The sequence below is a fragment of the Phodopus roborovskii genome, unplaced genomic scaffold (genome assembly GCF_943737965.1).
Source record: "Phodopus roborovskii unplaced genomic scaffold, PHOROB, whole genome shotgun sequence".
NCBI lineage: Eukaryota > Metazoa > Chordata > Mammalia > Rodentia > Cricetidae > Phodopus > Phodopus roborovskii.
In genome coordinates, this window is record NW_026126461.1 from 9,593,904 (window position 1) to 9,707,370 (window position 113,467).

Genomic DNA, 113,467 nt, shown 5'->3' on the forward strand with positions numbered 1-113,467 from the left:
AGATTATACCTATTGAAAAGAAATAATTAACAAATAAATCAAGAGCTATATACAATAGCTTACATAATTATCTATATATAACCGTATGTATAGTATAATACTTTCCTCAGACAGAAAAATTATGAATACTAGCACTGCCGGGTAAGATTTACTGACTGAAGTAGGTAAGATGAGTTTCCAAAGCCAAGCGAGCTGGAGAAAGGACTGGGGAAAAGGATAAGGCATACATTTCAGGTATGAGTATGGACAGGAATATAAAGGAAAGTGAAGTCGCTCTTGGATGACTGATAAAAAGAGTAAAATACGTTGGAAAACTGTGAGTCACTGTTAGGTAGGCTCAGAAATAGGTGGACGTTGAGAAGGGGTGTATTCAGTTTATTTGAATAGGGATAAGATCTTATTTTTTTTTTTTCTGAAAAGATAGTGACACCCAAAATATTGATGTAGGAGATGAATGAACAAATAGAAAGAGCTGAATTTAGTAGGGAAGTCAGTCCAAGATGCAAAAATATAATTCAATGAAGAGATAGACTTGCTGAAGAAAAACCAACTGGGATGATATTGAAATGGAAATCCCACTAAGCCAAATTAAAGCTCAGTGGAAAGCGTCATCAACAGAATGGGTCATGGGACAAATAGAGACTCAGGACTGAAAGGAAGGATAGGTGAATTGGATGCTACAGTGAAGTCCAATGAGAAGAATGCAAGAGAGCTCTCAGATGCCGTGAAAAGACCAAAGCTTTACATTGTGGGCATAGACATAGAATAATACCACACCAAAGGAATATAAAATATTTTCAATGAAGACATCTACGAAACTTCCCAAACGGAGAAAAAAAGATACGCATCCAGGTACAAAAAGGCTACAGAACACCAAACAGGACAAAAAAGAAACTCCCCACGACCTATTAATAACATAAAATCACAGACTAAAGAAAGAGTACTCAAATCTGCAATAGAGAAGGGTCAAGTCACTTATGAAGGCAGACAAATCAGAACAACACCTGATAGTCCAATAGAAACATTTAAAGCAAAAGGGCCTGGAAAGATGTTTTCCTAATCCGTGAAAGAGCGCAGATGCCAAATATATGGTATCAGTCCTAGAAATCATCTACTAAAATTGAACGAGAGATAAGCTTCCCATGATAAAAATAACCTAGCAGAATTTTTTACCACTAAATGAGCTCTGAAAGAGGATACTGGAAGGAATATTTTGTCCTAAAGAGAAGAATAAACACACTGAAGATACCACAGAGGATAAGTAAACAGTACCAGGAAAATTAATTTTAAAAAGGCTCAAAAATAAACACCACACACCCACAGGCATAACAAAATAAAAGGCATTAATATACATCTTTCAAAAAACCAATCTGAACATTAACAGTTTTAATTAACTAGCAGATGTGATTAGAAAATCCATCTTATTGTTTGCCTCAAAGAAGCAAACATTGTCATAAAGGGTAGCCACTGCCTAGGGTAAATGAAAAAGGTATTCCCAGTAAAACTAAGAAACAGGTAGGAATAGCTAATCTCTGATCTACAGTGGGACTTCAAACCAAAATTACAAGACAATAAAGATCACTTTATACTCATCAATGGAAGAACTCATACCCCATAGGGGACAAATACCCCTATATGTAACATCACAGAATCAACACAACACAGTGATGGTGGGTGACTTCAATACCCTATTCTTACCAATAGACTGGTCGTTTGGACAAAAGCTCAACAAAGAAATATTTGGGTTAAGTAAAATCATAAATCAAATAGGACTAACAAATATCTACAGAACATTCCACATGAATATTAAATACATATTCTATTCTGTAGTCCATGAAACTTTCACCAAAATTGATCAGATATCCATATATCTGATCTCAAAAACTAGAGGAAGAGATCCTTAATGCAAAAAAGTCTTAAGGGGGATAGGAATGGAGGGAACGTACCTTAATATAATGAAAGTTATCTCCAGTAAGCCTGTAGCAAACATCATGATAGATGAAGAAAACGCCAAAGCATTGTCCCTAAGTTCAAGTAATAAGACAAAGGTGTCCACTGTCTCCACTACTAGACAATAGAGTTATTGAAGTCTATGGAATATAAAAGAAGCAATTAAATGCAAATGTGAAAAGAAAAAAGACCCCTTGCGGATTATACAACTCGATACATGAGACCCCAAAGAGCATCAAAAACACTTTTAACTGATAAACACATTTAGCAATTGGAAGAAAGCAAAATCAACACATAAAAATCACTAGGCTTCTTATATACCAATGACAAACATACTGAAAAAGGCCAAGTAATAATTAAATACTTGTATCTGATGACATTCACTTAATCTTTGCCTCATCCACATCAACTAGAATCTTGCACAAAACTATTAGTTCTCCCTAAATAATAAATGTTTGTAGAAAAAAGATCCTTGAAAGTAGATTTTTGTTTAGAGAAAAACAAACAAACAAATAAAAAACCTCATTGCAGGTTTTGCTTCTTAATTATAATGCACAGAAATTCCAAAAGTAGAAGGGAACCAGTCATTTTTTGACATTAAAAATTACTCTTTTACAGTTTATGACAGGTGAGAAAGTAAGCATAATAGAATTAGTTTTTTTTTTCAAGATTTCAGCCAAGAGATCCAATAAGATGTGTATACAAAAGGCAGTGAGAGGAATTTTTAAATTGGCTCTTGTAAAGAAATGTAAACATAAATACTGCCCACTGTTTCACTATCCTGGAATATAAACTCTAGAGAGACAAGGATTTCTGGCCAAAACAATACCTGGAACAAAAACACATTTCATATATAGGCTTTTTGAGTGCATAGATGAATTTCATAGCTGCAGGGCTATTCCGTTATATCATAAATATAGTAACTAAGTAGATTACAGATGGTGGTATAACAAAAGTATACTTGAAATATTAATTACATACAAAATAGATTTTCTAGTTTCTTCTAGATCATGGCTTTACATATTCACGAAAACTCCACAAGGTGGCATACACAGCTTTGTATTTCTGAATTCTTTTGCTCAACTTTAACTCACTTTTAACATAAACTATATTAGCCTAAATACTGTCAAGAGATGCCTATTGCTTGAGGAGTAAGCTGTATCCAGCACTACTTTAGGCTACTCATGGTAGAATAAAACCCAAGGGCCCAAGTTATTTATTTGTTTTCATGTATGTATGTATGTATGTATGTATGTATGTATGTATGTATGTATTTTTACCTGAGGGGCATCTTTTCGGGTCTCCCTGATTTTTCCCTACTTGGACAAATGATCCTAAGGCTTGGGCTGGGTTTTGAGTGCCTCTACAGAGTTGGGGTCAGTTGTCCTTGGTAAAGAACAAGAATGGTAGGATGGGTACCTGTGAGATTTCATTTTCCATGAGTTGTCACTCTGAGGTGTGGTCTATATGGAGGCACCACTATGGACTATAAAAGGGTGTGTTGGTTTATCACCAATTTTGAAATATTTAGATATGTGGCATGTAGACTTCTATTTCCACTCTTAGCACCATGCACATCTTGAAGCTAAAACTGTGGATACCAAAATCAGAATGTTCTCTGCACATATTTGCTTACTTAAAAAACATATTTGTAGAATCTACATTATAATCCTGGCATCTCAGCCATAATATCATCAATTGATTAGGATAGTTCATATTAGCTATTAGTTTATTAAGAAATGAAAAGGTCATAGAATATTATTTTCAGGTGTGTTACTTTTATTTACACTCTGGATCATTTGTTTAATGATGCAAAGATGTGTTTGATTAAATAAAATTCATCTGCGATCAGGAGGCTGGGTCAGCAACTAGATGATAGGCAGTTGTAGGGAGGAGCCAGGTGGAGAAGGGTTTATAAGGAGGGGTTAGAAAAAAATGCACGAGGACTTCTTGGGAGATGTAAAGAGGTGAACTAGGAGAGCTGTTTGCTATTCACCCTCTCTGGGAAGCAGCCTTCTACTTCAACCTTCGCAATTTTGAGTTCTTTTTTTATTATTATTTTATATAATCAAGTCCATGTAAATGAAAACAAACATTTATAGTCAATATTTGGGAATTTGGGCGTCGTTCTTTCCAAACTACTTCCTGCTGGTAAGGGGCGCTGTCATGGGAATTTGAAGAAGATGCAGAAATCCTGGCTGTAGTCTGTAAGGCTGCTTTGTCCAGCTGTTTTGAATGTAGGATCACCTTATACTCTGTTTCAGGCGGTCTGGCCTGATCAAACCACATTAGTCTGGAAGGAATCCACATCTTTTCATTTTCTGTGGAAACAAAAATAGAAAACCTTTTCCCCAGTAACTTGTCCTTGAACTTAAATATTGGAGTCAAAGCATTTTTTTAATTTAATTTATTATTTTACATGTCGATCCCAGTTCCCCCTCCCTCGCTCCCTTTTTCCCTTCCTCCCTTTCACCCTCTCTGCCCTCTCACATGCACCCTAATCCCCTCCCCTCCCATCCCCCACCCCAATTCCATATGTAGGGGAATGCCATCCAGGTGGGGTCATGTAGATCTGACAGGTCATGTGAAGTAGGGACTAGGGCTTCTCTCCTGTCTCTAGGTTAAGGCAGTTATCCCTCCATGGGGGATGTGTTCGCAAAGTCCTTTTGTGCACCAGGGATACATCCTGGCTCCACTGTCTGAGGTCCCTTAGACTGCTCAGTCATTCTGGCTGAGACCCATATTCAGGGGGTCTGAGTCAGTCCCATGCTGGCTTCCCAGCTATCAGTCTGGGGGCCCGTTAGCTCCTCCTTGTTCAGGTCAGCTGTCTCTATGTGTTTCTGCAGCCTGGTCTTGTCTACGGCCATACCATCCTGAATGCGCCCGATCTCGTCTCGTCTCAGAAGCAATTTTGAGTTCTTTAGCTGGACAGAGATTTCAGTAAGTTTCTTTAGTAGTTTTGAAAGAGTCGGCGCCTGAGGGAATTCCCTCAGGCTTCTGCTAATTTGGCCTAGCTGCTGCTGGTAGAGGCTGAGTAGTTGCTGAATAGGACAGCTGCAGCTTAAAAGGCAACAATTAAAAAAGAAAAACAACATGAGAATTACTTTTATTGTTATCCACTAATATTCTAGTTTGTCTCTTTCTGGGATTATGATAAGATTCACCTATCCTTTATTACTAAATGGGCTGATTTGGCTTTTTACATCTATGGTTTGGATTTGCTGTTAGCTATTGTTGTTACAAGTCTAGATCAAAGTGGGGCCCTGTTTATGATAAGCAAACATTCCACACTGAATCACATTCAAGCTTTGTTGCTTACTATTATTGGTGCTGTTTTAATGAAAGGTGTCACTATATTGCCTAGGCTGGGTTTGCCATGAACGCATGGTCCCACAGCCTCAGATCCCTTAGTTCCGAGGATTAACAGGTCTGGCTTGTGGGAAAGATAAGAACAGGTTTAATGAGATGTAAAATGGCAGAAATGTATTCAGAAGCCGTGAGAATGAACTTCACCCAGCATATTCTGGGACAAAGAGTGCTGGAGACACCTTTGATTCCGTAGCTGCTCTTGGGTCCTGGTTCGGACTGTTATTGAGTCAAGAATCATTGAATTCCTCTTCTTTCTCTACTTGTTTGCTAAAATTTAGGTATGATTGATATAATGTATGGATATTATCATACATAATGCGATGTTTTCATATGCATATACATTATGAAACAATTATGTGGTGACATTTTTGTTTATGATCTAGCAAATAAAGTTCCTTTAGCTATATAACTAGCAGCGGGATTGCCAGGTGTTGCTAAAATTCCTTCTTGGGGGAAACATAAGCAATGTCTATCCCTTCTTCTAAAACTAAGTTCCCAATGACAAAGTGAGGAATAATCCCACCAAAGTTCACTCTGGGGAAGCAGTGAGTTTCCTGGGCTTCCTCGCAGGACACAGGTGAAGCGCTGTCTACAGGTTGTGGGTACTTCTCTAGGCTGTACCTGGAAAGTCTTCACCCCGCAGGGAGGAGAGCTTCCCCATAGTCACATAGATCTAGTCCCCCTTCCCTCGACTTCCCTGGCTTATACACCCTCGCCCCTCCCCAAGGCCATGTACAAGTAAGGCAGAGTCGCACACATAGGTTGGGTTAATTCTTTTGCAAGGGGGCTCTGCTGAACTCACCAAGATGGTGGTTCTTGGACGAGAGAATAGTCGCTAATAAAACTGGATCACATTTAGTTTCTATTTTGGTTTCTTACAATGGTTGCATCAATATACTTACTCTCACCCAGTGCATACGGCTTCTAACCACTTGTTATTTTAGTCAGAGTTCTCTAAAGAAACAGAATTTAAGAACGAATCTTTGTATGTATATAGAGAAAGGGGATTTAGTATAAGGACTCTCAGGCTGTGCTCCAGCTAATCCAACAATGGCTGTCTATGAACGGAAAAGTCCGTGAATGCAGTAGTTTCTCAGTCCACAAGGCTGCATGTCTCAGCTTGTCTTCAGTGTATGTTGGAATCCCAAAGAAGTAGGCTCTAATATCAGTGACAAAATGGCCTTTGTAGCAAGCCAGAGGAAGCAGACCCAGTGCAAAAGCTTCTTCCTTCCCTATCTTTATGTAGGGTTCCACAGGGAGTGGACCAGAGTAGATGTGTGTCTTTTCATATGAAAAGATCTGGATTGAAGGTGTGTCTCCCTACCTCAAAGATCCAGATCAGAAGCTGATCTTCCCACTCCAAATAAAGCAAAAGTCCCTCACTGCCAATTCAGGTCCCGGTGGAGCCAGCATTTCCTAGTTGATTGTGTCCTAGTTTTCTTTTGGTAGCTTTAGATGTTACATTTCAGTCTTTAATTTACTCTGACTTGAATCTTTTTATTGTATGATAGTTTTATATGTAATTTCCCAAAGATAATTCACCGAAGACTACTTTCAGCATTTTGTGTTCTTGGCAACTATCAATGCTCACTTAACTGGGAAGATGAGGTGGCCCAGCGGGTAAAAGACTTGTTATGCAAGTCCAATTGACCTGAGCTCAATATCCAGAACTCACCAAGTTGATCTCTGACATACTCTTTCCCCTCTCCCCGCCTTTGCTCTTCCAGTCCTACCTAATGAATAAATGCAAAAATAAAATTCTATAAAACTTAACAAAAAGTGCATAGAGATTTGCTTTAGGGGTTCTTTTGCTCTATGAAACACCATGACCATAAGCAACTTGGGGAAGAAAGTGTTTATTTGTCTTACATTTCTCCATCACAGTTCGCCACCAAAGGAAGTCAGGACAAAAACTCAAACAGGGTAGGAACTCAGAGGCAGGAGCTGATGCTAGGGTCAGGGAGGGTTGTTCTTTGTTGGCCTGATGTCTTACAGCACCCAAGACTACCAACCCAGGGGTGGCATCACCCACAATAAGCTGTGCACTCCCACAGCAATCATCAATCAAGAAAATTCACGTCTGGACAATACCACCACTAAGCTCTGCAAAAAAGACAGATGTTGACTAGGCTACTTTAACTCCAGCACTGTACTAATGTAACCCTCCTCCCCCAACACTGATGTAATTGTAGGTTTTAGCTGTAAAAACACTGTGTCCCTGAGCTCTGGCACCCAATGCGATTTCCAAGGAATTGCCCTACTCTTGTTCTGGCCATTATTAAAGGACTCATAATTTTAATGTCTTAATTAGCATGGTTGCTGGTAATTGTCCCCCATGGATTGCTTCATGAATTGAAACATTCCCACAGGGCAAGAGTGGGAGGCTTGTGAGAGCTGGGAACCGAATGAACTTCACATGGATGAAAAGAATGAAACTTAGAGCTTTTATGAGGGCCCCTTCCCGAAGTGTGGAAAGAGAAAACAGATGCTGGAAGCATAGTTGAATTAATCAGCTTAGCTACCGAGAGGAGGTGCTCCATCCTGTCTCTCTGCCTAGGGGTCATGCAGAGAGCTATGAGGTTTTTGCTTTATGTCCCTCATGTCGGGGTAGACTTTGTTGATGCAGCTATTTTGAGTCATTTCTGCTCCAGTAAGTAACCCCAGTAAAAAGTCATTGGCTCATTGGGGGCAGGGATTCACCACAGCCCTGCTCACAGGCCAGCCTGGTGGGGGCATTTCCTTAATTGAGGTTCCCTCCTCTAAAAGGCCTCTACTTTATATCAAGTTGACATAAACCAGCACGGTATGGCTCTGGCTTACCCTCTCGTGCGTCTGGTCTCTTGCTATACCAGTGCCACGCTGCTTACCCTGCTGATGTAGGGTTGCTCTTTTCTTGATTTCCTTTGGTTTTTGAGAACTTGATTGTCAGGATAAAGTCATTTTTACATTTAATGTAAGTAGGATTCAGGAACTTGCATACTGATTTTTCACTTTTGATATGGTAAAGTTCTGACATTATTTCTCAAACAATTGCTCAACTTTTCAGAGAGAAAAACAAATATCCAGATGCAAGAGCCCTGACTACACTATATGCAAAGATCTGAAGCAAGGGGAATGTAATAGTTGTTCTGTTCTTATTTTGTAAGAACAGAAAATTCCTCAGTTTTTTTTTTTTTTTTTTTCTTTCATCAAGTTGCAAGCTTAACTGGGTGGGGTTTTGCCCTAAGGGTTCCCCTCCATTTATCCCAGTGCAGTTCACTGTGCAAACAGAGTCGCCTCCCGCACAACTGTACCACACATAGTGAACGAGTATTCCCATTTCAAACAATACAATCAAGACAGTCTTTCACAGACATGCCTACAGGCCAAGCTAATCTACACAATCCCTCATTTAAATGTTCTTCCCAGGTGATCCCAGACTGTGCCTGGGATATAATTAACACTATTACCTTTTTACTAAATTATTCATTCCTTTTTCCATGTATGGGTGTAGATTTCTTTCTTTCTTTCTTTCTTTCTTTTTTTTTTTTTTTTTTTTAGTTATCTATGATCACCTGTAGAATATTTGAAGTTCTTTCAGACTATTATTTGGGATTTTTTCCAAGGCACATAACAAAAATCTGATGAGGGCCAGCTATTGGTGATTATTCTGAAATGTTAGTTATGGAATGTTTTTGATTATTCATGATTTTCACAGTCTTAAGTGGGTGTTTACACACCTGAAAAAGTAGCTACCTCTTCAAATATTTCTAGACTATTTCAGCAGGGAAAGCCCTTTACTAGTCTGACCAGAGTCTGTGGGTTTATCTGCTAATAACCTCAGAAGGTCTGTTCCACGGAGTCATTCGGGTGCCATTATTAATTGAGGAGAATATGAAGAGGAGGCAAAGAAGCACCTCGGTAGATGGTAAAATTCAGTGAATTTTTATGAAGTCACATAGTAAAAATTCTCCTTGATTTTAAAACAAAAGAAATTCTGTACCCACACATGGTACATGGCAAGCACAGGAGTAATGTGCTCAATGCCTTGGTAAGTTCCCTTTGACCTAGTAGTGCTCAGTCCAACATGCTGCTCCTCCCCCCCCCCCCCACGATGACACGATGTATAGTGCCATCTCAGGGACCAAGTGTCATCACTCTACATTTCTGAGGACGAAACTACAATCAGTCACGGATGACCAACAAGGACATGTGGGTGGCTAAGAAAGAAACTTTATTGTTTTAAGCCACTAAGATTTGGGGATAATTTGCACAGATATGACTCATACGCACATAACAAAAATCTGATGAGAAATTACTCAGGAAAGGAAAACTTTATTTTTAGCTGTTCAGAATCTTCAGCTCAGAAATTGATCTGAATGCTAACTGGCCTCCTTAAATAGAACAAGTAAAATAGGCCAATTTCAAGTCAGATGATCTCCAAAAGCAACAGAAGAAAGTGACTTCATTGAGATGAGAAAGGACATGATATCTATCATGTAGGCATTGCAGTAAGATCCCTTCATGAACTCTGCTCTTCTGCTCTGCTGAGGAGAGCAGGAGAAGGCTAGGCTACAATAACTATACCCCTTCCTTCCTTCCTTCCTTTCTCTCTCTTTCTCCCCCCTCTCTCTTTCCCTCTCTCTCTCCCTTCCTTCCTTTCTTCTTCTTCTTACAGTTTCTTTCTAGGATTCTATTTGCAGTCTCTTTGGTCTGTACTGTGAGGTCAGAGGATTAACTCTTCCCCTGATAGTCTCTTGCCTTTAGCTACAGTATATCCTGCTGATGCAGCAGATCCAAGTGTGGCTCCCCGTTCTCACAGTGGTTGGCTCACAACCATCTGTAATGTCAGCTTCAGGGTATCCAGCGCCTTCTTCCACCCTTTGCAGGCACTGTACTTGCATACACAAAGTCACAGTCAGACACACACACACACACACACACACACACACACACACACACACACACAGAAATACACAAATACAAATTTAAAAAGTTCTAATGTCACAGAAAAAAGTTTCATTCATGTTATTGTTCATTCAACATTTATTAACTAAACCATAAGCAGTTTAAATTTATTTCTAAGTGAGATATTACCAAAAAATTTAGAATAGAAAATGCAGTATTAATATTAGAAGAAGGTTTGAGAATTTTCTACTAGAATTTATTTACAAAGAAGCAACTGGATTTTTTCTGTTCTCTGAGAGATTCCTGAATTCTCAGCATTGTATACGTCTGTTAGGTATATTAGTTTGTTTTCAAATGTGTCACAACTTTACATAGGTTTAAAATAAGCCTTCAGAATTTATTTAATAATATTGTACTAAGATATTTCTTCTATACAGCATATTTTAATAAAGTGCTTACAATCTAGGAGTATATACATTCTAAGCAAGCATTTGAAAAATAATTTTGGTATTTACTAACTTAAGTATTCAAGGACTTGATTTGAAGAATCCAGAAGACTGAAAGTTTGTTTCTCAAGAGAACTCTGATCCTCTACCAATGCAGAGATCTTGGAATTTCTATATTCCAAGAGTTCATGATCCTTGCCTGATGCCAATAATTCATTATCAGCAACACCAATAGTTGCATCTTCTACCAGAATATTTGCCTGGTATGCTCCAACTGGGATTTCAGGTAATCCAATATAGTCGTGATCTGCTACTACTGAGCCTTGCAAGAGATAAAGACTGTCTGAAAGAGAGATCAAATTTTCAACTTAGAATTGAAGGCAAACACCGAGGAATGAAACTCAAAGCAATAAACATTAGTTACAAATATTAACTTCTGAAAAGCTCTCTTATCAAGCTGGGCATGGTAGCACATGTCTTTAATCCTAGCACTTGGGAGGCAGAGGCAAGCAGAAATCTCAGTTTGGGCTATACAGAGAAACTGTGTCTCAAAAAACAACAACAACAACAACAACAAAAAACCCTAAAACAAAAACAAACCTCTCATCTAATAAATATACACAAAAGTGAACAAAATTATGCGTGCGTACACACACACACACACACACACACACCACATATAAAGGATGTATAAAGAATTAAAGATACTGAAACAAAGCTTTCTATTTCCTTGAGTGGAAAGGACAAAGAGCAGGTGTGGTATAGGTTGAAACAAAGTTACAGAAGATATTGATGATATCCTTAATATGCATCCACAGAGCATTTCTCTGTGAATAATAATGATCTTTTAGCCAAATGAATTGCTAAATATTTATATTTCTTATTTCAGATGCCCTCCTATTTGTACAGAATTCACAGTAGTGCAATTATATCAGTGAGTTATAAAGCCATAAACTAGATGAAGATAAAGTAGCCAAATTCTGACTCATGTGACAGGAATGTGTAGGAGGGAAAGCTCCAATGAAGCAGCAAAACTTTTATTAAGTTGAATCTAAGTTGAATCTAAGTCTACCTAATCTACACTCTACAGGGAACTTTTCCCGGTCAGTATTTTGTTATACTTTAGCAAACTTCATCATTAACTCCCTGGAAAGCAAGTTTAAAATAAGTCATTAAATTAATAATAATAAGTCATTAAATTAATAACAAAATGCCTCCTGAGTGCTGGGATTAAAGGCGTGTGCCACCAACGCCCGGCTAGGAATTCTTTCTTAAATTTGTGTAGAGTGGCTACATTATGATGGAAAGCGTTCAGAATTAAAATCTTTCCACCACCAAAATAAATAAACAAATAAATAATAACAAAACACCAGTCTCCTTCAATATAGAGAATAGAATAGAAAAAAATTCTCCCAGGCCCATTCTCCAAAGAAGGATACTCTCTCAGCCTAGACACACAGGGAGGGCCTAGGCCCTGCCCCAAATGATGTGACAGACTTTGTTGATCCCCAATGGAAGGCTTCACCCTTTCTATGGAGCAGAAGAGGGATGGGATGGGGATTGTGGGGGTCATGGGAGAATGGGAGGGAGAGGGAACTGAGACTGATGTATTAAATAAGAATTTTTCAAATTTAAATAAAATAAAATTTAAAAAAATTCTTCCAGGTCTGATACTCTCATTCATTACAAATAGGAACTTATCCACCACAGCTGATTTATGGCATCCTGTATTCTCTTTCTGAATCTTCTCCCAAATATTAACAGATTCTCTTGAAGATGTCAATCCTTTATAGGAACCTCCAATCTAAGTGTAAGAAGACTTGCCCAGTTAGATCAGACATCAGTGGGTAGTATGTTTGGGAAAAATCAACCCTCTATAGAAGTTCAAACATTTAAAAACTTAAAATGAATAAACTTTAGTAGCTCATAGAAATCCACATTATAAACAGCTGGCATAAATGGACTTGCGTGGGAGTCTCTGTAAACACTTTGACCAAGATCCAAGAGAGGCAAGAGGAAATCTGGTTCAGCACGGCAGCCTGGCTGATTCAAACTTCTAGAGTCTGACACCAGGGAGTTTATTGTAACCATACTTAAGCATGGCACATGTTTGGAAAGGTGTTTCCTGATAATTAACTCAATCCCATGTGAACAACAGAGCATAAGGCATGTTGATACTGAAATCTTTGCAAAGTAGATATGCTTTCTTACATAAAGATGGGTACTGTAGATTCAGAAACGATTCTCAAGATCAGGGTCTAGGGAAAATTACTGAGGAGGTAAACAAAATATCCTGTAGTAGTCGGTGTTGCTCTGGCATTAAGACAAACTTAGAAGGTACCTAGGCTGTTCTAAAGCACACTGACTGAGAGGCAATGCTCAGGATGTAAGAAGAAACATCTGGGATAAACAAATAGAGTAGTCTGGTTTAGAGGGAGGCCTAGTCCTACCGATAGCAAAACATCCCCAGCTAATAAACTACATCTATTTCCAGCGTTCTGGGTGGGAAACAGGTAAACATCTCCTTCTTTGGAAGAGACAAGCCTGAGTGTTTAACTTTCCTGTTTTCCTTATTGCTTATCTATGTAGGATTTCACACCCTGTACAAGCTTGGGCTTGTACAGTCATTTAGTTCATTATGCCAAGTATGTTTAGGCATTAAGTGTAGAGAAGTTTTCCAAGTTACACTTTACAAATTCTTATGAAAGAGTATGTGGTGATCAGACTGAAAAAAGTTGAGAAGATAAATTATTTATGGGGGAATTAACAGGACACAGAGTTGCAAGGAGAAAGAAAATAATGGGTTGTATGATAGTGTGGGAGAATTGCCATACAAAAGGAACAAATTTGAAGGACAAACTACAAATCATTCAATCAGTGAGAACTGTTTTTAATAAAAGCACCAAGAAGATGGGAGATAGTCAATGAATTTGAAAGAGGAAGTATTATTAGAAACCTAACATGGCAGCTTGCTTATTAGCTTATGCTTAATACAAAAGGCCAGATGGTTCATACGCCCAATTAAAAGTCTAGTTATGGTAGAAAGTGTTGTTGAATTAAAACTATTCATGAAAAATCCTGTAAGATCAATGTCTATATGTTAAATGATATCATCACTGATGGGAGACACCATAGCACCTAGGTATGCTAGATGAGGTCATTACTGACGGTGGACATCATAGCTCTAGGGTATGTTAGACAGGGTCATCACTGACAGCAGACACCACAGCACCTAAGGAATGTTAGACTAGGCATAGACTAGGCAGACACCATAGTTCTTAGGTATTAGATGAGGTCATTACTGATGAAGGACATCATTGCACCTACAGTATGTTAGATGAAGTCATCATTGACGGCAGACACCATAGCACTTAGGGAATTTCCAAGGTGTTTTTCAGAGATAGTTGATGAAGGAATTTTCTGTGATTTTTTTTTCTGTATAGATGAGTGAGTTTATTGTAACTCTAGACAAACAGCCAACACCACAGTGATCTAGTCTGGCTTAATTTAGAAAAATATGCTCAGTAAATATGTATCAGTGAGGAAAATGTCTAGATGCAGAGTTCTTAGAAGTTGATTTCTTAATCTATGCTCAGGAACTTTATGTTTAAGCTTCTTTCATTTACTTGCACTTAGAAAATAAATCTCACCATATATACATATATATGTGTGTATGTATATATGCATGTATGTATGATATACAAACACATGCATTTTTCCTTTCCACAAAAGATGGTTTTTAAAGTATCTTATTATAATAAAACTATGAAAAATATGGATCATATTGTAAGAATTACTGTGAAAATGCCAAGGCCAGTTTATATATTAAAGAAAAAACTCATTCATCTATAAGGACCAAATAAGTTTCAATTTTAACTATAGTCTAACTGGACCTACTTCAAATATAATTCAATTTCAAAAAAAGATAAACAAAAGACAGACTCTTTGGGACCTCCCAAGTATGTAGATCCAATATTTTGCATATACTGTTAAATAAGAGACACCATTTTCATCTTTTTCTACTTAAAATGTGCTGGTAGAAAGTTTAAGACTACACATCACATAGCTTTTGTGTCATGGTCAATACTGATGTGGGTCTATAAGAATCCTGAGGAAAGGATACAGGAAAAAAAAAAAAACCAAAAAAAACTAAAAAAGCTAACATTCTTACTTTTAAGGCAGAGGCACAGACCATATTAAAAAATTTTTCTTTTCCCATTCTATTACTCAGTTGTGATTATGATGAATCCACATTCAACAAAGGTCATCATTTCAACTTTCAAGAGCCTGAATGTCTTCAGGGTTTTTTGAAACTAGACATTTTCAAGATGTTTTTTTCTGGGGGTGTTCTGAGACAGGGTTACTCTGCAGCTTTGGGGGCTGTCCTGGAACTTGCTCAGTAGACCCAAGGTGGTCTTGAACTCACAGAGATACAACTGTTTCTGCTTCCAAAGTGCTGGGATTAAAGGCATGCACTATCACTGCCTGGCCATCTTATGTGGTTTTAAGAAATAAAACATTTAAATTTAGGAAATAGATATTTAATTTTTTAAGAAGGAACCTACAATTAAATATCACAAAATTTGAGTATTTGGGTAAATTAGGTTTCTCATGACTTAGTTTTCTTAATCTTATGTGAGGTGTCAAAATCATTAAATTGATAATTTTCAAACTTTTATACTATATTGTTCTTGTAATGTATCATTTCTATGATAAAACAACAATAATTTAGTACTACATTATTATTATTGTTATACTATTAATAGTATCTACTAGTAATGAACTGTATGGAGTCTGGGTCTGGAGAGTATGTAGCTACAAAGAGACAACATTACTAACGATGTGAAGATCCCGGCTATAGTGTCATAAAGCACTATGACATTATGACGCGTTGCTTATCGAGACTGTTAACTGTCATCAGCGCAGTAACAGCCTCCCAAACTGGACACCCATTAACTCCGGAGTCAGTGAATATGTGGCTTTACATGGCACAAACAAATTTGAGTAGTCATGAAAACGAAGCTGCCAATCATCTGACCTTAAAATTAGTGAGACTATTCTGAAATATTTGGGTGCATCAAAAGAGAAAGGTTCCCAAGTGGAGAAGAGGGAGACAAGAGAAGTTTAGGGCACTGATGGCTTTGAGAACAGAAGAAACAGACTCTAAGCTAGGAACACAGGAAGCATCAAGAACAGTGGTTCTCAAGCGGTGGGTTGCAGGGAAGGTGAACAACCCTTTCACGGGAGTCCCATGTCAGATACCCTGAACATCAGACATTTACATTACAATCATAAGAGTAGCAAAATTACAGTTATGAAGCAGCAACAAAAAAAATTTTGTGGTTGGGGGTCACCACGACATAAGGAACTGTATTAAAGGGTGGTGGCATTAGAAAGGTTGAGAATCACTAATCTAGAAGCTAGAAAGGACAAAGAAATTCATTCTCTTTTCTTCTAGATATTCTAGAAACTTGACACTGCCAATGCCTTAATTTCAGCACAATAACACCCAAGTAGGAATTCTAAACATGTGTTGTTTGAAGTACTAAATCTGTTGCAAATTGTTATGGCAGCAACATGAATCTTTCATAACGAAAATTATTTCATAAATGGGTTCTTAATCATTAAGGAAAGGACGAGACTAAAACTTTAGTGAGGTAGACCAAAATCTATCATCAATAAAGCAAATAAAAGAAAAATCAGACTGTGCTGCATGGGACAGTAGGTAAACAACAAAACTATCAATTTTAAACGAGATTATGATTACAAGGGGACGCTAATATATTTTTAAAAACTCTTATCAAAAGAAGGAACTTAAAAGTGCTCAGCATCAAGTTAGAGCAAATAGCAAACAGGCCTGCTCGAAATAGCAAGGACAAATACTGTTAACCTAGTACAGAATGTGTTAGCTCAGTGTTAGGTTCCAGATAAGCACGACAGGAACTTGGCAATATAAGTCCACTTGTTTTAGACTGTGACTCTTTGACACAGCCAAGAAATCAACAGTAGTAAAGAGAAATGACAGACAGAAACAGATACGTAAACTCCTTTTGGCTATTGAATGTTTAAATTTGTGTCAAATACAAATGTTTGATGGTTAAAGAGACTGTTTTCATTAAATTTACTTCGGGGACTCATCAAGGTCAGCTGCTGAGTGAAAGGTTTTTAGGAAAATACATGATGCTGAGGAAAAGGATAGAGTAAACCACATTAACCTTGTATTTCTGCCAATGAAACACCACACACACACACACACACACACACACACACACACACACACACACACAAGGATCAAATACTATTGAAGCACTTGTTTGTAGCATGACTGATAGGAAATTTTAAAATAAACCCACTTATCAACTTCAAATGTCTATGCTCATACCAATAGTAACACTACAATTTTCTTACATTGCTTCTGTTTAGACACTTATGTTCTCAACTTGTTTCTGAAATACTAGGAAGGAAAATAATTGACTTCCTTTGTTAAGAGAAAACTGAAGAATGCTGAACAAGATCCTGGCACATCAACATTTTACCTGAAAATTTTGTATGAATGAATATCAAACCATGAGAAGGGAACACATTCTAAAGGCGAACGAGGAAATCTTGGCAGGACTAAAGAACTCAAAACAACCCCTTTGTCCCTACTTAGCTTGTAGAAGGGAGAGTCTATAAACGGCTCTGAAGTAAGAAAACACACAAGAATGAATGTACTGTCCTCTTACAGGGAGGATGAAATTACCCCTGTGTTCAGGGTTAGAACAGTCTGAGGTAAAGTTTGCGACCAGAGCCACTGGTTCCGTACAAGAAAGGAAAGCACGGACAGTTCTAACAGAAGCGCTGAGGCGCAGATTAGAAGTCAGAACTACCATACTGAAAAGAACCACAGGGCTTCATATCTCAACAAAGGGATAGGATAAACACAGGTCATTGCTTATTGCTTGCTATTTACTTGTATCTGTTAAGTAACTTATTATAAAAATATATTGTATCACCATTTGATGTGTGTCGCATTCTAAAAGGATTAGTGCACCATTTTCCTTTTGTCCCTACATTACTATCTAGCATATATTCAATATATGAGCAAAATATATGATATGTATGCATGAAAATGGTGTAATGTATTATGTCCTTTACAGAAAAAGCAAAATTAGAAAGTGAGTACCAAGTAACTTCCTCTCATTTACTTACCTCAGAGAAGCTCGAAGGAACAAATACAGTAGGAATAAAAAAAAAAATAATAATCATCTTGAAGAAGTAAGGGACTTAGTCTAAAACTATGTCAAAATGTTATTCAAGTCCTATAAAGGAAAACGTTAGAGATCGAAATGCTCATTGGCATTGTTTGGGGCATTATAGCATTTCCATAATTATAATTGTTATAATTATGGGACTGTGATAATTCTACAGTCTGACAGCATTCTCGGAACTCCCTATCTTCCATCATTACCTATCTCAAAGCCATGACCTAATTATGCAAGCACATAAAAGGAAATACATTTTTAAAGTTCCCCCATTTATCTCACAATTAGATTCTGGACAATATGTCTGTCTTTGGCACTAAATGATCATAGCTGCTGTTTTCCACATAAAAATGAGGCAGGAAGTAGTAGGATTTAAAGCGAAACTGGAGATGGAACCTTTCCTTTTTTGAAACAGGTTCAGCATTTTTATAGCAGTTATGAAAAGTACAATAAAATTCCAAACAAAAATCCTGGCTTATCTGCTTTTATATACCACTACTACTTCTACTACTACTACTACCATTACTGCTTCTTTCAAATAAGAGAGAAAGAGTGGATTTGGGTGGGTGAGAAATGGGGAGGATCTGGGAGGAGTTGGAGAAAGGGGAAAGGTAACCAGAAAATATTCCAAAGAAAATATCCATTTTCAACAACAACAACAAAAAAGTATAAAAAAGGTGAGTTTGTAAAAGCATATCCTATTCAGATTACTGCGGAGATCAAAGACTCTATCAAGCACTATAAAATGTAGAGGGGAACTAGAACTCTATCACACATTATAAAATTTGGAGGGGGAAGCCGTTTAACCAGAGAAGGAAACAAAGTCTGCTTCAAGTTCTCATCTCTCTTCTCGAGGAGAAACGCGGTAGAGAAGTTACAGATACGCACCTTGCTCGGTGGACTCTCTCACATAAGGCCTGAGGTGGGACATTTTGATCGGCCTTTTAAGTCGGGCCCCGGTATTGTCTCTCAGGACAGCACACCCACTTTCTGTGATGTAGTCTATGACACAAGGACCAACCCACTCAGACTGGAAACGGCCATCTTTCCACCAGTTCTTCCTCTGTCTTAAAACTTCATGACCCACTTTCAAGTGAAATGGATTTAACTGCTTTGCTTTCTTTTTAACAGTCTTGCTTTTGCTTGGCTCTTCCATATTGCTGTTCTCCATCTGTAAATGAAACAAACAAACAAAAAAACAAACCCAATCATGACAGGAGTTAGATGTAAATACACAGGCTGGTAAGATTAGTGGCAGTGGGTATTTACCGAGTTGCTACTGAAATGAAGGACTGAATCCTAATCAGTCCTTTATTTAAAGTCAGTATCAATACTCTCTCTTTTTATAGACGGTAAAATAAAGCAGGCTGACTAGTTCAGGTACGGAGTATGAAATTCTACAGCCACTAACAAGAATGCAGGTTAGAAGCTACATCTACCCAGTCCTGCCCGAGTCATAGCTCCCCCAGCAGCCTCTTAGAATGGCATGGCTTATAAGTAGACTACTGAGGGATCGGGTAACCTGTTAGTGGTAAATGCCTGACACACACACTCATGAGGATCTGAGTTCAGATTCCTAGCACCTCCTGGACATCATAGCAAACATCTGTAACCCCAGCAACTGAGGGACATGGGTGAGACTAACTCATCCAGGTGCACCCCAGTTTTAGTGAGGGACCTTGGCTCAGAAACTACGAGTGAGGAAGACAGTGTATGTCTATTGCCAGCCTCCACACACAGCTCACACATGTACACATATACCTGCACACATACATACATCATCTACATAAAGCACATACACACAAAACCAGTAAACAAGCATATTACTCAACCAAAATAAGCAGAACTTGGTAGATAAAACCTTTTTACTTTATTTATTTATGTATTTATTTGCTTAAGGGTATATCATGCCCACATACATGAACACATGCACGTGCTGAGATTTTAAACATAATCCCTCTTTTGCAGAACTTCACAGAGACCGGATTACCTGGCCAGCTGACGGTGTCTTGTTCTCCAACCCTGCATCCGCCTCTCTAATGGCAGCTAGGATTCTGGCAAACATGCTTGTATTTTCCCCACCCACTTCATGAAGGCACTCCACCATGAGAGGGCTCCGGTTGAACATCTGGAAGTACGGCGTGTTTTTGGTCGGCTCAGAGTGAGTGACATTGAAGGCAAAGGAAAGTGCGGGCAGATGCTCATCCCAGGTGTTGGGGTGGTCGGCGCAGTGTTTGCAGAGAAAGGCTTTGATTGTGTTAGGTGTACTTTCAGAGGGACTGACACTTCCAGAAGCATGAGAAATCACCATCTGTTTTGTACCAAACAACCTATACAGTTCTGTATTTATCTGAAAAATATGGAAAACAAGGCTGTTTAAAGTTCATATTTTTCCTCTGGCTTAAAAAAAGGCTCAAGAAACCCAAGTGTCACCTTTCATTGACCTCGGGCTTTCAGATCAAGTGTGTAAGCACTTTGGGTGAAATTCTACTGACTGTGTCCTTACTAAGTGCTGGTCATCACCTTAAAGGTGATTTTTTTGTCACTGAATGTCAGGGTGACTTCATGATGTATTAATAACTAATAACTCCAATCTAAAGACACAAGCTTAAGCTTTGGGAGTCTAAGGGCTTAATATACATACACAACAAGGAAATGGAAGGACAGAGTTCAAAACTAACCTTGTGGTCAAGTAACTTTTTAATTCAATATACTGTTGTTGTTTTTTTTTTTTTTTTTTGTTTTGTTTTTTGTTTTGTTTTTTTCAAGGAACCACTGGGTCACATGACACCATGTTTCATGACACTAGTTCACATGACACAGTCACTGAGCCTCCATACTTAGTCTCTTCACTTGTAAATGGAGAAAAATCCTACCCACAGCAGCCTAGGCACATATACAAAGTTGTAAGAAATCCAACAGCCTTCAGCAAGGAGTAAGGGATTCATAGAATTTAACCGCAACTACTGTCTTCGTTACAAAACAGATCATTTTTATGGCCAGCACTTTACAGATTTCAGGATGAGTTTAGGACACTTACAAAAAGTCTCTCAAAATGTAAAACAACTACTTCCCTGCTTTGATATTCTCCTATTTTCTGTTATTTTAATTAGTTTACCCTCAGCTGAAAAAAAAAATCTCTTTGAAAGAATATTTTCTACAAATAACTGTCAGAATAATTTAGAAGGAAGGAAAAGCTCTATAAATATTATGGCATGGGCTCCAGCAGCCACATTGTCAGCACAAGACCAACAGCTACACTCCAGAGACAGGAAGACAGAAGCTGAAAGCTTGAGTTCCCACTGATGCTCATGGCTTTCCCTCCAATCTTATGCAGCTTACACTTCCTTTGCTTGAGTACAAAATAAGTTTCTATTTCAATTTTGGTTCCAGGGAGTGGGATTCTCTGTTGCTTGTGCCTGAGCATGACCCATTGTTATGTGGGAGAAGACTATGCCGTACGTAAGTCATGTGACCACTCACTCTATAATGACTAGCTTGGTAAAACTCAGATTTTGTATTTGTTAATTTAATTAACAGCTGACATGAAAGACTGAATGAGGAATCTACGTCTATATGCTGTTTTCCACTTTGGTCTTCCTGTATGACTATTGAATGACTTAGTTATTATCAATCTGTAGCATTACTAAAAGAGACTTTCAGTTTGTATGCCCATTGTCATAGTTACCTATACAAATATATAATATGCACATAGGAAACTGTTCTTGATATTTTTAACATGATATAAATGTTACATAATTATTCCACTCTAGTTAATATTATTTCATTACATTTTCATTTTTGGTTGTTCTTAAGCTAGAAATAAATAAATATTATTTGGTTCAATCATTTCAATTTGAAGACATCAAAAGACAGATTTACAATTTCTTAGTGGTAAGGTAATAATAAAAATCCTGCTCTCTTAATCTCAAGTTCAACAAATCTAACAGCATATATTGTATACCTCCATATCTACAGCAATTTATTTGGATTATTAAATATCCTACAAAGCACAAAGAACTGTGTGCCAGATACTGAGAATGGTACCTGCTCCCAGATGTGCACACTCTGACCTACCTGTTCAATGAATTCATCTCTTTGATCCATTACTATTTTCTGAGGAGGTCCATATAAGAAAAATATATTGATAATAGCTTTAGAAATTTCCAACGCTGAAACATCGCATAAAGGCAAAATCATAACCCATTTTGTGAACAAATCCGTCACGATTATGGCATACACATGACTTCTGTCGCTTGTATGAAAAGGTCCCATCAGGTCAACGGTCACCACACTCCACGGGCTTCCCACTGTGAGGAGCTGCTGTTGAGGCACCACCAGAAGTGTATTTTTCGCTACTTGGCAATGCTGACAGGCATATACCTACAGAAGGGCACACAAGGAAAGCACACATGAATGTGATAACATTCACTATAACAGAAAGCAGTTTTATAAAGCAGAATCTTAACTAGTCAACAGGTACTCTGTGTTTGAAAGGAAGTTGACAGGCTGAAAACAGCCCATTGAATGAAGCCTTTTAATCAGAACAACAAGCAAATACTGGTCACTACACCAGTGTGGCTAGGAAGCCAAAGAGCTAAACCACAGGGCTTCCTTATCACCACCCCGATTAAAAGACAATCCCAATGGGTCCTATTTGGATGGAACATAATCTGGGTTCACACTCACATATCTATTAAATCAACAGATTTAGAATAAGTTTTTTTTATTATTTTATTTATAATTGATGTCAAACATTTCTACAGCTAGCTGTGCTGCATTTATGTAATCCTTTGATTTAGGATGCTGAAGCCTGTGGGTTTCCGTAGTCAGAGAGTCTAGGCAACACGGTAAATTCAAATCCAGTTGGATTATGTAAGAACTCTATGGGGGGGGGGGCGTAAGGGGAGAGAAGGAAAAACATTAAAAAAAAAAAATCTAATGAGCTACCATAAAATATTCCATTTTCTGTAAGTTTCAAGTCAGCACATGGCCATGCAATGAATTATACATACAAATGATATTTCTTCCTACAGTTTTTATTCTAAAGTTCTTTCATTCTTCTATGTTAGTAATATTTGCTGAACTGTAATCTTAATCAAACAATATCCAATGATGCTGGAAAATTCCCTATGTCCTGGGGGGAAAAATAGGTCTCATGAAGTTTTAAGTAAATTGTTTCCTAACCTGTGGGTTCTGATTCCCCCCCGGGGGAGGGGGGGGAGGTCACATATCAGTTATCCAGCACATCAGATATTTACATTATGATTCAAAATTTACAAAATTTTTGATTATGAATCAAAAATTACAGGTATGAACTAGAAATTAAATAATGTTATGGCTGGGGGTCACCACATCATGAGGAAAGATGTTAAAGGGTGACAGGTGTCAGGAAGGTTGAGAACCACTGAGAAGTGGTTTAAGAAGAGATATTTGAGTTTTCATTTTGGAACTTATTTTCAAACCAAATTCTAAAAATATAATTAAAAACAAAAAGTAAAAACACAAACCCTCATTATGCTCAAAGTCATTCTTTTTAATGGAAATAGACAGAGACAGTGTTTTAAGAAACAGATCAGCACTCCTGAAATGGGAGTGGCCAGGGCGCTGGGAAAGGCCTCATCGTAATTGTTCTCGATGATAATGCTCATTCTCAAACTTAAATGCATTCACCAGCTATAAATAGTGTTTAAAAAATGATATCTTTTCTCAAATTGTAACCACTTGCTATTTATTTCACTGAATGTTGTAAAAGAGTGCATTGAACACTTACAATTCAGGTGTAGTTCCTGCCATTGACATCTGACATTTTCCTATCTTCGGAATAGACCCAAGAGCTGAGAATTCACACTGGGATTGATTTATTATGAACATTATTTATTTTGAGCATATAAGAAGTCATTCATGTTGCCATTAAGGATCTAATAATTAGCAAAAGAATTTCAACCTTAATTGAATTTGGCCTGCAAAATGGAGCTCAATGTTCCAATTCTCAATAATTTCCTCTTAAATATTGTATTTCCTTAGCTAAATTTACACTCTACTGGTTTAAAATAATTATAAGGAGAAATAAATTTATCTTTAATTTAAATGTTTTCTTCATACAAGAACACATAAAGTACTTATGGCAGAGGTGATATTCACAGTACATTTTAACCGACACTGACCTTTGTATTTATTAGACAGACAATAAAGACAATTTGTAAACAAACAAACCATACCCACTGCTTGACATCATTGGTCACAGAAGTCCAGTAGTAACTGGACTCCACTAGAGTGAGAGTTCTGGATATGCCGTGATGGATACCAGTGCCGTTTTCATGGCATTCTCTTAGGACTTTCTTCTTCTCCTCTTCTGAAACAACTACCAAACGATTTTGTTTTCTGTCTTTTCCAACGTAAAACAGCTTCTTTTCTGAAATGAATGACATAAAAAAAAAAAAGCATGTAATTTTCCAAGCTCCACAGTGTTTAGACCCCTATAGCCTTAACTTAAAACCATGAAGATATTTATTTATTTATTTATTGCCATGCGTTCTGAAGACCCAGAAGGGCCCCCATCTGCCATAATTCCCTGGGTGTCAGTGGAAATGGAGTAAGCTTGTGATAACTGAGAATATGAAATAGCCTTTCTATGGGAGGACTCCAATGAGGGAAATACTTGCAGGCGCCATTACCAATGGCGTAGGTTATAAAATGAAGTCCTCGATGTTGTCTCGCCCCTCATTATCAACCCCTCTCCACCTGGCTCCCCCCTACACTTTCCTGCCTGCTAGTTGCTGACCCAGGCTCCTGACAGCAGGTGAATTTTATTTAATGAAACACATCTTTGCCTCATTAAACAAATGTTCCCGAGCATAAACAAAAGTAACACTTTAAGTTACTATTCTAAGGCACTCATGGTACAAAATCATTATAACTGGGTTTTTTTGTTTGTTTGTTTGTTTGTTTGGTGTGAGCACCCCCTGCCCCCTTATTTCCCTTAGTTCTGACTTGAGCAAAGGGGAGGGGAGGAAAGGCATGGTGGCAATAACACACAACTCTCGGTTCTCCTTTCCTTGCAGGGTACCCAAGCAGAGGGACAAGCAGGGAGCAGGGACAATCATTCTCTCTCCAGTCCATAAGGGGTGGCTAAGCAGACTCCAGACAACACCGTAGGATACCAGGTGACTACTAATAAGCACAGAGGTATTTGTAGGTAGGCAACCAGAAAACTGAATCCCTGTCTACCCGTTAGTATATGCCAGGGCCTAGGATGCGACTGTACACCACAGAAATTCAATAAACACTTCAACAAATGACGAATGGATGAGCGCATCTCCACCTTAGTGTAGGAGCTCTGCCTGTTGCTAAGAATAGGAGTTACGGACAGGACTCTGTATAGGGAGACATGAACAGGCATTTATTTATATCTTTAGAATTTATGACCTTATATTCTGACCTGATCTGCAAAAAGCCCAATGCTGTATCTCTAGGCAAAACTGCCACTACCAGTACTAACATTTACTTAGTTGTCTGTTGACTGTGCCTTTGATTATCTCGTGCTCAGTTTGCTTTCTCTGCTGCAGGAGGGGAAGAGGAGGGAAAGCTGTCATAGGCTTTCATAATTACCCCCACTGCTTCTCAAATACTTGATGTACGGATGGAGTGTCAGGCAAGAAAACAAACCTAACCCTGAGAATAACTTATGGTGCCCTGCCGGGGGAGGTCGGGTGTGTGGGTACAGTCCGCTATGAACAGTTAGATTCTTCCACTCTGTCACCTTAGTAAGCGAAAGAGTTAACTGTTAGCATTCTCATCCTGAGCATCAATCAATTAGCTCCCTCAACTCTGGGCACCAGTGCCTGCAGGGGAATCAGACCAGGGCCAGTAGGTGGCAAAAGCAAGAGAAATGATTTGGGTAATGTTCACGGTTATTTCTTTTGAGCTACAATTTAGTCATTTTCTTTCCTTTTCCACATTTATTTTTTAAATTATGTGTGTGTGTGTGTGTGACTATGTGCATTTGTGAGTGCTGAAACAAACCAAGACCAGAGGCCCAGGTTCCCTTGGGGCTACAGTTGGAGAGGGCTGTGAGCTGCCCACGGGTGCTGGAAGCTGACTTGCTTTTTGCTGTTGAGTCATCTCTCCAGCCCCCTAGAGGGTCTTCTTTCATGCATACCGGCCTTCTCTTAGCTTGACTGTGATTTTTATGTTACTTTCGACTATGATCTTCAATTCAGCCGATAACGCTTAGCAATCGTCAACTACTAGACAATTTCCCAGGATTCTACGGACACTCATGGGAAATAATCTGTAACTTAAGGTTTAGACATTAATTTCACCTTTGAAGACAAATTTCTTGGCTGCTCGTCTTATGCCACTTCTCTCGCTTGACAGTGTAGTGGGATGATATTCGCCTGTCCGTTTATAATATGCAATCTGTTTGAGATGAAGGTCACCATTCTTCCCACTACGGACCATCGTGAACCTAGGGAAGATTATTTAGAGACATTGCTGAAATGGCAGGCTAATTCCTTTGCTATTTCAGTGCAGGCTTCTGTCACATTTCTGCTTATGCACGGAATGAGCACTCCCAGAATATTATCTGTGAGGGAGATAATTGCAGCACAGAACAGGGCGGAGTGCCGTCTACAAACTAAACATCTGAGTGCCACTTTTCAGATCCATCACGACAAATTATCTTGTCTCTTTCCATGTGATATATGAAATGCTGAAAACTTCTGGAAGACTAGGAAGAAGAAGGAAATGAGTCAGTGTACTTCAGAAGCTTGACTGGAGTCTCTTGTCAGCATCCAAAGAAATGTTATTCACAGAGGTTGATTTTGCAATGTAGTCTTTAAGGAGCTAAACATAATCACGCATTACCTTAAAATGCGTGCACATTCAAGATTATTGCAAAGTAAAAACAGAACTCTACTCAAATCACATTTGATGTCTTTTATAAATGATAAATGATAGTCATTTAGCAACCAGATTCCATATGCTCTGAACCGTATATAAACCTAGCTTTCTTTTAAGAAAGTGGCAAGAACAAAAAAAGCAATGCCCTTTTCCATTATGGACCATCATTAATAAATATGAGGACTTTTTTTAAAGGAAAAGGAAAAACAATTTTTCCACATTTTCAGTGACAAAACTATGGCAGTTACCTAGTTGGTGATCAACTCAACCATCCAGACTAATCAGACTAATTTTTGGTCTTTTATTCCTGACTGCCAAGCTCTATGAGACCATTTTTGTTTGTTGTTTTCCAATAGGCAATGACTTAAGGCTAGGACAAGGGGAATCAGAATGCAGAAGTCATGGCATTTAGGTGCTTTTTTTGTTTGTCTGTTATTTTTTTTTTCTTTTTAACTTAACTTCATGTACATTGGTATGAGGGTGTCTTAATTCCTGGAACTGGAGTTACAGGCAGTTGTGAGGTTCCATGAGTGCTGGGAATTGAACCAGGGTCCTCTTAAAGTGCAGTCAGTGCTCTTAACCACGAGTCATCTCTCCAGCTAGGTCTGAGCTCATTAGGAAAAGCTCAGCTCTCCAGAGTCCTGCTGAGAGCCCCACCCCCCAACCCCACCCTTTCTTTCGCCTCCTCCCTAGAAACTTCAGTCTCAGAGCAGCCATTTTGATCCATGCTGCTAATCCTCTTGGGTTTACTTCTCTCCACACCTCTGAAAACAGAAGCACCACTACAGTTCTTTCAAGAATCCTGAGAATGTATTTTCTGCTTCCTGCTCGAACTCTGATCCCAATTTCAAAATTCTAAAGACAGTTTGGATGTTTACTGATCTAATTAAAGTTCCTAGGGATTGTAACAACTAATCTTGGTTGTCAACTTGACTTACCAGGGAAAAGGGAGACTCAACTGAGAAATTGCCTCCATCAAATTGGACGCCACTATAATGTAAAAATTCCGCAATGCTAAGATAGTCCCATCAGAACCTACAAATAGGTTAATTCAGCTATAAAGTATTATCACCAAACAATGAGTTTTAATTTACCTTTTTGGAGGAAAGGTTTTGATGAAGCTCAGGTTTGCCCTGGGACTTGTTATCCTTCTCCTAGCCCTAAGTCTTAGAAATAGAGGCACACATTGCAGACCCTTGCATGAGCCACTTTCAACTAAAGACACTAGTCATTTTACAGTAGATGGCTATACTTCAAACAAATGGCGAATGCAGCTCTCATGGTTTCTAAATCATCTGTAAAAGAATGAAGCACAACAGGGCATGTAGCTCAGTAGTGCAGTGTAAAAGGCCCTGGGTTTTAAACCTGAGTCCCACTATACGCACAGTGTACATACAAAGACAGGCAGACAGACAGAAACACATACACACTCTACCAAGTATCTTGCACATGGCACATGGCAGACACAAACTAGAGCAACAATAATGATAATTCTCATGAAGTTCACTTTATAGTGGGGTTAGTGATTACTTTGAAAGCTAAGCTCAAACTACATTATTCATAGTAGTTGGAAAATGGAAAGGATCAAAGTGCCCCTTGACAGACAAGTCCAAAAAACAAATAAATAATAAAATAAGATGGCATGTACACACCACTGTGTGTGCTATTATTCTGCCTTTAAAAAAAAAGATGGTATGCTAAGTGGAATTTTAAAAAAGACAAATACTGTCAAATTCATAGAAGCGGAAATTACAATGGGGGTTTCCAGGAAACGAGGCTATGGGTGGCAGATAGATAAATTAAGTTCCATAGCTCCTTCTCTTAACTCAGAAACGTGCTTGGCAGAGGCAGTAACAGGCTGAGGCCATCACACTGGAGCGTTCCCTTGGGGCCTGCTGTATGCAGGAACATAGTTCCTTCTCTAAAGTCTGGGATATGTGCAAGGGCAAGATCTGGAGGAGCTGTGGCCTTAGATCTTCAAAACCCAACTCTTCCTACTGTATAGAGCCATGGCTATCAGTGCCGAGGTCTCTGTGTGCTCAGCCTGTGATGCTCTTGAGATACCTGGTGTTCCCTTTGTGCAACACTGCTCGATTAGCTTCCTGCTTTGTCCCTTTGTGTGACAGCTTTCCACTGACCATGTCCCATTTCTCCCCTAAAATCTGTATACAAACGCCCTGCTTCTTAATAATCTTGCTCGGCATGAAGCAGCAGCTTACGCAAGAGCCCCTGATCCTGGTTTCCTACCTTTGTTATCTTGTCATCCTCTCCCACTCCACCACTGAAGAACCTGTTGGTCCAGGTCAATAAGACGAGTACTTTACTACAATCAATTTTGTTTTTTAAATTTTATGCTTTAAGTAGCTTACAATGTAGTAGGTTTCATTATGGGTTTTTCTTTCATACTTAGTTCCTGTTAGTCCTACTCTTTACCTAGTTCTCTCCCACGTCTCCCTATTCCTCGTAACCCTCTCTGTTGTCACTATTCTCTTTCCAACTCTCATATCACCTGTGTTTGACTGCTCTCCATCACCGTCCCATAGAGCCTCCTCCCCTCTCACGGACTCCTTTCTACTTTCTTGGTCTCTACACATAATCAATCCTACATTAACACACTTCTGTCTTAGAATTAGAAGCTGGGAAGAAAAGGTTCAAACACGGGAGAACATATATGTCAGCCTAAACTAACTTAAGACAATGTTTTCCAGTAACATTTCTTATGTTTGTCTTTGAAAATTTTGTAACTTCAAGTCTCTTATGGCTGAACAAAAATTCCATGGCATGTATGTGTTGGGCTTTGAAGGAAAATGGCCCCCAAAAGTAGTGGCACTATTAGGAGCTGTGGCCTTGTTAGAAGAAGTGTGTCACTGTAGAGGCAGGTTGTGAGGTCTCATATATGCTCAAGCCAGTTTCTCAGACTGATCACTTCTTGTTGCCTGTGTGACAAGATGTAAGAACGCATCACTTTCTCCAGCACCATGTCTGCCTGCACATTGCCATGCCCCTCCATGATGGTAAGGGGTTAAACCTCTGAGCTGTAGAGTGCACCACCACAGATAAATCTTTTCCATGAGAGCTGCTCATGGGGTCTCTTCACAGCAATAGAAACCCCAAGACAGCATGTTCTAGATAATCAGTACCCACACGTTCCACAATGGACATCTGTACTCATTCGATTTCCTTACTATTATGAGAAGATACAGAGACCCTTGGTATACACCCAAAAATTATGTAGCTAGGTAATATAAGAATTCTATGTTTGGTTTTGTGAGAAGTTCCCTAGCTTATTTCCGTAGTGTCTGTACTAGTTTACACTGCCACTAAAACTGAGTAAGAGTACCCTTTGCTCACATCCTTGGCCTGCTTTTGCTGTCACTTGATTTCTTGATGATGGCCACTCTTACTGGTCAAAGATGGAATTTCAAATTTGTTTTAACTTGCAATTACTTGGTGGCTAAAGCCATGAGACAATTTTTTAAAAATTAGCTATATCTATTTGTGTTTCTATTTTGAGAATTTTCTGCTCCATCCATAACCCATTTATAAAACTGGATTGCTTATTTATTTTTGTGTTTTGATTTCTTTGTAGTAATTCTCTACCAGAGGTATACCTTGGCATTATTTTCCCTGTTGTGCAGGCTGCCTCTCCACTCCACAGTTCCCTTTGCTGGACAGAAGCTTTTGATTCTGTGAGGTGCCGGTATTGACTACTTTTGTCACTGCTGCTACAAAATACTTGGCGAGAGCACTGGAGGGAACACTCGCTTGTTCTGGTTCACAGGTGGAAAGCACAGTGACCATGACAGGGAGTCAGCCAGCGGGAGTGAGGCAGCTGGGGGCCCTGCACTCTCCTAGCAGGCTGAGTACCAGGAACTTTAGGGCTTAGATGCCATTACACTAGGTCTTTCCACCTCAATTGATGTCATCTAGTTATTTCCCCAGAGGCTTTCTGAGACACTTGTCCATCAGGCAATTCTCCATCTCAACTATTCCAGTGTCACTTTTGATTGTTGGCCTTATTTCCTGAATAACTGGAGTCCTATTCAGGAAGTCCTCACATAAGCCTATGCATATCTTGATGTATTTTCCCTACTTTTCCATCTAGCAATTTCAGAGTTTCAGGTTTGATGTTAAAGTCTTTGTTTAACACACCCAAAGTTTTATGCAAGGTAAGAGATAAGGATCGAGGTTTCATTCTTCTGCAGGTAGATTTCCAGTTTTCTAAGGAAATCTCCGCTTGCTAAGGAAGTTGTCTTTACTACAAGAATTTTTGGCATCTCTGTCAAAAATCACTTGGCCATAGCTGCATAGGTTCAGATCTGGAACTTTTAAGTTTGTGCCAGTACCATGCTGGCTTTGTTACTATGGTTCTGTGATGTAACTAGAAATCAGACATGGTGATACTTTCCACCCTTCTTAACTTTTGCCCAGGATTGGTTGGACTACTTTGAGGGCTTTTGCGTTTTTAAATGAGTTTTGACTTAAGTATTTCTGTGAAGAATGGCATTGGGTCACATTGCTTTTGGTAAATGTCATTTCATAGCACAGATTCTTGTAATCCAAGAGCATAGCAATGCATGGGATTCTTCTAGGTTGCTTTTTGCTTTTGTTTTGCTTTTTAGACAGGGTCTCACTGTGAAACCATGCATGGTCTAGAACTCTCTATGTACTGTACACCAGGCTGGCCTTGAATTCACACAAATCTGCTTACCTCTGCTTCCCAAGCACTGGGATTAAAGGCACAAGCACACCAGGCCTTATTCTAAGGTCTGTGTTACAGAGGCCTGTCACCTCGTTGTTGAAGTTTATTCCAAGGTTGTGTTGTTGAGATTTAGAGGACTATGAGTGGAAACCTTTCCCATTCTCTTTCTCGACATGTCTCTTCATCATACAGGAAGGCTACAGATTTCTGCGTGTTAAGTTTTTACCCTGTCATTTGCTCAAAGTGTTTTAACCAACCCACGAGTTTTCTGATGAGAGTCATTAGGGTCTTTTATGTATAGAATATATAGAATCATTATATATGTGTAGAATAGATAGAATCATTATACTTTGATTTCTTCCTTTCCTATTTGTATACTTTTTATTTGCTGTGCTTTGCTTTGCTTATCTTATAGCTCAAGAAAATAAGTAGGTAAATAAATAAAAAGAGATTTGGCTTTCATGAAGGGTATAATAGAAAAAGGTTACTTCTAATAAAAGGGCTACTACAGGCCATTGGAAACAGAGGGATGAAAACTCATGACTGAAGGCATGATGTTCTTTAGAAGGTAGGGACAACATTTAACACAAAGAAGACAAGATTGAAAATTAGATAATTCCTTAACACTCCAATTCCCTTCAAATCCATTTACAGATGCAATGCAATCCCAATTTGAGGAGAATTGACAAGTTGAAGCAGTTATCTAGTTTTTTCTTCTTTGTTAGGAAGGGTGTGACTTACAGTATTTCATACTCTAGACTTTTTATAGACAGTTCAGAATGAAGTACCCTATCTTTTGAAAAACCCAGTTAAGTTAAAGCTAAATTGTTAAGTAAAATCAAAAGGCTTAGAAGGGTTAAAATGACTGCGAAAAAGATCTACGTAAAAATTTTCACACTGGATCTTAAGACCGTGGGACTAGTAAAATGACAACTGTGGATCCGATCCATCAGACAGAACAATATCTAGAAATAGTCACTCGCATATGGTAAAATGATATTCGACAAAAGTACCAAAGAAATGACAGCTTTCAAGAAATGTTAGACCAACTAAACATCTGTATATAAAAAAAAGTGAACTTCAATTCATATCTCACAGTACATGTAAAACGTAGCTCAAAACTGGCCACAGACCCATACTTATGAGCTAAAATGACAGACAGTAGTTCCAGAAAAGAAAAACGCATAACATAAAATGAATGTCAGTTAGACTAAGCAGTAAGCATTGCTTCTGAAGGATGGGGTTAAAAGTTTTCAAAAAGACACTGCTAAGAAAAATAATTGAGGGAATAATATTTGCGGCCCCAAGTTGAGGAGGGACCCTCAAAGCTTGTCAAGAAAGCGAACATCGGGAAAAAAAGATACCGGTAATAGGCATGTGAGAAATACTCAGCATCATGAGATAGGGGAAAATGTCAAGTACAGCCACATGAGGACATGAATACACAAACACAGACAACAAAACCAGAGACGTTTGCACTGCTGGTGAGAATATACAATCATACATGTAGGGCACGTTTGGAAGACATGAATGGACTGGGAGTCAGCATTCCAGGTGTAGGACATGTACCTAGCTCTCAGTGATTGTGTTGAGTGTGTGTGTAGGGGAAGGGGAGGAAGGGGAGAGACATAATTGTTCTTCCTTTTCCAAAAACAAAAAGATCAATGAAATAATGGGTTTAAAAGTCTTCTGCAAATGGTAAAATGATATATAATCATCGTTATATTTGTATGTTTTCAATCAAGTTGTTTAAATAGAACTTTCTCAAAGTCTTTCTACCAAAAGAGACTTTTAAAATCTTTTTATTAATGTAATTAATATGTTAGAAAAATATCTACGTCTTACTGTTAATAGTGAAATTCAGATGACCTGGCAAGAGGAATTACTTACTTTGTTCTTTTGTATTTTTATGTTTTTAAGGGTATCTGTAACCAATGCTATCCTGGAATTTGCTAGGTAGATGGAGCTGGCTCCAAACTCATGGTGATCATCCTGCCTCAGCCTCCTGGTTGTATATAATGTATAATGATTTATATTACTATTTATAATGTAGTCCATCAACTGCTGGCTCTGAAGATAGAGACAGATGAAAAGGAAAAACAGTAACTGCATAAAATGGGGGGGGGGGAATCACACACATAAAGAATCTTTTAGGACTTTTAGAAAAGGTATTGAAGATGGCCCATCACAACTTTCAGTGTTTCAAGATGAGCAGGATATGTGGTTACTTTTTTTTTCCACACCATGCTTCTTGTATGTTAAATAATACTGAGACATATTGCTTAGCTTCTTGAATAATTTTATCTTATGTATCAAATAAAGTTAAAGCTATTAAATAGCCCTTTGAGTGAGGATTTGTTTCCCCATACCATACCTACTAACCACGAAGCTACCGTTGAACTCGAGGAGAGCCTACAGCACGTTTGCATTAAAAACACAAAACGTGTAATGTCCTAACACAGTAATTCGGGATTAGAATTCTGACTTCTTAATTATTCTAGTTTAACCTCTGAAAACGGAACCGCCAGCATTATATACATTATAAGTGGGACAAGGCTTGGGAGGCAATACTCCAGCACATTCTGTAACCTGTCTCACTTAAGCGCTTACATTTGTTTAACAAGAAATCCCTTTACTTCCATCTGCCTTACAGGACAAATTCACGAGCGCTTTGAAAACTCACGGAAGAACTTCAGTGAGACGTTAAAAGTGCATTTTTTTTTTTTCCTTCAAAGCTACGTGTTCAGACTCCCCCTCGAGCTCACTGCTTTCCTCCTGTGTAGGTTTGCACACTGCCTGTGACTGTAATGCTGGGCGAGCATCAGCCAAGCCGCCCGGGCGCAGTTGAGAATGGAGCCGGGCATTGGCCGCCGCCAGCGAGGGAGCGCTCCGCAGGCATCTGACAGCTCGTTAACTGACTCCTGGGGGCAAGGTTCGGCTAATCCTTGCATAAGCAAGGACACGACCGTTGACAGCTCAATCCCAGAGAGTCGCCAACTCCCTGAGCCCAACAGCCCTCGCTCGCCTTGCAGCCAGCAGCCAGGTCCCGCTGCAAAGCTCCAGGCCCTCCCGCCCCAACGGCGCCTGCGCGAAACCTCCGCCTAGCCAAACCCTTTCCTGAGAGCGGTCCAGGGGGTCCGTTTTAAAGTTTTTATCAGGCTACGCCTCACTTCTAAAAAAAAAAAAAAACAAAAAAAAAAAAAGGAAGGAAAAAAAAAAAGTCTGACACAGCACACTAGAACGACCACTCACCGAAGTGGTCCTAAATGCAAACGGCAGGCTTTAACTCTCCTCTCGCGACTTATCTGGTGCTGCCGGAAGCGGAACTACGGGGGTGTGGGAGGGGTGGCGGACGGGGGTTGCTGTGCTGTGCAACAGGAAAGCTCAGGCGGAGCGTTGGTCCGGCGGAAACTGTCCCGGCCGGGGCAGTTTCCGTGTGAGACCGGCGGAGGGCGGGCGGGGGAAGGGGCGTGGCGGCCGTTCGGCTGTGGCGGCCGAGGAGGGGACATCCAGGTCCACGCCTCCGCCCCAGCACCTCCGTCCCTCCCTCCCGCCCCCTTGCCCCCGCAGTTACAGGGAGGAACGGAAACCCGGATGGGCTCGAGCATCCCACGGGCCGCTCGGTGACCGCAGCCGAGGCAGGTGAGGACCGGGAGGGAGCTCGGTGGAGAGCCCGCGGGGTGGCCCGGGGGGGTGGCCCGGTGGCCCGGGGGGGGGTGGCCCGGGGGTCGCGGGGCGGCCCGGGGGGATGGCCCGGTGGCCCGGGGGAGTGGCCCGGGGGGGTGGCCCGGTGGCCGCGGGGTGGCCCGGGGGGATGGCCCGGTGGCCCGGGGGAGTGGCCCGGGGGTCGCGGGGTGGCCCGGGGGAGTGGCCCGGTGGCCCACCGCCGTCGCTAGGTGTTTGCTGTGTCTCGGCGCCCTGCTCCGCGTTCACGTGCTGCGTGCTAGAGGCGCCGGCAGGAGCGAGAGGCCAGCACACACGCAGCTCGAGGCTCCCCTTCGGGCTCGGTTCCTCTTCTGCTTCCCGCCTCGCTTCCTCCCTTTTCCATGGCTCGGGTTTGAAAAAGCCAGGCAGGCAGGCAGGCAGGGCATTGCAGCCCAGCGGGAAGGGAGCTGCCCGACTTCTGTCTGAACCTCCTTCCACCGGGCTGTGCAGCGTTGTTCGGGCTCGGCGGGGCGGAGGACAGCTGGCTGTTCGATTCCTTGGTCTCCATCACCCTGCTCCTCTTCGCTTTCCACACCCACTTTCAAGGAACAAAAAAAAAAAAAAAAAAAAAGCACCGTGCCTGCCTGCTTCGCGCCGTGTGGTACGAGGTTGCAGGTCAATGCCGCACCCGCCGCACCTTACCGACCGCACGGCCTCGAGTTCTCCCACGTAGGTAGTGACCTTTGGATCTCATCCTCGAGGTTGTGGACAACTTCCCGAGACTTACCGTTCTTGGAGTTTTGTGGTAATAGTTGTCTTGTTTCGGCGTCCTAGAAGACACAGCTGTGCAAGTAGGAAGCATGGCTGACTCCAGCTTTAGGTAGCGTCCTAGCCTACCCCGGGTTTTGTTTCGCTATTACAGATTTTTTTTTTTTTAAACTGAAATATGTGGTTTTAGGTATGATGGTAGCTGCTATTAATGGGTAACTACCAAAAGCTTTGCAAACATATTTTCATTCCGTCTTTCAAGAGTTCCATGAAGGTTATTCGGTTATTCTATTTTTCAGCTGGAAAATGGGAAGTTGGTGAGGTCAGGTAAAATTTGCCCTAGTAATATTTTGCTGCGGGTAAACCTTTGAATCTTTACTAGAAAGTAGATGTGAATCTAACGTCTGCATTCTGTTGCCCTGCCATTATTCTTGTTATTCCAATTTCTTGCCTAACGTTTTCAGTGGTTAAAAGTTGTATCTACCCATCTAAGAGAGCACATAGTGTGCTCTTCCTGTCCCAACAAACGACAGTCATGATCTCTGCACAACTTCTCTATGTGATGTAGAATTACATATTTCAGAACCTCAAATATTCTTGCAGTGTAGGCTATTGAAAAAAAAAGTCCTGAAACTGATGAATAGAAGGGTACAGTAATTTTACAGTCAAAGCTTGCTATTTAAGTTTTAAATGAATGTGGTTTCTAGAGTAAGGGTATGCATTGAACATTATGAGGGTGTTATGAGGGCGTTAAAGTGAGCAATTGATAGAATATTGAATCGAATGCTAGCTATCTGAGCAGTTCATTGGAAAGAGGGTCTTTATGGAACAGGAAGGATGGGGAAAGGTTAAGCGATGTGTTTGGGTTGGTAGATGCATGAGAATAGTCTGGAAAACATTCTTTGCAAGGCTCTTTGGAGCCTTCCAGTTTATTCCAAGAAGAGTAGGAACTTACTCTGAAATAGCAGTGAATTCCAGACCAAAGAGCTGACTCAGCAGAAAGGTGAAGTCCAGACACAAGAGCTGACTCAGTAGAAAGATGTACACCTTTTGAAGAGGGGAGGGAGGGGAATCAATACCAAAGTTGTATGGAACTTGGAACAGACTTGGTTTATATAACAATAATAATAATAAAAAAATTATTCTAGCTCACCTTTCGTAGCCGGAAGAAAGCCCGAAGAAGCCAACTTTTAACACTTTTTTTTTTTTTTTTTTTTGTGCAGCTTCTTCCTAGTGTGTTGGAATTTAGCTACCGTGTGTAGCAATATGTAGCAATATTTCCACTGGGAAATGTTTTGGGTATCTCAGGAAACTCAGTTATGTATTTTTTGTGTTCTGGTTGAACAGCTCCAGTTTCCTCTGATTGCTTTTTTTTTTTTTTTTTTTTTTTTTTTTTTTTGAGTGGAAATTTACTACTTCGTGGCTGGACTTCAGTGGAATCTATGGGATAGCATGAAGGATGTTTGTACAGGAGCTGTAAATGCTGTGTGGGACTGGTGGCTTGTCCAGGGTGTTATTTTAAAGGACTAGCTCTAGCCAGTGTGAGAGAAAGGACTGTTTATCGGGGCAATAGGTAGTCTGGAGCATCACAGTCAGGAGAGGACCTGAGCTGGCATCCTTTGCTGGAAAGTGCATTCTAAACTTAGCTGCTTATATTTGTTCTTTTGTCAGTTAAAGTCAGAAACTTCTTATCTATACCCTTAGTTAGCCAGTTATAGAAACAGCTAATGTTTGCTGACTCCTTAACGTAGGCTAATTGTTGTAGCACATGCATTCTCGTTTAATCTTCAAAACTCGTATAAGGTTAATAACCTTTTCATCTGGTGGCTAGAGCTGGACAAAACGTGAGGACTGCTGAGCCAGTTTCAGGGGGGAAAGTTGAAGTTCATTTTGCTAGAGTAGAGCCGTTCTCAAAAGTGAGACTCCAAGCAATGTCAGCATTGCCTTGGAGTTTTAGCGTGGTGGAATACTGGTGGTCTCAACCCTAAACTTTCCTGATTAGTATTTGAGTCCACCAAGTGGCTCTGATAGATGTTAAAGTTTCCTGGTTGCAGCTTGGTGTGTGGGGGAACTAGTAAGTGGAACACATTTCAAATTTCTAAGCCAGTGTTAAGTCATTTTTACTTTTTGCACTCATCTCAAACCTAGCTGCTTGTCTGTTCATTAAAATGCAAATTATCTACTTAAGAATTCCTGCTCAAAACTTTTTGTGGTAGGCCAATAACGTATATTGTTACCATATAACCAGTCCATTTGGGAACCATTGCTACAAAAAGGATCTTAAAACTATTCAATTCTGATATTTGAGTAATTTATAGCTCTTCCAGTCTAGGCAGTTACTATCACTTTGGAATTTATGAATGAACAATGATCAAATTGTTGAGTATTGCGTTATGCTATGATCACAGTCAATCCAAGTTGTAGATTTCATTGAGAAGACTTTAGATCTCCTCAAATTCTCATTAAATTTCATTCTGTGAGAGACGGTATACCACTTGAGAGGAAAAAAAATGTATTCCATATTTTCTGAGTACTCATTAAACATTTACAATAATGTAACAAAGAGCTATGAATTTTCTCTTGTTTTGGCTTATGTTAGTGACCTTAGTTTTTTTTTAAATTGATTATGTGATCATTGATTGATTTAATATAATTAAATTATTGGAATACTTATGTTCAGTACTACTGAAATTCTAGGCATTTATCTACGTATCTCAAATATTTATAAAATGAGAACATCCATAATCAAAGATGATTGTGAGAATGTTCATTCACAAAGCAGTAATTGCTTCCTGACTTATTTTTCACATCAAGACATTCATTGAAAGTGTTACTGTCTCTGCTGAAACTGAACTTAGTGCTGCTCAAGTTATTTGTGTAAGGCTCACAGATGTCTGAATGTCTCAGACAATTTTTGAACATGCCTAGTTTTGCATTCATGGCTGAGCAGCATGTTAGGAAGCCCCGCATTTATTAAAAAACTTAAGTCTTTAGTATGTAAAAATGTTTAGTAATTTCATTCCCTTGAGGTTTATATTTTGCAGAACTGTATTCAGCCTAAGTTGTTAAATAATTACTGTAGGTGGCCAAGGTCAAATGAATGATACAGGGAAGAAATCTTGGATGTTGGTAAGCTTTGTGGAGGAGTATTTATATTGAGATAAGCCAAGTATCAGGAGGACAGAGATTCTACGTCATTAGTTTTATGTCTTTTTTTACTATAGAAGATAACCTGATTTCCTATAATAACGAAGAGTGCACAGTCATGCAAGTGGTGAACATATGTTTTACTTCCTGTGTACTTCCGTTCTTTTATTCTATTCTCCCTCTTTTTGGGGGAAACGGGGAGGGAGTGGTTAGTACCTGACTAAACTTGGTTACTTGTTGGAACTGCTTGGAAAACCCTAAAAAATACCCAATTCCTATTCAAACATTCTAATTGGTATGGAGTTGGCCCAGAATTTGGGGCACAGAAATCTTTAATGTATGTAAGTATATTTAACCCTTACTTGGGCTGTGAGACAAGTACCATTTACATATAAAGAAAGGAGGGCCCAAGAGATCAAATACAATTATAAAGGACAAGAATCCAACTTGGGTATTTTGACTCCTAAGTCCACACTTTAAAGCATTGAGTGGTTCAGCTCTTTAATATAGTGAACTAGAATTACAGACAAATAAATAGAATTATTACCCATCTTTATATTCTATTGAGAGCTAATGGTTCTGACCAACATTATAACAAATTTCTTTACTGTCTAACTAACCTGTCTCTTCTTCCTCATCTACTTTCTCAAATGAAGTTCAGAAAATGATTTTTAGCCCTCAGTCCCCTGGATGCCCCTCCATTTCATCTCTGACATTATTTTCTCCTTTACTTTCCTGTTTTACTCCATCCTCCTCAGCCATTCTTTAAACACAGGAAATACACCACACCTACTTCTGCTTCAGTCTTTCATGTTTCTTGCCTAAAATGGTCCCAACATACACCTCCCACCCCCACCCCATCACGCCCGTCATGGTTTTGGAGAAGACCTCCTAGCATTCACTTCTTTGTTGGGAGCTGTCTTTGTGGGGCTGCAGTGGGAGCCAGCTGAGCGGCCCCAAGTCCATACCTGAGGGGGGGAGTGTGGAGAGGGAAAGCTATAGACAAGACAGAGACAGAATAAAGGTCAGGAGGGCAGATCGGGCAATACTGAAATGCCAGGAGTTTAGTTCTCACCATTCTTATGTATCTTAACCAAAAAGGGGAACACAGTATCATGTGTATGGAACAAAGAAACTTTTCTTCCTACTTACACTGAGGGTTCAGTAACCACACCTTAGCTCTAAATTTCTTTTCCCTAGCCCTGAGGTCAGGAGTAGCCATACCTCAAATTCAACTTCTCCTTCCCTAGCCTTGACTGTCAGGAGTAGCCACACCTCAGATTCAGGTCTGTTATTATTTAGACCAAGACAGCCAAAACATCCTGTAGCCACACCTTTAACCTTTAGGTCTTATGACTTGCTGACAGCTTTGAACTCTCTACCCTTGTGCCAAGATGGAGTGCAGCCATCTTTATGGGCACCCACATTACACATTCTTATATTCACCTGGCGAATATATAAGGCTTGGTTTTGGGTGTAAGCTTACAGTTGTTTGGAGGACAGGAACTCTTGTCCTCGGGGCAGCATTAAAAAGACTCAGCTGAAATCCATAAGTGGTGTGTGTGTTTTAGGTGGAGGAGGCGGATCACTTATTATTTCATATGTTTGGGGAAAAGGAAAGGAGATACATACCTTCTTATCCCATCCTCAGGATGATTTCTCTTTCCCATGTGGATTATTCATTGAAAAGACTAGTAGGAAATATAAACGGCAGTTCTGTTTGTTTATTTGTTTTTTACGTATGTGCTTTATATATATGGGTGTTTGTCTGCACAGCAGAAGAGGGCATCAGATCCCGTGGTGCTACAGTAGATCCGCCATGTAGATTTAATTGAAATCTCTGGAAGAACACCCTGTGCTCTTACTACCTAGCCATCTCTCCAACCCCACAAATAAGTAATTTTACAATCAACAATAGCAATCATATTTTTGTCACTGGTCATTGGATTCTTGACTGAGTTTTTCAAAATTCTCTGTTTATGTGTTCGAATTTTTATTTAAATATTTAAATTAAAAGCAAACAAACATCAGAAACAGCCTCTAAAATGAGGTGGTAGTTGTTTTATCATTTTTGTTACAATATTTAAGCTAGAGATATGGTTGTTTGTGTTTAATGAAGCTTGTGTCTATAAGAAGTAAATAGTATTTATTTAATAAATATGTTCATTCCAACAAATAACCAGCAGTTCTCTTAGGTTTCCATGTTATGTTGGTAGGAAGTTTAATTTATAGCAGTTCATACAGAAATGTAGGTTTATTAAGTGTTCAGTATGTGTGAAACACTATGTTACCTCAGTCTTTACAGATACAAGCTGTTGGCATTCTCTCTCTCTCTCTCTCTCTCTCTCTCTCTCTCTCTCTCTCTCACACACACACACACACACACACACACACACATCTGGGGTGGGGGGAGCTGCAGGCGGTGGAGGGGGAGGAGAGGGAAACTGTGATTCAGAAATGCTTGCATAAGTTGTTAGTTGTTTAGTAACAGATTGGTATACTTGTCTCCAAGCACATACCCTTTCTGCTACTAAAATATTTGGAAATGCTTAAGTGTAAACAAGATAAAAAAGCACACAGAGTCCCCAAGGATGTATGCCATTTAGTAGCAACAAAGCTGAGCTGAAATTATCTCACTGTGAAGCTTGTGGGTTTTTTTCTTAGTTATCAAACACTTTAATATTAAATAGTATATAAAGAATAAAAACAAAAAGCTTTTTAAATACATAAATTATTTTTTCAGTTTAGTCCCAAATAATTTTAACTTTTGTAACAATTTTGTAAAGTCAAGGCTTAGTGAGTAAAAGCAAACTGATTGTAATATTTCATAGAAAGCCATCCGTTAAACTGGAGTCAGACCTCTAGAAATAGGAATTTTGGATTGTGCTTTGTCAATTTATCTAGTATATGGATCAATATTTTTTAAACATCACTTGATTAAGCAGGCTTATTTTTATATACCACCAGTTATCAAATGAAGTATTTGATACACAGTTTCATCTTGTTCAAAAACTAATTTTAATATCACCAGTGTTCAAATACATGTAAACGGCTTTGTAAGAGATAGATTGATATTATATCATTAGCATATGGTAGTTAATTGGTAGATTTTCATGAAGGGTTTTTAATAGGTTGTGTCATTGAATCATATGCAGTTTATTGATGAACACATTTTATTGGGAGGCTGTATCAATTGTGTTGGATTTGCTAAATAGTTTAAAACTATCAGTTTGAGAGCTTCTATTAAATGAAGTTTGGTTTTCACTCTACTAATTAATACAGAAAAGTTGTGTTCACTAAAAAAAACTGTTTTTAACTGAACTTTTACAGTTGCTGTAATGCTGTCTCAGATCAATGTTCATTTTTCAGTTATTATCAAACCTACATTACGTTTTACCTGTCCCTGTCTACTCTGTCAGATACTTCTGGATCAAGGATTTAACTTTTAGCAAAATTTTATGTTATAATTTGCATTACTTTCTCATTTTCAGGTACTTTTAAGGTTTGAATTGAGTGTAATCTTTTTGTTATGTTGTGTCATCTCATCCACTTGCTTTGATGTGTTTTACTAGAATGTAATCTTCATTACTTAATTTTATGGGGGAAAACATTTTCATTTTGGTAGCATTTGTTGGGTTATGGTTCTGATTTTTCTAATATCATTTAAAGTTTTTTTTTGTGTGTGTGCTTTTGAAGTATACTCTTCAAATTAATTGTTTGCATTGTATTTTAGGTAGAAGGATTGCTGTTTCAACTCAGGGAAGCAGTAGCCTCGTTAGCTTTGTATTTATACTGCAGCAGCAACTTGGAGATGAACAATGCAGCCATGATATCTGAGAACAAAGGAGCACTTGCCAGCTAAATGTCAGCACATTTCATGTGATTGTATAAACTGCAGCAGACCTCTGTGTCAGCTAGCACAGCGAGAATGCTTCTTCCCCACACTGTTTACTTGCAGTTTTAATACAGATTCTGGAAATCTCATGTACATCAAGTGAAACAAAAATGAGTGAAGCCCCCAGATTCTTTGTTGGGCCTGAAGATGCAGAAATAAACCCTGGAAATTATCGTCGTTTCTTCCACCATGCAGATGAAGAGGATGAGGATGAGGATGACTCTGTGAGTTTGCTTCTTTTGTGATAAACCAGTATAGTACAGAACTTTCTGTTAATGCAGACGGATGCTATGATTTTAAATTAATACTGCTAAAAAGTCTTCAGTCGTAAAAGCATTAGTGATATTGAGTAGACGGGCCATTACAAAAGTGTAATAAATGTAGCAAGGGGTAAAATATTGAAGTAGTTAGTGACAGTTCCGTGTTGTTAGATACCAAGAAACTCCTTAAGTAAATGAAGTTCAGCAAGATACCTCAGAGGCCTGCTGTTGTGTTTGTGATAAGACGGTGTATCTGGATGCCATGTCCATGTTGTGCCTTAGAAGTGGAGCGTGTCCCTTACACTCATTTCCTTCACTGGCATGCTTCTTATTCGTCACTGCTCTCGTTCGCAGGCAGAAATTATTTTATTTTGGGAACTGATTTAAAATACAGACATAAAATGTGATGATTGTCTTATGTTTCAAATTAAAAGTAGAATCGGACTTTAAAAGGAAAAACTGTCAAACTTAGTAAAAGTAGTGAGATCAGGCTGCAGGAGTGATTATACTCCTGCAGAAGAGTGGTTTTCATGGAGAAGTCACTGGGGTGTGCCGTGGAGGGCTAGCCTGGAGGCACACTCTTGCATATTTTTTTATGGCCTCCTATTTCTGCTGCATTGATGTTCTGGCTAAGCAACTGTGGGCTGAACCTTCAGAAACCTTTAATGATTTTTGTCCCTTTGTCATAGCAGTGAGAAATAACTGGTAGTGGCGGCCCTTGAAATCTGCTTTAGAAAGATTGCAATGAACTATTTCAAAATTTTTGATGAGGAATAAAATGTATAGCGAAGCCGTAAGGTAGAAATGAGGGGAAGGAGAGAGATCATGCACCCCAAGACAGTTTTTGTTTATAATCTGTTTGATTTATAATCAAATCCAGTACTCATTTGAATTGCAGTTTTCATGTTAATGTAGAATTATTTTTTTCTAGATGTAAAAAGAACAATTTAACCCTCATATTTTCTTGCTACATTAAAGAGGAAGTTTAGTGAACCCCCTTTGAGCAGCTTTATATAGTGTTATATAAAATATATAAAGTCAGGGAAGAGAGGAAAGCTAAATACTTTATGATTGATAGACCTCTAAGCTCCTGAATGCAAAGAATCAAGAATGAATATTAAGGATTTCTGTGAGTGTGTGAAGTGCTCATTGCTGTTTATATAATGTACATACTCAAATTTGAATGTTGATTTAGTTTAAAAAAAAAAGTGCAAAACCATTAAGTAGGAATACCAAGTCTGAATACTGGAGTGAGTATCAAAGGTCCTTGGCATCCTCTCTTATAGCAGTGAGCCTTTCTCTTAAGTTCAAACAGCTGTCTGTAACCAGCTAATGTCCCAGCTCAGTCCACAAGACTTACTGCTGTGTTGCTTTGTAGTTGGAAAAGCATTTGATTTTAGATGGGCAAATTCTTTATCTAACTCTTTAGTAGACTTTTTAATTGGAGTAGATGGATTTTTAGTCATTTGTTTTTTTCTGCCTGGAGATAGTTAAAGAAAGTATTGTAATTGATAGGATTATGTCAGTTCTATTGATTTCTATTTTTGAATGCTTATTAACTCATCCTGTTGGTTTCTGTTTGTTTCTGTTTTAGCCACCAGAAAGGCAGATTGTGGTTGGAATATGTTCCATGGCAAAAAAGTCCAAATCCAAACCCATGAAGGAAATTTTAGAACGGATCTCCTTGTTTAAATACATTACAGTAGTAGTTTTTGAAGAGGAAGTTATTTTGAATGAACCCGTGGAAAACTGGCCTTTATGTGATTGTCTTATTTCTTTCCATTCTAAAGGTATTAAATGGTGAACAGGGGCTTTTTTATCTGCTATGACTGTAAAAATAATGCATATTAATTGTAGAGTATTGAATAAAGCAGAATGAAGCTAACTCACAGATAAGGGAAGTTAACATTTTGGTTTATTTCTTTCTAATCTTTTTCTTTATATGGTTTTTAAAAATTTTTGCCATAGTTCCATGTAACTCTACATTTAGCTTTTCTTAGATTTTATCAAGTTTCCCATTCCATATTTTCATGGTTTGTAGTGTGTAAATGTATAACATAATTAACTAATAACCAAACGTTTGGATGACTCTTAGTCTTCACTATTGAAATAAGATTGTGATCACCTTGTTCACACTACTGGATATTTTTTGTTTGTTTGTGTTGTGGGGTTTTATTGTTTTATTTATTTAATTTTTTGAGACAGCATTTTTCTGTATTGCTTGGGAGGTTGTCATGGAACTTGCTCTGTAGACCAGGCTGGCCTCAAACTCACAGAGAACCCCCCTGCCTCTGCCTCCCTGTGCTAGGATTAAAGGCATGAGCCACCAGTGCCCGGCAAATTATTGGATATTTTAAGCTCTATATTTCTACCACACAGACAGCAACCTGTTGTTCTTATATTTGTTAAAGTCTTCTTTACCATGTTTAATTGAATGGCAGTATTAGTTATATTTAAGTATTACATTATAGTAAAATCCAATAATCAGAATTATTGCTAAGTCTATTTCTGAAAACTTTAAATTTTGTGAATTACTTGATTTCCCCATTAATAAGTATGTAAGATTTAGAGTTTGTGCCTGTATTAATCATTATCTGTTATTAAGAAAATAGCTTTGAACTTTGTTGGGGTTTTTTTGTATACTGATAATGGAAATTGGTATTCATTTTCAGTAAGCCCAATAAGCTCCAATCTCGCTTGGCTGAGGCTTTTTCTTTAGGAAAGTGTTAAATTTCCTTCCTATGAGCGTGCTCTTATGTGAAAGCTATTAGCTCCCAAAAGCTCCCTGCCTGCCACGTCTAAGACATATTCTGTCTGTTATTCATTGCCAAAAAAAGAATTTTCACGTTGACACAAACCAAAGCAGGGAGCTGATGGCAGGTGTTTTCTCCACTTGCTTACTTCTGGTGGGAAGCTTACAGTCATGACTTGGAGACATTTGCAAGTGCAGAATTCTGATACGTTATGGACTTGTTAAGATCTGTAGTTTGAATACGGCTACTGCTTAATGCATTATTAAAAAAATAAAACCTAAGGGTAATTTAGGAATAAATTTTCTTTAACTGAACATGGCTTTTTGATTTGAATTTTAGTGCCTTTTGATATTTAATATTTGTAAAATTTCTTGTAGTGTAGCAAAAATGTAATATCCTCACAAGCAGTTAATGTTCATAATTAAGTCATATAATGTCATCCTGACTTATTTTTATCCTCCATAGATAAGATAGGTATTTATTGAAGAATAAGAATAATAAAAGATATCATTCTTAGGAACATTATGCCAAGTCTTCTAAGTATCTTACCTACATTAGAAATGTTTTAATTCCACAAGAATCCTATTGGCTAGATGGCTGTCATATTCATTTGCAGCTGGACTGGAGTTAGAGGAGATGGATGTGTTTGCTCAACCTTACATAGCTAGACAGAGGCAGGGTTTGAGTACTGATTTTTGTTCTCATCTGCTAGGATACATTGGAGAATTGTAGTGGAAATACAGCGAGTGAAATATAATCTCTGAAGTTCTTTATGGTTTTTTTCCAGGTCTATTCTAACCATAGTTACATTTGACTCATTTGCATTATTATCAATCATTACTAGTCTAGACATTTTAGCTGATTAATTTCTGTGTCCTAATGGTGACCCATCAGCAGCATTTTTCTGTTCATGTTTTTATGTTTTGTGCATTTTATTGTGTAAAAGCGCATTTCTGCTTTTGCTTCTATATTTATTTACTTATTTATTTGTGGTTTTTTGAGACAGCGTTTATCTGTATTGCTTTGGAGTCTGCCCTGGAACTCACTCTGTATACCAGGCTGGCTTCAAACTCACATAGATCCTCCTGCCTCTGCCTTCCGAGTGCTAGGATTAAAGGCGTGTGCCACCAACACCCATCTTTGCTTCTGTTTTTAAAGGTACTGTTAGCAAGTTCATACTTGGACATAAAATAACAAAAGGGAGTTGTATGTTGAGGATAATTTTAAAAATTAAGTAATATGAAACATGTTATTTATTCATGTATATCCTTTAATATATGAAATAATCTTACCTTCTATAAGGTGTCCTTAAGTAGTCATATACAAGATGACATGTCATAACCAGGGACTTGGTGTACCATATCAATGATAATAACTAAGAAGATATTATTTTAACAGTATAAGTTAAATAAAAATATACATACTTATTATATCTTTTATAGAAGGCAGTTATATACATAATGAAATTGTTATTTAGGGGAGATGGCATAATTCAAGTTGATAAATTTATAGATGTCAGCTGTTCTTGAAACTGTAAAGAATATGATAATAATATGTGTTCTTAGGATTTCCACTGGACAAAGCAGTTGCCTATGCAAAACTCAGGAATCCATTTGTAATCAATGACTTGAATATGCAGTATCTCATACAAGATAGGTGAGTGGTGAAGTCGCTGAATTAAGGGGAAAAGAAATCAGCACTTACTTGGTAATGAGTGTGTGCCGACACAGCACCAGATGCTTTCACATACGTTAATTCACTACATCCTTAAAGTAATACTCAGAAGTAGATATTTACTAGCAAGCTTTACAGATGAGGAGCCCTGAGAATTGAGGGAATCGGTTCACCTACACAAAGTCATGGGTAGTCTCCCAAGTAGTGGGACAGGGAATTGGACCACATTTGCTTGATTCCTAAAGCCTACTAAACCCATCAAGATTATCCTATGGCTGATAATTACATTAGAATTCATTCTCAAGTGATGATTTTCATGGTAAAGTGTACTCATTAGAAAAATTTTGTACTGTATATATTAGCCTCCACTGAACATAGGCTTCTAGTTGAAATCATGAGAGGGTATGTATTTGTCAGCTTCATTTAATTGGTGTTTTGTTTTGGTAGCTACATATAATTCTATTTTTCATTGTCATTCTACTTTCTTTTGTGTTTTAACGTGAGATTACTTATATTACTTACATGGAAATATATACTAATTTTGTATGAAGGTAGAATCACCTTTCTCCTAGTATACTCTGAATATTTTCCTGTAGTGTTGAATATTATTGTAAGGTTTTTAGTGGTTAGGCCATATTCTGTTCTTGTGATGTATTAGTCTTACTTGACTATTTCTCTTCATGCATGTATATTCTTGTTTTAAAGTGTGGTCTTTTTGATATGCTACAAAAGTTTTTTATGCATTTTGGTGACTTGTTAGGAACAGTGATATTTGAAATATTCAGAAAAACAAAGAAGATTGATATTTGTACCTCTTATGGTAGTAAAGAGCAATAATTTATTCATGTGGGAAGATAATATATTGTGAAATAGAGAGCCAAACAAAGCATGTTTCTCTGTTTCTGTAGAAGAGACGTTTATAGCATTCTTCAAGCTGAAGGCATCTTGCTTCCTCGATATGCAATCCTGAACCGTGATCCAAATAACCCGAAAGGTCAGAGAACTCAACAGACTTCCTTTTGTTCTTGATGTACTTCCCTACAATAAGTAGAAATAATTTAAGCATTCATTGTCGCCTGTTTAATAGTCCTTCTTAATGAATTGAATAAATGGGCACTGTATCTGATTAACATGTGACATTGTGGGCTGTGGTGGCGGTGCACGCCTGTATTACCAGGGCTCAGAAAGTTGAAGCAGGGTGATAGGGAACTCAAGGTCAGAATCCGCAGGTAGTTAGTTCTGGGCCAGGCTTCATACTGTGAGATCCTGTCGGCACTGAGCTAACCGGCTTACTGGTTCTCCTGTGTACAGTTGTGAGCCTGTGATTTGAGGGCTGACCATTTGGCACTGGATGAACATTTTAGGGCGCTGGTCCTTGGGGCACACTGACTCGTCGTCTCTCAGCAGGCATCCATTGCCTGTAGTTCTTGTCTCAGGGTAGGCTGTTGCCCCTGAGGCGCTGAGGGTTGGACCCAGGGCCTTGCACAAAGTAGCCAGGGTATTAATGTTGATGCTGCTGCAGCTGCTGCCGCCCCAGCTTCACCGATTGTGTCTGCTGAAAGTTAGCATCGTTTTACTAGAAGCTTGGAAAGTAAATTTTACTTTTGCTCTTGTAAAGATGTTATCTGAGTGATGTAACAATTTGTGACTTCTTCCTATTCTGCTTTGTGTATAGAATGCAATCTGATTGAAGGAGAAGATCATGTTGAAGTGAACGGGGAAGTTTTCCAGAAGCCATTTGTAGAAAAGCCAGTTAGTGCGGAAGACCACAATGTTTACATTTATTATCCAACATCTGCCGGTGGTGGAAGTCAAAGACTTTTCAGAAAGGTAAGCCTTTGTAACCTTGTGTGAGTAATCTTCACTCTGCCATTGCTCTGTCATCATCTAGGGGAAAATTCATGAAACTGTTGCTGAAATGTACTGTCACTTTTCTGTCACCGAGGTAAAACTTCACGAGGACAAACAGCTTATAGAAGGAAGGGGGCAGAGGGGAGTTGTGGCTGCAGAGAAATAGGACTCCATTGCTGCAGGGAAGCCTAATCACAAGCTGCAGGTCTGGTAGCAACAGGAGCCGAGAGCCGAGAGCTCTGTCTTTGAGAGCAAGCACGAAGTAGAGAGAGTTAGCCAGAAATGGCTTTCAGCATTTTCCTCTCAAAACCCACCCTGAGGGAGGCCTCCAGCAAGGCCACACCACTTAATCCTCCCAACAGTGACACCAATGGGCAGCAAGTGTCTGTGGGGGACATTCCCCATCCAGTCACCACAGACAGTGTAGTTACATCATGTTGTTGACAAAATTCTTGTCCTCAGAATGCAAAGGAAGTTACCTGATGTTTCTTCAACCTCCCAACCTCTAGTCTACCAGACTAGAAATTGACTTAAAGATAAACACTTTTTTTTTTTTTTTTGGGAAAAATTATATGGGAAAAAATGCCAGTTTATACAAAAGGTAATATTGGTAATTTTTGCACATGGAAGTATATGTTTAAGTGTCCCCATAATATAATAAATGCAAATCGGTTTTGAAGTATGATGATATCATCTTGCCTTTTGGAGTGACAAGGATTTTTTTTTTAATTGAGTAGTTGGGAAATAAGCCTAGTTCAAAATGTGTTAGCTGGAATGCAGTAATATAATCATAAATAGTCATGGATTTGTGCGTTAAGGATGCAGTGAGAGACTAGAAAGATGACTCAGAGGTTCATAACTTGTGTGGCAGCTCACAACCATCTGCAACAGCAGTTCCGGAGGATGTGATACCCTCCTCTAGCCCCCATAAGCACTGTGCACATTTGGTGTACCTACATACATGCAGGCAAAACACTAATGTGCATAAAGTCACAACAAATCTTAAGCAGAGTACAATGCGCCATTTAATATCCATTATAGTGGCAAATGTTGAAGGTCAACCAGAACTTACATTGTGAGACTCAGATAATGTAGTTGCTGAAAGGTTTTGGCAGTGTCTGTGTAAGTACAGCTATGAGTGAACATGAACCTTCTAGCAGTTTCCTAGAAACATTACTGTATTTAGGGCATGGTTGCATTTGGAGAATGTTAAAACAGCAATGCTGTGTTATTACAAGAGGCTTGGCAAACAACCTAAACATGTATGTATAAAGTAAAATGTTACACAGGAGAGGCCTGGTAGCAAAAGTAAGCAGACTCAATTCTCTCTGTGTCTCTGTCTCTCTCTGTCTCTCTCTCTCTCTCTATTTCTCTCTCTCTCTCTCTCTCTCTCTCTCTCTCTCTCTCTCTCTCTCTCTCTCTCTCTCTCTCTCTCTCTCTCTCGCGCGCGCGCATGTGCACCGCATCTATGTGGCAGAGCCAGAAGAGGGCATCAGATTCTCTGGAACTGGGGGTAGGGGTGGTTGTGAGCTGCTTGCTGTGAGTGCTGTGAGTGTGGATCCTCTGGAAGAGCAACCAGTGCTCTTACACACTGGGGCTTTTTCTCAGCTCCAAGACACATGATCTGTTCATTATATTTTATGCTCTTTATGTTAGATTTGAGTTAAAAAAAATGTACCAGAGAATATATACTGCCATATATATAATAAATACAGTTAAATATTCATAAATTACTTTTTGTTCATTATATTTAATGTTCTCTGTTATATTTAAGTAACAAAATACACCAGGGAATATATACTGCCAAATATATAATAAGTTGTTACTAAATCTTTGTGAATTAGCTACTTAATAATTAAGAATGTCTACTATAGTACATAGTACATAAAGGTCACATTTTAGATGAATTATAAAAATGAGGACACGACCTTGACTTTTATGTTGATGGACATCTTTTCTCTCTAGATTGGCAGCAGAAGTAGTGTATATTCTCCAGAAAGCAATGTGCGTAAAACGGGATCATATATATATGAAGAGTTTATGCCTACAGATGGTACCGATGTTAAGGTAAGATTGATCCGATTTTAATCTTGTATTTAGAATAGGGCTGACTAAGGCATGGTGGGTTACAGTACAGATGCTGCTTGGTTAATTAACATTGAGTCCTGTCCCCGATAAATTCAGTGTTAACTTCAAAACACTATGTTAGCTGGCTATGATAGTGTGCCCTACAATCACAGCACTCAATTGTGAGACAGGAGGATCTTGAATTTGAGACAAGGCTTGGTTCCATATCCAGGTCCATGCCAGAAGATCTAATAGTGAGAATCTTTTCTTTAAAAAAAAAAAAGGAAGGGAAAATGACTAAATTAAAAATACATTTAATAACCCTAATCTCATAAACATCAAAAAGTGGTGCACGGCATGCAGAACATGATTATTTTTCGCTTGTAATTGCACAACTGGCAAAAGCTGCATTGAAATGCTGCTGTGCCGCATCACGAGAGAGTATGATACTGTATTGTCACTGAACCAGAAAGAAGCCAAAAGTCACAAGTTCAATATCATAAGAGGCCATGTGAGTTTCAGTTTATATTTTGAACTTACCAGTTATTTTAGAGAAGGTTAATTATTTAACTTCTAATTATTTTTATTTTTAGTGTTACTGTTATTGGTGTTAGGGATGAGACCTAGGCCCTTATGTGAGGTAGGCGAGCATTCTAGCACTAAGCTCACCTTAGTCCAGACTTTTTATTCAGTTTTGTATGGTGGACATCATTGACAGTTGGAAGCCCAAGAACTCCTTTTAAGGAATAGTGTTCTTAAATGCTTAAAATAAAACATACAGTATTACAAAGATGACAGATTTTAGTGAAACTTGTGAAAATGTTTAGGTAAAGTTTTAACCACGTATGATTCTTTCCAGGCTAATGTGTAATACAATATCAGGGTGAGCATTCTAGTAGCTACCAGTTTCTGAGCAGTGACTGATGAATAGCAGTGATGTTTGGTTCTGAGACAACCATACTGTGATATAAAAATGCCAATGCACTTGGAAACCAGTGAAGCTTCCTTTTCCCAGCCAGCCTTTCTCTGACAAGGCTGCTGTTCTTAAACTTATAAATCTGGTCTTGAACCTGCCTTTTAAATTTTGCTGGTAAATTCGCATTGACTACAGGATAACCCACGTTCATAAGACTGTCGTATGAGCTCTTTGCTAACCTTTCTTCTGACAAATGCCATTTCTTAACTGCTGAACCATCTCTCCAGCCCCCTAACAAATTCCTTCTCTTATAGTGTGTATATATGATAGTCAAATTTATTTCCCTTCCCAGAATACCTTGTGCTGCTTCATTTCTCTGCCCTCGTTATTACCTTTCCTTTGTCTACATTTATATTAATCTCCCCACCCTTTAAAAAATTCTTGTGGTCTATTTTTTTTATTCCTATTTAAGAGTTGTATCTTTCTGTTATTAGACATAGACAATCTCTGCATCATGGTGATCAGTTTAGTAGTTTAGTACAGAGAATAAAGCCTTGTGCAGTGTGAATAATTATATGTAACCCTTTCTAATATATTGAAAATCCTGGCATATAAAATAGGTGTCTTTTAATAGCCTGGAGTCTGAACTACTTTAAATAGACATTTTTCTTTGAATTTATTGTTTGCTGGTTATATATTTAATCACCAATATGTATTATATGTATTTAAATTTTATGGAAGGTTTATACTGTGGGTCCAGACTATGCTCATGCTGAAGCTCGAAAATCTCCAGCCCTCGATGGCAAGGTGGAACGTGACAGTGAAGGGAAGGAAGTCAGGTACCCTGTCATCCTCAATGCACGGGAGAAGCTGATTGCATGGAAAGTCTGCCTTGCTTTCAAGGTAAGATGCTATGCAAATTGTGCAGACCCCTGTATTCTAAGTTTTCCTTTTGAGTACTAGACATTAGACAAGAGAGAAGTAAGCTGAGGGAATAATCGTATATGTGAGCTCATGTATGTATGTAGGTGTTTCTGTGGGACTGACATCATTTTCCTATATTACTAATATGTTCTTTCCTTATTATAGAAAGTAGTAAACCTTACACATTTAGTCAAAAATTAAAGTTATAGAATAAGACCACTAAGTAGTACTTAGTGGTAATGCATAGCTTTTAAATGGGTGGTAAGTACTTTTTACTTTCATAATATTGATTAAAAATACTATTTGATTAAATCTGTCATTGTTTTATCATTAGCTCTCTATCATTTGGCCTAATACATACTAAAACATGTAGAGAACACTATAAATACCTTTTTAAAGAAAGCTTTTTGCTTGTGTTTGACTTTCCTCTCTTCTGTTCTTTTTATAATCAAATTACTAGTGTAAACATTTAAGTGGAAGTAGTATAACCTGCATTTAATAAAGGATGCATTTAATATTTTTAAAGAATGCCTATCCTAGATTCTTAACATAAGCTAATCATACTACTGGTATTACTGGTTACTAATAAAAAGAACTACTTATTTGAAGTCTTTTATGTGAAGACTGTTAATCTCTAACTAAGCTATGTTGAGTTGAGTTCTTATAAATTGTTTTATTGTATTTGTATTCCAAAGTCTAATATTGTTCTATGTCTTCATGATAAGGGAATAATCAGGTGGGAAAATATATTGTGTGTTCAAGATACTCAAGGTTATGATTATTTATAACCTTCATATCTTATATAACAAAACTTTTTACAATGTATTCTTAGGTATTTTAAAATATATAATGTTCTTAAAAGACTAGAATACTGAATCATAATCGTACCAATGAAGTCTTAAAATCTCTAACGTGTTTTAAATAGCAAACGGTTTGTGGCTTTGATTTGTTACGTGCCAATGGACAATCCTACGTCTGTGATGTCAATGGCTTCAGTTTTGTGAAAAATTCCATGAAGTATTATGATGACTGTGCAAAAATCCTTGGGTAAGTATTTACCTTTCTCCTGTCTACCTTGTCATAGTTTTTAAGCCATGAAAGTTTTTTTGATCACTCTAGAGTAATATCCAATGTTAATAAGATACCCCCCAAACTGTGCCAGATCCTGAATTGTGCTTTAGGAATGAAGACAACTTAATGGATAAAATGTTGCTAATGATTTTACATCATACTTTGAAAAAATATGTTGTTAGATACAACATTCCTCCACTTTTCCTATGTCATTGTATTTGAAATGCTTTTTTAATCCTACTTAATGTAAGTAGGTATGAAATAAATATTCATGAAATAAGATGCTAGAGTAATATAGGAAAATTTGAAATTTAGTATTCTTTTCCATGACTCCTTTCTGCATGTGTGTTACTTGGTTTTCTAATAAAATTATCAGATAAATAGAAAAGAAAATATTATGTGTAGAAATACCATTTTTATATCTCACTTCAAAACTTCAAAAATGTGTCATACTACATTTTAATATGAATATATGCTAACTTAGAAGAAAAGAAAAATAAATTATGTGTGTGTAGAAGAGAGTGAGAAGAGAGAAAGAAAAAACAAGAAAAAGAAGTGAAAAAGAAGAAAGAAGGAGAGAGAGAGAGAGTGTGTGTGTGTGTGTGTGTGTGTGTCCTGTGCATACATGGCTACATGCATGAGAGTTTGTTCATGTGTGTGCGTGTGCCTGTGGAGGGCAGAGAGCAAGCTTAGGTGTCATTCTCAGGGACCATCCTCTTTCCTTGACTCAGGGTCTCTCAGCCTAGGCATCTGCATGTCTCCGCCTTCTCAACACAGGGTGATAAAAGCACACTACCAGGCCCCGCCTTTTATTTCTTCTTCTTCAATTCTTTATTTTTTGTTTTGTTTTGTTTTTGCTGGGCTGTGTTTTTTTGTTTTTTACTGTGTGGTTCAAACTCAAGTTCTCATTCTTTACCAATTGAGAAATCTCTCAGCCTCTCAAATCAACTATTAAAATATATTTCCAATATAGTAATTACTTATTAGAAAGTGTTGTATTTATACTAAGTTTGTCAGAGATATATGTTCCTGGAAAAATACTCTGTGCCCAAGGCTTTGGATCCTATGCTCAGACCCTCACACACGTAAAGAAAAGTAGCTTAAGAGATGTTCAACAGGCAGTTAACAAATGGTAAAAAATACAATTTGTAATTGTAATTAAAGCAACACTCATTTTCAAACTGTAAGTTAAACACAAATATGTTTCATTTCTTTAGCATATTCAATTTAGAAATGCATCTCTAAGATTTCATGAGGATTTGATTTGGGGAAACATTTTATGTAACAACCTTTAGGTACTTTGACTGATTCTCAGGGTTCTCTGTCACGGCATGGTTAAACACGACTTCTGTCTTTGCATTACTTAACTCTTAATGATTTCCTTTTGTCTTAAAGCAATATTGTCATGCGGGAGCTTGCTCCTCAGTTTCACATCCCCTGGTCAATACCCTTAGAGGCTGAGGACATTCCCATTGTACCAACTACGTCTGGAACTATGTAAGTTTAACTGTGTCCTTTTCATTCAGAAATTCCTCAGGTTTTCCACATTAGTCTGTAAATTTGTGAATCATTATTAGTTTACTATATGTATTCTCATATGATTCAATGTGAAGATGGGCGAATGGGTAAGTCTTTACAAGGGTATATATACTAAAGTAAAGGTTCCTTAAAATCCTGCAACATGCTTGAACAAGTACAGAGCCAAATAACACAACTTATAACCATGCTTGGGTGGCACAAAGTGCATGACTCGGGTTTATAGTATCATGCAGCTTTGCCTTTGTCTAGTTATATCTTTAGGTAAATCAATCAGATTGATATCGACAATGTGTTTGATAGCCTTTGCTAGGAAATCCACTCATTTTAATGTCAGGTGATTTGACTGAATGTTTCATAGTCACAAGGTCAGAGACTCACTCATATTAACATGCTAAATATTCTGAAAAGTCCTAATTGGGAGGAAAATACACTTATGTTTCAAAGCAGCACTTTCAGATTTATTCATCATATAATTTTTTTTTTTTTTTTGGATTATTAATGTCTTTCAAGGATGTGTCCAATAGTTTTCACTTTGAAAACTGAAATGATAGATAGATCTTCGCTCTGGCATACCACTAAACACTTTTCTAAGTTGAAATTTAAATAATTTTTTCTTAGATGACAAGATATACTAAAAATATAGTATGGTAGCCATCATATAAAAGTTGATTTTGCTTTGATTTAATGGAGTCTCTGCTGATTACAGTCAAATGCCACAGAGCGGACACCTAATAAAGTCCAGGCTAGAGTCCGCTGACTTTATTCCCAAGTAATCAGCATTATCAGTAAAGAAGGAAAGATGCTAAAGATCCGAATGCCATTCCTCTCTGCTTCATAATTTCTCATAAGACCTGGTGTAGTGAGATAGTCCTTCTGTAGCACTGACCACGCCCATTGGGGGGTGGAGCCATGGGCGGAAGTGACCTGTGGAAGGAGGTCGGAGGGGGCCAAAAAAGGCTCTCTCTTTCTGGCGTGACTCGGACAGGAGAGGATCGGGTTGAATTTCCTGGTGTTCATCTGTCTAGGTTGTAAGTTATTTCTCCCTGAATAAACATCTATTCGGCCTATTTGTTTATCCTGATCCTTATTTACCGCAATAACCTGGTTTTTCAGAATTAAAACAAAACAGACCCTTAGTGCTGGAGAGATGTGAACGTAGGTGTTTTTTGTCCTTGTAGGATGGAACTTCGATGTGTCATTGCTGTAATACGACATGGAGACCGAACACCAAAACAGAAGATGAAGATGGAAGTGAGGCATCAGAAGTATGTCTTAAGAACAGTGACTTGTACCCACGTGCAACTTCAGATCCGTTACTGCTGAGCTCTTTTGATTGAAGCGTCAGACAGAACACTTACCTTCTACTTTCTGATCCTGAAAATACTGAAACCTCTAAACGCTTACAAACTCATTTAAATTAATTGTGTGTGTTATCGCCTAAAATTTTTTGTGGGCGTAACCATGACTGCCAGTCTAACTTGCCTTTCATTTATCATCATAAATATATTCTACTTATTCTTAGTTTATCATTTTCTTGCATTGTACTATGAGAAATATCAGCATCTCGGCACTATAGAAGCAAATTGGTAGGAAGTGCCCATTATCTTTGTTCAGTGTTTGATTTGGAGATTATAAAATGTGGAAACCTGAGCAATTAAATATGCACTAATGCATTATGCACTAACAACAGAAAATATTTTAAATTTGTGTGTTGAATCCATCATGAGCAAACTTTTGAAAGTAACATAGTGGATATTAGTTTGATGTGTGTAAGACATTATTTAAATTTTACTGGTAAAAGGGGAGCAGATGCCAAGTGTAGTGAGTACCACCAGTTCATGCACTTGTGTTTCAGAGATAGAGGCAGGAGATCACTTGAGCTGAGGAGTTAGATAGCAACCGGGTAATATGTAACATGACACCGTTGTCAGGGAGAAAAGGCAGAGGGAACCTAAGGTTGAGTGAAAGAGGAAACACAGTACTTTCATGCATAGACTTTAAACCTCCATTCCCATGTCTGTTTTCCTAGGTTGACTATACGCTGAGGGTTTTTTTATTTTTATTTTTATTTTTTTTTTTTTTTTTTTTTTTGCTTTTTGCTTTTTAAGTAGCTCTTGCACTCCTGGTTCAGCTTGTTGAAGGCTGTGACTATAGGTGTCACCTCCATAATATAATTATTGCAAATGACTAACTGTGTTCTATCCTTTTATAAGGTTTTTTGATCTTTTTGAAAAGTGTGATGGCTATAAGTCAGGAAAGTTAAAACTCAAGAAGCCAAAACAATTACAGGCAAGTTTTGTTGTTTTATTTTTGCTCTTATGTGTGTTGAATTTAATTTTTTTTAATGGTGAAATTATATAAAAATTTAAGCTTTTTATTAACATACGTAGGAGGTCCTGGATATTGCACGGCAGCTTCTTATGGAGTTGGGGCAAAACAATGACTCTGAAATTGAAGAAAACAAGTCAAAACTTGAACAACTTAAGACTGTGTTAGAGATGTGAGTACCTCTTCGGCCCTCTTCCTTACAATAGTTCTCCTGTTTGGTTTAAGGGATAGTCATTTGTCCTAGTCAGGGTTACCACTGCTACAACAAAACACTATGACCAATGGAAGCTTGGGGAGGAAAGGGTTTATTTGCTCTACAGATCTTAAATCAGAGTCCATTGAAAGAGACCAAGCTAGGAACTGCAAGCAGGCAGGAACCTGGAGGCAGGAGCTAGTGCAGAAGCCATGAGGAGGCTGCTTACTGGCTAGTTCAGCCTGATTTTTAGTAGAACCCAGGACCACCAGCTCAGGCTTGCACCATCCACAGTGGACTGGGCTCTCCCCCATCAATCACTAATTAAGTAAATTCCCTACAGGTTTGTCTGCAGCCCAATCTGATGGAGGCATTTGCTCAAGTTCCCTACCTTCAGAAGACTCTAGCTTGTATCAAGTTGACATAAAATAAAACTAGCCAGCTAACCATTTTTATTTTTCAGTGTGTCCTTTCAGCTCTTTATTGGTACAGCTGAAGAGAAATGAAAATCTAATGTGGCAACATATTATTATGTTCCATTATTGCTGTTTTTGTTATTAATTTCAGTGAGGAGAAAGGAAGCAAACATTGTAGTTTGGCCTTCTTGAATACTTAAAATGAAGATCACATACCTAACTGAATCCTAGATTCATCCATATTTAGCTAAAGCATTTTGAAGTATTCAGTCAAAAATTGATACCCATCAGTATTTCTGGTCTGAGCTTACATGGGTAACCACTTATGTTCTTACTTCCTTTATGTAATGATACTTAAATTATACTTTATTTTAGAGCATTTTAATTTTATTTTTGATAATTTCCTTTGTATACAATGAAATATTGTCATAGCTACTTCCTATTTCCCCTCTCCAACTACCACATTCTCCACTAACACATCTCCTTCCCAACTTCGTGTTTCTATTAAATCCTGTTAGTGCTGACTATTTATGTAAATGGGTATGGGGCATCCGGTGGAGCACGGGCAACCTATCCTTGATCATCTAGCGGTAGTTCCTCAGTGATGGTAAGGGCTGGAGTGCACATCCCCTACCTATGTCTCAATTTAGTCTGGCTTGATCGTTCTGAGAACCGTGGCTTATTGTGAGACACTTCCTGCCCCTACCCCAGGTGTTTTTAAAGAATTCACCAAGGCAATAGAAGAGAATTAGCTTTTATCCATATGTTTTAGCTCTTTTAGGAAGTCAACCAATATTTCATTAATATTTTATAATCTAATTGGTGTTTTATTTTTTAGGTATGGTCATTTTTCTGGAATAAATCGTAAGGTGCAATTGACCTATCTCCCTCATGGCTGTCCTAAAACATCCAGTGAAGAGGAAGGTACATCATTTTTAATCCCTATTGCAATTATGTGTATGTAATAATTTATTCTATATTGTTATCGTGGACCATTTTCTGCTCAGTTGCCTTTGGAATTGGTGTGCTGCATAAAACACAACTAAGATGAATATTTTGTTAACTGTGCTTCTGTCCTTTAAATAGAGATGTGTTTTGGTTTCTCCTTTCCCTTTCCTCCCTCCAAATTCTCCCAAATACCCCTCCCCGCTATCCTTCAAATTTGTGGCCTCTTTTTTTTCTCACTAAATATAAACTGTTCAGGCCACATGATGTTACTTGTAGGAATGTTTTCACGAGTGAACATTGAGTACTGGAGAACCGATTGGTGTGCTCTTCCCTGGGGAAGAGCCCTCGCCCACTCTCGGCTAAACTCAGTTGCCTGTAGATCTTTGTGCAGGGTTGAGGAGCCCTGGGCTTTTTCTCCTTCATTTGTGTCATCTTTGTTGAGCTTAGGTGTGGGCAGCCGTGTTTTTGAGACTTTATGAGTGTGGCTTCTGATGTTACTGGGGTCACAATTTCATAGGAAACTCCCTGAGCCTCTGGCTCTTAACAACCTTTCTAGCCCTTCTTCTACAATGTTCCCTTAGATGTGGGAGTATTTTGTAGATGTTGCCTTCGGGAGTGGGCCGCACAACTCTGTTTTTTGATTGTTGTGGCTTTTTGTAGTGACTTTCGTCCATTGCAAAGAAAAGTTTCCTTGGTGGGTGTTGAGGACTAAACAGATGTTTATAGATAGTTATTAGGGTTTATGCTGGTATGGTAAATTACTGGTTGCAGATTCCAGTAACCATGGCTTCACTAACTGAGTAGTTAGCTGTGTTGACATGGTATCCTCTTGTTAAGCAGGTCTTAAGTACAATTAGAAAGCTGTTGGTTACCACCAAGGTATACGTGCCACTACTGCACTGTAGGGTCATTGTGCCATGCCAGTCATTGATGTGGTTCATAGGTGTCATAGCTGGGTAGGACTGCTGGTTGCTGCCCTCCTTTGGAAGCTTGCATCGCCGTCTTGTACCATGAAAGTGAGTTCTTAAGGAAGAGTCTTTCATTCAGGTTAGTTCCAGCCCAAGAATTTCTGTGCCCTGCCTCTGAAGTGCATGGTGTCTTGGGAAGTAAGGCTTTGCCATCCACCTCTGAGGGGTGACCAAAGGCAGCGGCAGTAGGCGTACATTTTGGGAATTTCCTGGACAGCTCAAAAGAGGACATTTCATGTCTGGTATTAAGGTTTTTGTCAGGTGGTCTTTGGCTCTTGGAGGAAGCATTGTCAGCCCAAATGAGAAAAGTTCATTAAAGCTATATATGTGTCTATCTGTACATGAAATTACATGCATTATAGTTCTTTTTTTTGGGGGGGTGGGAGTAGTTAATAGTACGATTGTGGCTTTTTCAGATATTTTTTTCTGATTTTACCCACCGCCCTCCTTCATCTCCATTTGCCTCCCTCCTGCCTCATCAAGGGACCTCTCATTTTCCCATCAGGTCACTTGTGTCCTGTTACTTCCCTCACCTTCCTCCAACCTTACTCTGTATTTGCCTCCCTTTCCTCTCCTAAGGAGCCCCGTCTTTCCCTATTTCCCCTACAAGTAATCTAATAAAAGTAGATTTTTTTTATTTTTTTATTTTAAGCAAGAAATAAATTTTAATATTTTTGAAACCCCTCAGGACTGGGGTTATTTCAGAAGCCTTTTACTTATGATTAAGTGAATTAAATGTGTTGTAAAAATTGTTAGGGCAAGGAGGGTGCCCTCCATGCCCAACATGGAGACCCTCCTTCCTAACTGAAAGAGGCTTTAAAGCTCCAGTAAGGCCTTCACAGATAGAGCAAAGGGCCCCCCTGCAGGAAGCAGCAACCCATAGCAAGGCACATTTAGAGAACATCATGATTTGCATATTGGCTAAATTCCACTAAAACAAAGCAAAGAGCCCTGAGCAAAGATGAATACCGAGCCCTGTTTAAACATTTGCTTAAATGAAACACAGTGAACTTTGTTTTATCACTCACATGTGTCTCAGATAACCGAAGAGAGGAGCCATCCTTACTTCTGGTTCTGAAATGGGGAGGAGAGCTGACTCCGGCGGGCAGGGTTCAGGCTGAAGAGCTGGGAAGAGCTTTTAGGTGCATGTACCCTGGAGGCCAAGGTAAGTTCTGTAATTTGATGAAGACTGTGCACTTTGCTTCTACCTCGTGGTCTTACTAAACATTTACAGAACTACAACTACACAGAAATATAGCTTAAGTGATTTGAGGACTTATTTTCAGGAGATTATGCAGGATTTCCTGGTTGTGGTTTACTCCGATTGCATAGCACCTACCGACATGACCTCAAGATTTATGCCTCTGATGAAGGGCGAGTCCAGATGACCGCAGCTGCTTTTGCAAAGGTATAGGCAGCTTTCTAATTACTATAATTTTCATCAACTTTTTCTTGAGGATTTCTACTAAGGCAGTATTTTTCATTCCAGTAAAGCCATTTCTGACAAAGATGATATATACTATTAGTAAATTTAATCTGTGATGAGAAGCTTGTGCATGATAACATTTAGCAAATCATAAAGTTACTGTGATAGCCTGTTACTTTACATATGACTTTTTATTTTTTTGGTCTTAGGGTCTGTTGGCTCTAGAAGGAGAGCTTACCCCCATTCTTGTCCAGATGGTGAAAAGCGCAAATATGAATGGCCTTTTGGACAGTGAGAGTGATTCTTTGAGCAATTGTCAACAGCGTGTGAAAGCAAGGCTCCATGAAATACTTCAGAAAGACAGAGATTTTACAGCCGAGGACTATGAAAAGGCAGGTGTCAGCAGGCCCTGGGCTCAGCTTATGGTCTAACTGTCTCTGTTTCCACTCTGAGTTTATTTATTTGGTATTCTCTCTTGCTCTCTCTGATTTTTGCTAGCTAACGCATCTCTAGCTTCTTTTTAAATTTTTATATTTATTTGTTTTATTATTTTTACCAACAAAAAAATGAGTGTTTTGCCTTCATGTGTGTGTCCGGTGCCTGCAGTGGTCAGAAGAGGGTGTTTGATCCCCTGGAACTGAAGTTAGAGAGTGTTGTAAGTTGCCTGTGAGTGCTAGAACTTGGGTCTTCTGAAAGAGCAGCTAGTGCTCCTAACTGCTAGGCCAACTCCAGTTCATCCCAAGCTCTTTTTGTTCATCTTCTGTAAGACTTTGTTTATGGAAGTAAGTTGATTCTAAGATAACTTTATTGTCTTTACTTTTACTTGTTCCTTCCATACCTCTGAGCAAATCATCCCGGGAACACATCTTTCTTAGCCAGCCAGTTGATTGACGTCTGTCATTTGTCGCTTGGCTTGGTTTACTCTAATGCACCCTCTCTTTTCTTGAATCCTACAAGCTATTTACTTTTACCTTCATGAAACCTGGACTTCATTTTGGACCTGGTGCTCTTAGTTCAACAGTATTAGATTTCTCCTCAGCATCCCTTTAAAGTCAACAAACCAAACTGTCGTTAGGCTTATGTTCTTGATCACTGGCTGTTTTGTTTTCCTTTTATAAGTCTTTTTGTCCTTGTTGTCTCTTGCATGCTGTAAAGAATAAAAATAACGTTTCTTCATGGAGTTTCACCTATGTCTAGCAGTTGCTTTGGTCCAAGAAAACCTAGTCTGCTATTACCAGAAGTGTAATTTCTCTTTGTATGTGTTGTATTTGTAGAAACTTACTTCTCTTGGCTAAATGTCTCGCCAAAGTAATATTAAAAGTTGAATTTATAATCACTATTAATTATTGGCTTTTTTTGAATTGGAGAAACCTCATTAACAAAGAACAATAGCATGGAGGTTAATAGTATAGGTTCTGCAACCAGCCTTTCTGTGATTGAATCCTGTTCCTTCTTACTCTAGGTCCTTCACCTAAGCAAATCACTTAACCTCAGTTAACTAACTCACAGGGATGATGGTTGTAAATGCCTAGTATAATTACATGCTGGTATATGTCAAATGGCTAGATCCATATTTGCACATAATATGCAAATCACCAAATTCTCATCAAATCCCATCCTTTAATTCAGATTATTTCTGATTGCTTCTGTGGGTTATCTAATTTATTTAAAGTTTAAAATTGTTTTAACATAAAATTCTGAGACTTTCATACCTTTTTTAAACATACATATCATGTTACTGTATGCTAAATATCTTAATGTATAGAATGTAATTTTTCCCCAGCTGTGGAAAGATCTGTATTTGTTCTATTCATTCTCTTGGATAATGGGTCATAGCCATTTAGAAAACACTTGTCTCATTCATTTGTAGCTTACCCCATCTGGAAGCATTTCTGTTATCAAATCAATGCATTTAATTAAAAATCCAGTGAAAACCTGTGACAAAGTATATTCCTTGATTCAAAGTTTGACTTCTCAAATCAGACATCGGATGGAAGATCCCAAATCATCTGGTAAATAATTTTTTCTTAGAATGTAAAATAGAAAGTACTGTAATTGTTTTGGTAAACATTTAAAGTAAGGTGTATGAATCTTATGATATCAAGCCTCTTGTTTGAGATGCAGCTGTAGTGTGAATCAGCGTATCTGTCCAGCTAAGATAATAGGTTATGATCATTTTATCCATGATAGTAAGAAAAAGACATTGATTATTTGATTATTAAGTTATTTAGCCTTTTGAGGTAGTGAAACAGAAGATAGGCAGCATTTAAAAAAAAAAAAAAGCAGAAAACTCTGGTTCGAAGGTTAGTTTGAAGTTGCTGACACCTTAGATTTCTTGATGATAAAAATAGATCATTAAAACTACTCTTAATATCTTATACTTTTCTGCAGATATAGTCACTTACTCTATTTAGTTATAGGAATTTAGGAAAGTAAACTATTTAAACTTTAGAATAGAAAGCCTATTAATTAAAAGAGTTTTGTTTTAATTCTTGGCTTTTAATTGTTATCAAAATCTGTATATGGAAAAGGTCTCATAAATAAATCATGCTCCTGATCCAAGTACTAAGTACTTATGGAAGCCTCAACCATCTAGTACTGATATGTGCTATATGTAGATTGTAGTACTTGCTAGCTTCTTAAAGCTTAACCTTTTTATCTTTAAAGTTTTCTAGTTACAAGCAGGCAGTCCTAATGGCACATGACTATTATCAGAGCACTAATGAGAATAATGAATTCTAGGCCAGGGAGAGCTGCAGAGCATACAAGTAAACTTAAGGTATGTTGAGTTGGATGTACTAAGAATTGTATGTTGTTAGATATTCAACTGTACCATAGTGAGACTCTGGAACTTATGCTGCGAAGATGGTCCAAGTTGGAGAAAGACTTTAAAACAAAGAATGGAAGATATGATATTAGTAAAATCCCTGACATATATGACTGCATCAAATATGACGTTCAGCATAACGGTTCCTTGAAGTTAGAAAATACAATGGAACTCTACAGGCTGTCAAAGGCATTGGCAGATATTGTTATCCCGCAGGTAAGTTCCTCTTAGGTGTCAGTTTCCTTACCATTGTGTAAAAAGCACTTTCAGAGTGTTCACTACTGGGAAAAAGTGGTTTGCATGATCCTCAGGATATCTTGAGTTACTGTAAGCTTTTTATCAGTAATACTAATCACACTTACCGGATTGTCCAGCCATTTGGTGATACTAACCTTTTAAAAGTAGACTTTATTTGCTAAAACACTTTTAGTTTTAAACACAAGTAAGTAGAAGGTATAAAGAATTCCCATATAACATTGGTCCCTACACAAATGGAACAAATGAAGTTATCACACTGGGGTAGCATATTTGTTATAGGGCCACATTGACATATTGTAGCCACCCAGAGTTTATAGATTATGTTAGGATTTATGCTTGGTGTTGTATATTCTGTGATTTTTTTTTTTTTTTTGCCACATTTATTGTGATTGAGATGTATGTATGTATGTATGTATGTATGTATGTATATCTATATATGTAATGCAGACTAGTATTAGAATTAAAGATGTGGTGACTTTTGTAAATTGGATGATGATATGCTGACAAAACTCGGAGTACTGTGGAATAAAAGCATTAGCAAGTTTATATTGCCCACAAGGGTGCTATGGGAGTGAGTGTGGGAAGTAAAGACAATGTTAATCGTGGTCTTCCTATGTAATATGTAAGTGCTTTCACAGGCTAGGAATACAGTTCAGTGAGTGTACCCTTGCCGAAATGCACGAGGCTTTGAGTCTAGCCTGACACTCTTATGCCAGCAAAAAAGCAGACAAACTCAAGTATCTTTCTACTTTATGTATAAATATTTTGAAAATGTTTGAAAGTCGAGAATAAGTAATTATTTTGGGAGATGTGGATCTTCTCATTTTAGCATACGAGTAAAGTTGTAGCCAGAATTCAAATAACTGACTGTTACTCTATAGAGACTTTGGTTAATAAAGGATTAAATGGTGAAGCCCATTGATTAAAAAAAAAAAAAAGTTATGTTAGAAGAATTTCCATTTGCCATGTTAAGATCTGTTTTGCCAGTTCAGTTACTTTAAAATGGCTTAGATATTTGAAACAGAGGCTGGAGAGGATCAGATACTCCAACTGCCAGTAAAAGTTAGGCATCAGGGAGACAGTGAAACATATAAAAAGGACAAAGGTTAGGAGGAAAAATTCCATTTGCCTTGCTTGTAATACACATATAAAGAGTTGTGCAAACCCTGCCAGTGCTCCTTTCCTGGTACCCAGAGAGAGTAAATGAAGGAGACACTGTAGAGCTGAGGCAGGTCACACCCTCTATAAGGAGCAGCTACATCCTTACCTATCAGAAGTATAAGGTATGCTCATGGTGAAGATTATTCAAATTTTTGACTACTTATTCATGAGTAGAAGATGGAGCTTTCTACCCTACATAGTGGCTCATACGCACTTTTCAAAATAGGCTTGCAATACATCTAAATGTATCACTTAGTGGTCTCATGAATATGTAAATGGTTTATATGATTGTTAGTACAGTCTGTATCGTTCTATAACTTAGTTAGAATTGAGGATAAAAATTATTTTCTAAGAGATAGACCAGAGAAAGTACTCAAATGTTAATGGAATTTGAGGATAATCAGCAGCCCCAGTAATCTAATCCTGTATTGTGTATATACTTCAGTATATTCTTTTTGCAGGTGAAGAAACCTCTCATCAGATCCTAGTAACTTAAATTATGGTAATTTTGATTTGGTGTCTTACAGTTTTTGTGAACTATGGATTGCAAGCTGGGGATTCCCATGATAGAACTTGCCATTGAAAGTGCTGTGGCAGTCTTATGGAAATCACCACTGTATGCCTTTAATAGGTTCATCTCGTATCTTTTTAAATTATCAGTCTTTAAACTATATTTTTATTTATTATTTGAGATTTCCATAGAATGTATTTTGATTATATTCCCACATCCATCCTCCATTTTCCTATCTGCCAACTTTATACCCTCTTTAAAAAAAATAATCCACCAAGTCAACTGTGCTGCCCATATATATATTCCAACCTGCTAGGGCCAAATCCTTAAAGATACTGACTCTCCCCATCCCAGAACCCAACAGACGTTGATAGCTTCTCAGTGAATGGTGAGGTTCACCTCTTCCTACTCCATGCTGGCTGGATTGTTGTCTGCCTTCATCTTGTGCTCATCTGTTAAACTTCATTGTCTCTATTTGTAACAGAAATACAGCAACAACACATGAGAACTTAGCTAAGATTTATTTTTTAAAGTTCTATTTAATATTCATACATGCATTTGAAAAAATGTTCAGCTTCTAATCATCTTCATCAATTCTTCCCTAATACCTCACCACGTTTCTATCCAGTTTCATGTGCTCAATTAAAAAATTCCCACTTGTTCCATTGAATGCTATTTGTGCACCCATGGGCATGGGACCATCTGCTGGATCTTGGGTAGTGTCTCAAGACCAACCCTGACGACTGACTCTGCCTTCCTCAGTAGTCATCAGTGGCAATAACTCCTCAGACAGGTGGGCTTAATGAGCCCCTCTCCAGTCCATGCTTGATGGTGTGCAGGTCTTGTACATACAGTTCCTGCTACTCTGAGCTCATTTATACAACTGTACTTTCATGACTGGCAAATACTGTTTCACTATAGACCTATATTCCCTCTGGTTCTTACAATCTTCCCTCCTTCCTCTTCCATTGTGACCCTGAGCATTGAGGGATGGTGCCTGTTACAGATAGCCCATTTAAAGCTGAGCATTGCACAGTCTGCTGTTCTCTGCATGCTGTTGATCCGTTGTAGGTCTCTGTGTTACTCACTATTTACTATAAAAAGGATCCTAGCTGATTAAGACCGAGAGATATATTAATCGATGAGTATAAAGGTAGGAATTGAGAAGTGAGTTTAATAGTATGTCTTTTTAGCAGAAAGACAGTATAAGATTTTCTCCCATGACCAAGGCATCCACAGGTCTTTAGCTCAGTTAGTGGGTTTTTATTTTGTACAAACAGCATTAACACCATTCGGAGAGTAGTTGGCTACTATCATACATAGCATTCATGCCACTGTTGTATCAGGTTACTCATTGTTGTAGACAAGATTTTCCATTTAAATATAAGGTCTCTTTCAACTATGCAACTTTGAAGGAAAACATTCGTTAAACTTAGGTTGCAGCTAACTTGCTTTCTTGACTTTTTTCATTGTATTCTTTATAAATCTAGTTAACCTACGGTGATCATAGATGTCAAATTTTACTTATTATTTTATCGCAGCTTTGCTTACCATTAGTTTAAACTTTCGACAAAGTCTTGTTTTTGTTTTGGTTGTTTCATTTGGTTTTGTTTGTTTTTTGAGACTGAGTCTCAAAATCACTGTGTTGTGATCCTAGCTGATCTGGACCTCAATGTAGACCGGGTTGGCCATGATCTCACAGGTCCAAACGCCTCTGCCTCCCAGCTGCTGGGCATAAACACATATACTATCATTATTGGGTAGCCAGAGGTGGTGGTGGTTGTTGTTGTTGTTTTTTTTTTTTTTTTTTTTTTTTTTTTAATGTGTTAGAATCTTTGAACTTCAGTGTTAGAATGATTTTACTTTTACTGTTTTTAATGGTACTTACTATTTGGTTAAAAAAAAAAATCTCTAACCTCAATTTATTTGTGTCTTAAAGTTGTTTTCATATTTTAACCCTAATAATGAAACTTGACTAGTCATAAAGCTTGCATCCATCCATTCATCCTTTCCCTTTTTAATCAACTGCTGTTCTAATTCCACCATAAAATTCTTCTAATTGCACATGCTAGTTTGCAAAGAAGATATTTGGAAGTTGCAAAAATGCAAACCAAGAGTTTAGTGTGAAGGGTTTAATAAAATGTGTCTCTTGAGACTTCTTCACTTCAGGAGTGGATTTGTTAAGACTGCTTATCATTACAGCTTTTTTTCTAATTTAATGTTTTTTTTTTTTTTTTCTACTCAGGAATATGGTATAACTAAAGCTGAAAAATTGGAAATTGCCAAAGGCTACTGTACTCCTTTAGTTAGAAAAATCCGTTCAGACCTTCAGAGGACACAAGATGATGACACTGTAAATAAGCTCCATCCTGTGTAAGAAACTGTGCCAGTTGTTCAAATTACAGGCATTTAATTTTGTGTATTTTAAATCTAAAGTACTTATTGGTGGTTTTATACAGAAATCAAAAGTATATCATTTGATATAGAAACAGGACTACCTAGATAGTCGTTCTTATTGCCTGTTAACTAGTCCTTTTTGGGGGCTGTTAAGGGGGGGGGGAAGGTTTGAGGCTTAAGCATGCCATAGCATATGCTCTATCACTGACCTATATCCCTGAGATAGTGTTTCTCTTGTGACAGACAAATGACCTCAGTATAGCAATCTAGCCTTTACTCGTGTTCCAACATTATAGTCACCATACCGCATGGCAGCTCAACCAAGATTTTGTTTGGTGCCAGTATGAAAAAACCCAAGGTGAAGATATTTTTCACCAATTATCTGTTCTAAATTCTCTGAGCCCCATTGGGCAGCATTGTTGTCTACCTGTTATTGCTAATAGAGGAACTAAATTGTCCTCTTTGCAGTGAACTTAAGCAATGCTATTTTATGGTTTGGTTTAGTTTCGTTTGCTTTCTCTCTTTTTTTCCTTCTTTCTTTTTTATTATTTTCATAGGGCCTAGTATGTTAGTTTGTTCTAATTAGAAGAATATTGAAATAACTCTCGGTTGTAGTTTGAAGAGTAATATATTTATTTATTGTGTGGCTTTGCTTCTAGTAAGATTAAATTCCAAAACTTCTGCTTCTAACTTTAGGTATTCCCGAGGAGTTCTGTCTCCTGAACGTCATGTCCGTACCAGATTATATTTTACTAGTGAAAGTCATGTGCATTCCTTACTATCCATTCTTCGCTATGGTGCGTTATGTGATGTAAGTATGGGTTGTTTCAGTTTAACTAGTACTTTTCTTGAGAGTTTGTACTCAGATCACTAACTTTTTTTTTTTCTGTTCATTGTGACAATTTGCTATATTTTTGTAGTTTATCATCATTTCTTGAGGATATACTATTCTGTACTAAGCATTTTGCTAGGTTTGGGGAATATAGACATGTTTACCTTCCTTCGGAGATGAACCATACGATGAGATAGATCAATAATACCTGTAAGGCTAGTGAAAGCCATAGGTCTATGCCAGCCTGTTCTATGCAATTGTTCCAGTGCAGCACCTCACCAGCTTGCAAGAGGGAGCTTTATTTTCTCTTATTTCTTAAAGGGGTATAGATCACCCTGTGTGAAAGAAGAGGCTTATGGCAGTGATACAGGCTGTGTGAAAACAGCTGGCTTATGTCTCAGTGGACTGTTCACATCTCTGCTGCCACGAAGAAGCAGAGGCTTTCCCTGGGCTGGCTAGACCCTCTAGCCTCTGTGTACAAAGAGGGCTTGGGCCATAGCTCAGTTGTACAGGACTTGCTTAGCATGTTCAATCACTCTTTTTCCAGAAAGAAAACAAGGAAAAGTGGTATCTTTGCATATGTATGTGGGTTGATAGAGCTTTAGTAAAAGGTAGAGTGAATAAACAGAACCCTAACTTAGCTACAGGAGTTGTATATCCAGTACTGATCGTGTTACTACTTTGGGAGTACAAGCTACATCTCTAACATGGTCTCGTTTTCACCCTCTTGAACATGTGTGAGGGATACACGGAAGGACAGGTTCCAGATTTGAGTAGTTTTCCTCATTTCAGATAGAGCCTTTTGTCTTGAGTCTTCCCATTGTATTAGGACCCTTTACATCTCTGGTGCTCTGAGTACATGTGTGACGATCATTGAGACAGGAAGGAGGTGATAAGATCAATTGGAGTTGTGTGTGTGTGTGTGTGTATGTGTATATGTGTGTCTCATGCTGGTTATCTTAGAATCACTAGTGCATGAGGGATTTCTTGATAGACATACGCTGCATACTTGGACTATAATATATTGGAGATAAGCAGTAGTTTTAGAAGATAATATTCTGTGTTATGAGGCAGATACTTCGCTAGGTACTTTCAGACTTAAGACTAAAAGGCTGGGCCTTAACCTCAGAATTCAATAACATATGTTATATTTTAAGAGACTTTTGCTACTTTGTGTAAATTGTCTTATGAAATTTACTCTTAGAGTTTGAACTATCATACACTGTGTGGTAAACATTGTGAATTGTTTGCCTATTCACCCAATGTGTATGATGACACTCAATATTAAATAAGCCATCACAATAGTAATCAGGTGACGTGTGAAAGGGTGTGGAAATCCTCACCACAGACCTTCTTTCTGCCCAGGAGTCAAAGGATGAGCAGTGGAAACGAGCTATGGATTATTTAAATGTCGTCAGTGAGCTCAACTACATGACACAGATTGTCATCATGCTTTACGAGGATCCTAACAAGGTAAGGGCTCTCGATTGGTTCACATGACCACGGGAAACAAATACTTGACATTCCTCACTGTAAACATCGTCTTTCCTGTGTTTCAGGATCTTTCCTCAGAGGAGCGCTTTCATGTTGAATTACACTTTAGTCCTGGAGCCAAAGGCTGTGAAGAAGATAAGAATTTACCATCTGGCTATGGGTATCGGCCAGCTTCCAGGGAGGTAATGAGGATGGGACTTTGAGTGCATGGTTCCCACAGCTCTAGATTTTCATGTCATTTCTTCAAGACTTTCCATGACTCTATAAATAATTCCCATATCAACCAGTAGGAAGAAAAAAGCTCCAGCTCTTAAAAATACAATCTGAGGGACCCGCAGAGATGGCTCAGCAGTCAAGAGCTTGGACTATTCTTCCCTAGAATGTAGGTCCAATCCCCTAGTCTGTAACTCCAGTTCCAGGGACTTCCAATGCCCTCTCTGGCCTCTGTCAACAATAGGCACATAACATGATATACAGACATGCCTGCAAGCAAAACACCCATACATATAGATAAATCAGCCTTTAAAAAATTTTAATTATCTATGTAATCTGAGTAAATAACATGTTCAGAATTTTATGTTATTTGGGTTGTTTGAGTTTTAAGCTGTGCTTAAAATGGGTAAGTATAAATGTAGTCTTTTTGTTATTTGCTTGAGGACTACTTCATGCCTAGTACTTATAGTAGGCTCTTCTGTTTTCAACTGTACTGTAGTTAAGACTTAAGTACTTTCTGGAACATGTTTTAGAAAACAAGTTATGTTCCGATTTGTTTAGGAAACTACCACGTGTATAATTAAAACATATTTAGGGCTATTTTGATTATGTGATCAATTTATTTAATGTACAATTTAGAATTTGCATGTAATATATTTGTATATATTAGGTTATATATTTTTGCTCTTATTTATATTTTTAAATTGAGGATATTTAGTTTGTCTTGATATTCTTAGACTATCTTTATTTTCTGTAAGATGTGTAATGGTGTTTATATTTATCAGTAATTTTTCTTTTGTGGTTGCTTGTTTTAATGGGGTTTGGAAAGGCATTCTAACGTGTTAATCTTTTCAGGAGCTAACAGTCCCTCGTGTACATGTCTACATATATGTGTACATGTCTGCAGACATGTATACCTGTCTGCATACATGTGTTTTACTTCTGCTGCTGTTGTGTACTGTTTCCATCCTTCCATTCCCTTTGACTTGCATCTCACTCACGCTGGTCTAAATTTAGACCATCTTTTTGTTTGTTTGTTTTCCTTTTCTAGAATTTCACACGGAACTATAAATTTACTGTTGATTAAATTATCATGTTAGCTGCATTATGTGAACATATCTTATCAGCCACTTCATTTTTTTCTTTGATTTCTGTAATTAAGACATCCAGCCATGAAGAATTCTGTGGGCCTTTCCTAGGTGCCAAGACTTAAAGGCCACTTGTCAGAGAATGCCTTACCCTATGCATGATTAATTTTTTATTCAGTGCCATATGTGTTTGACTTTATAATCTATGCTTTGTTCATCACAGGTGTTAAATGTAAGCCAGGCATAGTTTATTTGCAGGGTTGTTTAGATAATTTTTTTGGTGTGATTGCTCTTCTAGCTACTTAGAGTACAAAAATATCTCATCAATATTGACAGTTATCGTGATGGTTTTGAGTGTTTTTTTGTTTTGTTTTGTTTTATTTTTGATAGACTTTTAAGCAGCAAGGATTTCGATTTTTTTTTTCTTCATTCTATAATTTTTAAACTCATTGAAATAGAGTCTTCATTATGTTGCCCTACTTAAAGCCATCTGCCTTTACACCCTATTCCCTGTTTTTTTGTTTTTTTTTTGGAGACAGGGTTTCTTTGTGTACCCTTGACCTAGAACTAGTGCCATAGAAAAGGCTGGCCTGCCTCAGCCTCTCGAATGCTGGGAACAAAGGTGTGTGCTGCCACCATCTGGCTTTTTTTTTTTTTTTTTTTTTTTTTAAATTAAAATGTAGTTGCCATCATTTTTCTTTTCCCTTTCTTCCCTTCAACCCCAATAACTCCTTTTTTCTCCTTTCTTCAGCCCCTCCCATGTTCCCCACATCCTTTCAAATTCATGGCCTCTTTTTATTTATTATAGTTATTTGTATGTATGTATGTATATAAGATCCGTATGGTTAATAATCTTATCCTTTGATTTGTTATGAGCAATCATTTACTGTGATTATTGACATGTGTAGGATAAATACTTGAACGGTATTTGTAGTTTTTCATCTCTTGCCTGTTTCTTTTCCTGTCTTTTAATTCTTTCATCTTGTTGACAGGATTCTTACATTGTCTGATTATCTTTCATTTTAAGCAGGTAATTGACTTTTCTGTGTTGCTTGTTGAGTAGTGCTTCTTGTACCTGTCACTGACATTGTTGATGTTTTAGAAAACTTGCTTGTAGTTATTGTCTCTTTAAGTACCCAGTCTCTATGCTACGCCACTTCTGAAACCTAGTTTACATGTACGTTAGGCTTACCATGGATCCCAAACTATTGGCCAAATGTTTCTTAACCTTTTCTATATAATTTAATTCTTTTTCTCTCTCTCCTTAAGGTACAATATTTCTTTGTACTCCTCTAGTTCACTAGTTCTATCAGCAGTAATTTTTCAATTTAATATTAAACTCTACTTACTTTGTTTTATGAGAAGTTGACAGTAGGCTTTATTTATATTTTTAACTTTATCATTTCCCTTTGTTTCTTTTTCAAAGTCCTAGTACTCAGCTGACACTCAGTTTTGCTTCTAATATTGTGACTGTAATAGCTTTCATTATAGTTTGTAAGTAATAACATTATTACCTAAATCAAAAATGGGCTTATTTGGTTTGTAGTTTGCTTAACATTTCTCTATAGTCTAATACATGATGATGTAACGTTGAACCCTGAAGATGAAAAGTCACTGAAAAGTGGTGCATGCCTTTATGCCATGCTCGTGGGACTCAGGCCTGGTCATCATGTGTCAAGGCCAGCCTGGACTACATGGCCAGAAGTGGTATCAAGCGAACAATTACACAGAAAAGTCAAGGCTTTCCTTGGCTTTTTTTTTTTTTTTTTTTTTTTTTTTTTTGCTATAGTCATCTGACAGGATGTCTTTCTGCTTCTTTCTAATAAAGACATTGACTGGATAACTATTGAGTAAATAATTCTCCACCCAAATGGTTGTAAAGCTGTTAAGTTCATAATTTACCCTCATTGTAACTTATAGCCAGAAGCTGCCAGTAGCTACCTATCATTATAAAATAATGTGGCATATACAAATTATTCCCCCTTCCTTGCTGATCTTCTCAAGTATATGTGTCTTTCTAACCATATTTTCATCGTCTTCCTGACAAATGAGCCGTTTTCTCGTGATGGAAATTCCCTTTTGATATCAAATGTTCCTGTACTTGCTTTGTGGGCCTTCCTCAGATTCCTTTTGAACACATAATACAAAATCATTCAGTCACCATGTTCTTGATTCTCCTAGTCATACCCCGCCCCCATGCATGTAAGAGTCACGAACTAATGTCATGTGGTGGCACCCTGCCGCGTTAGTCCTTGCTCTGTGACAGAGTGGGAATGGATGAGTGGTGTCTCATTTCTGTAACTTTCAGCTCCTTTCCTTTAGTCTATCTAGAATCATATATTTAAAGTGTGTTCCTTTTAAATACATTTCAGTTTTCTATGTAGTCCCATAGTCTTTTTTAATTATAGTCCAAAATAAATATAATATGATTGATTTGCAATTAACTATGGAATATTAGATCATTGTGCTGTTTTTCTATTTGTTCTATGTGTTTTATATTCCTTCCCCCTCTCTGCCTTCTTTGAAGTTTTCATACGTGGGGCATTTTTATTTTACATTATTATTCTTTTAATGGTTATTGTGGGGTTAATACCATGAGTAACTGACTTAGTAGAATATGTAGTGTCTTGAGACGCTTCAAGTTTTTTAAAATGCTCTGTCTCATCTTTTATATTATTTTTGTTATGTATTTTCATCGAATATATTTTACACTGTACAGTCATTAATGTTTATACTCAATATTTATACATAGTTAGAATGTTAGTATTTTAGTATTAGTGTAACATATATGTATACTCTCTTAACATAGTACCTTTGTCTTACAGCTTGCCTTTCTAGGCAGATTGTGCTATATTAATTTTCTTTAATATTTCCTGATACGTTTTCTTGATTTGTCATTGCTTTTTCATATTTCTTCAATGGGCTTAATTTTTTTCCTTTGATGTGCCTTGTGTGTTATGAAATCCAGTGACTTTTCTTGTTCCCCTGTGTAAGTAATTATTTAAACATTGCATATTGAAGAATTCAATTTTTTCCCCCAACTGTCCTCACTACCACTTCTGATATTCTGAACACATTCTCATTTTAGTGGGTTAATTTTTTAACTCTTATTTACTGTTATTCCTCTGACCTTCTTGGCTCTATCAGTATCTTATCGGTATTGAGGTTAATGATAATTTCTGGTGAAGTTCTCTGGCTCTTTTGTTCTTCATGACTACCTTGAATATTTAAGGTAATCTTGTTCTTCAAGATTGTATCAAATATCCATTACCTAGTTTCCCCTTTCTGTTACAGGTAGATAGTGGGTTAAATTTTTTGACTTGTCTGTCTCATGCTATAAGATTCTTACAACTTGAGACTGTGTTTCATTCATTAGAGTTCTTGGAACATGAGTGACTGTTTTTCATACTATATTTACTGTAGAATTTAACTAAAGTAAATTTTTAATCTGTTTCCCATTGTCGTTTGTTAGTATTATCTGTTTGCATCATTGATGGACTTTGGCTAAAGACTTGGATTTATATGGTTATAATTACCCTTTAGAATTTGCTTGCCTCTAGCAGTACCTATCATACAAAGATGTCATAAGATTTACATTAATGTCAATTCACCTGAGGAAAAACTCATATAATAACTCTGTTGGTTGGCTGTTAGATTCATCAGAAGCATGTTATTGGTGTTCAGAGTTTATTTGTGTGTTTGTAAGAGTTTTTTGTTTCCAGAGTGCTGGGATTACTGGAATGTACCATCACACCTGGCTCGGGAGAGCTAGTTTAATCTGCATTCTAAGTATTTTGTATTCCTTTCTCATAGAATGAAGGCAGAAGGTCTCTTAAAGCTGATGATGATGAACCTCATACTTCTAAAAGAGATGAAGTCGATCGAGCTGTGATACTGTTTAAACCATTGGTATCAGAGCCAATCCATATACACCGGAAGTCACCACTTCCAAGGTCTAGGAAGGTGACTACAAATGAAGTAAGTACCCATGCAGAGTGCTTTGTATAGAGGAAGCTAACTTTATATTAATTAAAATTGGAGAGAAAATACAGCTTCAATTATGCAGCTAGGAACCTGACAAATTTTAATTATCAACATTTTTTATTTTTCAAACAAATATATAAAGATGCTATTGAAAACATAGTGATTAAACCAGGCAGTAATATCTACCTATGTCCTAGCACTCTGGAGGTAAACACAGAAAGATCAGGAATTCAAAGAGTCAAAGTCACCACCCTTGGCTCCTTGGTGACTCTGAAGTCAGTCTGGGTTACATGAGATTCTGCAAAACAAATGAACAAATGAAACCCACAGAGACCAGTGTACGATTGGAGCTTTGTGGGCACTCTCCTGACAGTACTGTCTGAAGTCTGAAACCTGAATGCATTCGTCTAGGTTTCTTTTGAACTGTTAGCTCTTCTTCAGTAAACTTGACTAAAAGCCTACTGTCTCAGCAATTTTTTATTTTTGATAAAAGTAGATAAGAATTCCCTGAGATGCTTAAATGATGCCTGATATTAGTTAACACTGTAGGTTTTATTAGCCCGATGGCAGAAATCTACATAGGAATTTGAAAGCTTGATGGTATAATGGACATTTTAAATGGTGCATTAAGATCTATAATTAAGTTAAACCAATTATGTCCAGTTACTGAGTAAGCTTCAAACAACATAAAAGTAAAGCTGAGCTGTTAGGATGAAGATTGAATTAATTATTAATGTCTATTAAGTATTTGTACTTTAACCACTGAATTACCTGGTTTGTCCATGATCTTCCTAGCATTGCTTGAGGCCAGGGTTTAAGTCTTTTCTAAATCTCCTCATAGGAAGTAAGAAGTCAAGCACCCAGAAGAAAGACCAGTAACTCTTAAATTAGATACTTTTTATTGATATTTATTTGTAAGAGATAGGTAGAGTTAGGTTTCACATTATCAAGCATTTGATAATAATATAATGAATAAAAAGAATTCTGATCTTTTATATTACCTGCATTTATAGTAATAATGTATAAGTTCTGAATTTTTAAATAATTGATAATTACATGTTGGGGGAAACTTTGTAAAATTTATTATAATTTTAAAAAAGAAATTAATATTTTAGCATTCCTTTAATATGCTATTTCAACTTAATTATAAAAGGTTAATTTAAAAAGAAGAGGGAAGTTATCTACTTATGATCATTTGTTCTATTAAAACTCAATTAAAAATTGAGAAATCTAAAATTTTGTCCAGATATGTTTAACTATAGGGAAGAAACAAGGACCAGAAATTACCTAAACTAATATAACCTAATCCACCGTTTGTGTGAAGGCAGTGTTTTTGATGTATTGATGAACAAGCAACTTTCAATCAATCAAAGTTTTGAGAATTTCAAAGTTTCACTTTTTCCTCAGCCATCCAAAAGATCTGTGTATCACTAGCTTGGCAAACATATTGTATCTTCATTTTGCAACTTGTTTATATTTTTTGTAAATCCTTCAGTAGGACCACTGCTGGGGTTACGTCTTAAAACACAATACACATTTTAAAACCTTTTTCTCATGACTATTTTGATAGTTGCTTTCAATGGAGAATTTTTATGTTGTGCCAAACCTTTGCTTTTATAAGGTCAATTGTTCAGGTAAAAACTTGGAGACTTTTTCCAATATCCCCACATCCATGGGTGTCAGATGTGTATTCTTCCAAAAGGCACCCAAAGAAATGCTATTCTCTTCATTTCCTGCAAGTAGATTTTACTCTGTCCTCACTGAAGCTAGAACGAGTGCAGAGTGAGGGTGCTGGCTGGTTGCAGCCTTGGCCTCCTGCACCTTCCCAGCCCTCTGAGGAAGGCTGAACACAGAAGCTCGGACACTTGAACTTGCCGCAGTCTGTCCGTCTTCCCGCCTCTGTGTCATAGTTCCCGCTATGGCCAACTCATTTCCTCCTCTAAGTGACACATCGAATTCATCTTACCCCTTAGTGCTTGAGATTGAAAAAATCCAACCAAAAAATAGCACAAAATTATTTTCTAACCAATATCTAAAATAAGTCAAAATACGATTTACATTTAAATATTTTCATTCAAAAGAAACACTATACTTTTCTAATTTTAAAGGAGAAGGGACAACTATTAGGCAATGTAGCTTGTATAAGTTTAAAGGTATTAAGATCTTTCTGTGGTTGTCCATACTATATGCCAAATCTATAATTAATTAGGGAGTTCAATATTTGGCTCACAAATGAGTAGTAATTTGTTTTTGGGTAAAAAATGATGAGCAGATACCAATAAACTGTATTTTTCCTTCCTGATCATTTGGCTCTAATGTACCTAACTATGCATGCTCTGCTTTTGTTTTTTTGTTTTTGTTTTTTTGTTTTGTTTTTTGTTTTGCCCCTTTTCTTACTTCCAGGAAGAGAGCCCCCTGAGTGTGTCTAGCCCAGAGGGTACTGGTACCTGGCTGCATTATACCAGTGGTGTGGGTACTGGGCGTCGAAGACGCAGATCAGGGGAACAAATCACCTCTTCCCCTGTCTCCCCCAAATCATTGGCTTTCACATCCAGTATTTTTGGCTCATGGCAACAGGTTTTTAAACTTTACTTCATTAAACATTTTTCATTCCTGCATTCAGAGCAACAAACAGCTGTTTTTAAGGACATCTAATCCCTTGTCGTTTACATCAGAGGAAATCCTTCTGTATTAAGTTTGAGTTCACTGAAAAGTACTTCCAGTATCGGGTAATTTTTTGATGAAAAGAAACCGTTCATGTTGCATTCATTTAGTGTTTTTCATGGGAAGCTTTTAAATATACAGTAGTCTTAACAATCCTAATTCTCCTGGATTTTTAGACATGTGAATAAAAAAATTGGAAAGAAAGAAATCTTTCTTTGACCCTAATTGTCTTATAAATTTCAAGAAACAAAATTAATCTAATTTGATCATAAGAATATTTGATACCCGTTAATTTGAAAAGCTTCATTTCATTTAGAATTTGCTGTGAATGTGAAATTTTTGAAAATATCAAAAATTTTGTGTCCTGCTCTTAGCTAGCAGCTGATATCTAGTATCGATCAGTCTTTGTGATTACCGTATCTGGAAGTATAGAACCTAAGGGAAGTTTCCCAAACACAACAGCAGGACTTAGGAATTTGTAAAAGTGGTTCTCACCAAAGGAACTTCAGAAGTACTTCCTCTGATGACATCTGAAACTAAAACACTCTGATCTTACAATGGCAGGTCTGCCATCATGTGACTTTTCTGATAATTCCAGCTATTTCCTCTTGGAAAGTTAATGCATTTGCTTATAGGAAAAGGGATTATGGTATCCACTAAGGCTGACTATTTCAAGGTTACTCTGATAAAAGCCCATGCATGGATCAGAAATTGTATGGTGACTTCAACAGTGTCTGTCTGTCATTTCTTTGGTGTGTGGTCGTTTCCCCTCTAAATACAGGAGCTGGTTAACAGTGGGCAATGGGCTTCTTTTAAGAGAAAGTGAAATGACGCGAATGTGTAGATTGTTTCCTTTCATCTGTCATGTTTCATTATGAATGCCCGCTTCACACCACTTCATTGCAAGGACCTCACGTGAAATGGGCTCCCTTCAGAAGGGGGTCTTGCATGATCTTCATGTTTTAAAGATTTCTACTAATATTTGTCATACAGCTTATTAACCTTTGTCTGTCTGGAACAGGCTGCATATGAAATAATGGATTTTAAAATTCATTTTACCAGTATATTTCACTCTTTGTTTTCTCTACGCAGGTTGTATCTGAAAATTCCAACTATCTCCGAACACCAAGAACTCTGGTGGAACAGAAGCAGAACCCTACTGTAGGTGCGTGCTGCAAAGGGAGAGGTGCCCTATGCCCCCTGAAACCCGCTGTCAGGCACACACAGAACTCTAAGGTGCTGAGAATCATGACCAAATGCTATGCTTTACTTTGTATTTAATGTGCACTAGTTCAGTACTCTTGGATTATAAAACTCAAATCATAAGATAGAGTTTTCTTACTACAGGAAGTTGTTGTTTAACCCCTTGAGTGACTACTCTGTGACGTCCAATTGCCAGCATTGGTTTTTTTTGTTTGTTTGATTCCCCCCCCCCCCCCATCCTTCTTGGGAGGGAGGGATGCTGCTGTTATGACAAGAGCCTCGCTTGTCCTTGAATTGATGGGAAGCCTTCATTTCAGCCTCCCTGGTGTTGGGACTGTGCACATGAGATGTTCAATGAATGCTTCAGTTTATGGGGAAAAGCTCATTTCAGAGATTGGTGGTCATAATAGGGCTGGGCTGTCGGTCGGTGGCCTAGCACTTGCCTGGCATGTGTGTGGTTCTTTGCTCCATACTTGGTACTATAAAACAAATCTGCTAGTCATGTAAGAATGAAAAGGTGCCATTGCACCTTTTTAAAAAAATCTCATTTATGCATTATTTATTTATTTATTTTGGAGGCTGGGTGTCTCTACGTATTCCTGGCTGTCCTGGAACTTGCTATTTAGACCAGGCTTGCCTCAAACTTACACAGATCTACCTGCCTCTGTAGCTGGCATGAAAGACATGCCCCACCATGCCCAGCTACAAATGTTAAAACTAATTCCATGATACAGCTGTTTTAAAAAGTGGCAGAGGAAACACTGGTAGGCAGTGTCTCTTGGTAGTCTGAGGTTCGTGTACTACCCAGAGTGGCGTCACTGGGTCAAGTTCTGTGTATGGGCGCTGACGTGAAAGTCCTTACTTCATGCAAATAACAGTCACCAACTTAAAATGAATTAGCCACACATTCCAAACAAAAGTGTGCAAATGTCAGCTGCTGGTCGCCAGTGAGCACAGCAAAAGATGATGGCTTCAACTACAACTGAAAAAGAATAAATGAGCAAATAAAGTAGAAAGACCTTTAAGTGCCCTCTCTGGGTGAGCTAGTTTTCGTTAGCCAGTAGTGCCTTGAGGCATTAGGGAGAAGCTCACACACAGGCAGTAAATGTAAACAGCAGCTTCATCAGGAATAGCCAGAATGGCATTGTGGAGTACGTACCTCTCTGCTCATTGAAGACACAGTGGGAAGCAATGGCATATTATTTTCTGTAGATGGCGATCTAGATAGGCTTGTCACAAATAGATTAGATGTCATCATGTCATCAGACCCATAGAGTCTGAACTGTGTGGGGCCTATATACATGAGGGTCTTCCTTTAGTTAATTACCTCCAGCTATCTTGAGAGGTTTTGATCTTCCTATGGTATCTTTATGTGATCATATAATACTCCCTTTCATTGAGTAATCATATTATATGTTTTACAGAAATTATTTAATCGTTTTCTCAGTGATGAACATTTTTAAGTGTGGAAACTTCTGCTACAGTAAAACAAAGAAAGTATGATAATTTTAAATTCAGGGGTATCAGGAAGGATTATTCATTTTCAGGTATATATTAAAAAGTATCTAATATGAGTTAATTTTTGCTAAAAGATAACTATATCATATATCTAGTACATATAATATATGTGATACTTACATAACCTCCTCTTACAGATTTGCTATGAGACTCTATTCTGTTCCTAAATTAATTTGCATGGTGGTATTGTTAGTACTTTTAGCATATGTATGTTTGATTATTACGTTGGCATATTATCTTTCAAAGAAGGTGTTTTATCCAGTACTAAATTACTCCATTTGAGTTTGTGATGAATAATGGTGGCTGTTAGAAGCACTGAACTCAAATAGATATGAGTAGACTATTACGAGCATACTGTGAATCTGCTCAAGGCACTGCCAAAGGCTGCCTGTGCGTTGGTAAGAGCCACGTGGACTGCATGCTGCATGACAACCCCTGTGAATGGAAGAACACCCGTTGTTGTATGTATCTTCTCTAACTCCCATCAGGGTCTCACTGTGCGGGCCTGTTCAGCACCTCAGTGCTCGGGGGTTCTTCAAGTGCACCTAACCTACAGGATTATGCTCGTTCTCATCGTAAAAAGCTGACCTCTTCTGGCTGCATAGATGGTATGTGCGCACACGCACACACAGACTCATAGCTACACCCATGCATACACGCGTGAACAGTGTTTCTCAAAAGCAAGTGTAAGGCTGCAGACTTCAGTGGGGCCCTACAGACATCTTCCCACGGGCTCTACATCTAGGGTCCATGTTTTGTCAGTCATTAACAGTTAGATTTAGACTACATGTACAATAAGTAGTTTGTTAAAATAGAAAAGTTCATGACTTCATTATTATTTTAGCTGACTGAGAACCTAGATTATGAAGAATAAATTTCCCTTAGCATTTGAACTTTTGTCCATGGCTAGCACTTGTTTTATTTATTAATATGAACAAATCGTTTAACATAGAATAGAATGGAAATTTTGTGAGAGAAAATATGTCGACAGTCATTTTTATAAAATAAAGTAGAATGGGGTATTTTTTAGGACCCCTGTTGATTTGACTTGGGTTTTAATATTCTGATATTCAGAACATCCTTGAGACTCATGAAATTTGTCCCTTTCCCTAGCAAGGGCATTTTCAGCTCTTTCTTGCTCAGCACAGTTTAAAACATTTGCTCTCATCTGCACAAATTCAGTCAGTAAAACATGGATTTACTGGAATTGCCAGGTCATCTTGCTTTCCTTTCTTTTGTATATTTCATTAAACATTTTTGCCTGTACCATCAAGCCAGTTTACTGCTTTTAACCGGCCTTTGGCTTTCTCTCATTGTTCGCTCTGCATGTCACCTGGTCTGACTTCCTCACGTATTCGTTTTCCCGTCAGTTTTAAGTGTTCTTCTTTTGGCAGCTGTGAACTTCAGGTACCTGTTTTTCTCTTTCTCAGACGCCACACGCGGGTCTGCTGTTAAAAGGTTTTCTATCTCATTTGCTCGACACCCAACCAATGGTACGTTTGCTTTTTATTTTAAAAGATACTCCCCGCTTTCGTCCCTTTTTAATTTTTGCTTTTGTTTTAAATAAAATATGGAATACACAGTATCATTTATCGATTTTTAATTTCAGTTGGCACACAATTGCCACTTATTTTCCAAACCACTGATACTGTGTTGCTCCCTTTTCTGCTGTAATTTCCACAGTAATTGAACATTACTTGTCAAATTGTCTAATGACCACAGTAATGATGAGCCTTAATTCTGAATTAACCCCTGGAAATTCTAATTTCTTAAATGATTACTTTATACAATTTTTTTAAAAATACAATTATTGTTCCTTAATTTGTTCTTGATTTTTAACACTTATTTTTTTCTAATTATTTTTCTGATCACACTGTTTTATTGAGATATTAAAAAAAAATACAAAGCAACCCATGTCAAAGAGCCCAGTGAGATGTGTGTCTGTAAAGGTCTCGGGAGCCAGCTGTTGTGAGGGGCACTATGCCGCAGATGTCCGGCTCTCTATCTGAACAGAACTCGGTGTGGTGCGGACTGCTCCAGAGACTTTCCAGGGTCAGTCTGTCTGTGGGTGGCTGTACATTTCATTGTTATCCAGCAGTCGTCTCCTTCTGGTGCCTTTACTTCTTCTTAAAATTTGGAGAAATCCTGGTAGAAAGAAAGCTAAAGTTAAAAGAAGCTCAGGTTCTGTTATAGTGGGGCTGGGTAGGTTTGTGTCGTGACTGTTGCTATAAACTCACTTGTTGTGGCATCATAGCTTTTTGCTAAGAGTTTGATCTAGAGCCAGAGAGAATGTTTGCTGATTGTTTGTGTTTGGGGAATGCTTCCTTTGATTTGAGACAGGGTCTGACGTTGTAGTCAGGCTAGGCTAGAACTTAACTGTGCAGACCAGGTTGGCCTCAAACTTGCAGTCATCCTGCATCAGCCATCCCTAGTGCTTGGATTATAGATGACAGACACCCTGCCTGGCTCACTGATGGTTTTCAAATTCCATATAGGCTTTTCTGTCACTTGTAGTGAAGATCCTTTGATCCTGGGAGCTTAAGAACCCGCATGCAGCTATGCTCCCTATTTATACCTCTCAACACTTCTAGGTAACAGCCAGCTAGTACTTTTTGAACTGAGTTAGGAAGAACTCAAACTCAACTGAAAATTTAACCACCCAGCTTAATCCGCTTTGCTTCATTGTAGCTGTTTAAGTAGACTTGATACAGTTGAGACTTCTGAAGGTAGCACAGGCCTAGAAGAAAAGCCTCCTAGAAGAAAAGCACAGGACCTAAGGAATTCAGCCTCACAGAAATCCTTCTAGGAGAAGTCAGCTTTGTATGAGCTTCTGTTTTCATAGCAAGAAGCGGATTTTCTGGGAAAGTTCTATGTTTAACTATAGTAAAAGTAGTAGTAGTAGTAGTAGTAGTAGTAGTATTAATTACTTCAATGTAAGAGAAAATAAGAGTAATTTTGTATTCCTTTGGTTTAGGCTTTCTCTTTTAAATGTGGCTTTTCTATGTTACACAGCTTGATGCATAGAACTGTATTCCTTTCAATTGTAGAAATACTCTTTGGGGATTTTGAGACTTTGTTTTCTTTCATGCTGTTCCCTCTTATCTGTCCTGTAAATTGTCATTTGACCCTCTCACTTTTTATTCCCATGACTTTCATGTTATTTCTGTCTTTCACCCACTTTATGGACTTCTGCTCCCTCCATCTTGAGTTAAGGAATGTGGTGAATAAGTATCTTCTGACAGTCTTTACCTTATTTTCTGGGCCTCTGTGCAGAACACCTGTACCTCTGTAGGTGCTGGTCCGCTTCCTCTGTGGAATGGCTAGGCTCCGGTGGTATGTTTCTATAGCTTCCAAATATGTCAGCAGGGTGGCTTTTGAGATTGCTGTACTAACCCTTTCGTTGTGCTTTTAAGAGCTGGTGTGAGACAGATGGCAAGAGTGTAGTCTAGAGCAGTTTGATCAGACATCATTTGCTGTTTGGAAATTCAGCAGGCAAATGAAAGAACTACCACAAAAGACGGCTGAGCACCCCGAGACAGGAGAAAAGAATGTTCTTTAGAGAACTGCAAAGAAAGGATTTGTGCTTTTTTGCATGAACCACTTGTGTTTAAGAAGAAAAGGAGTTGTAAAGCTTCGTTCCTCTGTGTGAACTGAGTGAGGTGCTTTAGCTGGTGCTGCGGTATTCGATTGTTGCTTTTGTTTTGTTTTGTTTTGTTTTGTTTTAACATTACATGAAATGGTCTGTCATGCTTTGGTTTGCACCTGGAAATCAAGCATTAATTTTATTAATCCTTTGGTTATTTTCATAACAATATTCAATTCCCTTTTAAAAGTTCCCTTGTTCTAACTGAGAATTCCAGCAATTCTTGAGTTCCTCCCAAATTTTAAATAAACCCAATAGCATGTAATCTCATAATGAACATATATAATTTGCAATCTGAGTGTAGGTGACTTATTTTTTCAATAATAATATTCTCTTGTAAAATTGAGTATTATGGGTATTTCTTCATAGAAGACTTAGCTTTGAATTTTGGGAAACACTTGTTATTTTAAAAGTATGTGAAAGTTATCTTATGAAGTCATTCAGTTAAATAAACTTTACATGGGTAATTTTATTCTTAGAATGAAGAATTAGTGTTTTGTTTCAGAAAAGTAATTTGTATGTAGAAGGACTTTTGTGTCACTGATTACATTAACACATTGCTGCATGATTCATCATGAAATTTTGTATGCCTGTGCAATGGTTAAACATGGATATACTTGCATTTCATATTGCTTTTTATTCAGTCTAACTTTGCTGAACCAGGGATTTCCAAAAATGTAATTATTGGTGTTCAGTAAAGGAATGTTTCAGAATTTTAAGTCCAGCCCGATTGAGGAAGCGTTGGTCAAGTACCATGTTAGGGTGTTATTGGCCTTAGAGAAAAATTACAGTTTGTGTTTCACAATTATCTACATAATTAACTCTTTAAATTTGTGTCAGAATTTACCTTTGTTGTCATTTAATTGTTGAAGTAGATAGTAAAAGATACTGTAACATCCTGGTTTCAAGGAAATAGGGCATCAGCTTGTTTATCTGTTGAGAGACTAAAAAGTGAAAACTCCTCTTCCCCACCCCAGCTTTTCTCCTTGTTATCCTTAGGTTTTAGCAGCATTGAAGGATTGTGTGCATGCTGCACTGTCTGATTACATTTAAATTGATCATGGTCATACCTTGTTGCGGTTCCATGTTGCATAGCATCTGGTGTCATGACTTGAAAGATCTTGTGTGTTTGCATGTAAAAACCCGAACTTTCCAGCCCTAATTAAATTGCCTTCCTTTATAATGATTGAGTTTTGAAGTAGCCAACCTTACTCTTTCCTTCTTTATTTCTTCTCTTTTAGGCTTTGAGCTGTATTCCATGGTACCATCTATCTGTCCTCTGGAAACTCTCCACAATGCCCTGTTTTTAAAGCAAGTGGATGACTTCCTGGCTTCCATTGCTTCTCCATCAACTGAAGTTCTGCGCAAAGCTCCTGAAATGTGTATGGAATTTACCTTCTTATTATTTAATTATTGGACAATAGATATCATTTGAATATAGCCCAAATTTTAACAATGCAAATTCAATGGTGATTGTGAATAGAACTTCAAGAGAGAGATTTAAGAAAATATTAGTAATTTCATTGTGTTACACATGTGTAATAGACTGTTTTCCTTGATTCTATTCCCAAATATTTTTTCTAACAGTAAACAGTATAGAGTTAGCATCTTCTTCTCTTTTTTTTTTTTTTAAATTTAAACTACACTTTCTAGAAAGCTCGCGTTCATGTTTTGTAATTTACAGAACGTTCACATGAACTTGCACATGTCCATTCCTCGCCATTTTTGCTGAGTAGGGACATTTAGTTGTTAGTGTTGATGGGTTTCAGTTTTTGAGACAAGGTTTCTCTGTGTGATCCTGGGTCTCTTCAGACTCACAATGATCCTCCTTCCTCAGCTTCGCAAGAGCTGAGATCGCAGGCATGCGCCACCATGTTCAGCTGTAGGAAGATGTTTTTATAAAAGATGCCAAATTAAAGCAACAGGCTTTTAAACTGCACTTCTTTGAAAGTAGTTTAAGGAAGGCATTCATGTGTACTAAGAGACTTCATAGCTAAGTGAGTTTTGGAATTGACTGTGTCCTCCCTGGACCTAGAGTTAGTTACATTGATGTGTAAAAGGTTCAAGTTCTACAAAGAACCCAGGTCTTGGGTTTTCTGCAACAAAAAAAATTTTTTTTTGGTGTGTGTGTGTGTGTGTGGTTTGATATGTTTGTTTAGTGTGGTAATACATTAGACATCAGGGGCACTTGTCATTTTTAGCTCTACAGCATCCCTCAGCATGTTGGAATTTCCACTTGGGAAAGTATTAGTTTGAGGATAGGACTATTTTAGTTACAGCTTAGAAAATGACAAACTTCCTTAACATATCATCCTCTTTTTCTAAGGTGCTATAAATTTATTTTGCTCGTGCATAAAATGATACAGACATTGAGGTTCTTAGAATTAATGCCACTTTCCTGTCTTGATGTTACGTCCCTTTGCTGGACCATCACACCATAGATCTGAAGAGAACAGTTCACAGTTTAATCTGTCCCAATGATATTCCTCCACCTCCTCAAGACCATGACACCCTTTGCCATTTCTTCTGCTTCACATGGTAGAGGCTGGCAGTCAGTCGGTATTGGCAATGAGGATATTTCTAAACTATTTCACTTTGGAGATGCCTTGGGATGCAGGTCTTAATTTCAGATGTTACAGATGAAGCATCCATAATATATACCCAATGAAAGAAGTTATAAATAAGACAGTCAAGAAAATGAAGAAAATTAATTTCCATTACGTTATCTGTAACTGAATAAAATACATCGGAATTGACAATCCAAATAGGTTCTATTACAGTGTGTTGCTATCCCCTTAGATGTCATGTTTTATTGCTCCCTTGGGCTGAGGTTTTTAAACTCTTCAATTAGGGAATATAGAATGAGTCTCAAAAGTGAAAAGGGCTCCAGGCAGCTAGTGATACTGTTTAATTCTAGAAAGTTTGCAGTTCTTGGTTTGAAGGTCATACAGGAGTGGTGTCTCTTTGTTCTTAGGAAATGTAATGTAATAGCTAGAGAAAGATAATCTTAAGGTTTATTCTGCAATGCCCTTATTTTACGATGGCTTCACTTTTTTATAGTGAATCCAGTTCATTAGATTGTGTTATTATGACGTTAATGAGGTAATTTTAGATTCCTGTCCTGTTTGTTCTGATGAGCTCTTCCCTATATCATGAGTACAAATTGTACTTCTAGACTTTCATCTTTCTTAAAGTTTCATGTCATTAGGTATTATGAGAACTAGATATAAAAAGATCTGTCACACACTGTAGTCCATAGGATTGGAGGTTTCTCTTCATTGAGGACAAACTTCAAAAGTTGTGACTGAAAGTGACTGAACTCAGAAACTCATGCAAGTGAGCTCCCTGAGCTCCCTGCGTGCTTTCCCGTCTTTGACCATAGGACCTCATAGAGAAGAGGAAGCTGGGCTGTGGAAGGGGGAGAGCATTAACTTCCCCTCCCTTCCCGGAAGATAGCTTTCAGCTGGGCAATGCAGAACATATGATTTATTTAACTTCTTATGATATACCTAGTTTTTTCTTAGCTATGATATGTCAGTAGATGACGATACTTATAAATAAGTGACTCCTAAGTCTACATTTGTCATTAGGATTCTCTCTTTAAAATTACTGTTTGTTATAGGCAATAAAACTATACCACAGCTCCCTACCATCCCTTTCAGTGCCTCTTAGAGCAAGATAAAGGTAATATTTTTCTCTGTGGGCTTATGGCGGGGAGATGTTGGGGGGATTTGCTTTTTATTGTTGAAATAATATAGTTGAAGTGTAAACATTTATTTCCGTTAAGACTGTGACAGACAGAACTGCCTTTTTATTAGAAAGGTGACTTAACTGAATTGACTCTGTAAACCTTGTCTTTTCTGGTACTAATATTTGTACTAATTATTGGACATATTTTTACTCACTATATTATATCATTACAATTTTTGGTAACTGGGTCTCGTAGCACAGGCCTGTAATCCACCCTCTCAGGAGACCGAGGCAGGAGGATTACACTTTCGATGCTAGTCTGGGCAGCAGTGTTGAGCACAGGGCCAGCCTGAGCATCTTAGGCTGTATCCAAATAAACAGTAGAAAGAAGGCTAGGGAGCTGACTTAGTGTTGTAGTATTTGCTTAGCATGTATGAAGCCCTGGGTTCAACTCCCGAGAGTAAAAGATGGTTTGTGTAGTGTTAAGATAGACATGGTAGGAAGTTACTACCTTTTGTTTATTTCTTTTCAGCCTCTATGGCCTCCCGTGCCAGTCCAGGGATGAGAAGGAAAGTTTCTTTAAATACATACACACCTACAAAGATCCTCCCCACGCCGCCGGCTGCCTTCAAGAGCACCAAAGCAGGCAGCAAAGCAGGTCAGAGGGACCTTTGAACTGTGAACTGCGTACAGCGGTGGCAGCAGGGGGTGCTTTGTCAGTGGTGCAAAATCACAGCACTTCATTCCCTTCTGCTTCCCCAGGAGTGATGCTGGATCCGAAATCTGTTGTTGTGACTCATTTATACACACTCTTATCTATGTAATCTCCGTGTCTCCCCCCCCCCCCACCCCATATCTGTTGGTCCAAAGGCATCATTTTATGTTATAAAAAAAAGAAAGAAAGAAAACTGCTGCCCAGAGTTTCATTTGCGGGCTGGTGATGTGACTCCCACATTCAGCTCTCTTGTCGGCATCTTTGTTAAAACTTCTTGCCAGTGTGATGGATTGTGTGTTGACCTTTTCCCGCGGCTGCCGTCTCCGTGCTTTTTCCTGCTCTCTAACTCTGCCCCTGTGGCCCCACGACTTTTCTCACCGTCCCCTGTCCCAGATGAGAACTCTGACTCTGCTCATTTTGTGGTTTCACTGTAAAATCTCATGGCAGACATACCATGTTCTTTTCAAGTCTTTAATGCTTTTAGAGACTCTTTTTATTGTGAGTGTTTAGTTTGGAGTCAGAAGGGGATATATATATATATATATATATATATATGTATGTATGTATGTATGTATGTATGTATGTATGTGTATGTATATGTATATATATATATATTTATATTGTCACCTCTACTACTTGTTAGTTATATGACCTGCCTGACACTAACCTACAGTCTCCACTAAGAAAATCTGGGTAATGATTCTGTTACAGAATTGTCAGAGGTGAATATACATGTGTAAAGTACATGGTCTACATTGTAAAAGCTCACTGAATGGTGGTTTCTTTTATTGCTGTTTGGCTGTAGCTAACCTCCATTTTTGCCAGACAAATTTCCCCGGCAGTCCTGCCTTATGAATCAGTCAGTATTTTAAATACATTTGAGACTTGTACAGACAAATAAGGGCTACAAAGGCAGTGTTCAACGCTGCACTGTTGCCTTACATATAATTTTGATGCATTTAATATACAATACAAAACAGACATTTGCATAGTTCCCCTACTAAGAAATTAGTCCTGTTTTTATGTCCACGGCCATGAAGAAGACAGCAGAAGAGGTCTGACTTGTGTCAGTATAGCCAGGGATCGGGGTCAAAGGTTTGAATGCTCTTGGGATTGCAGAACACGTTGCTGTTCTAACATACCAATTACCTTAGAAATGCACGGCATGAGTACTTTTAAGTAACAAAGTTAAAATGGTGTTGAATGTGTTGTAAGTGGATTTTTTAAATTATTAGGCCACTCTTGCATTTCTGAGTGATGCTGCTTGTTCATGCTGTGCGATATACACAAATCAAAACAACTCCGGCAGCAAAGTGGAAGCTTTCTATGTCACATATGAGATGCCTTTGGGCTGTAGTTTTGTGTGCAGAGTATCTTTTTTCAGGGTTACCATCAGAGTGGTGGTGTTTCTATGAAAGATCTTGGAAATATTTCTCCTTTTATGTTTTCTAAAAGCTTTTTGTAAGATTCTAATTTCCACCTGAAGTCCTTGGTAGAATTAATTTGATGTTTTATGATAGGTTTGATGACTCACAATGTCAGAGGGTTTATTCATTGTGTAAGATGTCCACGTTGCTCTTCATAACTACTTTGCTGTGTGTGATACTACATTGTGTTCCGCCTTGTTTTGCTTGCACTCACCACAGAGTCATCTGGTTTTGTTTTGTTTTTCCTCCTCTTGATTTCTCCTTTCCACTTCCTGTATGTTTACTATCACTTTTTTATTTCACGCATGCTCGGTCCTCCTCTGTTAGATGCTCTCATAAGACTTTCAGCTGTCAGCTGCGCACACAGCTGTCCCTGCTGCACTCTGAGTACTTGCAGTTAAAGGCATCCTCTAGCGGACCTTGTAAATTCTATGTAATTCTTGACCACTGTTAAATACCTTATGTTATTCCAGTCTTCTAAGTGAGAATTGTGCATATACAAAGCTCTGGGTTTGATCCATAGTACCATATAAAAAACAACAAAAAATGTATTTGATAAGTCATCGATCTGAATAGATGAAATTGTATCATTCATTAAATCATGGTTGATGATGTTACAGTGTTCAAATGTTCTACTTCTGGAAGGGGGTAGGAACAGGAAGAAGATATGTGTAGTTATGTGTCAGTTCTATAAAGAACAAATTCAGTTACAGGATTACTTAGTTTTCTTTTAATTTGATGAGTCTTAGTTTTGTGTGTTTTGGAGAACTGTTATTTAATGCCTATATATCCAAATGTTAGGTATTATTTTGTTCACCCATTTATCACAGTAAAATTTGCTCTTAGATTATTTTATATGATGTGACTATAACGCTGCAGTTTTCTGAGGCTTACTTAACCTAAGTATTTACATTATCTTATAGGCAGAATATATTTGGCATTAAAAATCCACTAAAAATATCAGCCATGTTTATTGTGGTATTTATATCCCATTGACCCCCAATGTAATTATTAACTAGACATTTTAATTTTTTTCTCACACTTATTTTTATTCTTTTATGCTTTATTTTGAATCGATTCAATAATCTGTAGAATTTTACTTAAATATGTATGTTGCTTTTTGTTGTATTTTTTGGCAGTATTCTTTTATTGACTGCTCTAAATACACATTCTTAACATTTCATAGTCTACTTTGGGTTAATTGTGTATCCTCCAAAATAATATACATAGGAAGCTTGAAGCTTCCTTTAGTTTTTCTTCTACCTTTTATTTCCTCAGTGCTTTCTACATAGTTATCATATATAAATGATAAAATAATAGTTCCTTCAAGTAATACTTTATCTTAAAGAAACGAAGCAGACAGCAGGGATAAGGCCCTATACTTACCCACATTTCCTATTTTCTGATGTTTGTCATTCCTTCATTGAAGTTTGTGTTTCTGGCTGGTTTTTTTAAGCCTAAAACTTTACTATTTTTTTTCAGGTTTTAAAAATTTAAATTAGAAACAATTTTATTTTATAAATCAATCCCAGTTCCCTCTCCCTCTCATTCTCCCATGCCCCTCATCAACTCTCACCCCAACTCTCTTCTGCTCCATAAAAAGGGTGAGGCCTTCTATGGGGGACCATGGTGTCTTTCCTTGCCAGTGAACTTGTAGCAGTGGCCACACCCTTTGCTTGTGATTTCAGGTTCAGACGTGACCCCTTAAGGTAGAGGAGGAGCGGGAGCAACATAGTCATTTTATCATAAGACTATTATACATTTTATCATGCCTATTCTTGCAAGGTAATTTTGCTATCAAATTCTAGATAGAATGGATTCTTTCCTTGACGTGCTAGTTGATTTGACCTGTCCCCTGTCCATGTACATAACACTTTGAGTTCTTCCTGCCCATGCCAGTGTTTTCTCTGTGTGTGGCTTTCCGTTCTTGATTACGACTCTGATCTCGTCTTCCTTCTTCCTTTTCCCTTTGTATTCTTGGTATAATCCTCATTGCCATCTACTTTTCTGTTTGCCTCATGTGGCTATTAAGTCCAGTTTTTATTTCTGTTATTTTATTTTCATGCTTTAATTTGAAGCATTCTATTTTATTCCTCTTAAGTTTTCTTTCAAGACTTATAGGTTTTTATTAATGAATAAAATGAACATAATGATTTAATTCACCACTGAGCATGAACTTGCTGCTCTAAAAATTGATTTCTAGATTATTAATCTCCTGATTTCAAGTTTTCTCCTTTACAGGAAAGATCTTTTTTCTGTTTTCTGTTATATTAAATACTTATAATACCACACATTCGTCTTGGTATATTAACTTCTTAATTATATTTTAGACATTATAAATGATACCTTATAGAAGTTTTGATTTCTAGTATTTCAGTTATAATTTTCCAAAGAATATTGTTTTTTTCTTAAGAGTAGAGTTAAATTTGCTGAGCTCAGATTTGATATTATGTCCCTTGAAATGTCTCGCAAATTCAGTTCTCTTCTTGTAGCCTGCACTACCTGAGGCTTTCTCTGCATGCGATAGAGTAATAATCACAGCGCATGTGTGAGTTACAGACTCTCCCTCTCTGTCGGCTGTAGTTGTCCACGTTCTTATCATCTGCTTCTTCATGCTAGGAGGACTAGCTTTTAGATTGGAGTTTTAGCCAAGTTGTGTGATGGACACTGAGACCAGTTCTCAACGTAGGGTCACCCTGTGCTGCTCTCCTCTTACACGTGTCGATTCTTGTCTTCTGTTACTTTCTGCTGCCTTTTTATACTGTTGTTATAGTTGTTCTTTCTGCTTGTGGCAGAATGCTTCTCATAGGAAGACATGTCAGCCTGACAAGCCCATGCCTGCATAGTAGAAGTGTGAGTGTACCTAGAGTAGCTCTGTGATTAGCCCTGGCTTTGATGTTAGTACAGACAAAGAAAAAAAGAGTGAGTTCTGAGTCAAGAAAAAGTGCTCTGGCCTGCCAGTTTGCAGCCTTGCACAACAATGAGATGGAGGAAGGTGTAATAGGGTGTGGTAGAATATAGGGAAATGACATTCACTTGTAAGCATGTTTAGTTTGTATGTCTTGTCAGATATAAGTAGAGACAGCTCTAATGGGCATTTGGATTTCTGATCTGGAGCTAAGGGGAAAGGCCTGGCCACAAGTATAAATGAGATTAGCAGAATGGATTGCATTTACACTGATGGATATGAATGTTTGCTGTGAAGAATATAGAAGTGAACAAAAAAGTTGATTTTTGTGAACCCAGCCTTTTGTCATCACATTTCTATATTTGTGTTGAGTTCTAAAAAGTTATATTGAAAGCTTATAATGTTTTATTACAATTATAACAAAATAGCCGATCCCACCATTCTTTGCCCCTTGGTGATTTGTGTATATCCTGTCAACACTGTTTCTTTCTTCTGTTTGTGTGGCAGTCAGTGGACCATCTCCAGCAGTTGCTTCTCATCCCTCAACTCGGAAGAAGAGCTTAACTAGCAAAACTGAGGGGCATGAACACAAGAAAAGCACTGGGAAGAAAAGATGAACTCAGCAGAATCGAAAGTTCTGGTACTTACAAAGGGACTTGTTGCTTAACAAAAGATGTGTAAGAAACCTTGACTAAGGCTGGTCAGAGCCAGTAAGCCATGCATTTCCAGACTTTATACATCTGTCTTTTTGCTTTAAACACCTCAAAAGCCAGAGAAGCTTTGGCAGGATCTAGAAATGTTCAAAATGTCTGTCAGCTTTCTATGTGTAACAGAATTCATGACAACTGCTATTGCTGTCACTGTGATGATTACCATGTGCCTGTGGCCTGTGGCAATGACAAAGGACACAAATGTCCGGCTGACTGATACCAAAGTGCTCTCTGATCAGGTGACTCTCCACGCATGCTTGCGTCTCCACAAGATTGCAGTCAGTAAGTTTGTACAGGCAAGATCACATGGTAATGACTTTTCTTAAAGTGCATTTCCAAAGAGATCTCACTGACCATTTACATTAGAATTTTTTTCATCATTGTTATTATACCATATGCTGCAATATTTATTAACTGGAGTATATAGAACATGAATTATTTTTTTCAATTTGTGCTTTGAATTTTGTATTGTGAATTATTTAAAATATTACAAATACAGGTGGGAAAACTATACCTTTATACACATAAATTTGCAAATTAATTTGTAGAAAATATTTTCTTTATATATTTCTTTACCATAGAAGGTACTTGGTTCATCAAGAAAAATTTTGTTTTCTGTATTTGCAAGAAAGGCATTTTTAGAGTTTCTTTTTTATGAGCTGTAACTGACAAGTTTGTAAATCTTATACTTGATTTTCTGAATTTGTCTTGAGATCTATTGACTCAGATGTAAAATGGGAGTTAGTGTTAAACTGAATTCTGCTGTTAGTAACTGCCATCTTTGGTACATTTCTTGTGTTTCCATTCTTGTGTTCAGTGTATTTGTTGACTTCACCGAGAAAACTCGAAGATTGCGCACTAGTAGTAAGTAAATGCCGTTTACAAATGGTGAGATTTGGAAGGAAGATTGAGATCACTGTTGTAATTCCATCTAATACTTTTACAAAAAAGAAGAAATCATAATCCTTGGTGCTTTTAACCCTTGATGCACAAACAGTTGTGTGAAACATTTGAAATTATTTACAGACTGAACAGTGCAGCCTGCTAAATAAAACTCTCAAGCATTGGATGTGACATGAGTTAAAGTAGTAAGCTGTAGCTTCAAGCTTGTGTTTAGAACTACTTGACCCTTATTGTATAAGTACAGTTATTATAATTCTTCAAAAGTGACTTCAAACCCTAAAGTCATCTTATATGAACTGACTTGTAGAGAATAGACATATCTTGGTTATTTTAAAAGGGATGATATACAAAAGTTACAAATATAAACAATTAAATGAGTTCATATACTTCACTTGAATGTAAATGAGTTAAGTGGATTTTTTGGTGATATATCTTGCAAACAATTGAATGTATGTTAGTTTTCTGTATGTGAATATGTGGTTAATGTGCTTATTATGGGGGGTGAGGATACTACTTTCGTTTTTTTAAGTGAAATGAATTAAAATTCTAGAGTAAGAATGGTTTGAATGTAAAGTTCTCTATTTGCATTCTTTGTTTCTTTTATACTTCAAAACAGAAAGTCCCCAGTAACATTTTATATTAAATAATAATTAAAACTTATTAATGACACCATACCCATAGCAATTTATTGTCTTCCCCCTTAGAAAGTATGCTAACACCCGTTTTTCTCTGTATTATTTAGTAATTGTGATTTCACTTTATTCACCAAAATTAATACTATTGCTTTTGTAAGCTCATCTCTTTGCAAGAGTCTTAAGAATTATTTTTCAAAACACACCATCAGAGAGTCTATTTTGTAACAGCAGAATAGCTACCACTATTTATGGAAGTTTATGTGAAGTACCTTTTTCTCAGAGGACTCAGGAGATGTGGAGTTTGAGAGTTTTTAAATGCTAAAAGATGTTTACTTTTGCAGTGTAATTCTCCAGCCAGAAAATGAGGAAGCCAAGGTTGAGGAATTGTCAAGTCACCCTGAGGTGTTAGTCTTCATTACTTATCTTTCATTCTTTTACCCTTAGGAGCCCTTTATCTCGAATCTTAAAGTCTGTTGGTAAACCTCGTGGACCTGATTTTACTGAGGTCATAGTCCATTCTGAGAGGGCATAGAAAGAAGTGTGCTGAGCAGTCATGATCAGGAAATGGAGGCGGAAGGAAAACGGCAATGTGGCCGAAGTAGATGACATTGTGCTCAGTGTTTTTACACAGCAGAAATGCAGTAGGTGACAGGTAAATTTAAAGTTCCTTAGGTAATCTAATTTAAAATTCATTAGCTGTTGAGAGACTTTAACTGTGGGGGGACTTATACAGTGTGAGCATTAGGAGTAAGTACCACTAAAGATGTTTCAAAAAGCCATGGGAAGACATTATTTTCTTTTTACTTAAAAAATTATACGTGTGTGTGTGTGTGTGTGTGTGTGTGCGCACATACATTTGTATAACTTAAATGGTGTTATGCCATATGTCACTTGGAATGGTAATGCTCCCTCAAAAGCCATAGACTGTCTAACAAAATTTTCTTGAGTTGTTGATCATGGTAGACCAAAAGACTCCCAAAACAGTATAGGATATTGCCTGCCATTGGCCTTGGTTGCCTCCCAGAACTTGAAGGACCTCTTGCTGAAGACACCACATACTTTGAACACAGGACATAAAGGAATCACCTTAAGGACTAGTGATAATAGTGTCCAAAGGTCCTATGCAAGCTGCCAAGATAGAAACGTTGTTAATCTTACCCAGCTTTAAAGCCCGTGAACCACAATAGTGACTAGCCCAGCATTCCCAATGGTGCAATTCTTGGGGATCATTGATAGCTGTGTAATTGGACTTGAGGCCCACTCACTGAGAGAGAAATCTTGCCCAGTACTATGAACCACGTTAACTACCTGTGACCGGAGAGGTCAGGGACACTAGAAGATAATCTACTTTTACTACTTTTCTATACGAGTATAATTTCTAATTTTGCTTTATTTTGGTTTGTATTTGTATTTCCTATTAGTTGTGTTGCTTTTGTGGGTTAAGATCTCTTACAAGAGAGGTTTGTGTAGTCCATGTGTCTGTAAAGTACTTTTAGAGGCAATCCTTTGTGGGGTTTTTTGCCTGTAAGGTTGTCATCTTCTTGAAGCTATAATTTTCACTGTAGACAAGAAAATACCAATGAAAACTGGCTTAAACTGTAAGAACAGCCATAGACATTTCTCACGGTTTAAGGGCAGAGTAGGCTTCAGCCACCCTGCTATCTGCAATATTATCAGTGACCATGGTTGTCTTTCTCCATTAACATAACACAAACTTTGTCTCAATGGCATTTCACCTCCTACTCACAAGATGGCCGCCAAAAAAGGCTACATCCTTGTTTATTACCAGCCCGGCAACAATTCTTGTCCATGATGGTACATTTAGTACAATTGGAACAACTTGGTTGACCATCTATCTGGCCACCCCCATGTTATTAACGTTTACGGAAAATTCCATGAGCCAGATCAAGTCCACCAAAAGCCTTAGCACCGTACATTTTGAACTAGGTAATTGATCTGTGTTTCAAGATACTGAGCAGCATCTATAAGAAATTGAGGTGTAGACTTTAACACAAGGAGCCAAAATGAAAGCTGTGCAAGAGTAGCCTAGGCTCCTTCTATCCCATCTCTCTGCTGTGCACAGGCATGGGGGAGGACTGATGGTATACATTTCTGCCAGGAGAAATTCACTGATAGGCAACGAACATTGGGGGTTTCCTCCAGTGGGCTGGCTTCTCCTCTATTGTGTGGTAATAGGAAGCTCTGTTGTAGGGGCTCATCCCATTTCCATTGTTTTAGACAAGGAGCTGGTATTGCCTGCTCAGATTGTGCCATCTGCTTGGGAAAAATACCACTTGCTGTCTAAAGGTGTCAGCATTCAATCCAGGTACCTTCCTGTTTGACACTCACTGCACTTACCAGTAGTGGCTCATTGGCACCGAGGCTAAAACTTCTTTTAATTTGGTTGAGGATAATTTGTGTTTCTATTTTCATATATGATGTCTCTTTGTTTCTATTTCCATATATGAAGTTTGTATTATTGTAAACTGATTTTTTCCCCCCTTTTCAACTCTAGGCATCACCTTTGCCTAGATTTTGGTGAAATTAATGGTAGTCTACCTACAGTATGCTGTTGTCAGATTCACATCAAATGACATTTGTTAAAGTGTAAGGTGAAAAAACAGATCTGAGACATTATTTTTATTCAGCCAGGCCTCTGATTTCAGTGGCATCTCAACATTTTTAGAGCCAAGGATGCTCTCATAGCTTCTGAAACTATTATGAATATGTGTGTTGCCAAGGGAACAGCCTGCCTAGTAACAATCTAATAGATACCTCCCAAAGATCAAGGTTATTCTGGCATCTCCCTATTTAAAAACAAAAAAAAAAAAAAAAAAAAACAAAAACAAAAACAAAACTCTTTAAAATGAAACAACTCAATCTCAGAGCAGTATTACAGGAAATGAGAGTGGCTCTAGCAAACCACCATGTTTACTGTTTTAACAAAATGAGGCATATGCTACCGTGCATAAACTTCCTATTGCAACCATTGTGTTACCCCAGGGGCTAATGGAAGCACAATTTAGATGCCCATTTTAAAGCTTTTATAAGGATGTGACTTGAAGACAGCAGGTCCTTGCTTTGCCATTCTGTGTACAGTGCTTCAGAGCACTTGATATATGGAAAGTTTTTTTTATTATTATTAAAAAATGAATATGTCTTCTGGAGATGTTTTGCTGCTTTTAAAAGCCCATATTCTTGAGGTACTCAGTACTCAAGAGGAAGCTCAAGAAAAGTGGGTGGATGAATAGATTGATGGAAAGAAAGGGGAAGAAAGGAAGTGAGGGATAGATGAAGCATAATGAAGGGACATGGATTCCACCACAATGCTAAAAATTATTGTTGCTATCAGGAAAGAAATTATAAAGTATATAATTTAAGTATTATGTCTTTTGTCCTACATAAAAATTCCAATTTGTCTTATAGCATACATGCTAAAATTCATGATGAAAATAGGAGATTCGCATGCTTCAGAACTTCTAGAACCCCTTTTGTAAGTCACTTGCTGTGCATACGTGGAACATACCCCAAGAGGGTTAGCCATGTACTGGTCCTGCTCTGAAACAAACATAAGCTTCACCTGGAGAAATATAATTCTGGAAATTTAAAACTGAAAGATGCAAAACTCAAGAAAAGTATGGAATTATTTCAGAAATTTAAAAGAAAAGATAGTGTCCACTCCGGGGTCACATGCCTAAAGTCCTCCTATGTGCAGGCTTGGCAAGAGAATGAAGTACCAACAAGGAATTGATGTGCTTTTCCGTTGTGATGATTTTCTGAATCTAACAAGGGAAGATCACATTGTTCTGCTGCTGTGGGTAAGGGAGAAAGACCTCAGTATTCATCTCAACTCTCCCTCTGGTTGTGTGGGAAACCCTACACTGCCCCACATCCCATCAGTTCTTGGTTTTCTTACCTGTGACCCATGGGGTTTGCTTAAAGTCCTGCAACTCCAAAATCCTTATAGCTTCCATACCCTCTTCCTTAGAATTTTAGGACACTCTCTAGTCCTACTATCACTGCAACCCTCAATTTCAGTTAACATGATCATTTGAGCACTTGCTTCAAGAACATAACCAGGAAGTTAATGACCCTGACTCACATTATCACTCCCTCTTACTCCTTAGTGTGGCTCTGAGTAATGTTTTGGGAATTATCAGCATAATAGAATGAAATTTACTTAGATGATAGCTTCTTGTTAGTATGTAGAATATGTTTCATTCTGGGTATTAGTTAATATGAGTTCAAACTCTAGTTTTTATATTAGCCCAAATAAAACATAGTTATAGAAGTATTTCTGCTACAACAACAACAAAAATATGTTTGAAGGCAGCGTGTTCCCATAAACTAAATGCAGATGTCTATAAAGGAATGCTTTAGTGTTCAAGATTCCAACCGTGGGTGGTGTATTAGCCTTGCCTGATAGGCTGCTAAAATGACATCTATAAAACTGATCTGAAAGAATAAATATCTGATTTCTGACTTATTCCTTATAGGTGAGAACTCGTTTGCCAAATGTATTGGTTATTGTTCTATTCCTGTGAAGCAAGACTATGACCAAGGCAAATTTTAGAAGAAAGAATTTAACTGGGAGCTTGCTTACAGTTTCAGTGAGTAAGTCCATGATTGTCATGGCAGGGAACATGGGGGTAGGCAGACATGGTACTGGATCAGGAAGTGAGAGCCTGTATCCTAATCCACAGTAGGAGAGAGAGAGAGAGAGGGAGGGAGGGAGGGAGAGGGAGAGGGAGACACAGGGAGAAATAGATAGATAGATAAAGAAGAAAGAGGTATACTGGGTTTAGTGTGGGCCTTCCACACACCTCTTCTAACAAGACCATACCTAAGCCTTCCCAAACAGTGACACCAGCTGGGGACCAACCATTCCAACATAATAGCCTAGGAGGGCATTCCTATTCAAACCACTGCACCACATATAGTATGGAAGGAATTTAGTCAAACTTCTCACCTAATTGCTAGATTTAGGATCTGTAATGTTAACACTGGAAATTCCTACCAAAACAACAAAACGTGCAAAAACTCTATGATCTCCCTGTGGTGAATATAAAGGTAGCTTTTTAAAACATCCCAATGTCCTTAGAAGGCATTCTTTACTTCAATGGCCAATATAATTGGAAGCTATTTCCATGGTAGACTGAGAACAGCCTTTTTACTTTCCCACCTAATGTGTGCTAAGTGAACATCTAAGTAGGTGACTATGGTAATTGATGAACATATGAACATAAAAGATCTTGTTTCCATTGGAAAGGAACTTATCTTTTGGTATGGATGTCCACACTCAATAGCAGTCATAATCCACAACAAAATGGTGTATGCGATTAGTTTTCCCATTCCCATTCCCTGCCTCTGTTTTCCCTTGACCTGCACATAACCCACACTGAATCCCATGCTCATGGATCAGTAGGATTAATACAGTAAAAAAAGGGGCCATCCTACCAAAAGTACCCTACAAATTCAATGAAATCTCCATCAAAATTCCAACAAAAATCTTCATAGGTCTTGAAAGGAAAATTTCCAGCTTCGTATGGAAAGACAAGAAACAAAACAAAACAAAAAACAGGATAGCTGAAACAATCTTGAAAAATAAAAATCGCTGGAGGTATCAGCTTCCCTAGTTTAAAATTGAGCTACAGAGCTGTAGTAATAAAAACAGTAACCAGTAGGGCTCCTTCCAAGCTTATTTAACCATGGCATCCTTTCCCCACCAGAGGTATCCATTGCAAAAGAAGGATGCAGGGATGCAGAAGTTGAGGTTAGCAACAGGTATTTGAAGAAAATTTTTTTTTCTCAATTTTTTAAAATTTATTTTTATTTTACTTATCAATCCCAGTTCCCTCTTCCTCCCTCCCTCTTTCCCACCCTCTCATGTCCCCCGACTACCCTCCCTTCCCATCACCCCCCACTCCACATGTAGAGTAATGCCTTCCAGGAGGGGTCATCTAAATCTGGCAAGTCATTTGGAGTAGGGACTAGGCCTTCTCTCCTACCTCTAGGTTAAAGGAGTGTCCCTCCATGGGGGATGTGCTCCCAAGTCCTTTTGTGCACCAGGAATACATCCTGGTTCCACTGTCAGAGGTCCCTTAGACTGACCAAGCCTTCTAGCTGAGACCCATATTCAGAGGGTCTGAGTCAGTCCAATGCTGGTTCCCCAGCTATCAGTTTGAGGGCCCATTAGCTCCTCCTTGTTCATATCAGCTGTCTCTGTGGGTTTCTGTAGCCTGGTCTTGTCCTCCCTCTCTGCTTCTGGATTCCAGTTCGGCTCAATGTTTAGTAGTGGGTGTTTGCTTCTGTTTCCATCAGCTACCAGATGAGGGCTCTATGATGGTGGATAAGTTAGTCGTCGATCACATTATCAGGGAAGGGCATTTATGGTAGCCTTTCCACTGTTGCTCAGATTGGTAGTTGGGGGTCAGTCTTGTATAATTTAAACGAAAGTCTAGATTAGGTATCGATATTTATTGTGTATGTCCCTGGTGATGGTGCAAACACCTTTCCGAGACTCATTTTCCTCAGCTCCAAAATTAGAATAAGAAAGCTACTTCAGCTCTAAGAAAGGATGTTTAAAAAAATACTCTGTGTGAGCACGCTGTAAGATTGCAATGCATTTTAATTTTACAGATATAAGACACTATGAGAATAATGGACCTCCCTCTTAAAAGCTGGATTCACTTTCAATGTTTGACCTGCTTATTTGTGTTATTTTTAATTTTCAGAAAGGGTCTCACTCTGTAGCTCTGCCCAGCCTGGAAATCACTCTGTAGATCAGACGGGCCTTGAGCTCGTTTGTACCTACCTCTTGCTCTGGAGTGCTGGAATAGAAGGTGCGTGGCACCACATCCAAAGGCCTGCTCACTCTTTAAGAATGTGCCGACTTTAGACTAGCGATCTGCAGTGACTCCCTGATTCCACAAGTTGTTTTTAAAAGACATCGAAGCAGTAGAGCGTTAGCTTTAGGCAGAACAGCTCTGAAGTTATCAGCTACAGAGTAAATGTTTCTAAGTGGCTCGTAGTTTTCCAACCAGTTCACATGTGAGTTCTTGCCGATCATTTAAACGAGAGTCGACACTCATTAAAGGGTATGTTTCTTTCTGTGTAAACACCAGTGTCGTGGTTTTTTGCTTGGTTTAGTGATACAAATGCTAAGCAACGAGGAAGACAATTTCATGACTGAAAATTAAAGGATTTTGAGGTTTACCTTCCTTTATAGTCTTAACTACACGCCTATTGGTGATAATAATAGCCCAAAAACCACATGAGGTGGGTCCAGAACCTGAGCCTAAGGAATTTATAACAAACGGAAGTTCATTCCCTCCCAGTTCTGGAGGCTGCAGTGTCCACTCTCAAAGTGCCATCGGGTTAAGAACATGTAATTGTTAGGGGCCATCTATACCCCTCTTATACGTGTGCTAACATCATGACTGTCCCTCGGGATATAATTGTACCTACAGACAGACTTTTAAGCAGATCGCTTAAGTGAAATAAGGTCCTGAGGACCCCCGCCCCACAATTAGTTTCTGGGGAAGGGATTAAATTATGAACCATACACAAATTAAGGAACACCATCTGAACCCATCTACAAGTTAGGCCAGAAGCCTCGGAAGAAACCTGGAGCTCAGACTTTTAACTCCCAGAATCACAAGAAAATGGATTTTTATTCTTTAAGCCAGCCATTCTGCTGTTTTATTATGTTAGCTCAACAGAAGTGGATACAGTAATGAAATACTTAATTCCTTTTTTTTTTTTTTTAATTAAAGTTTACTTTCTCTGAAACTACATATGGGAACCCTAGCATTACTAAGAACTCAAGACAAAAGAAAATAAATATGAACAACTCATCTGTTCACTTGTTTTTTTATTTTCGCTAGTTGAGCTTACCATATTTATGTAATTGTTATCGAATGAAAATGTATGTGATTTACTTGCAGATGGATTTTGTGGAATTCTGCATTAAAGAAAGAGTAGAATACAATAGTTCAAAGTGTGGTTTGGAGCTGATAAAATGCAATTAAGTCCTGATGCTGCTGTTGTATAAATTATATATAAGCTAGGTATTCAAAGGGTCTGCTTCGCAGGGCTGGTATGAGGTGTCAAGAAGTTAATAGATGTGAAGTTTAGGAACTGTTTAGAGGACTGTAACATGGGATGCTGAACTTGCAATTCACATATCAAACACCAGATGGCAGTTTAGCTGGATAGTCCTGACATTCCACTTAAGAGCTAGCGAGCATGTCTGAAGTGATAACAGACTTCTGGAATGTTTCTCTGGAAATAAAGTAAACTTAATATATCGGCACAAATAATTTTATACCAGACTATGTAAAATGAAAGCTCAAAGTATATTTGAGTATATTAGATGCTTTCTGTTGTGAAATTTTCCAATCATGACTCCATGACTTTCTGACCAAACAACCACCAGCAAGCTACGTACTTTTTATAAGGCCCAACTTTCTTACCTGAAAACTACTACATGTATATAACTTTTAATTTTTTTTCTGCACATAACCACTGAGCTATGTCATTGTTCGCTATTTGACACCATTTATTTGAACTCGTATTTTATGCCAGGCATTGTGCTCGGGATATAGGAAAGGTAAGTATTGCACATTTTCTATCCTTTGGGGGAGTTTAGGGAACCAAAAGAACATGAAAATAAAAAGGGGTTATTAGAGATGTGGAAAGGGTGAGATACTTTTAAAAAAGAGTAATAGAAAGAGTGAATATGTATAAAATATATCTTATGCATACATAGAGATACCATAACCAAGTCTGAAACCTCATATAATTATTATATTAAAAATAAAGGAAGGGCAGAAAGTCTTGCACTCAACTCATGAAGCATGTATTCTGAGTGCTAAAGCCCAGTGAATTGCTGCCACTTGCAGTCAGGTCCAGATTGCTACCAGGATTTTGAAGTGCCATTTGTTATTCCAGTTTTCACTGAATTTCAAAGGACCCCGAGCAAATGGTTTCTACAGCAAGGTTTGCAAAAGTCTACTCTCAAAGCAGTCGTCAAGCAACTGGCAATTTTAGTTAAATCTGTAATTCAGGCATATGAGAGTGTGCAGATAGTTAAAAGAAAGGAATGTTTTCAAAGACTTTTTTTAAGGGAAATTTTGCAGAAACTGTGTACCCCCATCACTTTGGAGTAGAGGTAATGTCTTTTTCATCTTATGTTCAGAAGCATCACTGACACGAACTCCTAGAGCTGAAGTGTACCAGGCTTTTTTTTTTTTTTTTTTTTTTTTTTTTTTTTCCCTTGGTGGCCACCAACCAGCTCCCAAATCGTGACATGGAGACGTGTTATTTGTTGTGAATGCTTGGCCTAGCTTAGACTTGTTTCTGTCTAGCTCTTTTAACTTAAAGTTTCTCTTTATCTGCCATTTGCCTCGGAGCTATTTTACCTTTCTTCTGTATACCTAACTTTCAGTGCTTCTCATGTCTGGCTGTGTGGTGGCTGCCTGGCTGACCTGATGTCCTCTCTTCCTCCCTTGTTCTCTTCTCTCTTCTTCTTCAGTCTCCTGTTCATTCCATCTGCCCGCCAGCCCCACCTATCCCTCTCCTGCCCAGCTACTGGCCGTTCAGCTCTTTATTTGATCAGTCAGGTGCCTTAGGCAGGGCAGGTGAAACAGATGCAACACGTCTTTACATAGTTAAACACGTCTGTATGGCATTAAACAGATGCAGCATAAACAAATGCATCACATCTTCACATAAATAAAAATATTCCGCAACAGTGAAGCACATAAAGCCCGAGTGCACCAGTGTGGGCCTGATGTGCTAGAGGGACAGTAAGAAAGCTGCATGCCTATTGCTGACCTGCCACGAAACAGCAATGTTCCCTGTGGTCCAGACGTGAGCCCTAAAGATGCTAAGAATCCCTCTGTTGAATAGAGACAGTGCGCCAGACATGCACGGGATACCCAGCAGGTGCCTTTGAGTTGTGCGTTGGCAATGTCACAGTCGAAAACCTCAGCAGCGGTTATCTTACTGGGCCCCACTCTGGCTGGGGAGATGACTCAGTAAATAAAGCACTTTCTGTATCAGCGTGGGGAACTGAGTTTTAATCCCCAGAGCCCGTGTACAGCTAGACATAGCAATTCACATATGTAATCCCAGGGCTTTTATAGATGGAGGAGGGGAGGACACAGAAGGCGCCCTAGAAACTCACCGCCAGTTAGTCTGGTGTAGACTGAGGTTATATACTGATGAGGCTCCAAGGCTACCATTGTACACACACATGCACGCGTGCGCTCGCGCACACACACACACACACACACACCTCCATTAGCCAAGGTAACCCAGAGGCCATGTTCATTCTAACTCACTTCCAGAGTCAGAGTACCAGGAACTATTCTCAGAGGACACAGGAAAATGAATCTGCACTCATTCTCCACTGCTGCCCTCGCATGGGTCTTTGTAGTCCTGAATGAAGATCTACGCTGGGGCAGGGGAGGAGCATTGTTTCTGAAGAGAACTTTGAACTACTGTACTGCCCTGAACATACTAATTGTTAAAATGAGAATATCCGTGTATCAAGGGGAGATTGGGATATTGATGCTACTTTTAAAAATTAACTTATTCTTCAACAATGTGATATTATATATGTAAATGAATATATAATGTATACATGTTTACAAATTCCCATGCCCCTCCCACCCTCCCTTATCCTAACCCACTCTTACCACGCCCATTTTCCTCTAAACAAGTCCCCATATCATTTTCATGTCTTCCTTTGTGTTTGGTTTGTGACCCACTGATTTAACCAGAGTCTCTGGCATGGGCACTGATGTGAGGCTATCCTCTGGAGTGTGAATAACTCTCCAGAAGCTCTATCGTTGAAGACGATGGTCTTCCCTCCAGTAGCCCTGCACTGCCATGACATACCATGAGCAAGGCTAGGAAAGGCCCTAGGAACTCCTCCCCTACCTATGACTGTTTACTAGCTCAGTCTTGTTAGGCTAACCTGTGTACGTACCTGCTGATACTGTGAATTCATGAGTGCCATGGCCATACCATGACCATAGGACAATATTTCATGGTATTCCTCCTCCTCGTTTGGCTCTCACATTCCTTAAGCTCCCTCTTTCTTGACAACTCTTGAGCCTCAGAGGGTGTGATATGGGTATCCTATTTAATGCTAAGCAAAAAGTAGCCACTGTACTCATCATTGCCATCATCCAGCCATGTATTCACCCCTGCTCTGAAGAGAAGCTCCATTGGTCACAGTTGAGGGCATCATCAGTCTATGAATATAAATACAAATATTTAAAGAGAAGTTTGATATATGCATTTAGTAAAAACAAAAATATGCAGGTTCATCCATAGTGCCTATGAGCTCCCAAGGCATAGGCCTTTGATCAGATTCATGAGCTCCTTCCTATGGACCAGGCCTCAGATATAAGCAGAGATCAGTTGGTTGCCTTTATAACATTTGTGCCACTATTGCACCATTAAGTGCCCCTTACCAGGCAAGTGTGTAGTGTTGTGTCTGAGGCTGGAGTAAACCATTGCATCCATCTAAGTATAGCTACAAAAAACAACAACAACAAAACATATATATTGGCAAGATGACAGCATCTTCAATAAGTGACGCTGTAAAACTGTAAATCAACAGGTTAAACAATGCAACTGGACCCTATCTCTTACCTTGTATAAAAATATACTCCAAACATATCAAGGATCTCAACATAGGAGCTGATACGAAAGCAGGAAGTCTGCATCAACATATAGGCACAGGTTAGGACTTCCTGAATAGGGCTTTCATAGTTCAGGAAATAGCACCAATAAGTGACAATCAGGATGTCATAGAAAAGTGGAGGGAGCTATCAATAAAATGAAGAGGCATCCCACAGAATGGGAAATACCAACTATACATCTGATAGATTAGTATCTAGACAGATTATACAAATAGCCCCAAAAACTAAGCATCAAGAAAAAAAAATAACACCAGTTAAAGCCAGCTTTGGAACTGAATAGAGTCCTTAGAAGAAACACGAATGGCTGTCAAAAATGTTTCGAAGTGTTCAGCAATTTTATCCATATGAGGAATGCTAATTAAAACTACTTTAAGACTTCATTGCTAGTCAGAATGGCTGTCTATGATCAGGAAAATGTATTACAGATGATGGTGTAAATAGAAGTACCCTCATACACTATTGGTGAGACCACAAAGTAGCACAGCCACTTTGAAAATCAGTATAAAATTTCTCAAAATAACAACAACAAAACACTGTTAAGAGAATGGGCAGAGCATTCAGCTATACCATTCCTGGATGTACAGTCGGAGTGTTCTATAACCTATTAAAGAGACATTTGCTCATCCATGTTCATTACTATCCTGCTCACAATAGCAAGGGAATAGAATCAGTCTAGATGTCAATCTACAGATTACTAAATAATGAAAATGTGGTACATATACAAAATTGGGTTTTTATTCAACTGTAAAGAAGATGAAATTTGCAGGAAAATGAATGGAACTGGAAGAATTTATATTGAGTGAGGTCACTTCGTCCCTAAGAAAAACGCCGCAACCTCTCTCTCTTATGTGACTCACACTTTTAAGACTTTAGACTGGTTTGTTTCAACTGGGAAGTCCGTAGAGAGGAGAGGCAAGAGAGCAACCTTGGCGGGGAGCAGGGCATTTAATGGGGTGGAGACAGAGGACATGCGCACTATGAGAACAGAGAGCTGGAAGGGATAACAGGGCTTAAACAGGGATGGCATGGGGACAGTGAAGAGGATGGGGCACCTCAGAGGGTTAATGAAAATTAAGGATGTGTGAAGAAGCCACATGTAAATGCAACACTTTATTTTAAAACATTAGCTAAGAAGATACTTTGAATGGAAATGCCATGCATGGGAATGATGACACCATTCCTAGGAGACAGGGTAACTAAGCAAAATCTCCCAATGCCAGGTGTGGAATATCTCTCTGCCAGGAAGTCTCCAAAGACCTCCAAACAATCCAGGCTCTAACCACTGCCATTGGGTAACCTTCCTGACCCATCCATCATGATGATAAGACCACTAAAGAGACCACGTACCTTGCTGAAGAGTATAGAGAAAGCGTGCTAGGCTGGAGCTGGAAGTTTCCTCCTTGCTGGTGAGGTTTCATATGATGTTTTTACTGAGATTATAAAGTTTGTTATGGGTTTCATTCGTATTTCACCAGGGATGGAAAATACTTAGGCCTTTAAGTAAAGTACAAGTAGAGTTAACATATATAAAGCACTTAATCATAGTCTATACATGTTTTCTATTTCATTCTTGATATTAATCAGCGCTTGCAACTGGCTGGGCTCCAAATCACAGAACTCTCATTCTGTGGAGTAAATGAGCATGTCAGGGACGTCAAAACACACAAACAGAAGTCATTCTGCTCCTTAGTCCTTCAAACCATACACAGCAGGGGCTGGATAGGCCCCAGTGGAACCAAAAATAGGGGGAAATCAGAACCCAAACAACTGAGTCTGTTTTCCAATTCTCAGTCTAGAGTCCCTAGAGCAGGGGACTCTGTAGGCTATAATTTCAAGTAAAGAATAAAGCCCAATGCTTACTCAGCAGGCTCTGGCCATGGTGAGTCTTTAATGTGTATTTGAGTGTTGTGTAGTGTATGAGACTGTAGCCAGATGTTGGAGGCTGAATCGTGTTTGGGATCGTGGTGGGAAGCAATCAACTTCCAATGAAAACACTGGGCAATCTCAACGGTGCCTTTGGAATCTGTCCTGCCATCTCCAATGTTTCCACCGCAGAATTTCATACATTTCAGTAAAGGAATCATTGTTCAGTGATGCTCTGTCAACTTCCCAAGTGCTGATAGTAATATAGAGATCAGAAAATAAGTTCCCTCTCTAGTAAAAGAAGCATGGGAAACAGTATAGCCACACACTATATCTATAGGATGTGCACAAGAGCATATTATGTTTTGAAAGTCACAAAGGTTAATTCTGACAAATCCAGGATGTTTATTTCTTGTCATTTTAGCAGCTAAACATCATTTTGGCCAGTGCATGTGTTCACCTCTCTCTCACCAGTGTTCTGGTATCATCATACTAGGAAAGGTAAAATTCAAATATTGCCATGAGAAGGAAGAGGCATACTGTCATGGATGTTCATGTTTGTATTTTTGTATTGGGTTCTATGTTTCTGGAGTTGCGGTGTTTGTGGTGTTTCTTGGTGTATATGTTCAGCCTTGTCTTGGTTGGGTGGGTTTTCCATTCTTTGGTTGCTATGGGGTCCCCACTCTAGAGTGCTTATTCAGGTCAGCAGGTGACAGAAAGGGATGGAGATAATCTGGGAGGAAAGGTTAAAGGGGACCGTGGAGAAGAGAGAGCTGGAGAAGCCAGTTGTACCAGGAGGTTGAATTTCCAGGATGTGGAGGTAGGGTGGGAGGTGGGGCTACTGTATGCAGTCTGCTACAGAACTAATAGTAACTCTGAAGAGATTACAGTGGAAGATAGGAAAGATGTAAAAAAATTGCCTACCTGCATCTTAGCCCAGTGAGGCTACTTGGGTTCCTTGTAGAAAGTATTTCATGGATCAGTAGCTGACACAAAAGAATGGGCTATAATGGAAGGAAATGAAGTAAAAATGCATTGTGGCTTTGCTATGGTTACAGTCAAAATGTTATGTTTAGAAATAAAATAGTTCTGAAATTTAAATTAGATGTCTTCAAAATTAGAACTTCTACTCTTAAAAGACACAGCTAAGAAAAAGAAAAGAAGCCACCATGGAGGAGATTCTATACCACATACAAAGTACCTGTATCCAAAATATATCTATCTTCCCACCACCACCACCAATTTTCAAGAGTAACAATAAGAAATAAACATCCAAATTCAAAAGAACCAAAGTACTTCACTCCAATCTTACCAAAGAGATACACTTGAAAAATGTGTGGTGGCATTATTCTTGTAGTTGCACCCAGAAAAGTAAGTTCAAACTGTAAAAGGATTAGAAAGACTAAGCTGTTGATACTAAGTACCACTGTAACACATGCATTAGAATGGTAACAAATAAAACTACTTATACCCTTAAAAAAGTTAATAAAAATAAAAAAACTTAGAACCTGTTTACACTGCTGGTAAGATGTAAAATGGAGTAACTACTTTGGAAAACAATGTAACAACTTATTACTGCAGAGGCTAGAAGATGGCTATGGATTTCCTTTATGTGTGGTTTCCAGCCACCTCGTAAGTATGTATGCTGGAACCAAATTTGTGTCCTCTACAATCAGCGGTAAGTTGTTTGTTTTGGTGTGTGTGTGTGTGTGTGTGTGTGTGATTTGCTTTGTTCTATTAGAAAAAATAAGCAGCATCAAAGATCCACTCATTGGCATTTGGGGAGCATATTGCAAAATAAAATTATTAACAAAATGTTGAAGCATGATGCACAATAAAATTTTCCATGAATGAATTAGCAACTTTGCTTCTCAGATTATTAGTTACATGTCTATGCAAGATCCTTTAAATAAAATTAACTTCAAGAATATATTTAGTTTAGTCCTACAGTTCCCCAAATACACCACTGTCTGCACACAAAGTTTCTAGTTGAGTATTCTACATAAAACAATTTTGTTTCCCATGATTTTGGCATTGAAATGATCACTATTTGTGTCCCACCAACTAGAGACACTTACAAATGGTTCAGTGATCTTACAAATTCATTCAGTGGTCTAGTAACAAGAAGCACAAAGAAATCTATCTTCTTGGCTGCTTTTTCAAAGGGCAGTGGCCACTGTCAACTGAATATGTTTGTCTTGAGTGAAGTTAAAATGTTCAAAAGAAAACAATTGAAGAAGAAAGATGCCTGGAGCAGAGGACTTCTAGCATTTAGGTGTGGATGATCATAGGATACACATAGCAAATATGTCATTTCTCATATCACCATTTACATTTGAGCTTATACCTAAATATTCAACATTTATTTCTCTCTATATATGTACATATATATTGAAAATTACGATAAATATGACTAATGATTCTTACATTTTCAAGAGAAAGATTATACAAAAATATCATGCAGTTGGAAGCTAAACTTTGGGAAACGTGTTTACAAGTGATGAGGTGCTACTATTGTATAGCCTGGCTTTGGCAGCAAGGGGCTCTTTTAAGAAGTTTAGAAGTACAGTCTTTCCTGGCTTCTTTCATTGGTTATGCAGGTCAACTCAGTTAGCTTTAAACAAGAATCACTATCACTCTTGCCAACATGTTTTTGCTCATCCATCTACTTCTGTACCAAGTGTTTCTCTGTCTCATCTCTGTCTCTCTGTCTCTGTCTTTTTCTCTCTTGTGTGTATATGCATATAGAGACATACATGGCTATTACTTCAGCACTTATAACACCAAGGAAATAAAGAAATCCTAGAAATCAACC

The 113,467-nt window shown here is 38.1% G+C and overlaps 2 protein-coding genes across 2 annotated transcripts; one reads left to right on the forward strand and one right to left on the reverse strand.

Moving 5' to 3' along the window:
* Positions 1–10,326: 10,326 nt before the first annotated feature.
* Gin1 (gypsy retrotransposon integrase 1) lies at positions 10,327–34,848 on the reverse strand. Its single transcript, XM_051190869.1, has 7 exons — positions 34,755–34,848; positions 26,221–26,366; positions 24,118–24,311; positions 21,974–22,279; positions 19,887–20,246; positions 18,785–19,067; positions 10,327–10,995 (listed from the first exon to the last, which is right to left on the reverse strand). Exons 2-7 carry the CDS (start codon positions 26,357–26,359, stop codon positions 10,721–10,723), a joined length of 1,557 nt encoding a protein of 518 aa, XP_051046826.1. The 5' UTR covers positions 26,360–26,366; positions 34,755–34,848; the 3' UTR covers positions 10,327–10,720.
* Positions 34,849–35,061: 213 nt separating this feature from the next.
* Ppip5k2 (diphosphoinositol pentakisphosphate kinase 2) lies at positions 35,062–97,105 on the forward strand. Its single transcript, XM_051190872.1, has 31 exons — positions 35,062–35,144; positions 42,796–43,181; positions 44,812–45,007; positions 47,536–47,626; positions 48,553–48,638; positions 49,320–49,474; positions 51,461–51,562; positions 53,220–53,381; positions 54,328–54,449; positions 55,869–55,970; positions 57,191–57,277; positions 58,226–58,301; positions 58,403–58,512; positions 59,788–59,873; positions 61,905–62,030; positions 62,152–62,273; positions 62,501–62,683; positions 64,162–64,303; positions 65,111–65,334; positions 69,294–69,421; positions 70,142–70,256; positions 71,643–71,750; positions 71,837–71,953; positions 76,886–77,050; positions 79,460–79,633; positions 80,813–80,885; positions 82,930–83,049; positions 83,872–83,934; positions 87,326–87,466; positions 90,307–90,432; positions 95,332–97,105. The coding sequence occupies exons 2-31, from the start codon at positions 43,068–43,070 to the stop codon at positions 95,439–95,441; spliced, it is 3,726 nt and encodes a 1,241-aa protein (XP_051046829.1). The 5' UTR covers positions 35,062–35,144; positions 42,796–43,067; the 3' UTR covers positions 95,442–97,105.
* The last annotated feature ends 16,362 nt before the right edge of the window (positions 97,106–113,467 follow it).

Bases quoted from the DNA above. Each gene is read 5' to 3' on its own strand.
- Ppip5k2 (XM_051190872.1), top strand. From the start codon at position 43,068: ATGAGTGAAGCCCCCAGATTCTTTGTTGGGCCTGAAGATGCAGAAATA. The intron at 70,257-71,642 runs GTAAGTATGGGT...CTTTCTGCCCAG, and splicing joins GCTATGGTGCGTTATGTGAT to GAGTCAAAGGATGAGCAGTG. The intron at 87,467-90,306 runs GTATGGAATTTA...ATTTCTTTTCAG, and splicing joins GCGCAAAGCTCCTGAAATGT to CCTCTATGGCCTCCCGTGCC.
- Gin1 (XM_051190869.1), bottom strand. From the start codon at position 26,359: ATGGTCCGTAGTGGGAAGAATGGTGACCTTCATCTCAAACAGATTGCA. The intron at 20,247-21,973 runs GTAGGTCAGAGT...CATATTTTTCAG, and splicing joins GAGATGAATTCATTGAACAG to ATAAATACAGAACTGTATAG. The intron at 19,068-19,886 runs GTAATCCGGTCT...TTTCATTTACAG, and splicing joins AGACACCGTCAGCTGGCCAG to ATGGAGAACAGCAATATGGA.